The following is a 118,107-nucleotide window of genomic DNA, read 5'->3' as shown; positions in this document are numbered from 1 at the left end:
ATCGGAAAAATCTTCAAGACGACAGCAGGACTTCCTACATCTGGTGGAGTGTGTGTTTTACTCTGTGGAAAGGCTGTTCGACTGGAACTGACTGGAGAAGGTCCAGCGGGTAACTAGGTGACAGTTAAATATCCCCTACTGTATATATCCAGAGTAGTGCAATTTATGCTTTTTTCATTTGTGGTCGAGTGTAGAGCCTGGGTAACTATAGCAACCAACCACTGAAAAGCAGTTACATGCTTCGCCTTGGCAGGCAGGCACTGACAGCGCAGACTGAAGGACAGATGGGACAGTTTAGGATGTCTGTTTCGAACCACAAACAGATTTCCACTTCGTCCTCTAACAAGGACAACATGAATGTTTACAAAGCCATGGAACAAACGCCATCCCAGAAGCACAAAGCGTCTTTAACTTTGCCTGAACCACTTGTCACTGCCAGGCCGAGCAAATGGGGGATCTGGAGGCAAGAGCTGGCTGTCAGGCTGTGGGATTTTGGGGACCGTGTGGCCGAGACTGCTGCCAAGCTCCAAGGCCTTTCACACTTTTATTTCTAAGGGCATTTTTTTCTTCTTCCCAGCTTCCCACCCCTCCAGCACATCAAGAATAACTCTCTGTTGATGCTAAGAACATTTGGACATTATAATAATAATAATATAAACGTCCAATAGACTCCAAGAGAAGGTACCAGCTTCTTTTTTAGCCACTGTCCCAAGGGTAATAGTTCACATTTTTGAATGTTGCCAGGGAGAGAGAGAATTGGAGCTGTGGTAGCTGCTGATTTATTTTTTGAAGACATTCTGAAATGAAATATGAGACTCTGTGCATCCATACACTCCGTGCAATTGTTTTTATATTGATGTATATTAAGTGTATAAGGTATAAAGTGATAAAGGAATGATTAATAGAAAAAATTACTATTAGGTGCTTAATTGATGTCTACATTCCCATTAATAGTAAAATATTAAATAAAACATTATCTGTTTTATCACCTCTTATTTCATGAATGAATGGGACATTCAGAACCTAATAGCAATCAAACCATCTTATTAAGGATGACTAATATGTGTTTTTGTGTGTAAATCTGTAAATATAAAATTATGGAAACACTAAAGTGCATAAATACTAAATAAATACTTAATAATTACTCATAAAAATCAATAACTTAACTTATTGATATGTAGTTATTTACTTATTTCCATGTGTATTTCTTTAAACTTTTGTAGTTTTTAGGGCTCTATTTCTTATTCGCAACATAAAGATAATGACCAATACTGTCCTCATGAGGGCAGTGTCACATTATTGAATGATAAATGAGAGCCGTTATCAGTTTTGCAGAGGCATACCAGTACATTTTATGTAACCTCAGAATGATCTTTCATATCCCTCTATAGTGTCCAGAGTTCATGCTTCTCTTCTCCACTGCTCTCCAACAGAAGGAGGAGAATGGGAGTTGGAATGAGTGCAGTAGTAACTCCAGTTTTTGTACCATGTGCATTTTGCGGTGGAAATAGTGCCAAGCAGAAAAAGGAAAACAATATGAAGCCTTTTGGCAGCAATGTCAAACATGACTGATTTATCTCCCCACCTTCACACCATAGGCCTTATACTCACTCACCGGGGTGTGATCTTCAGTGTAAATGCATTCAGTGTTTCGACACCTTTCGTATAAGAGGGTCATTCATGTACAGCACACATAAATCTCCAATTCCCCTGCCAGAGCTGTTGAGCAAGTCTGCCTTGGTAGACCTATGTCTTCATGTGTTTATACTGCCAAATGTAGACAGAAAGCCTCATAGCGATCCCAGAGCAGGCACTCAACCAGCGCGGTTGCCAGATTCTATTTTTTGCATGCAGTCAGAAACTGCAGAGGAAGTGGAGAGAAATGATGAAAGCTGTTTGATGGACAATGCATGATGTGGTGGTTGGGCCACCCTTATTATGGGTGGTAACCAAGCGTTTGTGATAACTTGCGATGTGGAGGAATTTTGGCCCACTCATCTTTGCAGAATTGTTGTAGTTCAGCCACAGTGAGCTTTGTCAAGATGAACCCCCTTTTAAGGTTATGTCACAGCATCTCTGTAGGATTCAGGACTTTGACTAAAAAAAAGTTAGTTTCAGCTTGAGGTCATGCACAGATAGCCTTTTTCAGTAAACAGCAGAATTCATGAAACTTTTTGATGTAATGTCTCGTCAATCCACAGAGTTCTTTCCCAAAAGTCTTGGGGATCATCAAGATGTTTTCTAGCTAAATTGAGACAAGCCTTAAGGATCTTTTTGCACAGCAGTGTTTTTCATCTTGTCATTCTGCCATGCAGACCATTTTTATTATGATTGATTCAACAGTTGGTCACACAAGGCCATGTAGGATTGGATTTTTTCTCCGTTAATGATAAAATCCTTTGCTTAAGATTCTGATGAAAGATGATCTGAAACATTTAAATGTGACTAATATGGAAAAGAAAAGAGTCTGATTTCATTTCTGTTCTACAGAAGTATTTGTAGTGACAAAATAACCACTCATCGCTTGTTCTCCAGCAACTTAAATGAGATCAGGTGAATTCCTACTCTGCACAAGACCTGTGGATGTTGGTGTGGTGTTGTCCCCAAATGCACCCATTCCCCTAGACCCATCCTATCAGAACAAAGAAACCATGCCTCACATTAAAAAACAGTTATCAAAAACAAATTGCTCTTTAATTCATATTTTACAATACTGTATTATCCCCATATCCCAAATCCTTGTTTCACCTTCACTTTTTTACTTACCTGTTTAGTTTTACTCTTCTTCACTCGCTCTTCATCACTTTATCACTCATCATCACAACTCAAACACGTTTGGAAAGGGAAGGGTGAGTATAGAAAACCCAGTGCCTCCCTCCCGTGATGGGTAAAAACATTTTTTAACGATGGGAAGAGTTCTTAAGGATGAAGATGGCCAAGACAAATGAGGGAAGATCATGTACACTAGATAGTACTAAGTCTTTGTCCATCAAAAACTCCTCACCCAACCTCCCAAATCCCCCACCCCAACCCCATGTGTACAGTTATTCATCTGTTACTGATCTGTAAATTGATTCTTTTTGTTATTTGTAGATAGATTTTTACAATTGCTTTTGTCATGAATCACCTTTACAATGTTATGGTGGCCGTCCACCATATAAAGAAAAATATGTATGATGCCTATGTCCTAATCAGACACAACTGCCGCTCATTTGGTGCGGGTGATTAGGACCCTTTATATGGTAGACAGTGTGCAGCGTATGGTTGTCATTTTTTATCATTTTGAAAAAGGGCTCAAGTTGACTTAGTGACTTTTGAAAAGAAATACCCAGCATGTTGCATCACCTGCGCTGCCCGTCCCAAAGTATGGATGACAACTAAGTAAAAAATACAAATAATTTTATTTGTTTTAAATGTACAAAAATGCATGAGGGCAAAGTGGGTAAATTTGAACGATGCCTTTCCTGCATTGGTTCACCTTTATAGACGCCCTATTAGGTATAAAAGATGCGCTTTATAAATAAATCCCTGCCGCTGCCAGTAGTTGGCGCTGCTGCTCCACAATTTGACATCAAAGCAGGAGCGCAATCGCCTGGCCTGTCCAAGTCAAACAGGGTTCCGTGTTCTTGGCTGATGGCTGAATACTACAAATAAAATTACAAAAGACTTCAGACTTGTCTGAAATGTGTTGATCCATTCTTGTAATGAAATAGCAGATGTAAAATGCAAATGTGAAGGGGTCATTTTTATTTCAGTGTGTTGCAACTGGAAGCGTCAAGAGGAGAAGTGGATCAGTAGCTGGAGCCATGCGACCCTCGACCCTCGCCAGGAGTGGGCAGTGGCGGCCCAGCATGCTGCATCACCTGCGCCGCCAAACTCAACCTCCCCCATGTGACCGTCCAAATGACATGTGACCCATGTGACTCAGGACCACTGAATTGTGGGAAGAAGAAGTGAGGAAGGAGAAGAGCGTGGGAGATGGGTGGACAGCCTGGGGGTCACCAACAATAAACATGGAACCATGTTTCCCCCTCTCACACACACCGGGTGCGTAGTTATGAGTAGGATGGACAAAACCACAACAGAACGGCTCCTTAAAGCAGGATTTGCTGAGATTAAGGTGTGAAGTGATTGCCATTGTGATACACTGCAGCACAGCACACGGTGACACAACAAAATGTGTCCTCTGCTTTTAACCTTCACCGTTGGTGAGCAGTGGGCAGCCGTGACATCGAGATTCGAACCAGCAACCTTCTGATTACGGGACCGCTTCCTTCAGCACTAGACCCCCACTGCATGTCATTGTAAAACACACAGATTCCAGAAATTTCTGTCTTTTTCTAACTTCTTTTTCTAACTTTCCCGGCTCAACGTCTGCCAGAGCCGCCACCCTGCCCTCGCGCCTCAGTCCTTCGCCGTCGTTTTCCCCTCTCTCTCCACAACCCTCCATTCCGTTCGCTTCAGACGGCTCTCTCTCCCGAAGGGAGGAATGACTGCGGATTGATGGGCCAGCGAGAATTCGCAGAATAAGGCCAGGAACGCTGCCAGCGGGAGGAGAGCACAGCGCCGCGGAGCAGTAAAAAGCCGCAGGGCCCGGGCATGCGGGGGGACCGCTACAAGTCAGATGAGCTCACAGGCCATTTGGTGCTTTACAGTGTAAACAGAACAAGTGGCAATCCCCACTGTTTACATTAGCAAGTACACATTTTTGGTGGAGTTGCAAATTAAGAATTCGTTTTAATGCTTTTTTTTTTTCACTGGTTGGAGGCTTGACGTAAGTAAATGTGCTGGACTTGATGGATTGATGTCATGGCATCCACGTTTATTGCGTTCATCACTCTATAATGTGACACAGTCACCACTCCGTCCTCCACATTTGAAGGGACTGGATTAAGTGAACAGGAGGTCCTGGGGCATGTAGTCAAACGTAATTGTTCTTGGCAGATGAATAGCGAGGCTGTTGTTACTGGACCCCTTTTTTAATTACCTTTTTTTATCAAAACCTGGAAAACCCCCAAACTTACTTACGGCCTTATGGTCGTCTGGGCTGGTAATCTGTCACTAATTCTAACAACAGCATCCTGAAAGCCTTTTTTTTTAAAAAATAGGTCACTAAATCCCACCCACAGACTCTCTCATGCTCTTACTTAAAAAGGGACAATTGTTCGAAAGCCTGTCGGACTCACCCCAGTATAAACATTTACAAAGTGGTCCGTGTTTTCTCAGATTTGAAGTGCATGTTCGTGGGTATTTTCACTGGACTAAATTTCGATTGTAACAATGAGCCCTCCAGCCTGGGTCAGATGCGTGTGAAATGTGTGGTAAAGATGCTGGCTTTAGATATATGGACACTCCGGTTTCACAAGATAAAAAACGTTTGTAAAGGTCACTAGTTCCATGGTTTATAAAACTGCATTTTTTGGAAAAAGAATGGGCTGACAATGACATCATCCTGTCCAGAGAACTGACCGGGGACTTTGTGGACTGGTGCCAGCAGAACTACCTCCAGATCAACGCTGGAAAGACCAAGGAGCTGGTGGTAGACATCCGCAGGCACAAACATCTTCCACTACAACACTGAGGCTGTGGAGAGCTACTGGTACCTTGTTGGTCATCTGACAACTCTGATGCCCTGTACAGAAAAGGGCAGCGCAGGCTTTTGGGGTGAAGGGTCCACTCTTGAAGACCTTTTATGACTCTGTGGTGGCCTCAGCCATCTTTTATTGTGTGGTCTGCTGAGGAGGTAGCATCTCTTCTGGGAACAGAAAGAGACTGAACAGGCTGATCCAGATGCCCAGCTCTGTTCCAGGATGCCCTCTGGACCCAGTGGAAGCGGTGAGAGACAGGAAAATGGTGGACAACATCTACCACCCCATGCAGGAGACCCTGACAGGACTGAGCAGCTCCAGGACTGAGCAGCAGTCTTATCTTATCTTATCTCATCTGTCGCATTTATTTACATGACATTACATGAAAGGTCTAAATGTTGATTAATATGGATTAGATATTTGAAACAGGAATCATGATATCATTACAGTCTGATGTTTTATTCAACAAGGTTTCCATGAATCTATCGCCTCTGTTTCTCATAGTAGCCTAGTTGGAGACGCCACATATGTGAACCAGTAGCGGGTCTCATCCCCACTGTATCCTTCATCAATACACTTGAACCTGCGCCATTCCAGGGCGACTGTCCATGTAACTACTGATTATAAATCACTTTGGGTAAAAATGTAATGTAATGAAATGGCTCACTCTCTGAAAACGGTATAAAAATGCAATGAACGAGAGGGGAACCCCGTGATGGAAAGCAGTTAGGTCAGTCGCTTTAGGTCAGATGTTGCCATTTGTCAAGTGAGTCATTGTAAAAGTTCAACAGAGCTGACCTCTGAGAGTTCACCTTTCCACGACACTTAACCCAACTCTTACTGAGTAGCAGCAGAACAGGATGCTGTCATGAGTCAGCAGAGCAGAAATGCCTGAGAATAAAATTTTTAAAATGTACTAAATATTAGTAATGTCTCACTCAACCCATAATAGGTCAACTCAATTTAACTCATCTCATTTGGAAAGAAATTTCAAACGTCAGCCCATTCGTTCATTCATTCATGCTACTTTAATGCTCGTACCTGGAAGAAGAAATGTGTAAAAAAAGTGGTGAATCATTGTAAAATAAATGAAATACCGAGGACAAATTTCGTTGTGCTATGCTTGCTGTGTATCACAATGACAAAACAATCACGTTCACGTTAGATCCGATCTAGGCCATTCACACGCCATTCTATCACACCTAAGGACAATTTAGAAGCACCAATCCACCTAGTGTACATGCTACATGTACATGCTTGTGGGTGGCAGGAGGAAACTAGAGAACCCAGAGGAGACCCGTGCCAACACAGGGAGAGCATGCAAACTCCACACACACACACACACACACACACACACACACACACACACACACACACACACACACACACACACACACAATGTATAGAGCCCAGATTCACATTCCACTGCACCACACTGTAAAAATTGAGCACTGACTACACTTCTGTCACACCTGTTATTTTAACAATATTATTTAAATTTGAATAATCCAAAAAAAACTGCTGTCAGTAGCATTATAGTAAAGTAAAAAAACAATTGACACATAAATTATACACCTTAGTTTAGAAGATAAAAGTAATATTTATTAAATACTGTAATGAGAAAAAACAACAGCTACGGTTTACGTTTTTTAGCCAACTAATTAATGCATTGATTTCAAATTGTCACATTTTTTCCCTGAATAATTGTGTGTAATTGAGAGGCTGATTAGTTCAAGGAAATCTTGAGAGCAGTGATGCAGATCAGACCCTCTTTGCGCAAATACTATTTGCATTGTCTGTATTAATATATATGGTTGGGCTAAGCAAGATTTTCGAGTAACAAGGTTAGCGCTTTGATGGGTATGTTTGCTGCTCAAAGTTCCCAAAGTTCAGCAGAATCCCTGAGGTAATTTGCCCAAACTTTCTCCTCTCCACAGAAACACTCACACAAACGTAATCAATATGGTTAATCATCTATTATAAATATGTTACCCTGGCTGAAGCCTAATCCTGACCCCTCACCCAACGTGACCTCAGTAAAAAAGCTTCCACATTCACATTCTCTGCTGTGCTCTGAGCCTCTGAAAGGGCTTTAGATATTCAGTAAGATAGAAGAATGCATGCAAGATCATGTTGCAATGGTAATTCGGTTAGGACCCTGAACTCAAAATAGACACAGGCTGATACAAGACATGATGCCATGTCCCCCCTCACTGTCCATGTTGAGACAGAACCCTTTGGCCTTCAGAGTTTGTCCCACTGCTGAAAGACCATTCTGTTCACAGGAACTGAAAGCATAGCCTTACAGAAAAGTTGTCGTGCAGAACATCCAAGCATCAGCTATTTAATGTCATAGATCAACCTGCTTATTACAACACATAGGAGAAGGCTCAGTTACTGCATGTTATATATTCATATGCAAAGAGAGGCTTTAACATCTCATATCCTGATATGAATTATTATTATTCAGTTGAAGTATTTATTGAGCACACTGATGCACATGTAAATGAACCAGGTTACAGCAGGTTTGATTGGTTTATTTACATTACACCAGTGCTAAAATTTTAGGTGTGACAGATGCACTTTTAAGATATTGATCACTTTTTATAGTGAATGGATCCACTGAAAAAAAGTAAAATGTAGCTGCTTGTTTAATGTTTTTTTTCTTTTTAGAGTAGTTAAAAATATTAGTTTGCTCCTTTAAACTAAGCTGTCTAATTTATGCTTATAAGTTATTTTTTTTATTTTACTATAATTCTACTGACAGCAGGTTTGTGCAGGTTTATTCACATTATTATAATGCTAAAATATTAGGTGTGATAAATTAGGTGTGTTCACTTTTGTCAGTGAATGATTTAACTGTATTGCTATTAGAACAACATAAACAGCATCAAATATACAGTAAAATCAATTCTTTCTGCTTTACTAGAAACCGGATACATTTCTAAATTCAGAATTTTGCACTAAAAATATGCTTGTAGGATAAAAGATAACCCAACATTTTAACCAGTATTGTATTTTTATTGCTATTTCAAATGCATTAAGTGATTATCACATCAGGAAATACATGCGACATGGCAGAAAATGCAGAGATTTAACGTAACGAGTTCTATATAATGTTATATAATGTGCTACATGCTAATTTGTTTAATATTTTAAACATTTCTAAGCTACGTCGCTGCATAAATATGTAAATAATCTAAATAACAATAGTAATTACAAGTCTGCTTATTCATACTCTCAGTTATGCTCTAATCATCTATATTAAAATACATTTGACAAAATATTGATACTTGTTCTTTTTAAAGATAGAAAAAAATGCTTCATGAAATATATATATATTTTCACAGTGAATTGTTCCTTCATTACAATTTCATTAGAGCGCTATACACTAATAAATATGGCAACAACATTAGTTAAGAAAGAGCTTCTTTTCTTTCATTCTTAAGAAAAATGGTTCTTTGTACCTTTATGTAACTCAAGGCATTTAGACAAATAGGTACAATGTAAAACATACATCTTTAAAGGTATGGCAGCATTGAAAAAAAAAAGTGAATTCCATGTTCATGAGTCTTTCTTTAGCAAACGTCAATACTGGTGAAGCCTGAACCACCAATTCATTTAGGTCCCATTGGAGATTTATCGCTCAAAAAATGCAATGCCACTCAGGTCATGCTTACTTCTTGCCCAGCAATGAAATAACATCATCACTTGCCCAGCTAGTGATGCAGGCGTTGAGTCTTGGGTACAATGGGCGTGGTGCGAGAGCAAATCTGGCCTGGCTGTGTGGCCTGATTGCATGAGCTGCTTATGATACAGGGCCAATGTATCCTAATATGTCTTTGGTCAAGTTAATACTAAAAAGCTTGTTAATAGACAAAGGGCCTTAATTCTACAGTGCATTTTTTTATTTACTTATAAACAGACTTAGATTTACAAACCGAATCACTGTGTCATTTTTAACTGACCTTACGGTGGAAATGTCCCAGAGTAGCTTCACTAAATAAAGCAATTTCATTTATGCACACTTAATACAATACAGAATTAAGTAATCAGAATTCATTGTATTACAATTACAACATATCAGTATAAATTTGCCTCATCAGTAGACTAAAATTATCTGCGGTTTTAAAAATCCACAAAAACATACAGTAGAAAGACATAAATATGCCAATGCCTCCAAAAAATCCAGTCCATTTGTCTAAAACCGGCCAGTAATGGCATTAGATGATGTGCATCCCAGAATATACATTTTACACCACCCAATGCATCGCAGGTAAGTTGTTCCATGTTGTACATTTCTAGTACCTAGACTGTTCCACAGAAGAACGGAACAGGTTCAGTTACGAGCCATTCAGGGATATTTGTGGTTATATGTGTGTGGTTTGGCCCCTTCTTGTTTTTGGTGAGTTCAGGAGGTCCTGAAACATGAAGACTGCCTCATTCCAGCAGGTAAGAGTCTTGGATGTCACAGGTAGGTGCTGGCCTCGCGGTTCTCCCTCTCTTTGGCCTGAGCCACAGCTACGTTGATGCACTGCAGCCACTCCTCCGTGTTCTTCTCGTCCTGGGCTTTCAACACGTAGGTTTTGCTTTCTGTGAAGATCTCAAACGCCCTGGGCAGCCCTCTGTCTCGCCTCTTCTTGGCCACCACCTTGATGCTCTGCACTTTGCTGAGTTCGATGGTGCTGTCATCCAACTCATCTTTCTGTGGGCAGAGATCGGACAAACCCCTCATGGATGACAGTCATGACATGATTGTCCCAGAGGAGCGGTGACACTGTGCCACTGTTCAGATGTAAGCCAGTGGCTAAAGAAGAACTATTACATCACAACAGATACAAACATTCCCTCAAAATTCCTTAAATTATGGATGAGTTTTTTTTTTTCGAAGGAAATGAAAAAACCCAAAGCCTATAAACTCTCATATTTAATGCATCCAGATGGCCCATGGGGAGTACAGGAAAGTGGAAGGAGATCACAGCTATAGGTCTGCCCACTTCCTCCCCTCCCTGGCAGCCATGGGGGTGGATCTGCACCAAGTTAGTCTTGCGGCTCCACCACACACACATTCTCACAGGTTACATAGCCCTCAGCTGATGGGGACTGAGAACAAATGCTGGGAAGAAGGAATTTAGGCTTTGCTGCTCCTTCTCTGTCTTTTATATTAAAATGAAAACAATCAGAGCTTGGATCCTTCACCCAGCAGCCCTGGAGGTAGTTGGTACGAGATATTGTCTGGTCCCAATTACAAGGAAACAAACAAGGATAAGGAGCCATAGTCCATGCATTCATGCACAAAGTGAGGAAATTCATAGACTCAACTAAAGACATAGCAGCCTAAGGATCATGATGTCAGGGCAAAAAAAAAAAGAAAAGAAAGACAAATGGATGAGGAGCACAGGCAATTAACGAAGAGAATAATCCACTTGTGGTTATCGCTGGACAGTCGGGAGACTGGGAGGATTATTAGATATCTGGATGTTGTTAGAAAAGAGTTGGGCATGATCCCAAACCAGCATATAAATCTCAAATTCCCCAAATCTCAAGCGTCAATATGTCTTTTACGAGACCAAAATAGATGATAAAACCCTTTAAAGCCCCTCTGTGCAGAATGTCGTAGGGAGTCAGTTTAAAAAACAGCATTATTTCACAGTTCACAGTCCTTTCACGCAATATTTTCTAAGCAGTAATGGCAGGAGTGAAATGCAGATCTGAAGGTATAATTTCAACCTTAAACAAGACATGGCTTTAAACATTCAGTTAAAAAAAAGATTCAATATAACAATGTCTCATTTACCTACTTTTGTCACCCTTGCATACTTTTAGCTACGTTTAGTGCTGTTAAATGCACAATACTGCATTTGTATGAAATGGGGGAAGGAGAGTGGAGAAAGGGGAAGGGTGTAAGCGTGTTTAAGTAGAAAGAGCAGGATGTCAAAAACAGATGATGTGCTGGTCCAAAAGGTGAAAGGTGAACCTACTGATTTGCCTTTCCGAAAGAGGAGCTGGTTGCCGGAAAGGGTGAAGTAGCGTGTCTTCCAGCGTTTGATGAACTTCCAGCGCACCTGCTTCTCTTTCAGCTTGCCTTCGATAAGCGGCTGCCCGTCTTGGTTGACAACTTAAAGAAAGAAACAGGATAAAAGAAAAACACAGCATTATTGTTTCTGGGGGTAAAAACGTGGCCAGTGCTTTGTCCGCCAATGTAATTTAAACAGCCGTGTTGGTTTTCATCGATTTTCGGGCTGCAGTACATGCTCACTGTACACACACACACACAAACAGAGTCATGAGTGACAGATGATACACTGAAAGGCTGTTTAGAGCCCTGCTGCCCAACTGACATTCTCCTTCTCACTGGCCATGGGACAAGAGGAGAACCGAGTTGCTCTGTGTACCCTTTAATGTGGCCCAGTGTTCCTAGCCAGATCTCGGTCTCGGGAGAAACCATTAAATCGCCCCAGGAAGAGGGGAAAGGAGGCGCAATGTTCTGAACACATGAAAGAAAGAAGCTTTCTGGTCTCCTCATGTCTGGTCATTGTACTCCTTCCTGCCAAGACCCTGCTCAACTGCTTATGCTTTGAGAAGGCCTGGTGTTAGCCACCGCTGTTTAAACAGGAAGCTTTTGTAGGACAGCACAAAGCGGGCCATTGTTTTCGTCTCAATGCTGCAGCAATGAGCAAAGCAGAAGTGTGTCAACGTCGCTTTGATGGTGCCGAAACCGATTAAGCAAGAGCAAACTGTGGTGATTACCAAATGGTGTAACCTTTGCCAAGCAATGTGTCCCTTGGCCTCAGGGAGCATTGCTGGAGCCCAGCGGGAGCCAGTGTCACAGGCCCTGACCCAGCTGGAGAAACAGAGGTGCTGGAAAACAGGAAACTCCAGCCATTGGAGATACTACAGCTTTCGGTCTAAGAGAAAAAGATGCTGATGAGGTGTCCAGAACAGTTGAATTACATGAGGCTCACAGTCCTAGAGCTGATAACTGTCTTGTATGGTACAACGAAACATTGCAGGTGACAAAGTGACAGCACCTGATGAAAGTTAGGTAACAGAAACTATGTTTTGTGACTAAGACAGTATTTATAAATCGCCTAGTCACATTGCTGTTGCAGATTTGTGCAAAACTAAGGCAATGTATTAAAAAGATGTCATAAAACAAAATTGCGACATGACTGTGTTTCCATTCACTTATGTCATTCGTCACTTCAGGTCTCGCAGCAACATACTCCAAGAATCACGGTGATGGATGCTCAGAACCTTCTACATTTTGGCAGGTTTATGCATATTGCAACAACTCCATTAGATGTCATTATTTCGAACTAAAGGTGACACGGGCAAGTTATGCAACTGTCATGATCCGGTCCAGCAGGGGCTACTCCAGGTCCGGAGTTTCATGTTCCTAATCGTGTTCACCAGTGTATGAGTGTATAAAGCTATCCTGTTCGTGTCTGTTGGCCGTCGGGTCATTGTCTGGTGATGTTTCCCCTGTCATGTGTACTATGTATTAAACCCCTGTCTCGTGACGTCATGCGTATGCGTCCTTCTTCCTCGCCATGTCCAGCCATCGTGACAGAATGACCCGACTGGATTTGGATGCAGCCGACGCAGCTGAGATCCAAGGAGCCGTGGTTCGTCGGGAGGATGATTCCGTGTATGAACTTCCCCCTACCGTGGGGTCAAGAGGATCTGTCACGTTGTCCATGTTCCCCCTGGCAATTCCAGAGGTGTGGAGTACCGGCGAATTCGTGCGGCCGGACCTCGACGGCCTACAAAAGCTACCGTGGGGTCAAGGAGACCGGTCGGGCAGTTCGGGTGCTCCCGGCGTTAACCGAGACGAGGAGAGCGGCGGACTTCCCGGCGGGACGTGCCGGAGACTGTCGGAGTGACGTGCGCTGTGGACGGCGGACAGGATGACAGTCCCCCACGGATGAGCCGTGCTTTGGGATAGCCGCCACTCGTCCTTATGGACTTCCTCCCCCTTTTCATGGACCATTTTGTGGGGCACTGCTGGAGGTTGTGCCTTTGAGAGGGGTAAGGTTGTGCCTTTGAGGCAGGGGTTACTCCGGGTCCGGAGTTCGGACCAGAGTTTCGTGTTCGTCCTGTGTAATGTTCCCTGATTGTTATCACCTGTGTATCATTGTATAAAACTATCCTGTTCATGTCTGTTCGCCGTCAGGTCATTGTTTGGTGATGTTCACCTTGTCTTGTGAGTTATGTATTAAACCCGTCTTGTGACGTCGTGTGTATGCGTCCTGCTTCCTCTCCATGTCCAGCCAACGTGACAAAAATATATGCAAGTAGTATAGATTTACAGCTTTAAAGACAAGCAATGCATATCTGTTGCCTCAAGAAATGAGTAGTTTATTGGCAGTCGAGAAGGCTGAAAGACTCACATTGCGCTTGAACAAATTCAGTTATATTGTCTGGACCTAGGGGAAGAGGGTGTTTTTATAATGTATTCCCCCATTCCTACAGACTTCAAGACAGACAAATAAAGCAAACTCCCAGAGCCTTCACTCAAGAGCCACCAGGCGAAATGTAAATGGATGAATTATTGAAATTTTTTGAGTGAGCATTTGGCAGTCATCCTCATTTAAGATTACGTAGCAAACAGGTCATCAGTATTCAGTTATTATTTCTCTCCAGAGGTAAAAATGTAGATGCACACATAGCAGTGACCTCTAGTACTGCCAAGGAAGTACTTTAGTAAAAGTGGGTGAAGACAGATGATTGGCTTGCTGTGAAGAAAGGAAAATCAAGCAACTCAGTTTCACTGGATGCTTGACCAGGGTAAAATTACAAGAAGAGAAGTCTTATGCAATAGGAATATTAAATGGCCTTCAAAGAATCACACTGAGAATGAGACTTCTGACTGGCTGGTTAGCTTAGTGAACACCAAGTAATATGGGGAGGCTAAGGTAATATAGTGTTCAAAAGTTTACTGTAATTTAGAAATGTCATTGTTTTTGATGAAAGGGTGAAACAGTGGTAAAAACATTTCCAGCTACCAGAATCACTTTTTGTGTCATGTCCATGCGGGCATGACGCGGCGGGTGAATGGAGAGGAGGACGAGGAGTGACGAGGAATGACGAGGAATGGAGGACGCTTTCACCTGACATCACGGAACAGGGGTTTAATGGTGAATCACAGGACAGGGGAGACATCCGAGACGTAGACACTGGTGAACACGGAACATAACTTCAAAGACCTGACAGCGGACAGAAACGAACAGGGCAGCTTTATACATTTGACACAGGTGAGAACGATTAGGGAACATTACACATGACAACAATGAAACTCCGGTCCGGATCCTGGACCGGAGTAACCCCCATTTCGGACCGGATCCTGACATTTTGATCCATTTGATAGCTTTTTAGTGAACCAACCAATGGTTTCCCATTAAAATCTATGACATTTCAGTACATATCAGGAATTGTCGGTTTTAATTGATTTAAAGTTTAAAGGTTTCAACTTGTTTAAGGCTCCTTGCAGAAGTGCATTGATCAAAATGCTTTACCTCTCAATACATTCTAGTAACACTGGAACAGAAATATAAAATGGGCAAACGCCCTAATTCTCAAGGTAGTGGTAATGTAAGACTGACAAGAGCAGCTTGCCAGTTCGCTGGCCCTTGTGAAATAAGCAAATTGATTTGTAGGGTTCAGACGTGTCACCTCACAAAGGACCATCCTGTGGTACCTCTAAACAAAAACATCCTCCAGTTTGGCTTCAATAAAAACTATGCAATTACATGCTTCACTAAAAGTAATCCTGTATGAAGCTCGAGGATACAGATTTGCTAAGCAGGCATTTGTGGAATTTCTATGTTGTGAAATACACCTCTGAAAACTCTTTTTGAAAAACATTTTCAGGTCTATAAATACATAACTGAAACCAAAAACATCTCTTTCATAGCATGAGCACTACTTTCCGAGATCTGGTTTGCTGTAATTTAATATCGGTAAACACATTTTGGTTGGCCAGTGGACCAAACAGAACTCTATAGTGGATTGTATGGGATTGTGTTAATGCACAACCACACGGCACGTAGGGCAATCAAGAGCTGAAATATGGCTGTGTGGGGAACATCCCCCCACAGGATACACAGACAGCAAGCCAACTGAACAGCCAGAACCATTTGGTTGAGTGTCACCCCATAGACTCCCAAAGCAAACCTCAAACCAAATTTATCAAGAATTCATCTTCAGAAAGTCATCTTTTGCATTTTCAAATGAGTAGTTTGTTTGTATTGAAGCCGGGTTGATACCACAATATCACATGACACTCCTTATCTGGTCAGAGAGAAGAAGCATCATCATTGTACATGAAGGGACATGAACAAACCCACCATAAAGCTTTTAACTCTACCATGGTATATTGATTTATTATATTGTATTACTGTCACTGATTTGCAGCCTGAACAAAACATGCTGTATTTAACTCAGGAGGTTAGTTTGAAGATAAGGCATAAGGAATTTTATGCAGTAGACACAAAGTACCTTATTAGAAAAGTAAAGTTGGCACCACATGTTACAAAAGTGTATGACTAATTGATTACATTATCTGATGTTAACCCTGTATTGCATGGGAAAACCTGATAACTTTATGCATTTGATCCAGGACCGGCCTCTGGCATAGGCAATATAGACACATGCTAAGAGAACCATCCATCCAGGGGGCGCCACAAGGAAGAAAGGAAGAAGAAGAAAAAAGTGTTGGAATGAATGTGTCTTAATATGAAAAGAACAAGCCCACATGAATATACCTGCTTTACCTGCAAACACTTTTAAGTAGTAGTAATAATAATGGTAGTAGTACCATACTACTACTAGCCTAGTGGGTAAGACACTCGCCTGTGAACCAGAAGACCCAGGTTCAAATCCCACTTACTACCATTGTGTCCCTGAATAAGACACTTAACTTTAAGTTGCTCCAGGGAGACTGTCCCTGTAACTACTGATTTTAAGTCGATCTGGATAAGGGCGTCTGATAAATGCTGTAAATGTAAATGTAATAATAATAATGATGATGACAATAATAATAATAATAATAGGCAACTTTCCTTTATTGTCGGTAGGCTGAACAAAGGGATATACTTGTTTTATTCACCTTAGCACAGTTCTCGCTGCTTTCTGGGGACACCACCTAAAATCTAGCCTAAGGCTTCAAAAGGGTTAGAGCTGGGCCTGATTTGACTGTTTTACCTGTGGCCTTCTCTGGGTTGTTGCACATAAAGCAAAGCCATCCTCCCATCTCCTCACTGTAGCCAAAAAGGTCAAAGAACCGCACCTCCTCCAAATGGATCTGAAGACTGTCCAAATCCTAAATCAGGAAACCAAAAAAAAATCTTAGTCAATCGACAGATTGAAAAGAAACAGCACATCTAAAATCCTCTGCCATTAGTTTTGTGAAATGTGATTTAGACAGACAACACTACATAATACAACAATGATGCAAAAACTGCTGCAACATCCCAACATACAATACAGGCCAACAGTTTGGACACCTTCTCATTCAATGTGTTTTCTTTATATTCATGACCATTTACATTGGTAGATTCTCACAATCGAGATGATTTGGGGTGAGCTGGACCGCAGAGTGAAGGCAAAGGGGCCAACAAGTGCTAAACACCTCTGGGAACTCCTTCAAGACTGTTGGAAAACCATTTCAGGTGACGACATCTAGAAGCTCATTTAGAGAATACCAAGAGTGTGCAAAGCAGTAATCAGAGCAAAGGGTGGATATTTTGAAGAAACTAGAATATAAAATATGTTTTCAGTTATTTCACCTTTTGTTAAGTACATAACTCATTCGTAGTTTGATGCCTTCAGTGAGAATCTACCATGTAAATGGTCATGAAAATAAAGAAAAAACATTAAATGAGAAGGTATGTCCAAACTTTTGGCCTGTACTGTATATAACTTACAGGTGAGAACTGCCTGCACTTGCTCTAAATTGACATGTGCTACTGAACTGATTACTGATTCCTATTTGATCACACTGACAAAAACCGTTTTTGGGATTGTTTCTAGAGCCCACAAGTCCCACTCAAGATAATAATAATATCCCAAAGCAGCGAACTATTAAATATTTAATGGGATGTTAATTGATTTTGAGTTTAAAACTATGACAAAGACTAATTTAGGAAAGAGGTTCACATTGAGAGTGACATGGAGATTATCTGGTTTAAATAAAACAGCCTGTGGACTCTGACAGTAAAAAATGGCAAATACACTTTTGTTCAAATTTTCTCAATAGTTCACTGAGGCAAAGTTGTATTTTGTATTTTATATTATGTCCCCATTCCAAGCACATTGCGGTATGCCTCCACAGCCATGTCTTAACCGGCCCTTACTGTCTTAATTTTTTGCAATGTATAAAATATTCAGTAACATGTAAACAGCTTTAAAAGAAAAATACTTGAACTATGGCCAAATTTCTATAGGATTAGAAGTATAATCACAAATCTAGCTGTGAGTGTCACAATAAATTGTGTCCAAGGGCGGAGAGGGTTAGAGTACAAGCACCGCCTCATTATTTTCCACAGCTGTCTTCACCTCAGGAAGGGAAATCCACATCTTCAGTCACCCACGTTCCTAAAGCTTTACATGTCCCTTGCAGGTTCATATGCCCTGACAGAACATTAGCCTGGTTAGACCAGGGGGTGCAGTTACATGGTCCTACTCTGATCACTACATCTGTCTTCACTCACTAATCCCCAGTGTAGTGCAATGGAAGCATGTGTCAAGGTAACATGATCTTGATTTTGCTCTTTACTTTACAGCCACACAAAACCACCAAATGAGCTGTATCTCATACAAGAGGAGATAAAACCAGAGTCAGAAATAAAAACATGTATTTTTTTTTATAATACAGAGGACTGGAATCTCCCATTGAATACTATTACATTGGAGTGACCTCCTGGACACCTGGATCTTCACTGGTAGCTCTGGCAGCCACCATGGGTCCCTATCACCAATCTGCTTCTGATTCAACATGTTGAGCTCTGATTGAATTTTTGGTTGCAGGAGCCTTAACTACATTTGGGTTAAATGTAAACATATTAAGCGATGGCATGGAGGCAGGAGATCTGCCACAGATAAAACGTGTGCATATAGACAGGAACATTTTCCAGCAACATCGATGCAGTTCATTTCAAAATAAATGAATCAACATTGGTCTTTATGTGCACCATATTCCATGTTAAATGGAATAGTCTTAAGAGGATTTGTGCAGATATACGCTCTTATCCAAACCTCAAGTTTCTGTCTATAATCTGCCTTCAAGTCAAAAAGATGGAGTGGCTGAGTTCTATATCATTGACCTATTCCATTACTCAGATGATTAACTTTATTCATTTGTAGTCCTTTTCTGAGTTCCAAATGATTGGGCAATCACTGCAGGGACCATGCTGATATTGGGCAATGTGGCACAATGCTTTATTTTTAGTACTAGAAGCATAGTTTGTGGAATACATTAAGCAGCAAGTGAATATTTTGTCCTTGAATGTTTTGGAAGCAGAATTAAAAAGGAATAAAAGTGACTAGATGGCTGTGATCGTTAGATGGCTGGATCATAGCATCTCCAAAATGAAAGCTCTTGTGGGCCTTCTGGTCAGGACCTACCAAAAATTGTGCTGCATGTGGTTGCATAGCCACAGATCAGTCATGAGTTCTCATGCTGACCATGCTAAGCGACTCAATAATCAAGCTTGAGGTGATGAATGGTCTCCGCACTCTCCTAAAATTATGTATTTAAATTACAATTTTTTTTAAAATTGTAATCCATTATAGAGACTGTTGGTCTAATTAAATTGAAAGGTTCATGATAAGACACTTTGGGTTATATACACAAAACCTATCAGTGGTTGCTGATCATAAAAATCCCTGTGATGCAGACATTGTTAGTCGAATGTTATGAGTTGCCGGTCCTGACATTGAACCTGTGTGTTCGGATTTTGGACCTCGACTGTCCGCGCACTGCATCCTGTCCCCAAAAGCAATCACTAAAGGGCTAAAGTCAGTGTCTGCAATTATAAAGTAAAAAACACAAAAAATTTATCTATTATATAATAATAGATTATATTATAATACTATAAATAATACATACATATAAAATGATTATTGGCATATAGAGCTTCTGGTCACACGACCAATTGAAACAGGCTCTGAAACCAAGATGGAGGTTGGTTGGAGGAGAGGATGATTTTAGCAGTGATAAGTTGATTATTGAAAGAGAAGTGAAATGATTGTCATTGTAAAGCACAGAACATCCTGAAAGATAGTATTGCATTCAGAATGTACATATGAATCAGAATTATTCATATGTATATTCACAGAATAAGAACATGAAAACAATGGCAGCCAAATGAACTTCTATTGAAAACAGAATTTGCACTCCATACATTACAAGGTATTCATAACCCATTCACTTATTGAACATCTGCATTCAGCCATAAAGAAACAAGGATTGTCCCATACAGACAACAAAACAAAGGAGAGATTATATGGTTACCACACAATTGTATTCATTTATTGTTCTCTTTGGTCTGTCCCTGTCAAGTTCACTTTTTTGAGAGGGGAAAAAACATGTGGAAATAATTCCTTCACTGCTTTGTGGCTGTGCTAGTGACCTCAACACACTTATGTTCTGTTCTACGCGACTAAAAAGAACAGGATGGTTTTCTTGACCCCTGGAGCCCAACTACCTCCCCTGCAGAACTGGCCTCTGCTGAGTGTGCATGTCAGCCACGGTGCCTTGTAAACTGGTAGCTTTCCATTTCATCCCGATTACGGGTATTTATGTAGTGTTGTCTTCAGCATGGGGATAAAAACTTAAAGTAGGCAGAGAAACAGAGACATGTGGTTCTGACTAATGTCCCCCCAAGTCAGCTGTCCCCCAGTAGTCTCAGCATGGGTCGAGGTGTAGGGTCCAGGTGTAGCTGTTCTTGTATAGCATCTTATCAGTAGGAAGGTGAACAGCATGCCTTTGAAACATCAACTCAGTTTCTGTGGCTCCCAGACAGACATGTGGTTTTCATTCAGATAGGCCTGAGAGGGTAGTGAAAGAAATGTGTTTTACATTCAGTAAAATTCAGCAAATCTTTTAATGTTCTTAAAAAGATTAAGATTTATTATTGAAAGAAATCATTTTATTTTTAGAGCAAATAAATGAAATTGTCCTGGAATGGTGCACAACCACAGACGCAGCCACACTGATCCAGACAAGAGGACGAAATACATCACAGCTAAAACAGGGCAAAAGAGCCAGCAGTCTGATGAGTCTAATAATCGAGCAGAAACCAAATTGAAGTTCAGTTCCATGAGAAGCACAAAGTCAATAATCTGGAGTGGATTCAGAAGCACGAACATGCGCCTGAGTGAGAGACAGGGAGAATATCTTTCCTCTATAGGGCAACCGAGTGGCACAGGAACTTCCTGCTCAATCTCAAATGCACATGTTCCAGTTCTTTCTGAACCAGTACTCAAGGTTCTAGCCAGTTCCAGTTGATGAGAATCAGAACACAGGGTACTTGGTGAAGGGTCTAGCCTCAGTGATTGTTAATGATTCGTTGCATATTTCGAATATATTTCAACCTCACTCTATCAAATGAAATAAAAATGGACGAATGAAGAAAGGCACTGGGCCACACTCGTTGAGAACAATGAGTTACTTTTTTTGCTTTTCCACCAGCTCAGGTGTTTCTCCAGGACACTTCCAACCCAGGTCGATGTGTAGAGACTGCACTCGATAAGACAAAAGCTGCTTTTCGGCTCAAGGGGCAAGGTTTGAGAGGATGGCCATTTTAAAACTTGTAAGGTCATCGTTTTGCAGTATAATGTAACGGACAGACAACTAAAATTGTCACTAGAGAGCTGAACTCACTCCAGATGGTTAATGAACAGGATTATTAATAAAAAAAAAAAAAAACAGCCATGGGTCTCATTAAAGCAACAAGAGACAAAATGATGTATTTTTGAGTGCATCCGAGAGGGGTACTGTGGAGTATTCCCTCTTTTTTGTCATGTGTGTGAGCAATTACATGCTATGTTTATATATACCATATGGCTGATATTCAAAAAAAGAAGAAAAGGAGAAAATACAACAGCTGCATTTTTTTATCTTTACTGTATTCCTAACAATTTCCGAGTGGCCACTTAGCCTGTCTGTAACGTCTGCAGTACGCGAGAGCAGATGGTTCTGCTTATATCATTCTGCCATTAAGCAATGGTTTCAGGTAAACAAGGCTTAATGACTCTGATGACCTATGACCCTCATAGGAACAGCTTTTCCACTGGAGTATATCTCATAACAGACACATGCTTACTGCTCTAGGCCAATTAGAGCAGGAAAGGCTGCTCAACCGGGTTTCCTTGCCCTGAGTTTCAGCAAATTTTTTAATATTCTGATTCGTTACATTTGAACCCAATCATTGCCAAAAGTTGACAGGAATTTATTTTGATTCCCTCATTGCCCCCAACATCAAGAGACTATCGTGGATGAGAGACCCTGGCTTACCTTCTTGTGTGGTGTAACCGTCTGTGTCATGGCCATGGGGAAACTGTGGGAGCCCTTCAGCTGGGTTCTCTCCCAGAGGGCCCTAAGGTGCATCACCGCCTCATGCTGACAGGACAGGGCTTCACTGGCCTTACTCTGAGAGCACACATATTCAATGAAAATGAGACCCAAAATAAATCGCTATAGGTTACTACCTAAAAGATTGATGCTTATTAACAGTGAAGGCAGAATGATGACATGCACGAGAGTTCCAGTATTAGATAAGTAAGCATTAATTTCATCCAGTCAAAATGACTATATCAAGGGACACACATTTATTCCCTCTTGGGTGGTGTGTGGTTTACTAACCTGCTGGCTGAGCAGCATGACCTGAATCCAGAGGTGTGGCTGTCGACTGCACAGGCAGAAGCTGGATTTGCTATAAAGACAGTAGTGGCCCTTCAGAGGGCAGGAGAAGAACAGCTTCGCCACAAAGCCTCTGCCCGAGTCTGAAAGAAGAGCAGCATGTGAGTACAGCCCTCGTTCATACAGCACAGGCCAAAAGTTTGGACACACCTTCTCATTCAATGTGTTTACTTTATTTTCATGACCATTTACATTGGTAGATTCTCAAGACCATTTCAGGTGACGACCTCTTGAAGCTCATCGAGAGAATGCCAAGAGTGTGCAAAGCAGTAATCAGAGCAAAGGGCGGCTAGTACATAACTCCACATGTGTTCATTCATAGTTTTGATGATTTCAGTGAGAATCTACCAATGTAAATGGTAATTTACGTCAACTTACACAATTTGGAAATTACAGACTTAATGAAAGCAGACATTCTGCTGTGAGGGTCTTATGTGTTCTTACATCTTCACAAATATCTTAGTAAACAAATAAACTCTGAAGAGTTACTAAATAAATATGCAGATTTAGTTAAAAAAATCTAAATAAAAGAGCTGCAATGGGGAGTTTATGCACTAGTGACTCATGTAAACCGAATCTTGGCTTTTTAAAAGAATGAGTAAGTATGATTTGAGACTCTGTATGTGTATGTGTGTGTGTGTGTGTGTGTGTGTGTATGCAGAATGCAATGAGAGGGAATGGTTTGTATTAGGCCATATTTGGGACTGGCGGCCTCGTATGGTTGCATGGCCTTTGACAGAGTAGCAGTCGAGGAAGACCACCCTCCAGCTGTTCCTAGTTTACAAAGGTCTGCACAGAACTACGAAATGAACAAATCCACTGCTCCAGTACTCCTCATCCAGACGTTGCTGGTCTTTTTCTCTATGCTCTGCACACTGACGTCTATCCAGCAATCCATGAATAGATTTCATTTTTATTAAGAGATGGTACCACAGGTACAACAGAGTTGAACAAACACTTTGAGCCACTGATCACAAATGTAGCAGAATTACAGTATTTGATGTGTTTCCTGGTAAAGTCTGGTTTGTCTTTCAAGGTGACACCGGCAGCTTTGGTGCCTTTAGTGTAAAACAGCGTACAGTAGAGGCCTGCTCCAGTGAACCAAACCTGGAACCACAAAGCCAGGGCGGGCTACAAACATCATCCATGGATCTTGTTACAACACATCAGCAAGCCCTTCTAGAAAGCCTGTTGGATTAGACAGTGTGATTAGGAATGTGTGTGTGTTCCCATGAAGTGAAGGAGGAAAAAGGAAGAGGTGACAGTGGATGGATGGAGCGATGGAGGAGTGAAAAGGGCGACCTAGTTCTCACCCTAATGCCGGCCTGTCACAACAAATCTCCATCCCCGGACATTAATCTGACCTTCTAACTCAGGATGAGAGCAAATGAGACTCAAATGAGACTCAGAGGAGGCTTGTGCTACTCACTATTACAGAGTAGCTGTCTTCAGTCCTCACACACACACACTCCAGAACACCCAGACATGGATAGCAATGCTCTTTGAGATAAATGGGTTCTCTGTTTCGACCCCTCCGCTCTGCGGGGGGGTTCTGGCCCGTCACGGCCTCATATGGAGGCAGTAACCTGTTGGCCTGAATGCAGAGTGCAATCAGGGCCTTACAGCTCTGTCCGGGCAACGATCCACACCCCGTCCAAATCTAATCGCTACCACGTTCATTCACCACAGCCATTACAATGATAGATCAGATGAAGGACTCGATTCAGTGAAACAAATCTGATTTTCTGCGTGGACATATTGCATAAATACGTTTATTTTGAGGGACAATGCGCGTGATTCAGATTGCACAGGCAATGCGCAGAGATTTCAGCACGTATTCAGTAGTTAATTAGTAAGACAGTGGTGTATTGTGAAGCTGACAGAGATGTAAACACAGTGACACAGCACTTGGGGGACGGCGGGGGTGTTGATTCAGTTGGAAAATTCTCCATTTGGCAAACCTGCCCACTCCGTTTCGTAAGTTTCCAAAGATGCTCTGGCAAAAGTGGAGAATCACAGCTCAGTTGTTTTCTTCTGTTGTAAAAGCTGAATTTTGAAGTGAAAAGCGAGGTGTATGGCAACATCCACTGATCTGATGCAATAACCACACACCCAGAGGAACAGTCACTTGCCCAAGACTTTTCATAAATTTATCACTTGCTATCCAACATGTTTGTGCTCCCATCCATAGGACACAAGTGTCATATCGGCACCACCGGCTCCCTCTGTCATTTGTTCGTCATCCCCTGTCTACTCATTCCAAGCCATGGCCACCTCTTAAAACAGGCAGAGAAACAGAGACATGTGGTTTTGACTAATGTCCCCCCAAGTCAGCTGTCCCCTAGTAGTCTCAGAGTGGGTTGAGGTGTAGATGTTCTTGTATAGCATCTTATCAGTAGGAAGGTGAACGTACTTGGTCATTGTTCCCTGTCCTTGTTACCTGTGACCCCATCAGTCTCTGCTGCCGTAGCTCCTGGATCCCAGTCTGCGTTTGTGTCATGACAAAGTGTCACAGTGGGAACTGTTTTCGAACTGGTGCTAAGCGCAGCACTATGTACAAATCGTGGTGTTTGTTCGCTAGTACAAGGTGAAACACATCCTCAGGATTTACACCACCATTTAAAAGATTGGACACACCTACTCGGTGACGCTTATGGAGACTAATATGGAGCCATGTAGAATTCACAGCAAGAAAAAGTTATTTGTAGCAGGAGAAATTGACGTATGTTTGATGAATCTGCCTCTTTTTACATGGTGACTGCTTTGTTCACTATTGTCAACATAATAATAATAAAGTGTTCAGTATAAACCTTCAGCACTGTTGGAAAAACATCCCCATTGTCTAACTCAAGGTAAGAAACCCAGGAATGCTGCAATCTCAGATGCTTTGGAGAGCCCCAACTTTTTTCATAGGTTATTTTTATCTTTATACCCATCCTGAAGAATCAAATGAAGAAATAGTCCATCCGTTCAGTGGAGGAACACAGATAATTTATGACTGTTGTAAAACTCTGCAGCAATTGTACAGGGAGCCCAGTGCTTTATAAGCCAGACGGTGGAAGTAATTTCAAAAACTGAATTTCTTGGCCCATGGCTGCCCCCTAAACCTGGCTGATGTGATCAGGGGTGACAGTGGAAAGCAGAAGCAGAAGGAGATGTACCTTCAATGACACACTGCTCAGGCATAGGAATCTGTTTGATCATCTCAGCGCAGAAGCCCTTGATCCTGTCCAGGTTGTCCCTTAAGTGGGTCCACAGCCTGTCTCCGTCTCTGGGGTCCTCTCGCTGTGTCTGTCCTGCGGGGTGATCCTGGGACATATCCTGTACTGCAGGGCTATATTTAACGGTTCCATCTGTAGTTGGAGCTGTGGAAGGAGCTTCCTCCTCTTGGACCCCTGTGTTGTCAGGGCTTGGTGGAGCATCATTCAAGAGGGCGTCGGTGGTCATCTCCACACCCTCCCCCTCCTGGCCTGAGCGTGACCGCAGTGCATGCATGGCCAGACTCTTAGACCTGCGCAGAGGGGAAGTTTGGGGACATTCACCTGGGCTATTAGTGTGGATGACTGTTAATTAGAGGTTGCATATCTTGAACATTGAGATGTTTTCATGATTGTTTGGAGCCAAATTGAACACTTTTTGTGAACAGAGCACTCATTGCACTCTACTCACTTTAACTAAAGAGATGAAGGTGCTTGGGTGTATGGCTGAGATTCCGACTGGTTTTAGGGTGCCTAGGGTTTAGGCACCTAAATTCAGATTTTCTTTCAAAATATAGGCACCGAAGAAGATATACATTTAGAACTGCTTTATTATCGACATGCTTTAAATCATGGCCATCTTCAGTCAACTTTGTATCTTGAGTGCCTCAGGTTTGGATTATTTTTAACTGGGACTAAAGACAATTTCTTTTTCTTAAAAGAAATCCAGCTCTCAACTCTGATGTACAGTGATTTGACTTCAAATGACCAGAAGGAAACATTAAAATCAAGAATGTGTACAGTTTGTATAGTGTCTATATGTCAGAAACACATGTAACCATACAAATGTCCAAAGATAGTTGGATATTTGGTCAAAATATGTCCTGGAATACATATATGCCTATTTTATTAATGATGATTTGATATATCCACTTAGCTCATGGTCCTCATTATTAAATACTAATAGGTTCAGTTCTCCTGACACAACAGACAGCAAAGTAATTTGCTCAGTATCAAGAAATGAAAGAGTTAACTTTGACCTAAATGGGTAAGCTAGTTTGCTAGATAATTGATTCATACAAACTGTGTATATATTAGTGCAAATGCAGATGCCACTGACACACCAATTAGTATTCTTATTTATTCTGAACTACCTGTTGAACCTCATCTCCCTGCGTTCGTCCTGGGCAGCCTGTCCCAAGCTGTGACGGCGCTGGGGCCCCGGTGAGTCCCCGTCCCCTTCCACCTGGCCTTCACCACACCCCTCTTCATCCATCTTCTCCTCAAACGCCTGGATTTTCACCTGCAGTGTTTGGTTCTCATTGGCTCCATTACCACCTGGGTCCTCCTCCTCCTGCCTGGATGGGTCTTCTGCGTCATCCTCACCTCTACAAGGCACACAGTCAAAATATATCTGTAATGCAACATAAAAACACATATTTTGTGATGATGGATTAACACCATTTTCCTTTTAGAGCCTGTCAACACCAAAAAAAAATGTGCTGACTCGGACAGTCCTGTGAAAAAGGATGTCCTACAGACAAGCCCAGAGACCTACATCTGTGTCCTGGATGGACGTGTGAGCCAGATCAATTCTGTCTGCAGGAGCCAACTTTCTAACATCCCTCCCTCTCAATTGCTCCCTTGGGGTGACAGATAATGAAGTTACAAAATTAAACTGCATGTGTTAACAAGACGTCCACAACAAAAGAAATGTAAATACTGCTGATGGATAGATGTCATATTCCATAATGCTGCCAGCTGAAACAGATGGCAAAGTGCTTATTGTGCACTTTCCCCTCCAGTAAACGTTACCAATTCTCTTTGATTTAGTTTTGTTCCCATCCCTCTCTCTAGCGTTTTCCAGCTGCCATATGCAAATCAGACCCCAAGCAAACTTCTGGAAGAGAAATGCACAAAATGTTCTTGTTGGGGGAATCTGACGCTTGCCAGTTCTAGTCATTTGAATGACTGTCAGCTAAATCCCTGGGGGTCTTCAAGTGCACGGCTCTCAACCGGTTCTGCCCGGTCTTAACTATTTTAGGATAAGCAGTGTTTTATTCTCTTTAAAAATATATTAGTGGCCAAGAAAAATATGCTTAAGCCCTGAGATGTTGAAACTGAACAGTCAAAAAACTAAGCAGACCCTTATAAACAATCGTGACAGCACCCGTTAAACTGCGATCGGTGCTGATTAATGAAAGCTTGTTGAAACGGTTTATAGAGGTGAGGTATTATACGTGAGGTGAAACCGGGAATGCCAAACAGTTCATCTGAGTGGAAACTGAGGAGAAAAACTGAATTTAAATGGCCTAAAATCTTATAAAAGTGTTTTGTCATATACTTCAATCAACCATGTCACAAACATTTGAAATAGAACCGTCACAATATCAATGTTTTTGAACATGTTGCTTAATAATGCCAGCTATAAACACATAACATGCTGTAGTGATATAAAGTCAAAGTGAAGTGATTGTGATACACAGCACAGCACACGGTGACACAACGAAATGTGTCCTCTGCTTTTAACCATCACCCTTGGTGAGCAGTGGGCAGCCATGACAGGCACCCGGGCAGCAGTGTGTGGGGACGGTGATTTGCTCAGTGGCACCTCAGTGGCACCTTGGCGGATTGGGATTCAACCTTCTGATTACGGGGCCAATTCCTTAACCACTAGGCCACCAATGCCACATATAATTGCAATGATAAATGTGAGGCTGTGTTAGTGTGAAACATCCACTGAGGTGCCACTGAGCAAAGCACCGTCCCCACACACTGCTTTCTGGGCGCCTGTCATGGCTGCCCACTGCTCACTCAGGGTGATGGGTTAAATGCAGAGGACAAATTTCACTGTGTGCACTGTGTGTTGTATTGCTGTGTATCACGTGTGACAATCACTTCACTTTCATCACTTTCATCATCATGCTGGTTTGACATGGCGAGGCAGTAGAAGGACGATGAAGAAGTCACTGCATCATGAAACAGGGGTTTAATACATGGTGAACAGGACAGTGGAGACATCCAGTAACAGGTAACAATGACCCGATGGCAAACAGACACAAGTTAGGCAGCTTTATACAATCTTACCCAGATGAAGACGTTCAGGAAACATTACACAGGACGAACATGAAACTCCAATCTAGAACACAGACCCGGAGGTTGGAGTCTGGCTGTTTTAAGGTGTGGACAGGTGTCTTTTATACAGACAACCAGTTCAAATAGGTGTCATTAATACAGGTAACGAGTGAAGGATGGAATAGCTTTTTAAAGAAGTAACAGTTCTGTGAGGCCAGAATTCTTGTTGTTTGTATGTGCTAAATACTTATTTTCTGCACCATATACATAAAAATTCTTTAAAAATGTCATACAATGTGATTTTCTGGATTTTTTTACATTGTCTCTCGCAGTTGATGAAAAGTACAGACCTCGCACAATCAGTGGCTGCCAAAAACTTTTTGAGTCACTGTAAATAGGACCTGCCTGACAAAGTGATGTAGACCAAAAGATCATCCTTCACTTAACTGTGTTTTGGTTGCGAGAGCAGAATTGTTGACCCTGGATAAGAAATGTGACTTACATGGAAAAAGTAAGAAGTCAGTGACAGACATTCGATCTGAACTAACTGTTGCTGATGAAGTTCCTCTCTACGTGCAGATATTCCATCAACAGCCATATCCAGCTACCCGGGTTATTTACAACTTGAACAAGGTCTGGACTGGAGTTTTCATCCATTTGCAGTGTTTTTAATGCACCAAACAATTCTTTTCCAGAAAAAGGACATTTTTAAATTACCCTAAAATTACGAATGGTACTGTATGATTTCTAAGCATCCAAAAATACTTTCCAAAACCATGGTAGTTGATGAAGCTGAGAATTAGTTAGAATTCATTTTTTTTAGATTTGCTCTTCAGGAAGATTCTCTTGATCAGTATATGGTCAGGTTTAATGGGAAAAGCTGGAATTGACCTGCAAACTCCATCGCCTTGGGCCTCCAGCTGTTTCCCCAGCAGACGGGCGATTGCGGTAAAGCTGTTGCTTAGTCTGTAGATGTCCTTCCCCCCACCACCCAGGATGCAGCAGAAGCGGTCGGTGAGTCGCCGCACCTCCAGCAGCAGCGTGTGGTGGACACTGTGCTCCATGCTGCCCAGCAGGGACACCAGGTAAACCAGGGCATTGCGTGCCTCGTCCTAGACAGGGAACAAAAAGAGATGGGATCACCGTGGAGGTTAGAATATATCAGATTAATATCAACAAGAAAAAAGCTGATATATCCATCAGCACAATTAAATAAAACCAACATGAAGCTCCGGTCCGAACTCCGGACCTGGAGTAACCCCTGCCGGTCCGGATCATGACAAAAATGTATTAAGTTAAATTTTTATTACTTGCTGCATGTCATTTGACAAATAACACATGGCAGTGAAAGTGTTACGGAAATTTCCACTGAAGGGGAGTGAAAATGAATCGTTCATGTACATGTTGTAACGAATTAGCTCAAAAGGGAAATATTTATAATGAATTATAACTGGTTATAATTAATAATAAACATTTAGATTAGATTTTAGGATAAACTGTAGCAGAATTAATGTTACAATTACTTGATCTGTCCATCCACCAAGCACATAATAACACATGGCAGTGAAAGTGTTATGGAAATTGCCAGTTATATTTCCACTGAAGGTGAGTGAAAATGAATCATTCATGTACATGCTGACTTGTTAAATGCTAAAAGCTATATATTTTTTTTTCTTTTAAATTGTCCTGCCCCGTACACTGGATAGTCACTGCAGCCATGATGACAGTTGTTCATTGAAACGCCGCAGCTTACTGGGTGATGGGCTTTCCCTACTCTGCAGTGCCAGGAGCCTGGAGAGTGGCCATCTCTAACTGGAGCTTACGTCCTTGTATGACATCAATGCTGAATGCATGCTGTCGCTGTCCCATTGCAGATCCCTCCAGGGGCATGAGCGCTCCCAGAAAAATCCCTTTTTATTAAACCTCAATGTTGGTAACAGCAGGTTTCCATTTTAAAGTTCAGTATTACTTTACAACGGGACATAAAGCGTTCATTAACAGTCTGGTTGAATTGCATACAATGTTTATGCATTCAGTGAATATTTTAAGTGAGTGAATGTGTAACTGTCACGGAAAAACATATCAGTTGTAAATGTGACTGTGTGATAATATATTTTGGAAAGAAACAAAGTTTACACATGAGTCAGGAAGCTCAAGTCCTCCATCAGACACACATTAAATGAATTTGATCAGTCTCTCTTGAAACCTTCAGTTATTTTGGCCAGGTATACTGTACTAAACCCAAACAAATTAATGAATTCATTTAATAAACAGAAGGCAGAAGCCAACAAGACTTGAGAGCTACGATCGTAGGCTGAAGCCTAATATACACATACTTTCACACAATTGCCTGAGATAATAATGAATAATAATAATTTAACAATCCTTATTAAATTAAATAACATTATTGAATTTTTCCCCCTGCATCGCCTTGCTCTACCTGCTTTGGTGCTTTGCCTTTTTCTGATCAGTGTCCCCTCGATAGTGACACCTAATGACGAAGCAACACTTCATCTTCAAAAGGCAACAGCGGAGGATATTGCATTTTTATAGTACAACAATGTCATGCAGGTGATGCGTCATACAAAATCAATTAATTTATGGTTAACTAACAAGACAATTGTTAGTTTAGACAATTCAGTGACTTATGAAGGCTACATACATAGCCTAATGATTTGCAATCAAATGTTTGTGTTAAATATTCGAATCTGACAAAAAAAAAAGTTTGTTAAACCAGCAGTAATATTTGACATTTGAGTTTATGGCTCCATGTGCAGCTTGTTCATGTGCAGTACTGTAATCGCCTTCGAAATTGCACCGTGGTGGTGAAAAAAAACCCCAGACAAGAACAGAAAAAAAAGGCTCCTGTCAAATCGCCTGACTGACCACAATCCAATTATCACAAGCATCAAGTTCATAAGAAAATCTACCGACACATACCAAGCAGCATGATCAATTAGTTTCCTATTTGAATCTAATTAATAATGCCTCGAATGTGCCTTTCCTGTTATAGTTAATGAAGAAAACCAGACCAAAAAGTACTATTGTCTAGTAACCAGAAAAGTCTCCTGCCTCCTGAGTTTACAGACAATGCCGCGTCAGGAGCCACCGACCTGCAGCCCATATAACAGAGATGACTGGAAGAACAAGCTTTGCCGTGAGTTTTGGGGTGAAGTAAGGGCCGCTAACGCTGACAGGCCTGTTTACTCGAGTCGGTGGAAGTAACGTTGGTGGCTCCAGACACATCTCCAGGTGGGCTCTAAAGCTTATCACCACTGTTCCACCCTTCCGTGGCGACCCCATGTGAGCTCACCCCTCATTCTCCAGATTCAGCTGTGAAGTCCTGCCAGACAGGCGTGTTTGTGGCTGATTAGCAAGCCAATTAGACTGTAACGAGCGGGTGTTGGCTGAATCCCGGGAACCCGCTTTTGCTCGTGCGCCTCTGTGCTCACGTGAAGGGAACTCGCTTCACCCAGATTGCCACGTGGATCCCCGCTGCAGCGTGTAACATTCCTTAACAGGGTATTTAGGGTATTATAAAGGCATGTCGCTGGTATTGCCCACCAAAAACCTCAAAACCTCTCATAGTTCCATTGTAAAGCTCACTAAACTTTATATACATATGCATACATATACATTTTTTAAATGCATGTGCATGTGTAGCATTATTTGTGCATTATGAGTTTTTGCGTACTAGCATCAATCTGAATAAATGAATATGATATACATTATATGAAAAATACATTAATATGAAAGTGAAAATGAAGTGATTGTCATTGTGAAACACTGCAGCACACGGTGACACAATGAGATGTGTCCTGTGTATTTTTAGATATGTATATTTATAAATGTTATTTATAATCGAAATTCTAAAATAATCAGGATTTCTTATTGACTCACGTGCTTGCTCAGTAACACCCCACTGGTTCTGCTGCTCTCTGGCATGATTTTGCTCTTCTGGCAAGCCCAACCACTCAGTCACTTGTGCCAGAATACCCTATGAGCAGGACTGTCACTTTTCATCTTTTACACAGTTACACACAGGGCTCACAAAATCACAGGGTTACGCAACCACGTTGTGAGTGTGTTATAAGAAGTGGCAATGGGACAAGGTAAAAGGGCTCCAGTCGTGCTCCCTAAGTGTTCATTAAGTGCATTTGCAACTGCCACGGGGAACAAAGAACTTGATCACCATGCAGTGTAGGAACAGAAAAGAAGAAAAGTTGAGCTTTTTCCCCTAAATCCGGGCAGTGCTGTTATACTACTTTCTCGCTGATTGTGTCCAATCCACCTAAAAAACAACTGGTGCTCATGGCACAATATCAACCCGGGCCTAGAACCAGGAACATATCACGTCACCAGTGATGGCACAAAGTTGTCACCAAAAGTTAATTTTATTTAAATTATTATTGCCAACACACAGAAACATGATTTACAATGTTTGGAGGATCTTTTCATTCTGTACAGATTTTATGGCACACAGAACGTTTTTTCTTTTATTTATCCCATTGCTTTGTCTGGACTGGTTCTTTTACTGACTCACGAACACTATGTGATGTGTCATTTCCCACACAGATCTCAATTGCCATGGAATAATACATGACTATCCACAGTCCAGACCACATTGATGTGTGTTGGTGTGTAGAAGTCCTCACCTCTGACCCACTCAACCCACAGGTCGTGGTTCAAATACCGCCTGCTTGCATTTTGTTGCTTAGCAAGACTAAAAACAGTGGAGCTGGCATTCAAAGTAAACCTCAGCTGTACTCTACAGACCTACTCGTGTTGTGTTTCTTCTGTGTCTTTCTTAATAATGAGTCACAGATTTCTTGTTAGAGATTAATACCGCCAGCCTTGTACTTCAATGACACCGGCAAAAAAAAATAAAAAATTGAGATTTCTGGGAACAAGCTCCACTGGCTTCTCACAGAGCAGCTCAATCTGCCACAAGTTTTGCAAGTAAACCCTACTATCGACAGACATCTTACATGCAAGCAGGCAAGCACTGATATTTCTCTCTTACAGATCATATGGTCATTGATCTATAATTGTAATATCAGTTATGCTGTTCTATTTCTTTTTATTATGATTGACAATTGAACAGGAACGGCCCTGTTTTTAAATTGTCCACATTGGCGTCCCCCTGAGCTGTGCTGGGTTCCCATGGTGGTGTGGTCAACCTCACCATGCAACGAGGCAGTAATGAGGTCCCAAAACTGCCCAGCACAGCAATAAATCACGCATAAGGATTAAGCATAATCCTAATCCCATTATAAATGAAGGTCAATTTCAAGAATTTGTTATTGATGGCCTGCGGTTACCACTGCATCTGCTTTAACTAAAAGTAATGCCCCACACATTTATCTGCAGGGGACATTTCTGGATAAATATGCAACAATGGGAATCTTGGGAAATGTGCAACAAAAAGAATCTGGACTTTATAAACCAGTTTATTTATTTACATATTTATTACATTGTGCATTCAATATTTAATTTTTGTTTTCCACATGGCATTTTGGTTTTGTTCAGTCTCCTCTACTATAGAGGTGACTGAATTTCCAATCTAATGAGATTGGTGAGACAAATAGATCAGATTACCATCAGTTTCATAATCAGATCTATCCATCTGACCTATGTAATTTGTAATGTTTCTTTTTAATCACGTTATTAGATGTGTTTTATAGGAAGACTGCAACAAAACCCATCACCTACTATTATACTTACATACCATATATCAGAAAACAGTATCATTATACTTCATTATTCATATTAGATTGATAATTACAGTAATGCTGACTTTTCTAAATCTTATTGGCCATTACAGCCTGCTTAGCTCTTGCATAACGCTTTTATACTTTCATACTTTTTTATTACAAATGATAACAGGCAAGATTTATGTTTGAGCCCATGACCTGTTTGTGTAGATCCGGACTCTTGCATAATTACAAGCAGATTCATGTCTGGACTCCGTAATACTGCCCACTGGCCGTGCTGATAAGACAGTGGCTCACAGATGCGTAAGCAACACGTTCCCCATGAAAAGTAAAGAGGAACGTGCGTCATTTCTAAGAACCCTCTCCTTTTAAAGCTTGTTCTAGTTACACCACATTCAATGTGAGCAGGGAATTACCACTCCCCCCTGTCTGGGCCTGATCGGTAGACAGGGCGACGGGAACGCTGTACGCTCTGACAGGGATAAAGGCCAATTCCTGGTATGCAGCTCTTCCCCAGGGGTAGAGCGGCAATTTGGAACGTCACTCGCCATCAATCCACACTTATTATCCTTCAGTGTTACCAACCATCTGCTCCTATAGTAGCATATACTGTATGACTATGCATGGGGGTTAATGCCAAAGCTAAAGTAAAGCTTATTTTTTCCTTTTTTTGTTGGGGTTGCTCTTTGTCCCGAAGTGCTGTAATTGTCCGATCATGTGACACGTAAGGAAAAATAGCTCTATGCTCATGCAGGACCCACAAAGTGCCTGGATCACCCATTTACGGCTCATCGATAGTCAACAGTGGTGGCCTAGCGATCAAGGAAGCGGCCCCGTAATCAGAAGGTTGCTGGTTCAAATCCCGATCCGCCAAGGTGCCACTGAGGTGCCACTGAGCAAAGCACCGTCCCCACACACTGCTCCCCGGGCGCCTGTCATGGCTGCCCACTGCTCAATAAGGGTGATGGGTTGAATGCAGAGGACATATTTCATTGAGTCACCGTGTGCTGTGCTGCTGTGTATCACAATCACTTCACTTTATTGCAGTGAAGTACAGAGGAGCAACTGCGTGTGGGAGAAACGAGGTGTATGAGCGTCAAAGATGATGTGACCTCCCTGCAATTGTGCATTTGGTCATGTGACCAAAAATTCATAAAGCAGACATAATTTCTATGACAGTGTATAAAGCAGCTGTATGCATTTCTTGCATGTAGTGCATTTCTTGCATGCATTTAGGTAGTGAAGGCGGTGCAGAGTTGTTTTCAAATGCTGGAGCATCGACAGCCACAAATTGCTTTGCTTTTTAAGTGTCTTTGGGGAATTGATTTTTTGGGCCGAGCGCACAAACCAAAGCTGATCCAAGCAGCCTGTGTCAACACTGCAGGGTCCCATCAATCACCGGAGATCGACAGGAGAGGAGGAACACAAGGAATGAGAGGCGAAACATAAATGTAGATAAAAATATTACAGATGCTCCATTTTAGAAGGTGAAAATACTGAATTACTTTCTAAGCCAGGACACTGCTGTGACGGCGTGGAAACAATGCTAACACAATGAAGCAATTCACATTACAATGAAACAAAACACACCGGTACAAACTGGAGGGCAGGCCAATTCACAAACACAAACCTGCACGCGCTGGCATGTTGACTGAGCCGCCCGCGCGGACTCCGCAAGGGAGCACCAGCTCCACAGAGACAACAGGCCTGATGTTTACAGTGATTATTGTTTCCTCATGTGATTGGTAGGTACACACGGATTCCACGCTACATATTCATTCTCCAGCAAATGCCAGAGTAACGAATGGCAAAGACCGAGGGCACCTACATTTGGACGATGATGAGTTAAACCCCTGGATGCTTTTTTCTGTGCCTTTTTCCACATTTATTTAGAAATGTGTTTTCTTTGTGTTTTTGGTCCAAACAGCTCACCATGAAGATATGGTGTCATCGTGGTTCAAATATTGCAATCTCATACATGTTTGCACAAAATAGACTGAGCTCGGAACGGAATTCCTGCCGGGATCATTTTTAATTTTGAATGTTTACATTTTATTATGTGTGCGCCCCACATCTGGACATGTGGATGGAAAACTGAACTGGATATTAACACATTAACCCAGCAGAGCAGGACGCTGCTGGCCCACAATCCTCAGCTCGGGCAGGTACGATGACAATAAGGCAGGGCTTGCCTGGGACACTTCTACGAGGATGCTGAGAACTGCATCATTTGGCACCGAGTCATGGAGGTACCCCACCAGACACGGCACCAGAGAACTCAACATCTGCCGAGATGGACACAGAGGAGCCCTGATATTACCCTAGAAAGAGTCACTCACGCATTATTCAATCCCATTCGTTTCTGTCATTTTCAAACCCGAACCCCATTACGCAATGTTTATATTGTCATTTAATTCACATAGTATTCATAATATAACATTACACTCTAGTAGAATAGCTATTTATTTAAATGCATTATTAATCCAGCGTTATTAGCGTTATTAATCCACATACTAAACCCCATTTAATTGTGTCCTCATCTTGCAACATGTTTAAGAGCTTATTAAGAGTTTATTTATTGACACCCTATGTATATACAGTTAGTCGGTTAGTGTCACATGATTCTGCTGACGTGACTGGGAGCTACTCAGTAACGGGGTGACGTGACTCCCAAAAGGACAAGATGGCCGCATCCCGTTGCTCAGTCACTGAATGAATATTCCTTCAGCGATTTGGCTCACAAACTACTGATCCAAGTAACTGTTCCAACATCATGTTGTCCAGTTTTGTCCTGTTCATTGTACAGAAAAGCTTTACTTTTCATTTCTAGAGATACTGTACAGTATTTAAGTTTTAGTCTTAGTTAGTATAGTTTAGTGTGTACATACATATACATTTTTCTTTTATGATTGCACTATGGGGGGTTTGTGTGAAACAGTATTTCAATACACGGTATAATGTGTATACTGTTGTACAGACAATAAACCAATATTGAATCTTGAATCTGTTCCTGTTTTTCTCTGTTCTCCTGTCCTGTCGTCCTGCCTTCCTGTTTCTTGTCTTGTCTCATTTTGCAAATATCAACATCCGTGGATGTTGCAGCTCACGCTGGTTACACGTTCGCAGAGTAATCCAGTGGAAATTGACCTGCCTCCTTGCGCTTCTCTGCAACGGGGTTTTCGTTTCCACGTTAGCTTGTTAACATTAGGTACTGATGATTGTGTCTCATCTATGAAACACGCTAGTTTATGAACCAGAAGACCACAAAGTCACGGGTTCAAACCCCACCCCACATTGTGTACCTAAGCAAGACACTTAACCCTGAGTGTCCCTGTAACTACTGATTGTAAATAGTGCTGGATAACAGACTCTGGTAAATGCCGAAAATGTGAATATGTTATGTTGATAAGCTGTTAAGAACTGATTTTATATTTTGATTGTACTCACACAGTCCACGTACACTCATCATCAGGGTCATTTACCTCACAGGTCATACCCACGGCACCATGGATCTTGGCCACATGGCCCAGCAGAGCTGGATGCTGCTGGCCCACAATCCTCAGCTCGGGCAGGTACGATGACAATAAGGCAGGGCTTGCCTGGGACACTTCTACGAGGATGCTGAGAACTGCATCATTTGGCACCGAGTCATGGAGGTACCCCACCAGACATGGCACCAGAGATCTCAACACCTGCAGAGATGGACACAGAGGAGCCCTGATATTACCCTAGAAAGAGTCACTCACGCATTACTCATCCAGCCACCACCAATCCCATTAATTTCTGTAATTTTCAAACCCCAACCCCATTACTCAATGTTTATATAGTCATTTAATTCACATAGTATCCATAATGTAACATTACACTCTAGTAGAATAGCTATTTATTTAAACGGACACCTCCCTAGATGTCCTTTTTTCTGCGCATTTCCTTGTCTTGATAAGAGGGATGACAGCCCCAAAAAAAGCATCAGGTGACCAACTATTATGCACTGTGATTCTAAAGTAACTTTTAATAAAATTAAAAATGAACTTCACAATAGTCTGAAAATAGTGTGAACACAACATAGGGACAGGCTTGAAAGTGAAAGAAGATTCTTGGCAGATCACTGGGCATGTGGACCATGTGCTGGAGACTGGTCTCTCGCCCTTACATGTGCTTGGCACTCTGTGTATTTTTGCTTTTGAACTCAATGAACGCTGACAGCCTCCAAGCGGGACGTTGGGGTGTGTGGAGCCAATCCTGTCTGACACGTCACGGTCTCTGAAAGGGCCCATTACTTCCAGTAGCATTTGAATTTCCACTCTTTCTGGAAGAGGAGATGACTCACTATGATTTTCTCCCTCATTCATGTGAAATGCCGGAATCTAAGATTGCACTGTATTAGCAAATTCAGGAAGAGTGAATGACAAATTGAAGACATTTTTTTTTTATCCAAAACATGCTAAAGTGTGTAAAGGTGAAAATTCAATTTTCACTTCTGTTGAGCCTGTATGGTGCTTGGAATTCTGTTGCCCATTACACCTTTAATCAATCTAGTTTTCTTTTTTATCCCACACACGTCTCCACTCACTTTAACTAGTTTTGCTGCTTATCAGTGAGGTACTTCTTATCAATAATCTGATTAAGAGCATAAGAACAATTATTTTCTATATTCAAATGAACATAAGCCATCATTAGTAGCAAACTGTAACAACATTGTGTTGAACACATCATTATTATGACCTTGATATGTAAAATAACTTTAAGCATAATTTCATGAATCCCTGCTCACCAGCGGATGCTGCTCGGCCACCAGCAGCAGCAGCCGGAGCAAGTGCTGCCGTTCGGCCTGGTTCAGCTGCGTCATCATGGCCACCAGGGCGGTGATGTGGTGGTGGATGGGCTCCGGATTCAGGGGGTAAATCGAAGGCAGGACCCTCAGCAGCATGTTGTTCCCTTCAGCAGAAGAAATGGAAACTGCAAACTCAATTTCATTTTGCCTTCAATTTAAAAGATACAGCCCACATACTAATTTTATTTCAAGTCACGGCCCAGACTTCTGGTGAAAGGTGCCCATGGAGCAGTGTGTGAAGACGGTACGTTGCTCAGTGGCACCTTGGCGATTCGGGGTTCGGCAAACTTGGTAGTAGTTTAGTGGGTAACACACTTGCCTATGAACCAGAAGACCCAGGTTCAAATCCCACTTACTACCATTGTGTCCCTGAGCAAGACACTTAACCCTAAGTTGCTCCAGGGGGGACTGTCCCTGTAACTACTGATTGTAAGTCACTCTGGATAAGGATGTCTGATAAATGCTGTACATGTAAACGTAACCTTCCGATTCCAGGTCTGTTTCCTTACCCACTAAGCACACTTGGTTCCCACCTCTTGGTTTCTCTCCACCACCATTAAACATCAGGGATTGATTCCAAAAGTCCTGAAGGTTTATGCATCTCATGAAGTGGCTTGATGATGACAATAGTGAATAAAGCAGCCATGAAAGTATAAAAAAGGCGACTCTGAATAAACAGATTCATCAAACATACTTCACTTTCTCCTGCAACAACAAATACTAAATACGTTTCTTACATCGACTTCTTCAAAATGGCTCCATCTTAGTCTCTATAACCACCACAGTCTAGGTGTGTACAATTTTTTTATAGATCATTTAATACACATCTATGTATGTCTCTGGTATTATTTTTAACACTAAATTTAAAGATAAGGGTTTCGTGTGCAGTTCTCAGACTTTCTGATCCAAGACGGAGCCTTGTAAATTTAAAACATCACCAGAACTGTGCCCGATATCAATACTGGGCCTTAATGTGGATGTGGTTTTGAAAAGAGTGATTTGTTGTTATTTAAAAAAAAAAGCCCACGTTGTTCCTCTTTCTGTTTGTCTGCTGTTGTTTGTGTTTCTCATTATTCATTGTTGGAGCTGTTTACTTGTTTTAATTTGCATGTGAATGAAAATATGAAAAACACATTATCATCTGTGCCCCATGCAATTTGACTAAATATAGACAGTAAACAGAAGCTGGGCCTGAGTGAGAGGGAGACCAGCAGTGTTCATGGAAATTCCTCAGCATGCAAAAATTCCAGTCAAAACCTGTGGCCCATCTGGAAACGATCCCTGACTTCCGTTACGGTGACACTCGTTATATGAATGGGCTGCTGTTTGCAGTTGTGACATAAAATTGGGGTATAAGTTCAGGGTTGCAATGCAGCAAGAGACACTAATAAAGAAGTGTGGAAACAGGAAGCGTAGAGAGGCCAACCAGATGTAGGCTCAGGTGGGTGGAGTACCGTAAACAGGGGGGATGGGGGGGGGGGGGGGCACATCTGCGTCAGCTTTGAAGCTCATGTTCTTCATTTATTAATTTAACAGACGCTAAAGTCATGGCAACATCATTCGCTACTTAATGTCCCGCAACAATATAGGACAAAATGTGGCAAAATGCATAATTCATAATCTGTTTCTCATTTTCTCAAACCAAAGTGTGCAGCAATCATGCAAAGTCTCTGTAATTAACACGTCATTCATATAAGCGTGTAAACAACATTACAAAATAAACATTAATACCATGTGCGCCTTTTGCAGAAACAGGCTCAAATGGGGCTGTAGCTCCTCTCCCCTGTCCATGTTCCCCCAAGACCCCCAATGCGGCTGGCTCGCTCTCAACCAAACATATGACCCGTTAAGCAGCATACATCACAGTCTGACCAATCGTCAGCACCCTTAACAGCATTCTCAACTATCAACAACTTTTTTTTACATTTTTATCAGTAGTATGACAAACTGTCCAACTGTCCTAAGACAGCTGCAATGATAGGGACAGGATTTGTAAAGTCTAAATTTATTGCCTTTGTTCTGACAGTAAAACATTTTTGCGTCGTAGAACCCTGAATTAGCAATGTTCTTCAGATGGACTCCATCAAAAAAGTTCCTGAAGAGGAATTGGACGGTCACATTCAGAGGGATCCTTGGTGGTGCAAGAGAATATTTTTCCCTTTCTTACTGGGATTCTTTTTCGGAACACCAGTGCTGCAAAATGTCCTGACGTAATCTCCGATCATGTCCACGGTCCACGCGCTGCAGTGGAATCTGGGATATGGCTGATTTGCCATTCCGCCTGAAAGAGACAGACCGTAAGAGAGCCTCAAGGTTCCGGAGCGTCCCGCTGCCCACCACTGCGGGAGAGGAATGTGTGACGGCACGTTCAGAGGCTCTGAGAGACATGGATCATGTATGAATTATTCAAAGGCTGACCAGCCCGTCACTAAAGCTCAAAGACGGGCACTACCGTGCAGGCTCTGTGTCTTCGTTTTAAAAGGCTAAGAGGTGAAAGGTCAACACATCCACTATGTATACGGCTTTGGTGCACACAAAAATGAGCTTTTTTTTTTTTTACCTCTGGTGATTAGAGAAGAACATACGGGACACCAGAGTCAAACACCGCAACAGAGAATAAGAACTTCTCCACTGGATGCTCTGTTAGCCAGGCACAAAAAAAAAAACTCACTTCTAGAGCCCAGGTTATCCCCTTACTTTGCGTTTTACATCCCAAACTCTGTTAAACAGCCGTTTCTCTACAAAAACCCAAAAGATCCCACTCAGTGTGTAACGGAAGGATGGCTCTGAATGAGGGATGTTGTCCCCTCTTCCACTGCACGTGTGTGGGGGCGTGTGCTATTTGCCTTCCTGCCACTTCTGCAAATTCCAGGTTGTCGACTAGCCGCTGTACCAGTGAGTGACCTTCAGCTGTGTTCCCAACAGGACAACAGACGTCTTTCACGAGGGCCCTGCGCGCTCGCGCCTCATCCTGTCACCTGCGGAGGGCACGACATACCACACAAGTCAAACATCCACCCAGCCAGTCCGCAGCCAAACACAAGCCTAGCAGTTCGAATGATAATGAGACATTTGGCTCAGGACGGGAAACAGACTACTTTCCAGAATTACGTATGGGTATAAGACAAAATCATCTTCTTTTATAATTACTTTTATTTCAATATAGGCTTGGAAGATACTGATTTCTCAGGGCACACATGTTCCTTATGTAACTGAAAGCAACCTTAGGTGCCATTTAAAATAATAATAATAATCTGATTTGTAACACTGAACGATTTCGGTGCACCAAAATTATAGGGTGATGCACCTACAAGAAAACGTCAGTCATACCTGGAGATGTAATTTAATGTATATGTAAAGTGCATCAAAAAGGAAGACAAACTTGCACAAACATAATCATTAACCAGTAGGTTATTTATGTCAATATGAAGGGAATGTTAAAGGTCCCCGGTTATGAAAATTTCACTTTGTGAGATTATTTAACATTAATACGAGTTCTCTTAGCCTGTCCAAGGTCCTGCAGTGGATAGAAATGGTGATAGGTGTAAAGAGTGCTCTCAATAATATGGGGCCTATAAGAATCTTCAATGCGAAATGCATTTAATTGGAGTGAAATTAATCTCTGCGGGAACTGCGCAGGAGAAGAAGAGTGGTGTTCATCATGGTGTTCTGCGTATCACTGTAACATGAGGCCATACTGGGGTCTATGATCATTATTCAGATGACGGTGAGTTTCCACGACCCAACCCATTTGTCTGCTCAGCTGAGTGTCTCTTGTGTTTTAAAACACACGCACGCATAATTGCGCTACACACTGATGTTATTTTTTTACAAGGCACAGTTGTAATTACAACTTAATATCCAAGGAGAGAGAAAAGAGTCTTGCAGGCTCACAACTTGTGCTGTGAGCTGAGTGTCTGCTGGATTTGAGCAGGATCCTGGCTGCTTTGGGTTCTGCTGTTTATTAGCACAACACACTCATTAGGAGTTTCCTGTATAGCTGACTTCAGGTATAGCCATCGGGGGTGATGGAGGGGGGGTTCGCTTACAACCTCGCTCTTCCTGACACACACACACACACACACACACACACACACACAAACAGGCAGAACCACCCACAGCATCACACTATCCCACACAGACACGTGTTCAGTGGAGCTGTTTAACACACACAAAGCAATGGTTAATCACATTGAAATGATGCTCCTCTGACACTGTGTAAGCTACAGTGGGAAGAGAGAGAATCTTGTGCGAGAACCGGGGCAGTGGTGGCCTAGTGGTTAAGGAAGGTTAATCAGAAGGTTGCTGGTTCGAATCCCGATCTGCCAAGGTACCACTGAGGTGCCACTGAGCAAAGCACCGTCCCCACACACTGCTCCCCGGGCGCCTGTCATGGCTGCCCACTGCTCACTCAGGGTGATGGGTTAAATGCAGAGGACAAATTTCACTGTGTTCACTGTGTGCTGTGCTGCTGTGTATCACGTGTGACAATCACTTCACTTTCACTTTCACTTGTGCTGGAAAAAAAATATTCTGTCCAATAATAAGTATTTATTGTTCTTAAATGGTTCTTTACAAATCTGAAGACTTGTAAATGTAAATAATGCATCGCATGTTTTATTAGTATCTACGGCTTAGAAATGTTGACTGCAGATTATTTTAAAAACTGGGTTCAGACATGAGCCACTAGAGTGGGGGAGCTTGAATTCACATTTTGTTCTCCTGGGTTTTATCCAGCAGGGAGGAATGAATTATCTGCCCAGGACACGAAAGACTGTGACAATTTGTGTGTAAGGTTGTGTCCTTTTATTTAAACGAAACTGTGACTGTGGAGGTCAGGTCTCTACTTTTTGTTAAGTCCATAACTCCACATGTGTTCATTCATAGTTTTGATGCCTTCAGTGAGAATCTACCAACGTAAATGGTCATGAAAATAAAGAAAACACATTGAATGAGAAGGTGTGTCCAAACTTTTAGCCTGTACTGTACATCTGTGTATGGTTATAAATGTGTGCCTACGTGCTCTTGTTTCTTGTAATTAAACCCACTTTGTTGTAAGTGCATCCGTTTATTTAGGTTGCATCCCCAGAACGTGTCACGTCCATGCGGGCATGACGAGGCGGGTGAACGGAGAGCAGGACGAAGAGTGACGAGAAATGAAGGACGCTATCACCTGACATCACGAAACAGGGGTTTAATTGTGAATCACAGGACAGGGGAGACATCCGAGACGTGGACATGGGTGAACACGGAACATAACGTCAAAGACCTGATGGCAAACAGAAACGAACAGGGCAGCTTTATACAATTTACACAGGTGAGAACGATTAGGGAACATTACACATGACAACAATGAAACTCCGTTCCGGATACTGGACCGGAGTAACCCCATTTCGGACCGGATCGTGACAGAACGCAGCGAGAACAGTGCTTTTTCTACACTTTTTTATTACTAGCACGAATATGTGGTAAAACGACATTAAAAAAATGTTTTCATGTTATTGACTAATTGCTGAATTGGTAAGAAGAATAAAAGTGTATCCATTTATTTAGGCTACCAACACATAAAAACAGTGCTTTACGCCACTAAGTGGTGTAAAAAAATGCATTGTGGATGTTTAAACACTGTTTTATATACCATTTTATTACAATAAAATGTCATTTGTTACGGCTTTACTTCCAAAATTGCGTTGAGACACTGGCTATTATTGGCCCTGCCGGCTCACCATAAAGCAGCAAAAACAACTGGTGTTGTGGAGGGTTGAAGAGCTTTTTTATGCTGTTTTCTATGGCAAGCCATCTGGGCTAATAAATAATAAGTTAACGACACAGTTTTAAAAGGTAATGCCATAAAAATGCGCTATGTTGATCTGTTTCTTTACATCTAGAAGAACAAAGGAAATAGACCCATAATCAGAAGGTTGCTGGTTTTGTTGTATATCCATATACCAAATACTGTGCTTCACAATGACTTTATGCGTTCATCCATAATCACGCTGCCCTGGGACAAATGCAAATCTTGTATCATAACAAACGTCAGTTATTACAAGGTGAATCATATTATAAACCATTTTTCCAATGGTCACAGGTCATGGTGCAGTACTAAAGCTTTTAACATGGATCAACCAAATAGATTTCCAGGCGGTAAACAATGAAAAATCAAGCAATATTCCTTCATTTGGAAGCCTCCTTACTCCACACACACAAAGCCATGTCATTGTGATACAGGGTGCACACAATAAAACATGTCCTCTGCATTTAACCCCCGGAGAGCAGTGTGTGGGGACGGTACCTTGCTCAAGGGGACCTCAGTGGCATTTTGGCAGTTCGGGAATTGAACCTGCAACCCTTCGGTTACGAGTCCCCTTCCTTACCCGCCCCAGCTGTGAGTATGGTTAGTTATATTGATATTATGCTCCTCTGACACCGTGTAAGCTACTTTGTGTAGAAAACGGTCTCCTGTCCATAAATAGGTATATATTTATTGCATATTCGTAACAGTTTGTAAGGACTGTAAAAACATTGACAGCGTTCCTTCATTTGTGAGGCTCTTTACTCAACAAAATTCTCCCAGTAATGCACTGGAATTCCGCCCTCCCCTCCCCCCCCCCGGGCTTCAGAAGCAGCGGTTCTGTTTGAGTACACCACCAGTGCGACCTCCAGCAAAGCATTACTCACTCTCTGCCTCCCCTCGGCCAGCGCAGTATTTATATAGACCTCGGAGTCGCTCGCTTGCACACTCGCTCGCTCACGTTGCGCGCGCGCACACACAGCCGTGCGCATCTGCAAGGGCCAAGAAACAGCTCAGCACTCAACATAGAGAGAAGTGGGAGAGGGGGGAAGAGGAAGACACCCCAGGTTGCTTACATGCCACACTATCTGGCGCGTACACACTGCGAACATACTCTCTCTAAACCACACACACTCTCGCTGACCTAATCTGTCTGAGACACACACACACACACACACACACACACACACGCAACGCTACAGTCAACATGAGGTTTCTGCAGATGCTGGTTCAGGTCCTTTGCGCATTGACCTCTACATCTGGAGTTGTGAAGCTGGCTTACGAGGACGACGCAGAGGACATTGACCTCAACTACGGACCCTCGTACTTCAACGAGATCTCCGAGGGCGAGCCGCAGGAAGGTGGGCACACGTTCCTCTAACCGTCGTTTTACCTACTCTGAGATTCAATACAGTAAACATGATAACAGCATGGAAGTGTGAGTAATATATGCAAATTCACAATATATACAAACCTTATCAAAGTCTGAAATGCATTTGTTGGGGGACGGAAGGTGGCATCTGCCACAAACATCGCTTCTTTTCCGAACGCTGGAACCAGGGATCAGGCAATGGCCATAAGTGTGCACAGCAAGAGTAGTAATGCCTCTTAACCGTCGTAAATAACTTGACAGTTCAGCGGTTTTCCGTACCGTTTGTAGCGCGAGGGGTAACGGTGTCTGTATTAATCAGTGAATTTGGGTGCAATGTGGCGTTTTCCGTCAGGTAACACCACTTCCATGATGGGATGGACAGCAACGTGCTTAGGTGGTGTGTGTCAAATTTGCATCTGTGTGAATGACAGTAGCTTCCTGGTAAAACATCGGCCAATGCATCACACTTGCCATAGTTTGTGGTGGTGCCGTGTCTCCCCCAGATTAAGACATGTGAAGTGAAGTGATTGTCACACGTGATACACAGCAACACAGCACACAGTGCACACAGTGAAATTTGTCCTCTGCATTTAACCCATCACCCTGAGTGAGCAGTGGGCAGCCATGACCAGCGCCCGGGGAGCAGTGTGTGGGGACGGTGCTTTGCTCAGTGGCACCTCAGTGGCACCTTGGCGGATCGGGATTCGAACCGGCAACCTTCTGATTACAGGGCCGCTTCCTTAACCGCTAGGCCACCACTGCCCCATGACATTGTTGTCTGGTTGAGTTGCTTAATAGTTGTGTTGAGATACTTTCCTTGTATGAGGTAAAAGACATTAAATTATTTTCAGCTCATGTAAGAGAGCTCTCCAAAAGCACTTCCACCTTTCACTCAAGCTATGGACACTTAGGTCACTACCGTCCAGTAGAAGATGTTCTTCATAACACATTTTGTTATTCCTCCCGTTCCTTCTCCATCCTTTCTCTATTAGTCGAACCAACTCCTGGGCCAGAACCACCATGCGCGTCAACTGAGCTGAGCAAATGGGACAAACTCTTTACCATGCTGGAGAACTCACAGATGAAGGAAAACATGCTGCTGCAGTATGCTGATGAAATCGTGAAGGTGGAGCTCCAGGAGGTGCGAACGGAGCTCCTGCACTTCATGGCCCAGTACGGCAGCACATGCACAGGAGCGGTGGACGGCGCCGGGCGAAGGCTGGCCACGCAGGTGAACCTGCTGCTGCAGCAGACCGTGGATCAGCTGAGGGCAAACCGCCTTCCCACTGGTCACCTGCAGGAGGCGCTGGTGCAGCAGCTGCTACATGCCAGCGACAACCAGACCAACAGGCTGGCCACACTGGAGAGGGCTTGTCTGGCCGGGAAAGGTTCCGATGCCAAGAGCTTCCTTTCCCGAACCCTGATGGCGGCTGACGAAGGGTCTAGCAGGCTGGAGAAGACGCTGGAGAAGACACTGGTGGAGCTCCAGGCCGTCCGAGCACAGATGGACAAGAACCAGCGGCAGAACAGCTTGCCCTCAGGTATGAGCATGTCCACCAAGCCTTGCACTTCATTGGTTATTTGTTTTGTGACAATCATCAGTCTCGAACCAGCTTACCAACAAACCCATTCATACCCCACACACTTCCCTTGGTCCGTGAGAAGATATCCAACCCTGTGCTGCTTGGTGAGGGAAGTTCATCTTTATTAGAATAATAGGCAAAAGCAATAATAGAAAGCATTGGCCTAACCCTTCATTAGTCTGTGCTGAAAGCCTTTTTTACATAGACCACAGGCAAATCCCTCAGCCTCTATTTGCCACAGACGCGTCACTATGCGGCATGCATTTCCCATTCGGAATCAGATATGAAATGATTTCATTTCTAAAGTGCCCATGTTATGGCGAGACTGAACGCGAAGCAGAGCCCGGGTTAATGATTAGCAGCTTCTCTGGTCGACCGCGTCAGAAAGGGCTCGGGCAAAGCAGAACCACATGGAGGTGCCTGCCAAAGAGAGCTGATGCAGGTCTGAGCGTCATGGGAGTTTGTAGGGTCCTAGTAAGCGAGGATGGAAGGTCTGAGCTGTACTTGATGGTTACCTTGAAAAACAACAACAACAAAAAAAAAGCAAACTCTTAACTCTAATATTGGTGGCTCCACTGTTGCTGAGAGGCTTGTGCAATTCATGCATTTTCACACATTCTCTCTCTCTCTCTCTCTCTCTCTCTCTCTCTCTCACACACACACACACACACACACCATACAAAACCATTACAGGCTTTGTAATACACACAAACAAAATTTGATTTCATACTTCATACGCATGCAATACATACAAAAGTGAGAGCATGACTCTGTTTAGGGACTGGGTTAAGAGGGATGGGCAATACTGAAACCCCACTGACGCCCAATGACATCAACTACAAAAAAAAAAATAAAAATCGCGCCATTACACTCCCTCCGCACTCAACGCTCAACTCCAGTAATCAACATAAAACTATACTGATCAATCCAAAAAAGCATAATTTTTATGAATTTAGAGTAAAACTGATGAAATCCAAAGTCTTAATCACTCTCTTCCCAACTCAGAAGTAAACAGGACTCCGGACAGAATTGTATTAGATCCGTTCCAGCCGTTCTGGGTAAGAATGACTCGGTTTGATTAAGAGGGAAATTGCAGAAATGATGATGTCAGGTATCCAAGGAGAATAACAGGGCAGATGAGGATCTATTTGTGTAAACACGGTAAGAAAAGAGAGCTAGTGTCAGGATGGATACACAGAGTTAAATGCAGTAAACACCTTTGTATGGTGTGTCCCAAGCTTCTCAATAGAGGAAAAACAAATGAACTCATATGCTGAAGGATTAAAGATTTGAATGAGTCTTTTCATGTCTATTATAATAGGTTTGGACCCTCCCTATGCTTAAACTTACTCTAAAATAATGGTTATAAAAAAGGCAAAAATAATTTTTGCAAAATTTCATGTTTATGACAGGTCTAAACGTATTAACATTCACCATTAGAGGTAATTCAGGTAAAAAAAATTAGTCAGGCTGGGACTTTAGCATTTAGCTAACACATTGTGTTGTATTTTTTAGTTTGAAGTAAAGCTTTATTTTTCATGTTTCAGGCTGTGACGGGGTCCTGATTTTCCCCATGCGCTCGCCCCGGACATATGCAGAAGTCAAACGGCAGAAGAGAACCCTGCGGGCCTTCACCGTCTGCCTGTGGGTGCGGCCAACCCAGCTGCTCAACGAGACTGTGCTCCTCTCCTACGAGAGCTTCCAAAACCCCTACGAGCTCCAGCTGCTGAGCAGCACCGACGGCAGTGCCCTCTTCACAGTCGGAGGGGAAGCCCACCTGGTGGAGGTTCCGGGGGCCGTAGGGGAGGGCCGCTGGACACACCTGTGTGGGACCTGGAGCTCTGAGCAGGGTCTGGCTTCACTATGGGCAGACGGTCAGAAGGTAGCCAGCTCGCCAGGGGTGGCTGAGGGTCACGAGATGCCTGCCGGTGGCTCAATGCAGCTGGGCCAGGAGGCGAGTGTGAACGGCCTGAGCTTCACTGTCTCCTCCAACCTGGAGCGGGCCTTCACCGGAAAGATGACCGGCGTGAACATGTGGGACCGCATCCTCAGCCCCGAGGAGATATCCCAGCAGGCCAAGTGGGAGGGGAATGGCTGCGGAAGATATGGCAACATAGTGGGATGGGGCATCACTCCGATTGTGTTGCACGGGGAGGCAAAACTCATCTTCTAACCATCTTTACCACATGTGTGGACAACAGGATGAGTAACAGGACAACATGTGCATGTCACAGAAAACACTGCACATAAAGCACTAGACTTAGGGCCAATTAATCCTCCGTACAACGCAAATGTTTCCTATTTAGGCCAAACAGAGCACATTCATATAGCCTTAGGAGGAAGAGACGTGTACTGAAAGAGAGGAAGGGAGAGAAAAACAGAACAAAGGGTCTTTTGAGAGGATTTTTGGGAGCAAAAAACCTTTGGAGGAACTTTTACCTTTTATGTTTATGAATTAAAAATATACAAATCTAATGGGAAAAAATTACAGTACTTTATTTCCAAAGAGTCTACATTCTCAGATAAAGAAATGTATTTAATCAATTTTATTGCTATTACTGTTTTTATTATTATGTCTACATGAAATGCAAGGAGAATGCTATTAAATTAATTTTCTTAATTTTTTTTGCCATTCATCGTTTATTTTAACCCAAAGGACTGTCTTCATAATGAAATGCTTGGTTGATGTTTACAGAAGTCTTTATGACTTTTTTTGCCCTTTGATGTGACACTTGTATTATAATGTAAATTGATTTTTTCTTATGTTTTGGTCAAGAATGGAAATGAATGTAAGCTGTACATTAATAATTTGTATAATTTAATTGATTAAAAGAATCGTGTTACTTACACTGTCGCTTTCAGTATTGCACAGTTAAGAACTAAGGGCTAACTAGTCATTATGACCTGATCCAAGTCAGAATAATGGAGCAGCTGGAATCAGTCAGTACAATCTTCAGTTTTCCAGTTCACCTCACCTGCTTGTCCTTGTAATGTAGGAGGAAAGTAAGAAACCTCCACACAAAAAGAACTGAGTGGGGATTAACATTACTCTAAAACATTTTGGTACTTGCTGGCAAAGTCTTTGTTGGCAGACATTTCTTGTAGTTGACCACAAGATCACGATCATTCAGATCACGGTCTTAATAAGGGTTAGTAAATCAACACTACTGATGGCGTTACTATTCTGGAGATTCTTTTATTTGTCCCTTATCCGTGCTGAGTAGGGAATGACACCAATGCTATATCAGCTATTAACATATATTAATCTGACAGCGAAAGCAGCTACACGGGGATAAACACAAGGAGAATAAAATAATGTTCACACAAACCTTCCTGCTAATGAGGACAGGGGGAGAACCAAGGAGAAGATCAAAGGCCAGAGATCACACCAGCAGTGAGGCTTATAAATACTATATTATGTCATATAACTTCCAATTCTGTGGGCTATATAATTAGCAGAAATCCTAACAAACTTATGACTGATTCTTAAAACTAAAGTTAAAAGGAAATGATCCACAAATAAAACTGAACATTTTTCTCAATAATTCAGTCGGGTAATTTTTTTTCTCCGTACTGATTCCAAGATGCAAACTGATTCTCTGCATCGGCATTTCAAAACGACAATACGACTGCGCACATAAAAGCTGTGCCATTTGTGAATTGGACCTGATGCAGCCCATGTGTGAAGTTGTCCCCTTCAGCCTGCCGACCAGCCCAGCTCGGAATAAAAGAAGCTCTGCTTTCGCTCTGCTGTGCTGTCTGGAGAGGGGCCAGCAATTGTGCTAACTCACAGGTCTGCTTACTCCTCTGGGGTGCGGAGAGATGGTGGGGGCATGCTGCTCGTAGCGCACGTATTCGCCAGACGTGCAATGGGGAGGGGGCTTAAGCAAAACACTTCAGCCAGCGGGAACACACTAGGAACCAAAAGCTGTCAAAGCACGACTCAACCTGCCTTCTCCACCCCCTTCTCTCCCTGTTTGCAGGCAGTGGCAGTCGCCCCGCAGGATGTGACATGAACGGCCCATGTCATGTAACTTTTTACAGTCGCCCCGTCACTCAGAGCAGAGCAGGCAGGAGAGCAATAGCACATAAACAAACCCAACTATGCCAGTTCTGAGGAGTGGGGCTGAACAGAGGGGCTCGGGATCATAACGCCAGCCTGATTAATCATGAAGACCCCGTGGGCTCCAGCAGCGCCACGGAGAAACGTCTCTAATGAGGCAGACTGAAAAAAACTTCCTGATGTGTTTTCGTAAGGAGCCTTTAACGAAGGTCTAATCAAGTTCCACGACGGAGAACAATGGCAAGCTGTGATGATGGACGCCACAGCACTGAGTTGAAACATTTGGAGACCAGCCTTTGAGGAGCCATCCACATCTCAACGGCACCACCTAACACCACAGACCACCGGTGGGGTCAAGGGGGGTGGATTTTGAAACAAACACAGCCACATGGTGTGTTGGCAAGCGTAGCATCAAGAGCAAGGTCTTCAGGATGTCCAGAAATAAACTGATTCAAACTAAAAACATCTATAACTAACTACTAACCCTTCTTTTTTGTTTCTGGTGCCCATACATTTACAGCATTTACCAGACACCCTTACAATCAGTAGTTACAGGGACAGTTTCCCCCTGGAGCAACTTAGGGTTAGGTGTCTTGCTCAGGGACACAATGGTGGTAAGTGGGGTTTGTTACCCACTAGGCTACTACCACCCAATCACTTCTGACTTCTATGCAGCCTTCTTCCGCCCTGCTAATGCATCCTGTCTCTCATCTGATCGAACATCGCAGACATGTCCGACACCAGACCAGGTACGCAGAGAGCTTTCAATTAAGCCTCATATAGCGCCCTTAAAATATCCCCCTTTTACAAATTCTGTATTATTTGAAAACTGTATCACCACAGAACTATTTAAATCCTTTCAGGCCGTCCTATTGACATCTGCACAGTCTGGGCTGCAGCAATGTTTCCCATTGGGGCAGCGATAATTGTGCTGAGAGACTTTTAGGTAAGACTAAAAATATTTCAGGACAATCGCCTTGGCAGTTTTATTTGTAGGCCCGTTGTACAGAGAATATTTTAAGTTTGAATAAGAACAAACCAGTTGCCATACATGATGTATCTGCCTTTGCAGTGAACTCTTTGGCTGTGTGGTCCCTGGTAATTAGCGAGCCTAAAGCCAGAGCCCCACATTGCGGGCGGCTGGGATTACATGTTTCCTGAACTGTGGTGTGTGGTTGGCGTGGAAACAAAACAGTCACCAGCTCATCTGTGAAGGAATGAAACATAGTGCATGCAAAATGTCAGCACCAGCCGGGGTCTGTACAGTACGTGATGCCGAGCGGAAACTCTGCTGACTCGGAGCATCAGAGAAATTTGTGTATTACATTATAACAGTATTATATTACAGTGCAGGAAGTGGTGAGTGCCGAGTATTTCGCATTGGGGCATAGTAAAAAATACTAAAAGCCATACAGTAAAAACATAAACAATTCTTAACAATAGTTGATAATAGTTAATATTTTGACATTCTCATATTTTACAGCCATTTTATTGTACTGTTTACACTGTGACACAAAAATAATTATTACATTGCATCCAGAAGGTATTCACTTTTTCCACATTTTGTTATGTCACAGCCTCATTCCAAAATGGGTTTAAATTTTTTTTTTTTCCCTCAGAATCCAAAATTCACACAACAGTCCAAAAAAAAGTTTACTTGAGGTTTTGGCAAATGTATTAAAAATAAAAGAGAAATCACATGTACATAAATAATTCACAGCCTTTACGCAATACTTTGTTGATGCATCTTTTGCATCAATTACAATTTTTGAATATGATGCCACATGCTTGGCACACCTACCCTTGGCCAGTTTCACCCATTTCTCTTTGCTGCACCTCTTAAGCTCCATCAGGTTGGATGGGAAGCGTTGGTGCACAGATATTTTAAGATCTATCTAGAGATGCTTAATCGGAATCAAATCTGGGCTCTGGCTGGGCCACTCGAGGACGTTCAGAGTTTTGCTGATGCAACTTCTTTGATATCTTGGCTGTGTGTTTAGGGTCATTGTCCTGCTGAAAGATGACCCGTCGCCCCAGTCTGAGTTCAAGAGCGCTCTGGAGCAGGTTTTCATCCAGGACGTCTCTGTACATTGCTGCAGTCATCTTTCCTTCTATCCTGACTCGTCTCCCAGTTCCTGCAGCTGAAAAGTATCCCCACAGCATGATGCATGAGTTCAATCTTTGTCTCATTGGACCAGAGAATTTTGTTTCTTGTTGCCTGAGAGTCCTTCAGGTGCCTTTTGGCAAACTCCAAACTGCCATGCGGCTTTTACTAAGGAGTGGCTTCCGTCGGGCCATTCCACCATACAGGTCTGATGGGTGGATTGCTGCAGAGATGGTTGTCCTTCTAGAAGGTTATCCTCTGTCCACAGAGGACCTCTGCAGCACTGACAGAGTGACCATTGGGTTCTTGGTCACCTCTCTGACTAAGGCCCGTCTCCCCAGATCACTCGGTTTAGGTGGCTGGCCAGCTCTAGAAAGAATCTTGGCAGTTTTGAACTTTTCCACTTAAGGATAATGAAGGCCACTTTGATTATTGGGACCTTCAAAGCAGCAGAATGTCACGATCCGGTACAGAAGGGGTAACTCCGGGTCTGGGATCCGGACAGGAGTTTCATGTTTGTCTTGTGTAATGTTTCCTGATAGTTTACACATGTGTAAGATTGTATAAAGCTGCCCTGTTCATGTCTGTTCACCTTCAAGCCATTGTTACATGTTACTGGATGTCTTCCCCTGTCCTGTTCATCATGTATTAAACCTCTGTTTCGTGACGTGCGTATGCATCCTTCCTCATCGTCATGTCCAGCCATTGTTCCAGGTCCAACCAGCGTGACACAGACATTTTTCAGTAACCTTGTCTCGGTGGTCTACATACATTTCCTTTGACTTCCTGCCTGGTTTGTGCTCTGACATGAAATGTCAGCAGTGGGACCTTATATAGACAGATGTGTGTCTTTCCAAATAATGTCCAATCAACTACTTTTTCCAAAGGTGGACTTCAATTAAGCTGCTGAAACATCTCAAGGATGATCAGGGAAAACAGGATGAATCAGATGACCTTCATGGCTAAGTCTGTGAATACTAATGTAATTTTTTTTTTTAATAATTTTGTAAAAATGTTTTTTCATGTTGTCATTATGGGGTGTATGTAGAATTCTGAAGAAAAAATGGATTTAATCAATTTTGGAATCAGGTTGCAACATAAAATGTGGAAAAGTGATGTGCTGGGAATACTTTCTGGATGCACTGCATATAATAAAATGTTCTTTTCCTCATTTGACAGTATGCAGTGAGGCTAATAAAATGTTGTCAAAGGAAAAATGAAAAGTAAAAACTAAATTGAAGTAAATGATTTATTAAAGTAATAATGAGTTTACTGACCCTTACCTCCCAAAACACTGCAGGTAATAGCCTCTGTGTGCTCAGCAAGGAGCTCCGCCTTGGCGATGGCAGCCAGAGACAGGTAACTTGACATGTTTCTGGAGAGCTCCCGGTTTCCCCGCTGCAGGAACTTCACCGCTACCGGAATGGCCAGGGCCATCACCAGAGGCTGGTTGTAGTTCTGCATGGTTCAGATGGGGACAAACCATGAGTCAGTTACAAGTCTAAAACTCAAGCCAGACCTGGGCTCTATGCCAAAAATAACAAAGAACAAAAACGTGATCTAGTGCTAGACAGTGTGACGAAGATAAAATAGTCCCCGCTGAGCAAAATGTGTTCTTGTCATTGAACACAATGCTGCAGATCCCTGTGAGGACTGAGTCAATAAACAGATTACAGATGGTGAAATCACCTAAAGCTTTACTTGCACTGAAAATGAATGATAATATTCTCAAAGATTATCAATATGTCAGGATTTTATTCTGATGAAATATATGAACCCTAACTCTAAGTTGTGCAGACGTGATTCATGTTCAGCGTAAGAAAAGAGCAAGGTAAGGCCTAAAGATCAACGCGGTTTCATGTAAAACACTATTCCAGGCAAGGCAATCATTTTATCATGCATTTCATACAATAGAGCATAAATGAAAGCATAATAAATTCTACTCTGTGGGAGCCCTGAGCACCAAAAGATCTGAGGACTTTTTAATTGTTTACTGATTCCAGTGAGGGTTAGTTGGGGGACTGTGACAAAGGAAGAACATTTGGAGTGATTAAGAGGTGATCTTATCACTAGTCATTACAAAAAAGACTCTTATTGTCAATAATAAAATAAGATCCTAATAAATACAGATTGGTAATAAATAAATAAATACAGATGCAATTTTTTATCGATCCCTTGTGCTGTCAGAAAGCTATAGTTATTCCAGACGACATTACACAGAAGCACTCAAATTGAGATAAACTTGGTTTAATATATAGATGTTTAAACGTACTGATAAAATAATACACAGTTAAAAAATCTAAATATCAGTATGCTATGACATTCTTACTATAAAATGGAAGCATTAGAACATTGCTTTTTCCATAAAAAAAAAACAGCAAAGGTATGACTTCTGATACAGCTCACTGTTGAAATACAAATGCACATTAGTTTCTTTCTGCACTCTCAGTGTGACACATCTTAAGAGAATGTGGAGTGAGAATGAGAAGTGCCTGTGATGAAAGAGGAAAAGAGTGGGAGATTGTAAATGTTTTAGTGCCCCCAAGTGTAAGTGTAGAGAACATCGGCTGCCATGAGAGCAAAAATATTCTCAAGACACCCTGTGGGTCTTCTAGCAGAAATGGCCTTGAGTCGATCTCGCATGAAGCTGCTGCAGGAAGAACAAACAGGGCATCTAATAAAGCAGGCACTTCAAGATCAAAGCCAGTCTTCTGCAAATACATCAAAAGAATTCCCGCTAATTAAACATCAGTCATCCAAATTTCCCATCATGCACATCTTGTATGGTGGCATTCAGAGTGTCATATGTGCACAAACAGTATATGAGCACAAGACAGATAAAACGAAGGAGAGAGAGAAAAGCGAGAGAGAACTGTTCGGACTACGAAAGAAAAAAAAAAAAAACAGGATATTAGCGATAATAGACAGAGTTAGGGCTGTCAGTTCCTTTTTAAATCATGAGACTCTTTTTTTTTTTTACTTCAAAGACATTATGACCCATTAACGTCTCACTTCATCCCCGAATCTACAGCTGTTCCTGATTTCTTCAACAGTCCCGGCACTAAAACCTTCACAGGAATGTGGCTGCTGGCACAGACACTCCCAAGGACCAAAATGGTGGGCGTTCCTGCATAATAAAACCACCTATGTACAGATCAGTGAAGCTGCAGATTTTGATAGGGACTGTATGCTGGCAAAAAGTCTGCTTTGGATCTCTGGTTTGCATTTTTTATATTATAAGTGATTAGTTAAGACAATGATTCCCAGGCTGGAACCAAAATAAGATCCATAATGGCCATCACTTTTAATAACTAACCAATCCTCTATAAATGTGATTTCTAACGTTGTAATTCAATGAAAAATGTAACCTCTTACTGAACAAAACTATACATTATGTTTGGAATCCAAAGTGTGTAGGAGTGATGGGGCTTTAAAGGGTCACTCAGGCTTACATTTTTCAAATATAATGATAAAATTATATTTCCCAGTTCTCAGTAAATGTATACATGCTGATGATAAATCATAGTGGAGCACAATTATGACGTGAAGTTGCCACAGTGACAGTGTGCTGCTGACCTGCAGGATGCAGCTGGTGATGTCAGAGGCGATCTTGGCGTGGGGCGTGTCCTCGTCCTTGCCCTGTGGCTGCAGGTTGTGCTCCAGACACGACTCCCACAGCGCCACCAGTGCTGCCCCATGCCTCTCGATGGAGCCCGTCTCCCGGATTGCCGTGGTGATGCGGGTGATGCAGATCTCCACCACTGCCTGGTCATTGTCATTGGTAAGGTAGTCCTGCCAAAGTCAACCGTTAACATGATGAAATGAACGTGGAACGTTGGTCAGAATCACTTCAAATAACAAATTCCTTGAATGTTATACCTTCTCCCAAGACAGATATGTAACACAGGCTGGATACATACAGGCTGGATATATTCAACTAAACTAACACGAAGAAAAGGCAAAAAGCTAATCTGTAGGTCTCCTTTGCCTGACACAATGTGAAATGTTTGACATCATTTATTTAGTTATTTAAGTTGCTCAGTTTGCTGTTCTTATTGTCTTTAATTCCTGTTTTTTCTGTTTTCTGCATATTTCACACCTTATGAGAGCAGCTCATGTCTATTATTTATTATTCTGTACAGAACTTTGGTTCAGTGTGGTTGTATAAAGTGCTCTACTGCCACGCCTGAGGTGCTGAGGGAATGATGGATGCCGAGGGTAAGAAAAATGAAGTTTATTGGGAAATAAACGGCACGCGCTGAAGATTGTTCTTGGTGATGCAGTAGTGTGTATCACCCCAGGTTGCTAGGCACCGCTGACCATTGAATATGCCTTGAACAGTGTGCTGAGAATGTCCAAGTTCAATGGAAGGTGCAACAGGAAACTCCTCGTGGCTATGCACACTCCCGTATGACACAAACACGCACATGTAAACACAGCTCTGACACCAACTAGTATAGAGAGACATGGGACATGAGAAGAACCTCTGGATTCGTGTTGGATAACAGCTCTGTAGGCTACACCTGACCCTTGTTACACCATTAGGATCACTATCCATGCCGAGGGACCCTAGTAAAAACTACGAGTTTGGGACTTGCCAGGAAGTTGGCAGCCACACGACACACAGACACAGACCCTAATACTCAGGAGAAGGGGAACGTGTTGTGGGGGGATGTGACATGTACAAATAAAGATGGATTGGATTGGGCTGGATTAGGTTTTTACATAATGAGTGAGCACTGTTTTATATAATCCTGTAATCTGAGAAAGATGGGACATCTTCAGGTTGGAACACTGGAACCTCAGCATGTCCACATGTCACATCATCGAGGCTTTCACTCAAGTTTATTTGTCCCACAGGTCCACACAAAAGCGTCATAGCCAGCTTCAAACACAAATAGAAATCAGTATCAGAATCACATTTATTGACCAAGTATGTGAGTGAACACATACAAGGATTTGTTTCCGGCTCAATGGTGTATCGCAAGCACAGTATGTAGAACAAACTTTTACAATATAGTACAAATCTTATATACAGAAAAATACAAAGATTAGAGAAACACCACAGTGTACATAAAGTGCAGTTGCAATGTGATTAGCATCGTAACAGTTTGACAGTTCAGTTGTTTAGGAGGGTCATGGCGGGTTGAAAGAAACTTCCTGTATTGGCTGGCTTTGTTCTGCAGGCTTCTGTGTCATGTCCAGGTTGTGAGGGATCTTGCCTGCTCTTTTCCTTGTTTTTGAGAGGAACAGGTTCTTGATGGAGGGCAGTGGGACACCGATGATCCATTCAGCAGTCCGTACAGTCCATTGAAGTCTGTTCCTGTCCTGTTTGGTGGCTGCTCCATACCAGATGTTGATGGAGGAGCACAATGAACCAGATCATCAGCTCCTGTGGACGACTGTAAGTACAGAAAGTACATCATCTGCTGGGGTCTTTTTGAGGATGGAGATGTTAGTCTCCTACTTCAGGTTCTGGGAGATGGTACCCGGGAACTTGAAGATTTCCATAGAAGACACTGGGCTTCCTGATATGGTAAGGAGGAGCAGTGTTGAGGAACGCCTAGTGAAGTCCACTGTCATCTCCACAATCTTGGGCTTGTTAAGCTCCAGGTTGTGCTGACTGCACCAGATTGCCAGCATTTCCTGATTGCATCGATTCCTGCACTTCCCCTCGGAGGCGACACAACTTGTTGTGTCTGCCTGCTTTATCTGTGTTTGTTTTTCTCCTTTTTCCCGTTTTTGTTCATCGTTATTCGTTGTAATTCTGTCATGATCCGTCATGGTCCGGCAGGGGTTACTCCAGGTCCGGAGTTCGGACCCGAGTTTCATGTAGTCTTGTGTGATTATGTTTCTGGATTGTTATCACCTGTGTAATTGTATAAAGCTTTCCTGTTCGCCATCGGGTCATTGTCTGGTGATGTTCCCCTATCCTGTGTACTATGTATTAAGCCCCTGTCCCGTGACGTTTTGCGTAGGCGTCCTCCTTCCTCACCTTGTCCAGCCATCGTGACAAATTCGTTTTGTATGTATTTCTGATTTATTTATTTATAGTTAATAAAATACTTGTTAATTTTCTCTGTTTCGTCTTAGTAGGTTTTGTTGTTTTCTTTTCTTTTGTTATGGGCCGTATCCCTAGACTGGCTCGTAACAGTATGCAGATTCAAATGCTAATTTCTTGCAATGAACAAAGTGCTCGGTTTTCAGAAATAGGCCAAAAAAAAAAACATTCAATATTTATATAATGATCTAATTGTATGAATTGAACTTAATTCAATTTAATAAATGAAGACAATTAGGCATCTAAGTCTAATGATCCAGGTCAGGACAATCTGAAGTGTGTCCCAGCAATTACTCCTCCGCAAACTCTAGAATAACCAAGTGGCTAATGTTCCAGTTCAGGAGGACACGGGAGGACCATATGGAGAACATGCAAATGACGGGGTCTGAAATCAGTTTTTTTTTTTTTTTAGGAACTTACCATGGTTCAGAAAGTTAACTTGCTGGCTTGTTCAATACATAAACAAAATATTAAAATTCTCAATAATTCCAGGTGGCAGTTCAATCCGAACTTAAACACCAATGTGTTTGTATATGGAATTTGCTGTGGTAAAGTGATCTTTAAAGTGTGCTTGCAAGAGGAAAAGGAGGACACATTAGGCCCTGGAGAAAAAGGAGTGTGTGTGTGTGTGTGTGTATGTTAATTCATCTGCAATTGCAGGGAAAAGAGACCCCCTAGGACAACCATGGATGCGCCAGAGCTCCTCTCTGTGGGGATGGGGAGAGGTGGAGGCGCCATGGAGAAAACAGAAAATGAGATGCTGAAAGAGTGAAGATCAACCCAGGCTGTGGTGCTAGATAAAAACCCTGTGGTTGTCTTTCATACTGATGAAAATTGATCAAATTTCGCCAAATATTATTAACGCAACTCTGATTTATTGTGTTGTTTACAGACCCTTTTGAGCTGTTACTAACTTTTGTAACATCTGTAAAAAATCACACCTTGTACTCACAGACTAATGTGTGTAATGGAGGTGATAAGAGAAGTACAACCAATGGAAAGTGTACCATTGATTAAATTACTTATTATTATATCATCCCCAACCCTGCACTGACACCATTTGCAGGCTCACTCTACCCTGGAAGGGCGTCCCTCTCTGTATCACTCCTTCCCAACGTTTCTTCCTTTCTTTTTTTCTCTCTCCTAGAGTTTTTTGTGCGTGGCGTTTTTCCTTGTGTGCAGAAGACCCTGTGGGGGTCTTCTGTGGGGGTGTCAACTGTAGGGCCTGTCAAAGCCCATTGAGATATACTGTATGTAATTTTGGGCTATATAAGAAATAAATGTTGTTGTTGTTGTTACTGATTAATTATTGATTAAGAACAACACGAGTGAAAAATTGCTGAATGAGATTCATTTAGACGAACTGGGTTGATTTTACATCAGATGATTTTACACTTTCTTCCCTGCAGAGGATGCTACCTAAAATGATTTTTGTCTTTAAAAGCTTCTTAAAGACACATAAATAGTGAAACGTAAAGCTAAAAGGTGCTTTTGGATCAGACCTCATCATGTATTGAACTACTTCTTAAACAACATTCAAATGTTGCAGCACATTTATTTATACACAGTACATGTTCTACTCTGATTCTGGTTCAAATCCCACTTACTACCATTGTGTCCCTGAGCAAGACACTTAACTCTAAGTTGCTCCAGGGGGGACTGTCCCTGTAACTACTGATTGTAAAAATCAATTTTCTAGACTTACTGGAGAGCAGGAGATTGTCTTGATTTCTTCCAGAGCTTCAGACAGGCAGTTCTTGATCTCTTTGTCCTCCAGGGAGAAGAGGTCTCCAGCTCGGGAAAGGTCCCTCTCGCCCAGCACTAGGCGAAAGAGCTGGTGCATGCTGGGACTGAGGCTGCTACTGTGGCTGGTTCAGGCTGATGCCTGCTCTGGTTCTGCTGGCCACCGCAGCTTGGCTCGGCTCTGATGGCCTGGCATGATCCTGAGGGCAGCAGGTCGACTGTCTCTCTCACACATATCAGACTTGTAAAAGAAGACGAGTGAGAGTTAGAAGGAGAAAATGAAAAGTGATTTCAATAAATAAAACAGGAAACAAAAGGAAGAAGCTAAACTATGAATCATTTTATATATAAAAAATGACCACACAATAGTAATTTCGGGCAAAGACAACACATTGCTATGACCTCTATAAATATCACTTGATTTTATTTATATTTCAGAATTTAGGAGGTATGTAGTCGAGCTGTAAATCTAGTTCTATTATTGTATTCAGGCTCGGTTCGAGCTTGCACTGTAAATGAGCGGTCAGCTCAATGCAAATTCCAGTCAATAGTACCTATCCTTTCCATATGATTCGCTGCTTGTAAAATCGTATTTATGATTCGGAAAAGTGTTCATTTGTTTTAATGAAATGTTAATGTGATTTGCAATTCTCACCCACTGTCGTCAGGGTGATTCATTTTAATTTTTAATTGAGGGAGACGTGAAAATGGATGCAGAGTAGTTGAAGCAGACTAGACTTGTGTTTATGTTTTAAACCCACTCATTTGCCTGTACATTTCCTTTCCCTCTCCGAACGCGTTTTTAAAAAGCTGTACTTGTCGAGCTCAGGCCGGGACGGGCCTAACTTTTTAGGCCTGATTACAGCTCTAGTCTTTAGTGGGCTGGCACCCCGCTCTGGGCATTTCCCCACCCTGTGCGCAACAGTATTTTCAGTCGGTCACTCTATATAGTAAGCATCTGGTGAATGAACATCATAATATCAACATTTTAATCTTTTTTGCCATTTCCAAAATACTCGTTCTTCTCATAAGTGAAGTGATTGTCACATGTGATAGCACAGCACACGGTGCACACAGTGAAATTTGTCCTCTGCATTTGCCCCATCACCCTTGGTGAGCAGTGGGCAGCCATGACAGTCGCCCGGGGAGCAGTGTACAGGACGGTGCTTTGCTCAAGAGCATCTTGGCGGATCGGGATTCGAACCGTCAACCTTCTGATTACGTGGCCGCTTCCTTAACCGCTAGGCCACAACTGCCCCTCTGTACTTGTGTGCTCGTGAACCCCAAGTGCTGTAGTGTTTTCAAGTAGCCATGGATGTGTGATGCCACATCCGTTCCTCGCAAGCATGGACTCCCAAACTGAACACAAAAACGCTCTCTTTTTTCTGTATATGATATGCTCAACATGGAGGACAGGCAAATGAGTATTCGTATTATCTGCCTTTATTGTTACAACAGCCATTTAAAACTATTAACATGTAAATGGTCTTCAGCCGTTTGACAATTAATCAGGATTTATCATCAATCACACACCACGCTGCCATTTCACTGAAATAACATGGCTGTGTTGTAAATGAGGAGCAGACATGGTGATCGGAAATTGCACTTCCTGGCATTCCTTCCAATGTGACATTCCTTCACCCAGACTACAGGACAAGTGTGACTTGAACAGTGTTGTCCCTGTGGGCCTTGTTAATCTGTGACACGTTAACATTTTTTCATCTGAAATATGTGATTCATTACACTGCTGTCCATTAACACATAGGGCCATGAACACTTTTTAGCGTAATTATTATCCTGCTGATCATTTTGTAGGCGTGCCCTTGCTGTATCCTTCACACCTGGCAACCATTCGTCCAAATCTGCTATTAAATTTTAGAAGATTGAGGGTAAAATATTGTATCATTTTTTTTATTTCCGAAAAACCTTTCCAGTGCCGACACAACATTGTTGTGGGATGCAGACAATCCAGTTTTTTAAGAGTTTGCAATCACGACAAATCCCACAAAAGTCACAATTTACCCAATATTTTTGTGAAGCCGCATCATTATTATTTTGCAAAAATGACCAAAGGTTTAACACCTTCTGCACAAAACTTCAGTCACCTTGCACTGTTTTAAATCAATAATAGCCAGCACGAAGGAGACGGTGACCAGATGTCTTCTTTTACCCAGACATGTCCTCTTTTTCAGAATCAAATTTATCAAACCACGGAAGTCTGGATTTGGAGTCACACTAAAAATTTAAGTGGAAAAACACACTAGAGGCTGATTCAACTTTGATGTAATGTCCTTAAAACGGGTCAAAATGAGGCTCAGTAGTGTGTGTGGACTCCACGTGCCTGTCACCTCCCTAAAATGCCTGGGCATGCTCCTGATGAGGTGGCAGATGGTATCCTGAGGGATTTCCTCCCAGACCTGGACTAAAGCATCCACCAACTCCTGGACAGTCTGTGGTGCAACGTGGCGTTGGTGGATGGAGCGAGACATGATGTCCAAGACCTGCTCAATTTGATTCAGGTCTGGGGAACGGGCGGGCCAGTCCACAGCATCAATGTGTTTTCTTGACCATTTACATTGGTAGATTCTCACTGAAGGCATCAAAACTATGAATGAACACATGTGGAGTTATGTACTTAACAAAAAGTGGAGACTTGGCCTCCACAGTCACCGAACCTGAACCCAATCCAGATGGTTTGGGGTGAGCTGGACCGCAGAGTGAAGGCAAAGGGGCCAACAAGTGCTAAACACCTCTGGAAACTCCTTCAAGACTGTTGGAAAACCATTTCAGGTGACGACCTCTTGAAGCTCATGGAGAGAATGCCAAGAGTGTGTAAAGCAGTAATCAGAGCAAAGGGCGGCTATTTTGAAGAAACTAGAATATAAAACGTGTTTTCAGTTAAGTACAGTACAGGCCAAAAGTTTTCAATGTGTGTTCACATTCAATGTGTTTTCTTTATTTTCATGACCATTTACATTGGTATATTCTCACTGAAATATGAATGCGTGTTAAGGTCAGCTGTATTTATTATGCACTTTGTAATGTGTGCATGAGATGACACATTTGAAAACGATGGTGTAAAAACGTTTGGTCTGCATGATTGTCAAGACTACACAACTGCCCACTGGAATACTTAAATCACAGTGCTGGCACTGGTCGACCAGGGATGGAAAAATCTGTTATTTTTGAGTGATCCGAAGAAAAATTAGTTTGTATGAGATGGCTGGTTTATAAAACATACAGTGTACTGAGTTTACCATACAATTATTGCACACTTTCTGTAACTCCTATAAACTTTGTTTCACTTCTCAAATATCACTGTGTGTGTCTCCTATATGATATATTAATCAGAATTTTTTTTTTATCGTAGCAAGCAATGATTTTTTTCGGTCGCATGTGGCACCAAATTGGTCGCACTCTAGAGCTGTGATAAGGTGGCAGTACTCTGTATGTGGAAAAGATAGCTGGCCAAACTTAACTCGATTATGCTGGCCATGTTTTATTCAACAGAGAACTAGTACAGCTACCTTCCATTTACTGCTAATTGGCTGGATTTTACACCAACTGTGCATGTTGTGCTCACTGTAACCATTATCACTGTTAATTTCTCCAGACCAGAAGTATGTTGACCAGGAAAATTTACCCAAAGACAGACACCAACATTTTTTTAATAAAAGCTGAGGACCAACCAACCAGACAAAAAACTGGCTTCAAGCGGTGGTTGAAAATTCTGTAATAATTCATTAATTACACAGCACACAAATCCACATTGACATTGATTATTGAGCAGGGTGCTTATCAGATTATCTGGGCATCGCATGAAAATTTGTTAAATACTCCCTCGCCAATTTGAGAAGACGTATGCCAGCGGCCCTCTAATCACAGCCCATGGTGGGGTGGCGTGGAGCGGCTAACGTTGCCCTTTTGCGTTCATAAACGTGCCCTGGGCTGAGGCTACAATTCACGCATTGTCCACACATCCCATAGTTACAGATTGCCAAGCTACAGGGACAGGAATGCTTACTGGCCTGTGTGGACATCGTTGTCCAAACAAACCATACATACAAACCCATTAACTTTATCTGTTACAACACAACACCAGGCAGGCATCCTTTCTGCCCCATTTAATCACAATGTCTTGTGTGATGTGTGTGACGGACGGAGTGAAAAAGTGCCCTGGTCTGTGTGAATGTGGCTGTGAAAAAAAGAGAGAGCACAAAGGTAGACATCAAGTATCTGGGCGTCTGATCTCATGCTGGTAACCAGCTCAGTTATGCTGATTTCAATTAAACAAGCACAACTTCAGTATCATAAATGCAGGACAAGGGAGTGAGAGATGGAAAAAAGACATATAAAAGGTTCTAATCACCCATGCCAAACCATTGCATCAGTTGGGTGTGATTAGACACCTTGTGTGTATGTGACTGGCAGAACCTGGCTAGCCCAGGGCTACCCTGGCGTCACAGATGCACTGAAATGAAATTTTTGGCCGAAACTGAAAACAGAGAGATGAGGAAACACAATCGCAAGAGCCAAAACCGAAACACCAACAGAAATTATTATGCCAGTACTAGTATGGCCGAGACTGTGTGTACTTGCAATTGCATAAATTCATATTCATATCCTACATAAATCAATTACAAACCTTTATTGAGCTCTGAATGCTCACATCCGAACAACGACCAATAAAATCCTGCTATGTCATATCCATGCTCGGTCATTAACGTTTTATCACTGCTCTGTCTCTGTTCCACTGTTTCTGTATAATTTGATAAATCCCCTGTTTGTTAGTCATGGTTTCGTGTCCTTCGTTTCCTGCCCTGCACGATCCTAGACAGAATGACCGGACCATCTTTGGACACAGCTGACTTAGTCTTGATACCGCACGCCGACGAACATCTGCAGCCGTGTTCTCTGGCTTGAGTGCAGCCTTTGTTCTTAAATTTCTGGCAGGGTTCTAACGCCCATGATGAGCTCTGGTTTCCTAGTATTCAAGTGGCAGGACCTTGGCACTCACAAGAGTCCACCATGGGATCAAGGAGACCTGCCACAGTGTCTTCTTCTTTCTGGCAAGGTGGAGGTGTGGTTGGTTTTTTTGGGGATATCAGGAGACCAGTTGGCCACACTGCCAACTGTTACGGTCATGAACTTTGACTTTGTGGAGTGCTCCAGGTCAGTGTTCCAGACCAGATTTTTGTGTTTGTCTACTGTTGCCCCGATTAGATGATTGTTTGCAATCAATTGCGGTGCATCCCTAGTCCAGTCTTCGAATGCATGTTCTAAAAGAACAGGCCATCCCCACAATGTTATCATGGTCGTAGGCTAGCAAATGTGTGTTTTGTTAGTACAGTCTGAAGTATTTCATTGCTAAAATGAGAGTCGTGTAAGCATGAACAGTCTGGTAGGCACAGGCCACTCAATAACAGCAGAGGTGTTGGTTGAACATGGTGAGGTCCATGGCAACCCCCTGGGGGCTCAGGCTAAAGACCAGGAAGGTGGTGCTGGTCACATAGAACGTGCTATTCTTTAGTTTGACATAGAGCCTGTTCTCGAGGAGTTGTTGGAGAACGGTGGGGACATGGGTGATATGGGTTTGTCGTATAGGGAGAATATGTCATCAAGACAGACGAACACATAGCAGTTGAGGAGGTCTTGTATATGGACGACTTTAAGTAAAAATGAATCGTGATTTATTTGACAAAAATCGCGATTGCAATTTAATTTATAATTATTCACTATATTATGTGTATTAAAACTGTAGCATAACCGTACATTGAATATGTACATAGGGTACACACTCCACTGGTGTCCCTCAAGGCTCAGTACTAGGTCCTCTCCTTTTCTCCCTCTACACAAGATCACTTGGTCGGGTCATTTCCTCATGGAGTATCCTACCACTGATATGCTGACGACACAGAACTCATCTTCTCTTTTCTACATGCTGCTTCCAAAATCTCTGTCTAACTGACATCTCATCTTGGATGGCAGCCCATCACCTCAAACTCAATCCCACCAAAACTGAACTAATATTCATTCCAGCAGATTCTTCACCACATCAGGATCTTGCTATTTACCTGGACAACTCACAGCTCTCTCATTCTACAACAGCCCGCAATCTGGGAGTAACAATAGACAACCAAGTCTCCTTCTCGACTCAGATCAGCAATCTTTCTTGCTCATGTACATTCCTTCTCTACAATTTCAGACAAATCCGTCCTTATCTGTCCACACAGGCCACGCAGATTCTTGTTCAGTACTTAGTAATGTTCCCTCCACTGGCTCCAAGTAGCTGCACGCATCAGATTCAAAATACTGGCCTACAAAGCCAAACATGGAGTAGCACCATCCTACCTCACAGCCCTTATTACACCTCACACTGCACCTCATATACTCCGAGCCTCCAGTACTGCTCGCCTGGTCCCTCCATCTCTGAAGGTAAAAGGAAGACATTCATCTAGACTCTTCTCCGTCTTGGCCCCTCGGTGGTGGAATGAACTTCCCCTCGAGGTCAGAACAGCTCAGTCACTGAGCACCTTCAAACAACAGCTCAAGACCTTCCTCTTTAGAGAATATTTATATCAACTTCTAACCTTCTTATTGTCTGATTTATGTATAGAAACTACAACAGAGTGAATAAAAAGATTGTATTCATAGTTGGGGGTCCTAGTGAACCAGGCCAAATGCCTTAAATGTGAATGTAATGTAAAATGATACCATGAGTTCAGAGGAACCATCCTTGGTCGTGTTTAAGAGGGTGCGGTAAGCATGACTGTCTATCATACACGAACATCAGTGCAATGTAATTGGGCATGGGGGGTGGCACATGCGCCCTCGCACCCGGTGGGCTACAGCTGATTTTAGACCCAACACGGGAAGCGCTGCACTTTGCTCTGAATCTCATTATTTCCTATGGCTTGCGCGGCGGTAGAGCAGGTTGTTAGGGTTTCACTCGGTGCCGCACCAAGCACGCAGTAAGCAGGGTGCACAACTCACCCACTATTCTCCCTTGCATGTACACCGCTGCCAAAGTTGAAACAGGTGGGTTTCAGTCATGGGGTTATAATGACGCGCAAACTCTAAAGGAGGGCAGGAAGTTAAAATGGAGAATATGTTTTTGGATGAAAGCGTTGCAGAGAGCCTGTATTGTATGGATTTAGACCTGGATAGCAATGTGTCTAGATAACGATAAAGAAAACTAATTAATAAAGACGTGACCTGTATCTGGTGAATATGAGTGAGTTTGTTGAATTTTGACCACTGAATGCCATGACACATTTTTCGCACAACCAATAGAATCAAAGCATCGAAGCTGGCAGTGCTTGGTCTTCCCCTTCTAAACACAAAGCAAGAATGGAGGAAGCTGATATTATCAGCGTCTCCGGCGATCTACAACACCACATTTTTGTCTTACCACAGGTTTGGAAAACCACGCCTATTTTCCGTTGAGCCCTGTGTCAATCGCGGCATGTTGCTTGCTGATTTTTGAGAAAAAGTGTAAATCTCATGCCGAGCGCAGTGAACTTTGTTCACTTTGCAGCAGGTGCCTTCGGACAGACAGAGCGTTGCTTGCCCACGCTCTGCCCATTTGGCTGCATTCGCCACTCGCCCAGTCCCGTTCTTGCAATTTCTTCTTCTTTCAATTTCGATATATCCCAGTGGGGAGGTAGCATGGTGGAGCTTGTGGAAAGCCAGCCAGGGGTAAGCCAGCTCGGCAGGGGCAGGCACAGAAGCGGCCGAAGTGAGCCTGGCAGTGGGCTATGCTTGCAGAGCTTGAACTTGGGCAGCGAGGGTAGAGACAGCTGAGCCCAGCTGCCGCAGGGCTTGGTGCCGCCGATGCTGGGCGTCCTGCTGTAGATATTGTTGCTGTAGCTGCAGCAAAGCTCGAAGCTGGCCGAGTGTGTCCTGCACGGAAGATGGCCACTGGAGCTTTATACATGACGCCAACCTCTTTCGGGTCGCCGTCCCCGTGGGTGCCGCCTGCCTCCTGTGGCCGGTGCTGTGGTGGCAGCCATTTTTTATGTATAAAATCTAAGGCATCTTTTTAAAAACTCCACTATATATATATGAAATATACAGTTTTTATTATACATAATGTGTACCACATTTCAGAAATTTGGTTGTAGTAATTGATTGATTCCTCACAGAAAGAACATCTCACGGAAGTTATTTGTGAAAAGTAGCTGAAAACTGTTTAAAAGCCACAGCACACATACCATCCATTGCCCTGTGTGTGCTCACTGTTTCAGAAAGCCCCAAAAGCCTTTAGTATTCAGCTTTTAAACAATCAGTCAGGAACAATTCATCACTGTGTCCCAGCTCAGCAATCTCAGGAATGCAGCCTTCAGGCCCAAGCGAGGCTGTCTGCTGACAGGAAGGTACATGGCCACCTGTACCGACCCACTCACAGCACTCAGGGTACACAGCAAGCCCCCCCGGGTGGGCTAACAGAGGCCTAATGGGGGGAGAGTGAAGGCTCTGTGCTATACACACACACACATACACACACTCAGTCATGTGGAGTACTCGGCTGCGCTCAGAGAACGGGGCAGGGTGAGAGAGGGAGAACACTGACTCTCTTGTGCTGCCATCCCTCCACACCACCTCCGTAACACACACCTGTAATGCACTCATACCTACCTTCGGTCAGAATGTGGAGGGCGGAAGCATCCTCTGAAGTCCCCTTTCTTACTCCTGCTCTGTCGCTCACATGCCCTCCCCACGTCTTTTGTCCTCAGCCACCAATGCCGACCCAGTGTAATAACCCTGCACAATCTCTGTGCAAGCCGTCTCCAAGCCAAGTGGGAGAGTGTTACCCCAGTCTCCCATTCATGGGCACAGTCAAAGAGCGGCTTTGTCCAGGGTGCCGGGGTCTGAGAGCTTACGTGCTATTCAGAAGAGGGTTTACCATAACAATCACAATATTCACCCTGGTCACTAATGAGCCAGATAAATATGGCCAAACCTTGCTCACCCCAAGCGGACAAATAACTATTTGTGGCGTTGCACATCCTGTTCTCACGCTTAACGCACACCAATGCAGGCTTTGTAATAAATGCATACTAAAAACATAGCCTTTTTAATGGCCGAGCCAAGACGGCATTCAATGCAAATATTTCTGCCATAATGAAAATGAATACATAATAAACAGGTCCATTTAGACAGTATTTCTCTCACACATATTCGAATAAGCAGTAGCACATTCACAGTCATCGAACACAGTTTGTTTCTGGAACGGGTATTTTTAACATTTTTCATATTTTTATCAAACGGTTCAAATGTGTGAATGGCTGTTAAAACTACTGATCCAGCTGTTCAAGTTACATCAGTCAGATAGGTCGTGTCACATATCGATGGCCCGAGACACAGGAAACCAAAACCCGTTAAGAGTCATGCATCATGAGAAAGCATCAAGAACACTAGGCAGGTTTAGACTGTGTAACAGGACACATTAAGCACAACACAAGTGAAGCAGTCCTAACGTGCTGCGTCCAACACTGGAAGAAGTGAGCACTGGCTCAACTTAAAAAGACTGAAGAAATCTGTTACAACTAATATTTTAATATTGCCGTAATGCGAATAAACCAGACTAACCTGCTGTAAGTAGCATTAGAGTGAAGTAAAGTAAAAAAAAAAAAACGATTCACTCATAAGCATAAATAAGAATTAAAAGAGCAAACTAATGATTTAACTGCTGTTATGAGAAAAAACACATTAAACAGGCGGCAATAACGATTGGCTTTTTTCAGTGTAAAAAAAAGTGGCTCAACTTTCAGGGGGCAGTGGTAGCCTAGTGGTTAAGGAAGCGGCCCCCTAATCAGAAGGTTGCCGGTTCAAATCTCGATCCGCCAAGGTGCCACTGAGCAAAGTACAGTCCCCACACACTGCTCCCAGGGCGCCTGTCATGACTGCCCACCCAGGGTGATGGGTTAAATGCAGAGGACAAATTTCACTGTGTGCACCGTGTGCTGTGATGCTGTGACAATCACTTCACTTTATTATTTTATTATTAACTTAAACAAATTGAAGTAATCCGCCACACCTAATATTTTAATATTGCCATAATGCGAATAAACCAAAGTAACCTGCTGTTAGTTAGCATTATAGTGAAGTAAAAAAAAAATTCACTCATAAGCATAAATTAGTTTAAAAGAGCAAACTAATATTTTAACTGCTGTAATGTGAAAAATTACGGTTTACTTTTTCCAGTGTAAAAAAGTGAGCTGAAGTAATCTTTCACGCCTAATATTTTAGCACTGACATCATGTAAATAAAGCAGGTTACAGCAGGTTTGATTGGTTCATTTACTTAATGTTAATGCTAAAATATTAGATTGACAAATTATTATTATTTTTTTAATGTTTTGTCAGCGTTCCCTTTTTTTCAGTGCAGCAGGTTCAGGTACCAGATGCTTGTCATTTAAGCACTAACAGGGCTGGGCGATTATACGACCTTTTAACCTCTTTTAACCTCTATTGTGCCATGCCTCGTTCTGCCAGGTAACATCAGATTGGAGTGTTTTTATTACAGTGCTTTGTGTAGAGAGTTTTTATACCTCTTTTACAGCGTAAAGCTTGCAAAGACCCAAATGGCTGAAAATGGAGCGGAGATGGGCAGCAAAAGTCATGGTACAATATGTTAATGAACTGTTCATTAGCTCTGACGTCTTCAGTTTCAGTCTTGCAATGCCATGAAAAACTGTTAAAAATCCAACCGTTCAATATGGGAAAGTATATCGTAATTTTTTTTTTTTTTGCCATATTCTCATACGCTATGAGATGCTGCTATTATGCCACAGTGTACATGTTAATATTTATTAAGTAAACCCCGGTTACCCCGGTCGTGCGGTCAGCTCATAGAACACATCGGTGGTGAGCATGAATGTGGGCACATTTTCCTAAATCAGCATTAAAGCCGAGTTTGTTAATTGGGTCACACCTACTGCAGCACCGTGTCATTACGATTCAGTCGAAGTGTGCAAGCTCGGCAAGATCACAGAAAGCGCACGTTTAAATAAAAATGTAGGATAAGGCGCGGGCTGAACTCGGGGCAGCCGTGTGCTCATTTCTGTCCGGTGCATTATTAATGCAACGCAGCGGCGCAGCCGTATTCCGTACGGGCGGAGATGATGGGATCAGCACCGTCCCGCTTGACAAAGACCGCTTCACCGCCACTCCGCTGTGACCCCAATCCCCTCACCAGCCTGCTCTCTCTCACTCTGTCTTTCAGTCTCCCCCCTTGTGGGGGGACCGCCAAGGTGCCACTGAGCAAAGCACCGTCCCCACACGCTGCTCCCCGGGCTGCCCACTGCTCACCAAGGGTGATGGTTAAATGCAGAGGACACGTTTCACTGTGTGCTGTGCTGCAGTGTATCACAATGACAATCACTTCACTTAACCTTCCACATGAAGAAGCTGAAGATTTTTCTTCCGAGGAGGTTCAGTCATGTGTGCATCATAGCAGAAAAAAAAAAAATATATATATATATACATATAATAAAAAAGAGGGGAGGGAAAGAGCGCAGACACAGAAAAACAAAGGAGGTTCCCTCTCAAAACGGTCTCTTTTGTCCAGCAGACGGTGGCCCTGGTGCCTCTCTTTTAGTCTCCTGCACTCTCTCTCTCTCTCTCTCTCTCATAGACACATAACTACACGCACATCAACCGCGGCCTAATTTGGCACCAGTCATGCATACACAAACTTCTCAAGGCCTTAAAAAAAAGAGTCTGTACTGACATCACTGCTATTTACAGAGGGAGAGGGAGGGAGAGAGAGAGGGAGAGAGAGGGAGGGGGAGAGAGAGAGAGAGAGAGAGAGAGAGAGAGGGAGGGAGAGAGAGGGAGAGAGGGAGGGAGAGAGAGGGAGGGAAAAGAGTTTGTCAACCACCAACCTCACTGCAGACCTTGGCTGAATATTTTGTCTTATCGGCAAACATAGTTAGCTTTAAAAGGATGCATTTTGTATTGAATAATATTACATAACGAACCGTCCATACAAAATATATATTTAAATAATGGGTGACAATTACCTTTGCCAATTATTTCCGGCAAAAGGAGGTACTTATTGTCGCATGATTATTAATACTGTTAATAATTATAAATTGCAGTTGACTGAAGGAGTGGACACTGGCTCACTTCCAGGGCATTTCCTTCTATCCCGGAGCGGCGGGGGGCAACTTCAAACCCGCAACCTCGCAGTAAAAACCCCAGAACCCCGGGTTCCTCCTCTTCACACACCTCGGACGGCCGGGTGCGGGACGCACGCACGCACGCACGCTCGCACGCACCTGTTTACGTCAGGCCGCCGTCGACGCGCACTCACCGTCGGCCGGACTCCGCGGGAGCGGGCTCCTCCGTGCAGGGTCGCGGAGCGCGCGAAACGGACACGGCGGCGCGCGGCGCGGGGAGCGCGGCTCCGGCTCGTCCCGCGGCGCGCCCCCCAGCGGCGGAGCGGCGGAGCAACAGGTTCGTTCTTTCGTTAATTTTCTATCATTCATTTATTCGTTCGTTTTTTATTTTCTATCGTTCATTTATTCGTTCGTTTATTTTCTACCATTCATTTTCGTTCCTGTAATGCCATGTTCTGTGTGTTAATTGTCCGTCGGTAACCACTGGGGGGCAGTAGTGGCCCAGCGGTTAAGGAAGCGGCCCCCGTAATCAGAAGGTTGCCAGTTCGAATCCGGATTGGTGCCACCGAGATGCCACTGAGCAAAGCACCGTCCCCACACACTGCTCCCCTGTCATGGCTGCCCACTGCTCACCAAGGGTGCTGGTTTAAAGCAGAGGACACATTTCGTTGTGTCACCGTATGCTGTGCTGCAGTGTTTCACAATTACTTCATTTTCACTTTAAGTACTGATATTTGTGTCATATCGTGTCAGGCAGCCTTCGATATTGTATATAAAAAGTTTTTTTTTAAATTATGTAGACGAGAGGAAATTGAACTTAATTAAGTCGGGTGTCTTGAACAGAGGCGCCCTACTTGCAGAACAAACATTTACGTCATGCAGTTCACATGGTGAACGGAAATGTAGAAAATTCACTAACACAGCTGGTGAAGCCGTAACACTCGACTACAAGAAGACACGCCACACACGGCATTTCTAACGCTTAGGAATTATGATCTTCACCGCACATAAATTGAACAGAGGAACGCTCCAATTACCGTAACTCCTGAACCATTTGCGCAATAAAGAAATCCAACGGTTTCTGAAAGCAGAGCAGCAACGTTTTCCAGTGATTTTAGTGTCATTACGGTAGTTTATCGCACGGCCTCACTGCAGCCCCGGGAATACGAAGGTTGGCTCCCGGGAAAGAAAGTGAGTGAGTGAGACGGAGCCCTGCAGAATAATGATTCAATCGGACAGGTTGCTGTGTTATCTCGACTTTTTCTCTTTGCGTGCTTTTAATTCAAACGTGATGCCAAGGTCTGTCACTCGCAGCTGATCAGCACATCGTTCAGTGGCTTGGAGGCCAGAGGCAGACCTGGATGATGCTGTCACTCCTTCTCCAAGGTTCAGACCAAAAATAACTCACGGTGATCAAGAATGCTGCAAAAAATTGAGAAAGGTCCAATCTGTGAAGAGAATTGTCAGAAGTGCAATGTCTGCTTACAACTTGAGGAACTGCTTTTTAGAGTTCCATCAGGAGCCAAAACCCCTGGACTTGCTTATTTAAAAAAGAGATTCCAAAAAGTAACTACAGGACCAGTCTTCAAATGCTCATAATTTTTCAGTCTTTTATTGTTCATAGTTTATATTGAACCTTCAAAATATTTTATTCATGTACATTCTGAGTGTCTTATTTTGTGTTTTTCTGTTATTACACCCAGTTATGACACTTGTAGCAAACAGTAAAGCAAACACGTCAACCCGTTGAAAGAAGAAGTAGACCTGAAAAAAGGGACAAAGGCATATACTCACAGCAGGTTTATGACACATTTACAGCTAAAACAAAAAATTAAGCCCTTGCGATCTGTTTAGAACTATAGAGTTTAAAGAGTTAAAGACCCCCCAATGAGCCCCCAATATAATATAATATAATAAATCTCACTCCAAGCAAGCTTCAAAACTTCAGATCCCTGCAAGACTACATTCTGAACCAGAGCATACGTTTCATATATCTAAAAATAAAGTAGATTACAGGTTGTTGCATATCAGACACCCTTTTTCAGAGCGACTTACAATCAGTAGTTACAGGGACAGTCCCCCTTGAGACACTCAGGGTTAAATGTCTTGCTCGGGGACACAAGTGGGGCTTGAACCTGGGTCTTCTGGTTCATAGGTAAGTGGGTGACCCACTAGGATTGTGGAAAGGGATTCATCCTGAATAATGTTAAACAAAATTGGTTTTGTACCATTTATTTTTTATTTACCGGTAAAAATAAAAATATAGAAAACATGAATGATGACTTCTAACATAAAATATTAAAGAACTGAATCTGATCCATGTTTACCATGTATTATGCTTCTAATATTCAGAACCTACATTCAAAGATAAATGAGATGAAGGCGTCTTTAAAAGACCCCTGACGTACGACAACGTTTGTTGCCAGATCAAGATTAACCCCCCCAAAATGCAGCCGGTTGCTATAAAAAAAAAACAACAACAAGTAATGTAATGCTAAATATATACATATTTTATTCAATGTATTTGGGATTTTAATCTACATGAGTAGTCAGTCTATATGACTAGTCAAAAGTCAGAAGAATCTGATTTATTTTGGACATTAAATATTTTTTACAAGACCTGGCAACGACGGGCTGCTCCTTCTTCTACTTCCGGATGTGTTGCGACGTGAAGCTGTGGTCGTGATCCTGAATAAAAACCGCTGCAAATGTCAGGCTACTTTTGCCCAACCATGCCAAGGACCTGTGAAGTAGTCGTGTTTTGGTAAGAGACGGTGAAATATCCTGGTTAATTTTGTTACTGAAGTCAGGTGCTCGCGTGAACGCTTTTATTCTACTTCCTACATAGATATAAAAATGGGGGAGCACTGGGATTCAAAAGAAAAAACTCCCCTTAAAAAACATCATAACCAATTTTTTGGGACAACTGGATAATATTGGAATCACCTGCATTGAGGTGTGTGATTGTTCTACTAAAGCTTGCCGTTTAATCGGAGCCATTGACAGTAATGGGCAAAATGGGAATTTCAAACATCATAATCTAAATTCCGACTTTTTCAGTTTTGCATAACAATGTTTTTTTTTTTTTCTTCTACACATATTCATTCTTAAAGACTGTGGAATTTAATGGAGAACCATGTGGAATTTAAAAAAAGCTCAATCCCTTTCCATGAAGCCGCTTGTTTGTCTGACCCCGCAGCCCTGTCAGATGACCCCTGCATTGTCTGGGTTGGAGGTGTGAGGAGGGCCGTCAGTGCGGCTGAGCTGGGGTCCATGGCTCACGTGCGATACCCAGGAAAGCTCTCCGTTGACGTGGCCGCCAACTTGTCTGCGACTCCCGACGGACCCCTGTGCGCCAATGGGACACAGTGGATCCTTTATTTGTTAGAGGAATGCGCCGACGACATCTGGGAGCACTGGAGCGTCGTCATTGGCCTCATCTCAATGCTCTGTTTCTTGCTGTCAACATTGCCGTAAGTTTATTTTTTAAATTCATCATCACCAGTTGCCAACTCAGGGATTTTTTTTTCTTTGCTGAAATGTTTCTAAAAGCAATCAGAATTATACATTGCTGCAATTTAATATGTTATGTACAGTTAATCACCTTACGCAACACGTTGCCCACAGGAATGATGATGTCGCCTTATTTCCAATTCGCCGGTATGCAATATGCTGTATTATATACACACACACACACAGTACAGGCCAAAAGTTTGGACACACCTTCTCATTCAATATGTTTTCTTAATTTTCATGACCAGTTACATTGGTAGATTCTCACTGAAGGCATCAAAACTATGAATGAACACATGTGGAGTTATGTACTTAACAAAAAGTGGAGATCTGGCCTCCACAGTCACCGGATCTGAACCCAATTGAGATGGTTTGGCGTGAGCTGCACCGCAGAGTGAAGGCAAAGGGGCCAACAAGTGCTAAACACCTCTGGGAACTCCTTCAAGACTGTTGGAAAAGCATTTCAGGTGACGACCTCTTGAAGCTCATTGAGAGAATGGTGGCTATTTTGAAGAAACTAGAATATAAGACATGATTTCAGTTATTTCACCTTTTTTTGTTAAGTACATAACTCCACATGTGTTCATTCATAGTTTTGATGCCTTTAGTGAGAATCTACCAATGTAAATGGTCATGAAAATAAAGAAAACTCATTGAATGAGAAGGTGTGTCCAAACTTTTGGCCTGGACTGTGTATAGTAAATATTTTATTATATCTTTCCTTGTTTCAACACTGAAGACATTATTTTGATAGTGTAAAGGTATCAGTGTACACCTTGTATAAGAATGTACGTTTACTGTACCCAGAAAATAACTAAACACATAGCCAGTAATGTCTAAAATGCTGGCAACAAAAGTGAGTACACCCCTAAGTGAAAATGTCCAACTTGTACCCAAAAGTGTCAGTATTCTGTGTGACCACCATTATTATCCGGCACTGCTTTAACTCTCCTGGACATGGGAGTTCACTAGAGCCTCACAGGTTACCTCTGCACCCTGGTTTGGAGACACACTCGACCAGTCCAACACCTTATTGGAGGCGTGTTTAGGGTTATCATTCAAATTCAAATTTTATTTGTCACATACATAGTCACATGTCATACAAAGACACACATGTCTTTGTTCTCCACACCTGGTTGACACCGAACACACTTGATACCATCTGAACCAAAGAAGTGGATCTTGGCCTCATCAGACCACAGGACATGGTTCCAGTAATCGATGTCCACTGAATACTTCATATCTTCAGAGAAAACAAAAATATTTACAACCATGTGGGCGCTGGGCTCACTATTGTGACATTACGTTAAAACACTTTAGTAAATCATTAAATGTTCCTCACTTATTTAATATGTCAATATTAATTAATTGATTAATTGCTGTCGGTTGTTATGGCGTCGTCTGACCCATATGTATAAAAAAAAAAATGAAATTGAAGCATGGAACAAGTGGCTTCTTTTGTGTTCCACAGGCAAGTCTACGAAGCCTACAAGAACGGCAAGGTTGAGGAGGCAGTGTCTATTGGATTCCTGGTCCTTCTTTTAAGCGGTGATTTGAGTAATCTGGCTGGATGCTATTTAACCAAACAGCTTCCCATTCAGGTATTAAACCAACCCGATTGCATTCTTCTGTTTTTTTATTTATTTTTTATTCTTTACTTTTCAGTCAGGCTGCACCTCGTTTTGGTATGTTCTAGACCGTTTCAGCAGATCCGCCTGTCACTCACAACAGGTAGTAAAGCATTGTTACTCCAGGACCCTGCTGGATTCTCTCTGATGGTCTTTTGACTCATGCTAGCACGCATGAAGCTGAAACAGGTTCTGCCAGTTGTGGCGTTAGGTTTGCCCTTCATTTGGGTCACTTTGTCGTGCAAAACGACGCATTGTGTTCTTGCACTAAACCATTTTTCTCTTTCTTTTCTCTTTCTCTCTTGTTTTTTTTTTTTTTTTTTTTTTTTTTTTTTTTTGAAGATTGTCACAGCAGTGTTCTACATTTACACAGACTCCATTCTGATCTCCCAGTTCCTTTACTATAAGATAAAGAACAGCTCGACGCAGAGTAAGCCCTTTTCCTGCTCTTTCACAGTCTCTCACTAAAATGACTTGTAATGAGATGTCATTTCTTCTGTTTGGGTTTGTACAAATTGTATAATTTCCATGGCAGCAGCAGCAACATTAGTTTTTTTTTTTTTTTTTTGGATTGGGGTGCATGATGTAGCTAAGGGGTGTGTTATGTTTTTTTTTATTCCATTTATTCATAAGCCTAATGAGTCAATCTACTCGTTAAAGCAGCATAGACGCAGCGTAAAACAGGTCATATGGCTTTTAAGCTCTCGCAGACCACATAAAACCATTTTCACCTTGCTTCATGCCCAGCTTAGTTCACATTTACATGACTTTAACTTGATTTCTTTTTTTGGCTTTCTGTAATCAGAGTATCTTAATGTGGTTACAGAAAACCGATCTCACCAGTAAGAGCTGAGTAGCAGCTTGTAAGATGTGCAAACATGAAGCAAAAAAAAAAAAACCTGCTCCACTGTTAGTCTTTGTCAACAACCCTAGTAGACATACTGGTACAGGGGTGGGCAAACTACGGCCCGTGGGCCACATCCGGCCCGTTGGTCTGTTTACTCCGGCCCTCTGGAGATTGGTATAGAATTGCCAAAATAATGTCAAAATTGTGACTTCTCTCATTTGAGCGCGTCCTGTAATGCCTGGCGTTCCACCAGGTGGCGCATTAGGCTCGGATGGAGCTGAAGATCTTTGCCCCGAAACCCGACGGCAAATGAGCATTCAGCAGATGCGTTTCGACCAGCGAGAAAGATGCTAAAATGGTGAGGAGGTGCGGAGTTGAAACGGATGTTTTGGTTGCGCCGGCAACTAAAACAATGTCTGGGGTGTGGGACGACATTATGATAAATGTATAGACCACATATTTTTGGCAAAGTAAAAGAGCTGTGTGCATGCACACATTTGAACAATGTCGCTCATTCTGGCTGGAATGAGAGCTTTTTATTTGTACAAGCTGGTAGGTCATCGGTACAACACGCCCATTTTTTTACTTACTTACTCTCTGGCACCACGCGATGGAGGCTGCGCCCATCCACCCACCTCCACTAACTGCGTTTAACCCCCCATGTAACACACATCTCAACTGTTTACATCCAACCCCCTAGTTTCCTTTTCCTTCTTAATCTAGCAAGCCTTTCTCTGAAGTGAAGGCTGATAAGCAACACAGTTCCCACCAAAAGTGAATGTCAGTATTAACACTGTAATGCCTTTTTTATGTTTATGTCTGATATGGATGCATCTGGCTCGGCCCGTTTGACAAATTTCAAGTCAATGTGGCCCCCGAGATTAAAAATTTGCCCACCCCTGTACTAGTCCCAAGACTGGTAGTCAAACTACCATCCAGTTGCAATAGCCTAATCTGGCCACAAGATGTCACTGAAGTGCAATAAACAAATCTAATCAGGAAATGCGCACTCAGTGCCATTCAAATTTTTGTTCATTTTAGCTGCTTATCTTTCTTATCTTGACTCTGTTGTTGAGCATATACAATTAATAAAGGGTGCATTAACATCAAAAAGATTTTCATGCTTTTCCAATTGCAGCGATGCTTAATGACTTGGTGGGGGAAAAATAAGAAAATGTTTTTTCCTATTCTATTCAGGTCGAAATCTAGAAATATAAAAAATATTGCAGCTTTTAGCCAACTTTATAAAAATATTGCAGCTTTTGAGTGCTTTACCATACTGGAGACTAACAACCACTTATTTTTAATAAGCCCTTTGTACCTGTCTGTGTGTTCAGGAGTAAATGTGGGATTTTTCTTTTTCCCCAGAGAAACCCTTCCTAAAATGGATGTGCATCCTTTGGTTTGGCGCCACCTCTGTTTTCTGCTTGCTTCTGCTCAAACTGTTAGATATAAAGAGCACGACTCCTAGTGTACAGGTGACTAATATGCACACAAATCGAAGCACATAAAGATTGAAATTCTGCCATGAACTCTATTGTGCTAATATGCAGTTTCAGCTTTCAGTTTTTTTATCAATTAGTCTTGTACAAACTTCCTCAGGTGCAGAGTGTGTCTGGCAGCTTGGTGACATCTGGATATGCTTGCGGCTACCTGTCTTCCATGTTCTACCTCTCTTCTCGCATTCCTCAGATATACAAAAATGTACGTGGGTTGCCAGGTTCTGAAAGAGCTGTTCGATATGGTTGGATAATTTTTTTGTTATTGCATATTTCTTTGTTTAAATACACGAAAGCAATATTAGGAACTGTTAAATACTCCTGTCTGGCCATAAAAGCATCAATTTCTGTTTCAATGCTTTGGTAATGATAATATAGATTTTGGGCAAAATATGTTGGTTATTTGGATGAAAATAGAGTTTCATGGTCACCAAGAGGAACAGGTCACTTAATGTGGAACAGAAGTGTAAGACAATGAACTTCTGTGAATACTAATGGACTCCAGGGAAGAGTCCCCTGTGGAGTTGTGTCCCCACAGAAAGATTTTTTTTTTTTTTTTTTTTCCCCTACGGTTCAAATGGAAAGTCTGATAGGTAGATGTTGTTTGATTTGATTTGTCATTTTGATTCGAATGTCTACTGATTTCAAGACTCAGTGATTCTTCTTTTGTTTCACATCCAGTTTAAGAGACAGTCAACTGAGGGCACGTCCTACATGCTGTTTGCTCTTGCCATGATGGGCAACGGCACCTACGGACTGAGTGTGATTGTTATGCTCCCTGCCCTGAAGCAGTCCAAAAGCAGCTTCCTCCTCAACCATCTGGCCTGGCTATTGGGGAGCCTGGGAGTCCTTGTTCTTGACTTTTTTGTATCCTTTTTTAATATATATATATAAACTGGAGAACTTCAGGGTTCAGGGTATTCAGGTTGTATATATATCCTGGGAAAGATATATATATATATATATATATATAAAGAAGGGAACACAAAAATAAGACATCCTAGATCTGAATGAATGAAATACACTTATTAAATACTTTTTTACCTAGTTGAATGTGCTGACAACAAAATCACACAAAAATTATGAATGAAAATCTAATTTATTATCCTATGGAGGTCTGCATTTAGTCACACTCAAAATTAAAGTGGGGAAAAACCCAGGGCCAACTGCACCAGCATATGGTCTCACAAGGGTTCTGGGGATCTCGTCTCGGTACCTAATGGCAGTCAGGCTACTTCTGGTGAGCACATGGAGGTCTGTTCCTGATGTACTGGCCTGTCTCCTTGTAGCGCCTCCATGCTCTGGACGCTACGCTGACAGACACAGCAAACCTTCTTGCCACAGCTCGCATTGATGTTCCATCCTGGATGAGCTGCTCTACCTGAGCCACTTGTGTGGGTTGTAGACTCTGTCTCATCCTACCACTATGATAAAGTGAATTATTTTTTTTATAATTAATACGAAAAAAAAAATGCACATCCATATACCTGATTATTTGGAAAAAATAATTATAGTCATGGCAAGTCCATATACAGTCGTATTTTTTGTATAGATTTGTTAAGAACTATTGACAATGAACTGAGAATCTGTGCCTTTCCTATGTGGTGGGGGTGAGAAGACCGATGCTCTAGTCTGTAACATGATTAACGTTATTTGTCAAACACAACATTTCGTAACATACAAGATGATAAAATAAAATTTTACTTGTTATTAGTCACACTGGCCTAGCGGTGGTGGCCTAGCAGTTAAGGAAGCGGCCCGGTACTCAGAAGGTTGCTGGTTCAAATCCCGATCCGCCGAGGTGCCACTGAGCAAAGCACCGTCCCCACACACTGTTCCCCACGGGCGCCTGTCATTGCTGCCCACCCATCACTCAGGGTGATGGGTTAAATGCAGAGGACAAATTTCACTGTGTGCACCGTGTGCTGTGCTGCTGTGTATCACATGTGACAATCACTTCACTTTCTTTCACACGCGGTTCAAACATCCGGCATTTTCGCTCGTACAATCAGAGACGCGTGGATGAATGAGCTTGGAATTAGACCTGTAATTCTTGGCTCAAGAGTATGACGTGCCCCCTAGGCCAGATATGAAGAAAAGATCATACATACACAACTTTTCCTCACGCATCTACATACAAAGCTTCTTCAAATGTGTATTGTGCACGGACTAGTATGTAGTATGTAGTATATATGGGAGGAAAAAGTGCAGAGCCCACTATAGAAATGTTAATATCTCAGACGATCATTTTAATGTAATCGTTGCAGCCTAAATCGTGATTGTGATTAAAATTCAATTCAATCGTGCAGCCCTAGCATGCATGCAAGCTACACTCTCTGCACTGTTTGTACAATTTCCACCTACCACAGCTAACCTTCCTCCAGGGATTGCCTCGCTGATTGATTATGTTCTAATTAGAGTGCTATATCATTAGCACACTTCATCAGCATGTAGTTGTGCCGTGCTTTGCATTAACACTCTGGTTTAGCAAGCATTTTAGCGGACACATTAGCTGCATATAGAACATCAAGGCAATGGGTGGAGCTGAATATATCAGATGACTACTAACATGTTAGTCTCCTTTCTCGTCAATTGTTTTCCTCAACAACTGTAACCTAGGTAACTGCTCAGTTCATCATGTACAGGAAGAACAAGTCCAGTAAGGCAGAGCATCGTCTGAACGTTCCAGAGTTTGAACCCCTTTTGGATGAGGAAGAGGAGGTGTGAAATGGTTTAGCAGAAAGCGAGATGCAAACCTATCAAGGACAACAGTTTACCTATAATGTTTATCCGTTTTAAGGCAGGACTGAGCCTCCAACTCACACTTTCAAGCTGTTACATTTTTTTGTGTTTCATTTGCATACTTTGCATACTTTATGTGATGTATTGAATATTTGTCACTAAATCATTCAAAATAAGGTCTCGCTGTAATATGCACATAAATACATGTCACATACAAAATTGTTTTAGCTGTGAAGTTAAATTATTGACATTGCTTGACATCTAATTATTATTATAATAATAATTATTCTTATTATTACTAAGATTCACAAATACTTCATTCCTAGTGTCTTGTCACCTCAATCCCAAGCCTTATTCCACCCACGTCACCATATTTATTGATGATTCAAGTATAAAACCAAGCGGTTTGTTTCTCTGTTATTTTGTCCATTCTGTTGTGGTTCTCATTAGATTCTATTTGTTATGAATTTACCTACTTCTCATCATTTTTCTCAGATGTCCTGCACTGTTTACTTATATATTTTACTTATAGCTACATTGGGAATGCATGATCCAGGTCTTGTTCCAGGTAACTATTAGGTTTTTGGGGAATAGATAAAATCTGCATTTTATATCTAAAACCGTTTTTTTTTCTTCTAATTTTGTCAGTGAGACATAGACATGTGACAGTCATAGACATCTTAGTTACTGTCTGGCCCTTTACAACTGGAATTCTTTGTCACAACACATGATAACCAGCAATCAGAAGCTGATAGACATCTGTAGGCTACTGTCAGAACTTTTATTAGCATCATAAATGGACCGACATAATTGTGCCAGAGGGGGAAGACAAGGAAAATCCATTTTCACTGCTTGTGGACTGTATTAAGAAAAAAGACCAGAGGCTAGTTTCACTGAAGCTGGTCTTGTGTGCTCCATAGCTGGAGACAAATCTAAAAAATGCAGCCAGACAAGTCCCTGCGGACTGAAAAAAAAAAAAAAAAAACTAAACATGGAATGTAATCTGTCTGTTCTCAGGGTTCCTTTTGTTTCTTTGCAAATGAGTGTCAATGAAAATCAGGCTTAATATAGGCATCTTTCGCAAACCTTTATAACAATTTAGTTACATCCTACTAGACATGAACAACATGACACGAACAATTAAAGTTGCCTGGTGCATTATTAATTATCACTTCTAAACAGAAATTACGGTTTTGCGTTTTGCCTGGTCTTATTTTATCGTTTTAACCAACAATTAGCAGAAGCTCTTTGTTGTGTGTCGTTCTTAGTCTTTTCCTTTGAACTTGTATTGCAATGAAATGTTTTGTTTTGTTTACTTCAATTGTGCTTTTAATAATGTTTTCCATATTTCGTGAATATTTGTGTTCTATTAATTACCTAGCAAACGGCCACTGTGGTATGTTTCTACTTTTTGTAAGTGCAATAAATGCCCCAGAGATTTTCGTGATATTTGTTGCTATATTCAGTCAAATGCCGAAAATGCATGTACATGAACTCTGTTACAAACTGTGAAAGGTACTGTACGCCTAGCCACGCCCACCCGCGGCTCCGCGCCTTTCATCTGGGCCGCCATGTGATGATCGACTCCTACCGCAGCAAATGGGGAAGCCCCATTGTCAGATGTGGGCGGGGCCGAGAGGCGGGACTTCCTTGAGGGCCAGCGCATCTGGGTGACACGTAACTAAAATGAAAGGTGCCGTGTAGGCCGTGTGTGTTCTTGCTCCACATCAGAAGTTTCCTGGAGTCGCGTTCTTAGCTTCTTTTTTGTTGTTTTGCATATTTAAAACTCGGATGTAGAACTTCTCGCTCCAGGCGAACGAAAACTTCCAGACGGGGACACGGCTCTCATGTGGTCCCAACAATGCGACTTTCGTTGACATTTAACCTCGACCCGCACTGATATTTGGACTCTTTGGCTTTTCTTTTTCTCTTAAAGCACGAGACCAAGAAGTTTTAATCTGGGTTCAAAAGTTTTATTTTCTCCGCCCCCAACTGAAAGTGAACCTCGATGCAAAAAGAAATGGGCAACGGAGTGTGTTCCCGCAGGCAGAGGAAGATCTTCCAGAGCCTCCTCTTCATCACGCTGGTCTGCGGGCTTCTGTATGGAAGCATGTTCTCGTACGAAATGCACAAGCAGCTGAAGAGGACCGAGTCGATGGCGCTGAAGTACCAGCAGCACCAGGAGTCCCTGTCGGCGCAGCTCCAAGGTAAACGCCGGCAGACCCTCCACGCCGTCGACCAGAAAGCGACCAGACTCGCATCGTTTACGTTGTTCGGCCCGCACCGTCTCGTTTAAAACCCAGGCCGAAACGAATCTGGCGCGTCGCTTCATGTCAGCGCGACTACGATGGTTTCACCTTCCAGATCGCGTTCAGAAAGTGTAGCTCAGGTCTTGTTTACGACTATTGAACGGACCAAGTTACGCACAGACTGGACCTTTTGAGGAGAGTTCACCGGAGAGTAAATAGTTCCCTTGAACATGTTGCCAGATCTTGTACAGAATCACGCCGTCGCCTGCGTTGAACGAAGGCAGGAAAGGGGACTCCTGTGTGTTTGTGTGTGTGTGTGTGTGTGTGTGTGTTTTATTGCGATCAAGTGTTTAGCATAACAAACCCTTTCGTCTGAACTGATTTATTATGTTTTCTTTTTATTTCTTAGTAATATCTCTATACTTAGGTTCTTACCTGGAGTCACAGGAGCAAATTTTACAGCTTGCTTCTGATTTCACCATCTATTTTTACTTTTCAGTTCTTATTCCGTGAAGACTCGATAATGCAGTGCGCAACAGAAAGGTTTTCACCAGTTACCAAAAGAGCGAAGTCCAGACTTAATCCAACAATGTAGAATCAGCAGACCTGGCAACAGGGCTTGGAAGTTGCTGAAAGTTTTTTTTTTTTCTGTATGTCTAAAGTCGTAACAAATTGTGATAATTTGGGTGGACTGATCCCCCCCCATCCCAATCTGTTTCTGGTGCCCTGTCTATTTTCTGCTTAACATTTGGAGTTTGTGGAGCTTGTCGGCTGAGCAGAACTGGGGGTGTCGTTTTGAACATTGAAACTGGCGAAATGGAACTGTTCCCGTTAACCCCCTTCCCTCAGTTCAGCAGTGTTGTTCCTGAAAGCAAAGCCCAACTCAAGCAGCCTTGTTAACTTTATTAACTATTAATTACCCCAGGCCTACTTGTGCTGGAGCTTTATTTGTTCACAAGCAGCCGAAATACAGGTGGCACAGGTTTTCAGTTTGCTTTCCTCAAGGCGTGTGCGCTGCACACAAGACACCTGACAGCTTTTATGGCGTAAGGAAGCGCCCCTATTTTTTTAGACGAATGATAAATGTACTATTTTATTCATTCGCGTTCATGTGGTTTGTAGGGCAGGACAGATATTACATGCACAATTTTTTTTAATTTAAAGTAAATAACAGTTCATTGAAATGTATGCCCTACGACTACTTTCATGAGAATTTGTCAATCAAAATGCAGTACAGGCCAAACGTTTGGACACTTCTTCTCATTCAATGTCTTTTCATGACCATTTACATTGGTAGATTCTCACTGAAGGTATCAAAACTATGAATGAACACATGTGGAGTTACGTACTTAACAAAATTGGAGACCTGGCCTCCACAGTCCTGAACCCAATCGAGATGGTTTGGTGTGAATTGGACCAAAAGCAGTAATCAGAGCAAAGGGTGGCAATTTTGAAGAAACTCGAATATAAAACACGTTTTCAGTTATTTCACCTTTTTTTGTTAAGTACATAACTCCACATAACTCTCTTCAGTGAGAATCTACCAATGTAAATGGTCATGAAAATAAAGAAAACACATTGAATGAGAAGGTGTGTCCAAACTTTTGGCCTGTAATGTACACCTATTATGACATAATGATAGAACATAATCCACAGAATGAAATGACAATATAGAAATATTACCTAGAGTTATAGTATTTAGAATGTATCAGATACATGTTATTACAACCTCAGAAGAATAAGTTGAAGCTGGACTGAACTAATTATTGCAATATTAGCAATTGAATAGAATTTTATTTACATACAATGATTATTTTTTTTTTATTTAGTCAGTAATTAACGTCAGATTTTGAGTTACAATTGTCATTGCTCAATATTGCCTGTCCATGTCATGAGCATTAAGGAATAACTTAAATACTTTACTTTCACAGTACGGACCAGTTAAGCCTTGTCCTAAAATAAATCTTCTGTGAAGTTCTCCATTCAAAAAATGCCTTTAGTCAAAGACTAGGCTTAATCCAACAACGGGAAACTGTTTTAAACCCAAAACATTTTAAAGTGAATTTTGTAAAATCAGGCTGCATCCCAGCAGTGATGTATTCAAACGTCAAGTTTGGATCTGCTGATATGCGACCTTCCTGTCCTCCAATCCTATCACCTTCCCTGTTGAAGGACGCCTTCAGCGTTAGTAATTATTATTTTGGCACAGTGGGCACTGCCAGGGTCTCAAGTCGCATTTTCCTGATCGCTCAGCTGCTTGGTCCCATTCATGACCAAGTCAGAATCTCTCATCCGACTACTGTTGCTCAGGTGAGGAGGATTGCAGAGACTTGTGAGATGGGGACACCTGAGATGGCGCCCATATCCCCCCCCAAACAGCTCTTGTTGCCGAGACCACCACAAATGCTGCTTTCATACAGCTGCTCTTTTATTTTCTGAAGAACAAGCAGCTTCTTAAACCTGTTTTTTGAGTGCTGAAAGAAAAGCTTGGGGTCTTTCAGATGGAGTTTTTGCTTTTGGACAGTTCACTGATTTGCACAGTTAAAGTTTTGGTGGAAAGTCTGCCATGGCTTTTCTAGGGCATGTATTTAATTATAGTGTAATGTATATGTAATAAAATAATCAATATCAGTTGTTTTGCCTGTACATGCACTAATTGGCAAACATCCTTTCAGTGAAAATGTGTGATTTGAGCTTTGTTATAACCTTCTTTTATTAGCTTTCAACATTTATGTATTTTTTTTAAAGGTAAATAATTTTCAGTATTTTTTTGTGGTTATTACATTCTTATGAAATTATAAATTATAAAGTGAAGTGATTGTCACATGTGATACACAGCAGCACAGCACAAAGTGCACACAATGAAATTTGTCCTCTGCATTTAACCCATCACACTCAGTGAGCAGTGGGCAGCCATGACAGGCGCCCGGGGAGCAGTGTGTGGGGACGGTGCTTTGCTCAGTGGCACCTCAGTGGCACCTTGGCAGATCGGGACTCGAACCGGCAACTTTCCGATTACGGGGCCGCTTCCTTAACCGCTAGGCCACCACTGCCCCTGAGTCGTTATTTATTTTCACCAGTCAAGTATCAGTTAGCATTGGCCTCCTAACATTAGATATGACATTCGAGGACTTATTTTGACCGGTTCGCGAACGCTGCCCACCTTCATGGTTATTTATGCCGGCGCCTCTCCTGTCTCAGCGATGCATTGCACTGCCCTGTCCGGCCGTATTCGGACATAATCCATCAAAGCCAGGCCCTTCCAGCTGGAGGAAGGTGTCAGGGGTGGAATCAATGGCAAGAAAAATGGCACAGGGAAGAAGAATACAGACGATCGCTGCTGTTATTTACTGCTCGGGAGTTTCAGGATGAGGGTGTTTTCGTTTTTTTTTGGCTTTGACGCTGATGTAGGTTTAAAACGGTCATGATTTAAAAAAAAAAAAATACAAAGTTGCATTATGACTTGTTCTGGTTCACATCATTCAGTTGGTTCATACAGATTAAGTAGCATAAACGTTACACCATTTCCGCTTGAGGTTGAACCAAAGTTTTATATTTTAATTGATATTTAAAATGTGCGTAAATTACATTTTTACTGTTTGCGACATATCATCAGGGGTGTCTTCAGTTTTGTCCTATAAAAGTAATAATAATAAAAAAAAAGGTAAACCCAGAATCAAATGGATTGTGCGAGACTAGGCAACAAGTGCAGGGCTGGGATATTTTCAAGTTAGTTAAGAACATGGCACCATTTTAGCTATTTACACGTAGGTTGACCAAAATTCAAAAATAAATTTTCATACATATCTGAAGGCGTCAGATGAGAAGAAGAAGAAGAAGAACCCAGAATATAAATTCTGGCATAAAACCAATAGGATCAATAGTAAATTCCATCTTTGGGCGGCAACATTTACAGAGCTGCTCTCCTGTAGGTCAGAATGGGAAGCCACATGTGCTTTTTCATACTTTCATGCATCTTTTTTAAGATGTTCATGGTGCAGCATTGCTGAAAGCTGCAGTTTTGGCAGAAGTTTGGAAACATTTTTTTTACTTGCAATCTACCTATTGGTTTAAATCCAAAAACGTTCCACATGGATTGATAGGAACAATGTGCACAATCGTCTTGGTAGTGGTAGTCTTGGTAGTTCCCAAGACATCTGAAGCAGAGATCTCATTTGTGACGTCCACATACTCCTATGCACCACATCATGTGTAGCTTTGCAGCTTTTAATGCAAATCTAACCTTTCTAGAAATTTGACTGATAAGTGAAGTGATTGTCATTGTAATGTGACACAACGAAATGTGTCCTCTGCTTGTAACCATCACCCTTGGTGAGCAGTGGGCTGCCGTGACAGGCGCCCGGTGAGCAGTGTGTGGGGACGGTGCTTTGCTCAGTGGCACCTTGGCAGCTCAGGATTCGAACCGGCAATTTTCCAATTTTGGGTTCGCTTCCTTACCCGCTAGGCCACCACCACCTCAATTGCAGCACACTAATCACTTTCAGATTTTTCACTATCACAATCTCTTTCAGATGTTTGTGAATGTGTGGGATATCAAATATATTGGTTTTATTCTATAAGTTTTATTGTCACTGGAACAAGTTGCTGGAACAATGGAAAACATAATAATTTTACTTGCTCACACAATTTTACAGTAATGTATAATATATACACATTTTATGCCTTGTCAGTCCCGATAAAGGCCTTGTAATCTTAGTTTTCAGAGCCCGTTAGATACCTCCACTTTACTACTATAAAAATAACGTCCAGGTGTGCAAGTGTTACTGATGGTCAGACTTTTCCTCTTAAAGAATCCTTGTATACAGCACCAGGTATACCAGGTATACATTACCAGAATTCCTGTTGGCACACGGGTCTTCGCAGGACAGTGTGCACACAGCGATTGTTCATTTCACATTACATACATGGACCTATTTTCAGATGAAAAGGCAGATTTTTGGGGTGGTGAAACTGCTGTAGTCTTGTGGAAAAGAAGTGTTGAAATCTTATGACCAATAATTACACCAGAATTATTTATTTTTTTCTTCCTTTTTTTTAAAACACATTTTGTCTGTGCTTCTTTCCTTTCCTCTATGCAAAAAAAACCTTATTCATGTCCTGCAAGCTCCCTTTGCCTTTTCTTCCAGGGGGATTTGCAGGGTGGGTCCAGGGCCCTCTCTGGGATTGATTCCTCATGTCTGTCTGACAGGCCAGGGAATAATGTCTCCTCAGGACAGGAGAGCTGATAACTTCACTCTGGGTCATTCGCTCCATCTCTGTACATGTCTCTCTCGCGCTCTTTATTAATACCGGAGGAAACTGCTTATCGGACTCTCCTTAAACTCCTGTTTATTCTTGACCTCACATGGTAACAGACGCACACAACAGACGGGTTTTTGCTTTTGGGTTTTTTTCCCTTCCGTCCACAGTATAATTATGTTGCTTGTCACAATACTGAAATCTCAAAGTCTGTACCGATACTAAGGATGGTACCATTTTTGATACAACCGGGTAAGGAAAGCACAGGAACTTTCTAATATATATTTTTTAATAAATAAAGCAAATTTTTATAATATTTAAAAAGTCAGCACACCATATACTACATAAAGAAGTGGATGAATAAATTAATTGATAAATAGATAAATGAACGAATAAATAAATGCATGAATAAACGAACAAACGAAAGAAATGTATTTTAATGTTTTTGAGGCAGACAAAAAATAATAATTTGAGCAATTACAACTGAGATGACAATCAGAACTGGCCTGAAATGTTAGGCAGCTGACAAGTACAGCTTTGCTGTGTGCTGTGTTACCCTGCTGTGTGCACCGTGTGCTGTGCTGCTGGGTATCACAATGACAATCACTTCACTTCACTTTCAGCTCTAAAGGAAAAAAGAAAAAGCTTGAGTATAGCTACGAGCACATTCCCGCATTATCTCGCGTTCAACAAATACATTGCGGTGGCCGCGAATTGCAAATCAACTTTGGGTGGTAGTAGCCTAGTGGGTAACACACTCGCCTATGAACCAGAAGTCCCAGGTTCAAACCCCACTTACTACCATTGTGTCCCTGAGCAAGACACTTAACCCTGAGTGTCTCCGGGGGGGGGACTGTCCCTGTAACTACTGATTGTAAGTCGCTCTGGATAAGGGTGTCTGATAAATGCTGTAAATGTAAATGTCAACTTAACATTTAATAAAACCAATTTGCAACACAAGAAACAAGCAGTGAATCATATGGAACAGAGTTCGTGTTTGCCGACCGAACGATTACTGCGAAGCAGCTCGACCCGACCCGAGCCCGACTAAAATACTTAAGACAGAGCTCTTGCTTTTTGCATTTTCTAGCAAGCTTGGTGTGTGGAGCATCTTGTAAACATCGGGTGCTCCAGGTAGCCGGGTGAGGGGACCCGTTGAAAATTGCTGTAGTCTGCCATTGTATCAATACCAGTGGTATCGATGCAAGTCGATGCAAAATTTTAGTAACGATTAATATCTGAGAACTGATTTTTTTTTTTTTTGACAACCCTATAATGATGGCACACTGAGATCAGTCTTTCCTGCATAACAGCCCAAAACAGACGTTCACCCTGCCAGGATGAACTGTGTTCCTCCAAGGTCTCTCAGAAGGGCGTGTTCCATTCGGGGAACAATTACCAAATTATTTTGGTGCCAGTGTCCCGGCCCCAGTTCCACTTCACCAGAGGGTGCGTGAATGGCCTGCGTCTTTGTGCAAGAAGGCCGGACGTTGTTTGGTGGCGTGGTGATTTGTTGCTTGCTTGTGAGCTCGGTCAGCTTGTTTGCCACAGTCCCACCCCGCTTTCCCTCTCCCTTCTTTTATCCCGGTTCATTGGACAGGAAGTGCCGCCCTAAATGCCTTCTCGCAGTAAGCCACATATTTACCAGCTCAGCCTTTTAACTTTACAGAGACTGCAAAAACAAAGGCTGTGGGAGTATGGGAGGGTCCAGCTTCAATAAGGATGTGATCGGTCAATTGCATTATTTTACTCTTCTGTTTTTGTATGTATATTGAAGTAATTCTGTCTTTTGCTGTTGAGATGAATTTTTTTATATAGTGCTATTTTTATACAGTGTTTTGGATAAAGCTGAATTCCTTATGGTCTGAGGGAGGGATTCCAGATTCAATTTTGAATTTTGATTTTGACCAAATACATTTTTTTTAAATGTTGTAGCTGTGCTTTTTCCCAGCATTGTTAGTTTTCTTCTTCACTTGCTTAGATGTCATAATTTGCATAAATTGCATGGGAGACAACATTCTCATTCTTTGCCATGGATAATTTGTCCCCAGATGTTGTCATAAGGGGAAAGGTTACCTCCCCTTTCTCATGCTTTGTCTGCCCAGAGATTTTCCCACCCCTCCCTTATGAAAGGAACTCCACCGACCGTCATGGCTTGAAAATGTGCAAAGCATTACAGTTGCTCTGTGATTGGAGGTAAAAATGAGCACAAATGCGAGACTCTGAAGAAGCAGAGTGTTATTTATTTATTTATTTTTAACGCTGACACAACTTCCTGTTTGCTCCAAACAGGAAATGTTGTGCTGCTATTTCCTCTGTTTTTTGCTGCTATTACCTTCTGCTTCTATCCACTTTCTGTCGTGACAAGTGCAATTTCCCACTTGTGGGACTAATAAAGGTTTATCTTATCTTATCCTATCTTATGTAATTTCCGCGAATGCACTTCTATTGGCCGCTCTCCTCCTTGTCCCGCCTCTCTCCTCCTTATTAGCATTTAAAGTTACAGACACCAAAACGGGGCGTCCTTGGGAAATCTCATTGTGGGACTGGATCAAAGGCACTAAGGCAGAATTTCAGGTACAGTAATAGGGGACCAATAAGAATGATATAAAATAAAAAAAAAGGCAAAATAAGGGAACTTAGAGAGGGACAGCAGCCACACCGATTACTATAAAATCATTTTTTTCTATTTGGCAACATTTTGTTAATACAGTAAGTCACATACAGTACAGGCTGAAAGTTTGGACACACCTTCTCATTCAAAGTGTTTTCTTTATTTTCATGACCATTTACATTGGTAGATTCTCACTGAAGGCATCAAAACTATGAATGAACACATGTGTTGTTGATGCAGTATCCATCTATGAAATATAAAATGTTGTAGCTGTGCTTGGTGGGGTTTTAGTAGAGAAGATATATGGTGGTGGAGCTGTGGTCTCACTGAAATGTGAATTTTACTGCTAATGCTCTGCATGCAGGGGTTTTGGGTGTTGGGTCTCTCTTAATCCACTGGCTACTACATGGTAAATAAAAGACTTTTATATCAGGTTCATGCTGACACGGATAAACTAAATGTATTTATTACCCGTTAAGCCTCAGCGGTGTTCAAGGTTTTTTTTTTTCCACGTTTATGTTATTATACATGAATCATTTTATCTGTTTTATTTATTAGATATTTGTGTATTTATTTATTCATTTAATTTGATTCAGCAGAACATTGACATTGATCATGGAGCCTGAACGTTGAGTGTGTTTTGTTTCCTGTTTCAGTTGTGTATGAACATCGTTCCAGACTGGAGAAATCATTGCAGAAAGAACGACTGGACCACAAGAAATCCAAGGAAGGCATGTAATGCATTTTTTGGTGAATGTTGTGACTGCTTTGAGGAAGGAGGAGTGTCCTCAGAGACCAAAGCTGCAGTGAGACACTTCCTAACAAGTGCAGCTTTTAATGCAAAGAAGTGTCTTCAAGGCAATGCTTGGGTCAATGGTGTATTTACTTGTATTTGAAATAGTTAAAATGAACATAGAAAACTTGGAATTGACTTCCATAAATAATTTTTTATGACTAAACTGCATTCTATCAAACCCCAGAAAATAATCAAATTATGTGATGTGCAGCACCTGGCTTGGTATCACAAACTGGATAATCAACCAAGGTCAAGTACTCACATGTTTTTCATAGTGATGTATGTCAAATTTGAATTTGAACAGGAGTATACTCGAATTATGATGAGTTGTTAGTGACCTCTATTTAACGTTGCTATGTTTGTCATAGAATAGAGTTGTAATGAAACTGCTGTCTACTAATTTGTGTCTTTCTAGACATCATATCTCTATATATTAACACCTTCAGTTACTATAGCTGAGAGGCTGATGATTAATTTAATCTATGTAAGTTTTTAATTAAAGTGAAGCGATTGTCGTTATGAAACACAGCACACGGCGACACAGCAAAATGTGTCCTCTGCCTTTAACCATCACCCTTGGTGAGCAGTGGGCAGCAATGACAGACGCTCCCATGGGGAGCAGTGTGTGGGGGCGGTACTTTGCTCAGTGGCACCTCAGTGGCACCTTGCCACTAGTAGTTAGTGGCACCTTGGCAGTTCAGGATTTGAACCTGCAACTTTTTACGGGTCCACTTTTTTTATTTCTTACCCGCTAGGCAACAATTGACCTAATAGACAGTGCTGTGCTCAGAAGGAGCATTATTATGCCTCAATATTAGTTAAATTATATACACACATACATATACAGTACAGGCCAAAAGTTTGTACACGCCTTCTCATTCAATGTGTTTTCTTTATTTTCATGACCATTTACATTGGTAGATTCTCACTGAAGGCATAAAAACTATGAATGAAAACGTCAAGTTATGTTGTTACATTAATAATGTAATAATGTTTTACAGATTATTTGGTCTACAAAATGGAAGCCCAGCAGTCTTTGAACAAGGAGAAGGTAATGTTCTAAATTTTTACTCAGCCCTTAGGCCATTAGTGGGGTTGGGGTTTGTTTAATTTCAACTGAAGCCCGGGTAGGATTTCCAGAGTCACTCACCGTACTGGTTATGTGTCCAGGGGCACCGCAGTCATTTCTGTGAAGGCCTGCTTGTCTGTGTTTGTGCCATCTGCAGAATGTGAATATGATGCGTTACAATTAGAGCTAAAATGGAAGCTGAGGTGGTAAAACGGAGGCTACGTTCTGGTGATGACGAAAGCAAAGGTTGAGGTGTTTGACCATGACAAATGACGTTAAACATTTATAAAAGAATACTTACCTGGCAGGGTAGATACCGTGATCAAGAAGGCGGTTCACCCAGGGCGTGGCTCAGCCATTGCACTCCGGCTGTTCTGACCCCTGCGAATTCCGAAATGTGGGAATCTCGACTATAATTTAGTTATATGTCTTTATTGTCATTGCACTGAAGCAGGATGCTACATATACAACGAAATTGTGGGCGCTACTTAACATGGTACACAGTAGTTAGTTGCACTCTAGAGCCCTGAGTGTGTTCAGTTGCTTCGGCCATATAGCCGTTCAACAAGCTAGATGCTTTCGGATCACTGGTGGCACTCCCAGTTCTTTGTGTTTGACCATGGAGGAATTCTGGCAATGCAGAAAAACCAGACTGCCTTTGAATGCTTTATGGTGGCATGGTTCTCTAATGTCACCACTTTTCATCATCATCATCATCATCATCATCATGTTTTCTTCGTCTTATTTATGTTCAAACAGCAAGATGCCAGCGGCAGATACAATTCTCTGCATATGCAGCACCAGATGCTCAAGGTCAGTAGAAAGACAGAAAAAAAGAATAAAGATCTGGGGGGAAAATTAAGATGGCACTCCATTGGATACAAATGTGATAAGCAGTTTATAGAAGAGTACCCATATATTGAGAAAATATTGCTGTGGTCCCTTCATTTCTTCACAATTATGAGCGACATTAAATGTTCATGAAAACGTTCATGCTACTGTAGTGGCATAAACCACTAAGTAACAGAAATATTGCTTGGATATGAGCAGTAAATATTTTTTGCATGTGTTTACCCGGTCTATATCGCTCCGCTAGTGTGGGTACCTGTTCCTCTTTAAAGCAACATCTAGAAATTGCATTAACTATTCTGTGTGAAGAATGTGACTTAATTTCCTGTTGGTTTAGAGTAATATTACTCTTTTTTTAAGAGTACTCATAAATCTACAAGCCTTTTCAATGAGTACTTCAGATATGAATATAATATGACGGTGCCATCTTCACAGATTTATGTTTCTCAGTTAAATCCAAAAGTTTGTTCAAGTTTTGCTCTCTGAGGTTCTTACTTTGTGTGGACTCTGTGGCTCAGAACCAGCACGATGACCTGAAGAAGCAGTACTCTGAGCTTCAGCAGCAGCACCAGGTGCAGCAGGAGGTCCATGGTAAAACTGTGGAGGGCCACCAGCAGAGATATGAGCAGCTAGAGCAGGTCAAAGAGCAGGAGCTCTCCAAGCTCAAAGGTACACAAATGTCTCCTTCGCAGTTTGTTACTAACAATGAGTGGTGGACGAAGCACGCAAGTTGTGTGATGCACAAAGTAGGGCCGCACAGTTAATCAAATTTGAATCACAATTGTGGCTTTTTGGCTGCCACAATTAAATTAATCATCTGCTATATTTAAATAGCGGGCTCTGCTGCATATCAAATCTCTTAGTTTGCCAACCACCAGGGGGCGAATGAAAGTTTAGACTTGTGCTTTAATCTTTCATATTAAATATACAAAAATTGATTATCTCTTAAGCCAGAAAATGTTGTCAGGATGGTGTTCCTCTTCCTTGTAGTATGTGCCTTTTCTGCATAGGCTTCTTTTTTCTTCATTTGTTTGCACTTTATCATTGTACTTGGTAGTCCTTTGTCTTGGGTGAATTATATTTTATAATTTATGAGTTATTTTTATTTGAGGTTTAATTTAGAACTGAAAGCCTTGTTTGTTTAAAATAGAAAATGCAATACAATTTGTTTTACCTGAAATAATAATTGTGATTACAATATTGCTAAAAATAATCTTGATTATCATTTTGGCCATAATCGTGCATCCCTAACAAAAGGTAAAATTTTACTCCAGCACAAGTAAAAATCCTCCCTTTAAAATACCACTTGAGTTAAAGTGCAAAGTACCATGATTTATTATAGTTCTGGTGATCTATTATTAGATTTGTTAGAGAGATCTTGCTTAAATCAACTGATTTTAGATTAAATGATTGTCACTTTTGGCGTAACAATCTTTTAACAGAAGTTCTTTCATTTGTTTGACATACATTAAAATAATCAGAAGTGCGAAACATTGAAACACAGTGAATGTTTCATAAATGGGTTTAGAACAAAGTTTAGTTACAAACCTGGCCAAGTCAGATCTAGTCTAATTGGATCTGTTGACACATAGGTGACATCAGGGCACGGGGCTTGCAGTTTTTGTAGGCGACACATAGGTGACATCAGGGGGCGGGGCTTGCAGTTTAGGTATGTGTTGTGGAGGGTTACAAAAGGATGGTTACAAAATCCTTGTTGTATAGTTGTCATCTTGAAAACATATTTGTTGCTCTGCCTGTTTTTATGATCATCAGATTTTAATAGTCCCTAGCAGCAATGAAAATATTTAAAACTAGACATTAGATACAACATCCTTACTTAAACTATATGTAGGGATGATTTTACATTTACAGCATTTACCAGACGCCCTTATCCAGAGCAACTTACAATCAGTAGTTACAGGGGACAGTCCCCCCATGAGCAACTTAAATGTCTTGCTCAGGGACACAATGGTAGTAAGTGGGATTTGGTAGTAAGTGGGGTCTTCTGGTTCGTAGGCGAGTGTGTTACCCACTAGGCTACTACCACATCAGTTTCTTTGTCTGCACTTTTACACCCTGCAGCACAGAACAAGTGAAAAGCTCCATGCACACAGCCATGTGTAAATTTCACTCTTTTTGGGCAATAAATCCCGGTTTTGGGAAATACTTTAGTATTTAGTATTTACTGATACATGAAAAGACGTAAGTAGCGGGTTACATTAACTTTTTTTGCTTGTTCTGAATTCTAGCTCAGTTTTGTTTGAAGATTGTATCAGTCTTACTCATTTTTTTATTGTTCTCTTTCACTCTCACTCTTCTTAATTTTTGAAATCCATTATTTGTTCTTTTTTTTTTCAGCTGCTGTGTATTGTGTGTGTGTGTGTGTGTTTTATTCTGCTGACAGCTCGATGATGATGTTTTTGGCGAGTTATAGTTTATGATTTTGAATGCCTCCTAGGGGACTTTACTAATGAGTGTGTTGTCTGGTCTGTAGAGAGCATGTTTAACTTGCGTGAGGAGAACAAGCAGCTGAGGAGGGCGCATCAGGAGATCCACGTGCAACTGCAGGATGCTCAGGTAAATGCTAGAGGGTGGGAGGGGCTTTCTGCCGCTTTTCTGGTAGTGGTTTTCCATCAATTGTTATGTTGTGGTTATGCTATGTCATGTTTGAAGATCATTGCTTTATAATCTCTCTGTCAGTCCTTGAGGCTGGACCTGTTGCTGATACTTTCGTGTCATTTGGGCATGTGTTTTATATCTTTCTGGTGTTGGAACTGCTGTAGCATTTAAAAAACATAATTTAAAAATGCTTTCAGTTTGTAGCCAGTTAATCAATGATTTGTGTTAAACTTGTAAAACTAGAGAAGTAGCTGTTCTCATCACTGATGGTCACACATGTGACTCCTCTGAATGGCCATTCATTCTAATGTCTGTGCTCCATCTGTGACAAATCCTCCATATAGCATCAGCACATGGACTTAAAGTCGTCTCATGACAAGCTTGTACTGACGCTACGAGACCACAAGAGTGCGCTGGCAGCTGCTCAGGTCTGGACGGAGGGAGACGGGGATTGTACTCGTGTGTCGCCGTGCATGATCTCGCATTAGCTCCTCAGTGCCCCGAGCCCAACCAGCTTTGAGTGTGTGTGTGTGTGTGTTCTCTCGTTTTCCACTTTAGATTTCTTAAAATCTGCTTCCTATGTTTCCTTCCGCATCTCATGCATTGCATGATGCTCGCATGAATGAACTATTCGCCTACCTTCATCTGTCAGTAGGCGAGCCCTGCAGCTCATGGCGCCGAGTTTTAAGCAGCCCTTCCCTCAGCGACTCTGATGTGATGTCTAGAGACAGGTCTGCAGCTGCCTGCGGTGGCTCTGTAGGGGTGTTTATTAACGTAGGGCGGTGGGCGGCGTAGGGGCAGCGCACGTCCTGAGCAGTCTTCAGACAGCCAGGTGGACAAATATAATGGGGCCAGTGGAGCCAAGGCGGGGGAAGCGGAGAAATAGAATGTAAGAAATTTAGGGTGCAGTCAGGTATGAAATGAGCATGGTAATGCTGAGACGGGACTTGTGCCTGGGGATTTTTGGAGGGTCCTATGTGCGGTAAGTTAATCAGAAAGTCGGGGAGGCCTGTTTTGCATGATTTTTTTTGTTTTTTTTTTTGCATGTTTTGCTGCCTTGTCAGCTAACCCTTCCATTTGCATGTCCATAGCAGCCCATTCTACCCCCTTGCCTCACATGTTGCTCTGACTATTTACTTAGATTTAGATTTATTATACTTAATACTTCAAACTAATGTAACTGACTGGATTCATAGTGGTAGTAGCCTAGTGTGTAACACACTCACCTATGAACCAGATGACCACAATTTCACAGGTTCAAACCCCACTTACTACCATTGTGTCCCTGAGCAAGACACTTAACCCAGAGTGTCCCTGTAACTTCAAATTTTAAGTCGCTCTGGATAAGGGCATCTGATAAATGCCATAAATGTTTTAATCATTAAGGGCATCTGATAAATGCCAGGATTTAATCAGTTTGTCTATGTCTGAAACGTTAATTGGTTCATTCATTCACAAACTAGTCACTGTATGTAGGGTTCTCGAGAGAATGAAGGGTTCTCTCACTAGAGAATGGGAATAGAAAGCTCTTAACATTTAATATTCTATCCATCTGCATGAGCAAGATAGGGACATTTTTTCACTACTTGAATGAGTGGACAGTGTGGGTTTTCCATTACACTTCCATTAAACCAGTTACTTTTGTTTGAAGTATTTTGGATGTTTCCTTGAAATGCAATTTTAAATGAACAATGTTCATTTGCTTCAGTTTATTTGCTTTTTAAAAAGGGTGTGGACCCAAACGTCTGGCCTATAGTCTATATAAACAGTTTGTAGTATTAGTAACGCTTCCATTTAGTGAAAAAAGATCCATTAGGTATTTGTGTCACACCGTCTCAAGTTATAATGGGTGCGCTGTACCAGTGTTCGAAATAAATAAGTCTGCCTCAGGACCATCATGTTAGATTAGAATATGTAAAATGTGTACTTTATGTCATTAGTTATTTGGGATTTAAGGGCCTGTACTCTCATTTTACTTATTAAATCAGTAAATGATTCTGCAAATATCCCATTTTAGAAGAATTTGTTATTGATGAAGGCTGGTACAGAATGCCCATAGTCAACTGTCAGTCCTTTAATACATGTGCTCTACAGACAGTAAAGCATGACTGCACCCTCCATTTTCTGACAGTCCACTGTGCTACTCTAGATGCAGGTGGACGAGTATAAACAGCTGAGAGAGTCTCTGAATAAGATGCCCATCCAACAACAGCCCCAACAACCTGCTGAGCCTCAGCCAGTTGATGTGCAGGCAGCAACGCAGGAACCGAAACAGCATGACACCCAGATGCAGGAGGTGGAGCGCCATGCAGAAGAGCCTGGCGTACATCTGCAAGAGCATCAGGCCCATGTGGAGGAACCTGAGGCCCATGTGGAGGAACCTGAGGCCCATGTGGAGGAACCTGAGGCCAATGGAGAGGAACCTGAGGCCAATGGAGAGGAACCTGAGGCCAACGGAGAAGAGCCTGAGGTCCAGGACAACACCCAGTCTAGGGTACGCCACATCATTCTTGTCTGTTGAGGTTTTCAAACTTCAAATGTATTTCCAAATTTTTGCTTTGACAACTGGAATTCTGTGTTGAATTCCTCTTCCTCCGTTGTCAATGTGGTCTCACGTTGAGGTGAAGAACTTGCTCCATCAGTGTCGTGGTCAAATCTTATCTGGCCAGCGGTGCATCATTTGGCCACTGGTCACTGATGCTGCATGGGATTTCCCACAGAATTTAACCATACATCCAGTGAGGTGTGTGTACCTAATAAATAGGCCAGGAAGTGTAAAAGTTCAAATAGGGCAGTTGGATCTATATCTGTGGGGGTTAGTAGCCTAGTGGGTAAGACACACACCTGTGAACCAGAAGCTGTAAATGTAAATACATCTATGTCTGCTTATATTCTAGTTAAATGAACAGGAGCAACAAGAAGGGGCAGACGAAGAGCTGGGTGGTACACAAGAGGAGGAGAGGAGGAAGGAGCTGGCAGAGGAGGAGATGGAGCAGGCTGGCCAGCCTGAGATTCTGGAAGAAGACCTTGACCAGCAGCTGGAGGTTCAGCAGGTTGACGAGCATCAACAGGAAGTGCTGGAGGAAAATGCAGCAAATCAGGATGAGGAGCCTGAACTGGTCAGAAGCCCTTCCCACTATTCTCTTGCCAAACTGAGTATCAGGTTTTCGATAAATCAGATATCCGTTTTACTCCCACGTCACTTTCTAAACAGGAGCTGGGACCAGCAGATTTCTCTGTTCTTTTTTATCAGACAATAAGTTCTTTTTAAAAAAATAGTTTGCATTGTGAGAACTTCTTGGTATTGCAGTGAAGGAGACCCTATCAGGAGACATATTGAAGGAGCAGGTCTGAGCAGACCAGGAGCTTTTATTATATCTGTAAAAGTTCTCAGTCATCCAGGTCATGGATTTCGCCCGTCCATTACATGGGGCTTTCTCAAGTCTGACCGACTTGTCGGAGAAGCAGGTTTATAAAAACCCTGGAATCCTGGGGGTCGTAATTGGTGGTCACCTGTGGGTTGTCCTTCTCCCTGGCTTTCATGTATCTTAATGAGACCACCTGAGCCAGAGTGTGAACGACTTTGAAACCGCCTGTTGAAAGAACTGCATTGTACGTGGGTGATAGATTATGTCTAAAGCTACCTCCACTGTTTAATGAGGGTCGTTCAATCTTGCAGTAAGCTGCTTCTCTCACACCTCGTCTGAACCATTCATTTGATTAACTGCATTTGGACCTACAATCAGAAGGTTGCCACTGAGCAAAGCGGAATCCCCACACACTGCTCCCCGGGCACCTGTCATGGCTGCCCACTGCTCACATTGGGGGATGGTTAAAAGCAGAGGACACATTTCGTTGTGCCACCATGTGCTGTGCTGCAGTGTTTCACAATCACTTCACTTTCACTTAATTTCACTTTGCATCATTTTTTCTTTACTGTTCCCCAGTAAAGGATTAAATAGCCCTTTTGTAGGAAGTTTATGTGTGTGTGCACCACCAGGACTCGGTAGAGGCTGCTGGGCAGCCTGAGGAACAGGTCCGGCCAGTGGATCATGTGAAGTCCCCCTATGAGCAGCAGCAGGAGGAGCAGCGCCTGGCCACCCACCTGGAGGACGAGCGCAGGCAGCTGCAGCAACGTCAGGAGAACCTCCAGCAGCTACAGCAGGAGCAGCGACGCAAGCACGAGGAGAAGCTGAGGCTGGAACAGGAGCAGGAGGAGCAACAGCACCAGGAGGCCGACCGGAAGGAACAGCTCCTCAGGGAAGAGCAGCTCAGGTCAGTCTCAGAAGTGGGAGGAACAAATAGGAATAAAAAAAGGCAGCTTTTAAAATCCTGAAAGTGATTTGGATGATTTGGATTCAAATCAATGTATGATTCCAAGGACATGGAAGCAATGTGAGGTGCAACTGCATGTCAATCTTGCTTTTTTTACACGTTTGAAGAACATAATAAATGAAACATGTGCCGATCCAAAACGTATATTTACAGCTAGTAACACGTAACACTTCCACAGCTTCAGCTTACCACATTAACATCCTTCATAATCTGTAGATGGGGCAGACAGAAGACAGAGTAGAGAGATACAATGCAAGCCTATATACAGGGGCACAATTAGGTCATTAGTATTGAGGAACATTGATGCCCTGTTGCAAAGGGTCCAACGTGGCATTGCCAGATGCTCCATTTGTCTGGCCGTTGTCAGGACGTAAGCATCTCTACAGAGACTGTTGCTTTGTGGTGAAGGTTTCTTCAGATCACAGTCCTCGAGGGCCAGCTGCTACAGCCCATAACACCCTTTTGTTACCTCCAACACCCTTTTTGTTACCACCCTTTTGATACCTGTAAAATCTGAATAACCCTGGAGCAGTACGTCTACAGTCTGAATCTTACCATGTAAAGCTTTGCAGTTAAATGTTGGTATTGACATTAAAATGTGACCTCATACCCCCCCCCCTCATTTATGTCCCAGGAAAAAGTCGGAGTATGAGGATCTAGATGCAGCACAGATTGACCCACAGATTCAGGAAGAAAGTGAGAATCACTTGAAGTTATTGTTTTTGTAGGATACTTCAGTCTCAACCATTGTCTGGGCTTCACTTGCATGTCTTTCTCCGTTCTCTGCTTCTAGGAGTGAATGGAGAGCTAGAGGAAGAAGAGGTGAAACAGGACGAAGATCAGCAAGATCGACAAGAGGAGGTGGGCGGATGTGTGGCTGTCTCAGGGGTCTGGTGGGATTGACGGGCAGCTCGCTGTCACAGACAGGCTATTTAAAACCTAGTCGCTGAATTGCTGCCGGATGAGGCAATAAATGGCAAGAGTTTCATGGATTTATAGCTTGTTATTCTTTTTTTTTCTTTACTTGACTATCATGAACAGCTCTAAACAGTCCACTCATAGCGTAACCCCCTCTAAACTACCCGTTTTTCACTATGACACCTGCAATGGTATCGTGGCCATCTTTTTCATTATGATATTTTACATAATCCATAAAGTCTGTTTTTGATATTACTCTTCTCTGAAAACCCCACAATTATCTTTATGAAGTTATGTTTGCTCTCATGCCACCTGGCTTAAAGGGTTAAAACGTCCGAGTGTGTCAGTTTTGGAATCTAACCCTCAAATGATTGTTAACATGACTAAAATTCCAATGAACTTAAAGGTGGTTTATTAAAAAAAATTCATTAATTAGTTTGTCAAGGAGCCAGGATAGTTAGCATATCAGTCAGAGTGCATTCTCACAGCACTCCATCACATGGCCTAATCAGCTGAAAGGGCGCTTTATCGTTCGGTTGTTACTTTAATATTTAAATCCGTGCTGAAAAACCACTCAGCTGCATTTCAAAGGTGCAACTATCTCTTCCCTGACCATTCAGAGGCATGTGGAAGCAGACGTGGACCCTGAAGATGACCCCAACAACCAGGGGGAGGATGAGTTTGAGGAGGCGGAGGACGAGCAGCAGCAGCAGAAACAGCACCCACAAGAGGAAGACGAGGTCCAGGAAGGGCAGGACAAGCAGCAAAATCCTGAAGCCGCACAGAACCATCAACCCGCTCCAGCAGATGAACAAATAGTGGTGAGCGTAGAAGTGATTAAAATGAAAGATGCTTTAAAAGGCATGTCATGTGGACCACAAGGTCTGACATGGACACATAGGATATCGTAATCAGATTCCAAATCAAGTATGTTACATTCTGACAATTGGTGTTTTGTTTAATTATACAATATTAAATCAAGATGTGTGGATATATACCAATTGTAAAGATAATAATTTTATAATCTCAAGACAACACACTATGCATCAAGTATAATAGGCAATCATTGTATTGATCAAAATTAGAATATCATATACTATGTTACGTCATGATGGTGTTATGCGTAGATGGGACGTAACATGAGAGGTGTAAAATAAATGGGAAAATGAATAAATGACTCAGAGAAGGGTGTATGAAATAAAAGCATCTTTATTTAAAGTAAGTCAATAATCAATAAGAAAAGTAAAACAAAAACTCCAGTTCCAAACCACAAAGCTCAAACCTCTGGTCTGGGTGGAGTCACTCACAGGGCGGAGTCGCCCCTAGGAAAGGGAATGAGAAACATCTACTTCCCATCCAGGCTTAACTCCACAAACATCCACAAGTCATGGGACGTAACATACTATTAGATCAAATAATTTACAATGCAAGGTATCCATCATATGTACAGTACACACAATCATAACCGTAGTGATTATGGTCCTCAACACTGGGACCATGTGTGTTTGATTTCAAGCATATGTGGGTGGTGTTGTATCCAGATGTTTGAGGGGACATGAAGATGTTTGCTGCACACAGCTCCTCAGACTTAAAGGTGCTCACCACTCATCTTTACTGTACATCTTAACAGATGGCTGGAAACGTTGACCAGCAGGAGGACAACATAGACGAGCAGTACCATGAGGAGGGAGATGATGAGGTAAGGAGATAGTTAGAATTGTGCATGCACACACACACACACACACACACACACACACACACACAGTGCCTGTTTCATGAATCATGAGACACTCTACCCCTCTCCAGACTCAGGACGGCTTGGCCGCAGAGCAAAAAGAGGAGAACGAAATAGAGGTGGGAGAGGAGGAGGGCGACACCTACAACGAGGAGAATGCTGAGCAGGTACTGCACTGCCGGGGAACAGGAAATCACAGTCTCATACAGGATTAAAGGCTCTTCTTTTATTCATTTCCCTCGAAACTTGAAAGCATGAAAGACAATTTCACTGGAAATTTTTTTTTTTTTTTTTTAAAGGTGCCATTCGTGAATTATACTTTAATTAACAATGTCTTGCTGAGCAGTCAGACAGCCACACAGCAAGCAGCATCTCAGAAACAGACTTTATAGTCATTTAATAGCTCTGTGTGTGTGCATGTGTGTGTGTGTGTAGTACAACAAAGGAGCCACAGAAACTACATGAAAGGAGGCATTTTGATCAATAATAAAAGCTTTTAATTTACCCCATGGCCACGAATATTATCCAGACTTTTCTACCTTGAATTAATTCAGGCAAGGGAGAACAATAACAATTTTAGCTTGGGCCTCTTTAAAGATTCGCCACAACAATAAGGACCCTTTCCGATCTCCTCGTCCTTCCCTTCGCTGATAAACTTTTGGAGGCCTTCACGCGGTGCCTTGCCGCACGGCCGGCGCTCGGGGGTATTCTTGCGTTTGCTCGCTGCTCAGGTAATGGGAGCCTCTTTTTAATGCAGCTGTCAGGAGTGTTGGGGATCGATTGCAGTGTCTTCCTGGCTCTCTGGTTACAGGCCCTGCTTTTCTCTGTCTGCATTCAAGCCATCAGGGCTAAACACTGTTGAACACGCTCATTGTTCCAGAACACTTCTTCATACACGGCCCCACAATCCTTTTTCCAGAGGGTTCTTTGTGCCCGTCCACAAATCGTATTACAGTAAATCTCTTATCTACAGGATCTGTATAAGGGTGTGCAGTAAGGGTGTTGTTCTGTACGGCAACCGTCAAAAATACTGCTTAGGTCAGAACCCACAATGCAATGTGCACCTAATAATAAAATACAAAATATTACAGGTCCTGTTGATAATTTTTTAGTGTATTTTTTCATAATTTTGACAAGCACATCATTTTAGAAGTTTAGTTTCATTTAAGTTTAGATCATTTTAGTAGCCAGTCAAGTTCTAATTCCTAACCTACAGGCCATTTTGGGCCCACCCTGCTGCACTTTATTAAGAGGAAACGAATTAGAAAAGTATTGGCAAGTGCCTGTATGTTATATAATTTCTTTGTATATTATACATTTATTTTAGTACCTCTTCAGGACCTTACATGAAAATGTAAAACTTCTATATGTGTTTCCTTAGGCTGAATTAAAAGCTCAAGTTGCTTCTGAGAAGGAGGCAAAGGAGCCACAACAAGACAAAGCAGCCAACGAGGAAGAAAACTACGAAGAAGAGGAGGAAGGGGACTTGGATGAGGGTGACAAGGACAAACAGGCCAATCAGAGAGCCGAGATGTGAGCCAACTTCCCTCCTCTTTTTGACCTCCCAAGGGCCTTTCGTTGCTTCGTTGTCGGAGAACCTGGAAAAGAAAAACAAAGAAACACGGTTCTGCTGAGAACACTGAGATCCTTCCGGAATGATAGGATCCACTGGACACGGATTCCTCTCCGTCTGGGGTTAGAACTATGATCTATGCAGCTGCAGACCAACAGACCAGAGGAACATGTCTTTCTTCCAGATGTTTGTCTGTTAGCACTGTTCAGAGAGCCATACGTGCTACTCTGGAGTGAAATACTACTCTACTCACAGTTCATGAAAGGCCAGCTGTTCAAATCATCCTCAAAACAACACAGAAAAAAAAGATTTTTTTAGGGCATTTGAAAAAAGCCTATTTATGCACTCTTCTGCTGGATGGCATGATCCTTCACCAACAACCGCTGAATAACCGAATCTCGTCACTGGGCGGCCTTGTGAATGCAAGTGCCATTGTACACTTCTGTATGCGTGTGTTTCCTCCTTCCTCTGCCGTTCTACAGTTTAACAGAATATATCACGAGTAACGCGACGCTACAAGAAGACGTGCCGAGTGTTGAGGACCAGGAGACCCTACTCAAGAGCGGCCATGAATTTCAAATGAATGTAAGGAGTCATCGAGGTTAAAGCAGTTGGTTTGGCTTTTTAAACGATGTGGGTACATGATTGTTACATTTAGTTTTTTTACTGTTTTTTTTTTTTTTTATGCGTTTATCAATCTGCTTTTTTCGGGTGGGTGTTTTTGTACAAGATGTCCCGCTGTCTGCTGCTGCATCGCGCACCTCCATAAGCGTTCTTAAGACAGTGATTTACACCTCGGCCTCCCTCACTTGGTTGCCTCTTTGCCATGTTTTTGTGCTTTTGTTACACGTATTGTTACTAATCGCTGGTGTGATGTAGGGACCGTGTGAGAATATTGAAGTCATTGGAGAAAACACTAAACGAATCGACACATTCCACACATCTTTCATTATGCATTATATTCTAGGGAAAGGATAAATGTTTTTTATTTCTCGTAAATGTTGCCTATATAAATATATATATATATGTTTGTATGTATGTGTGTATAAATTTTTAATGGACTGAGCGTATTGAAACGGGGGAATACTTTTGATGTGAGAATGTATGTTAGTTAAAGTGTGTACGACATCTTTTTGATGATGCGCATTGAATAAAAATGTTTTTTTTTTTGCCTTATTCTCCCTGTGGTCTTCTTCTCTTGGCCCCAGACTTGAAGAATATCTAATCACACTTGTTCTAATCCACTTGTTTCTGGGGCGAGGAATCAAATTTCGACACTCATTATCCCTGGGCGGTATGAAACAGAATCTATTTATTTTCCACTTTTAAAAAATTCCACTCTGTAAAAAAAAAAAGAAAAAGAAATGATGGCTGAATGAATTGAGCACGTCCGTAGTAACCATGGAATAAAGTGCGATCCTGTCTCCATGGAGACGGCCAGGCGGTCGATGTTAAAGGTTGCCGTGGGGCAGTGGGTGGGCGACCGGGTTGTCTCTCCTCCTGGGGTTTTTAAATCCTTTCTGAAAGGCCCGGGACGTAAATCTAGACGGCGGTGGGGATAAACGAATCTTACGCCTCCGCTGTCACTTTACATGCTTTAATTTCCTCCACGTCCCTTGACCTCCATGGTGTTAGTATTCCCTGCACGATGCAGCCTCGTGCCGCGATTCGCATCACGGGACCAGGGCCCTTCTTTTTCCCCATCGCTGCAGCTGCATTATGGGAGACGTGTGTGTGTGTGTGTGTGTGTGTGTGTGTGTGTGTGTGTGTGTGTGCCTACAGCCCTGGGCCGTCCAGTGCATTCACGAATGCCTGGAGAAAGTGAATTATAAAGCTGGAAGCGAGAGCTTTTGGAAGTGCTTAAAGCAACTACAGTCCCCTGGTGATGCGAGAACTCGAGGACAAGTGCGACGCGGCGGCTTTCCGTGTCCTACCTCTCAGCCATACAACTAGAAACGAAAGGCCAGTCCTAGTTCAGCGAGGCTCGACTTCCTTTCTCCGGGACTATACATGCAGAGGCTGCGTCCTAAGTGATATGATGTGGGTGTCCTTCCGTGCAGGGGTCCTCATTCGTTTCTCGCTTAAGGGGCCTCGCTGTTGCCCTCCGTAGGGAATTTGTGTTTTAGGACTAACAGCGCGCACTCACCGCTCTAATAAGGTTTATAATTGGCCTGATCCGTCTTGTTTCGTGTGCGTTTCGGCTCTCCTGCTGTCGCGCCGCGTTCAGGTTTCAGCGGAACAGAAATCAACACCAATATTAAAACAAAAGCGCTGCACTGCATATGAATTAATGAAGCGGATTTGAACGGACGGGCCAGCTTGTTGCTGCTTAGCAATAGAACTCGACCTTGTGTGTGTTTGTGTGTGTTTTTTTTTTTAATGCATGACATCCTCTCCATAGAGATGACGCTCGTCTGACACCTCTGTGTTAATGAGGATGGAGGACGCTGGGTGGCAGGGTGGTAGTAGACCACAAAGTCACCGGTTCACACCCCACTTACTATCATCGTGGCCCTGAGCAGGACAATTAACCCTGAGTGTCTCCAGGGGGACCGTCCCTGGAAATACTGATCGTAAGAAAGGGCGTCTGGTAAATGCCACGAATGTAAATGTAGGAATGCGGTGAGATCGCGGTAGGTGTTTTTCTCGCATTGCTGTTCTCCCCTCTCTCCGGCTGCTACTCGACATCGGAGACCACGGCCAAAAACCTGCCCGACTAGCCATAACATGACCTTTACAAGGCATCTCACCAGCCCAAACAAGTCACACTATATGGCAAGCAAATGTCCTAATGAATGCAAGGATTTGGGTCGGTATCGAAGGCTGAGGGTTGACTCAGGTGGCAGGGCATTAAAATAGGGTGCCCACATCAAACTTCACGATTTTTTGCATAGGTGACCAGCATCAAAAAAACATAGAAACCATATAACAGAGTAACAAAAGAGTATATTTATTGTATCATGGCAGAGGGCGGAACTCAGAAAAATAATAAAACCATTCTGTGAATGTAAAAAAAAAAAAAAAAAAAAAAGACAACCATGAATAATTAATAAATTAATAAATAATTGCTGTAAGCCTTCTAGTGTTGAAATTTACTTGCGCTCCCATTACTGGAGAGTGATCCAATAAAAGGAGGCACTATATACAGGGTTTATCACAGAAAACAGTGCATATGAAACACATATGATGCTTTGTGATATTAGCATGCATTATATATGAATTAAATCCAGCAGGACCAGCCTAGTGTATGTGTGTACAGATAATTAAACTGTAAAAACACGGCGCTTTGCATCGGTACACACCATCATACATGCTAATGGCTATGACACTGCTTCGCATTTCACAAGCTCTTGCCTAGTCTGTATTCCCTTCTCGCATCACAGAATGGTGCACAGTCTTGATGCTGCAGGGAGCTGGGGAGGCACGGAATCTTCTGGCAACTTTGGGATTCCATCCAGCACTTTGAGTTTTGGCAAACAGGAGAAAACACTGCAACAAAGGGATGGGCAATGAAAAGGCACATTCAAACATCAAATCTGGTAATAAATGTTGTCCTCTGTATTCCCATCTCCTTTTCACAATGCAGTAAAACATACACATGTGAAATAAGTCAAATAAGCAGTTATATTCATATTATGTTATTATGACGGCTCATTATATGATTCAGACTCTTCATAATTACTATTAAGTGCTAAAATACGAAGTGGATTTCGTGCAAAGTCTGCTTATGTCAGGTTAAAGCAGGCATGTGGCTGGCGCTCCTTTACGAATCGCTGTTTACATTTTACATTTACGGCATTTACCAGACGCCAGAGCGACTTACAATCAGTAGTTACAGGGACAGTCCCCCCCTGGACACACTCAGGGTTAAGTGTCTTGCTCAGGGACACAATGGTAGTAAGTGTGTGTGCCCCTCCTTCTCACCGTGAGCGGTAGTCCTCCAAGAACTCGCAGGGGTTGCGGCGCAGTGTGAGGGACTGCAGGGGTGTGGCTCCCAGCAAGGTCAGCTCTCCCAGGCTCTGGATGCTGTTCTCTGACAGGCAGAGATGCTGGATTTGAGGGACTTTTGGCAGATGGCGAATTGATGTCAGGTGGTTCCTGTGCAAATTTAGGATTTTGCATCTGAAACACAGGGCAGGGATTTTAATGTAAAGCAACAACACTCCGACCTATCAGGGATAATGTGGGGTTCCTGAAATGTGGGAATAAGAACATACGAATACGAATAAGAACAACCGCTGCCGCAATCTGAACAACAAAGCAGAATGGCCTTCTAGCCACTGCAGGACCATAGACAGGCTAGGGGAACACACCTTGGCAGGCGGACTGAACTGAGGTCCCTCAAAGAGTTGTCAACCAGTTGCAGTTTCTCAGCACGAATCAGCCTCCTCAAGATTCGGGTGAAGTTCTCCATCTGGTATGGGTCACCCAAGTCTTGGTAGGAAAGGTTTAGCTCCTATGATAGTGCAATGGCCAAGCGAGTGTTGGTTAAATGCACACAGTTCTTCTGTTTGAATAGAACAAGCATTTTAATGTTTGCATTGAGCCTCACCACACAATTCTCCCAGTTCTCTTGCAGCCTCTCATCCCACTTTGGCCCATCATCGTCTCGTCTACCTCTCCGCCCATCTAGTGCGCTCACTTCCCCCCTCAAAAACAGCTCTTCTTCTGTAGGCCCTGTTCGATGACACCACAAGCCAGAGACCGAATGAGCATGGTCCTGATTCCAGGCATGGCCACAGAGCATTCAGACAGAATGGAACATCTTCTCAGCAGGGATACAATGTACTTTCTTCAGTTAATTGCTTCCTTCATTAGAGATCTGATCTCTGAACACTGATCCGCACTGTAAGGTCTTTTGTTTCACAGCGGCCATGGAACCACAGATTGGCCTATACATTCACAACAGCACAACACACGCTTTGGCATTGCAGGCTCAAAATAAAACCAGCCGCAACATTAAAAACACCTGAACACTGATTGCATTGGGTGGAAGAAGCCTAGTGGGTACCTAAAGTCAGAAAGTCACAGGTTCAAACCCCACTTACTACCATTGTGTCCCTGAGCAAGACACCATTACTTATATATATTATATATATTCTCAGTGCAACAGTATACACAGTATACCGTGTATTGAAATAAAGTTTCACACAGACCCCCCCACATTGCAATCATAAAATAAATATATATACATACACACACACACACACACACACTAAACTAAACTATACTAACTAAAACTTTATACTGTACAGAGTCTCTATAAGAGAAAAGTACAATGAACAGGAACAAACAGGACAACCTCATGTAGGATGCTTGTAAATGAATGTTGTAACCTTAATGCTGGCTTTGACAGAAAGTTGTTAGAGTACATAGTACGATTAATGCAACATAGCTATCGACCCGCCGCTGACCCCAGTTCAGCGCCTGCATTTGACCAACGTACCTGCAATGGATGATGCTCTAAAGGCCAAAGGCAAGTCAGTGGAGGTAATCTCATGCTTACATGTGGATTTTCCACCTATCATACCACTAATCTGGTACACTTCAGCAGGATAACGTGCCTTGCCACACAGCAAATATTGTTGAGGAATGCCTTGGGGAGCATGGCGAAAAAGGAACTGACCTGGCCTCCAAATTCTCCAGATCTCTGTCCAACCCAATTAAGCATTTGTAGGCTGAGCTGAAATAGCTTGTCTGGTTCATGGAGGACATGGGAGTTTTTAAGACATATATCATTTGGTTTACAGATACTTTGAGATGCTTTGTAAGCACATCATTAGGCTTGTGGTTGTAATGTTGTGGCTGATATATAATGCGAAATCGAGGACAGATAATGGCCTTACCTTCTCTGACCCTGGGGCAGGAGAGCTGGTCACCACGGACATCATGCTGCTCTAAACGGTGCCACGAGACGAACCTGAAGCGACTGGATAACAGCTGGCGACAGAGAAGAGGGAAGGCTGCTCAATTACTGTTTGATATGGCCCGTATACACATAGCCCATGACATTTAGTTAATATCAGGGATTAGAAACAAAGATTAAATCCAAAATGTCACATCCATAACATCAAGAACTTGTTTTCAAGATTTTCTCTCAGCATTTTCTCTAGGCATTTGTAAATTTCACGTAAATGAAACAGATACTTTAATTAATCCTACCCAACGTGATAAATATGGTTCTAGTAATTATGGTAATATATGGTAATTTTACCATTACAACATAAATTATACATAAATGCGGCATTTGTATTAAATATGTAACTTTACATAAGCTGCAGTGAAGTTCCCTCCACCCGATCCTGGAAAGGATTATGGAGCGTCAGGCTCTGGTTCTCTGTAAAGCAAATTTGCCGCAGTCTATTGTTACGGTCCCGCACCCTACCGAACCATACAACCGGAATTCAGGTGAACTGGAACTCCATGGCATCAGAGCAGTTGACATGTTGTGACCCCTGTGAATGTCTGCCCCGCTCTAAGCCCGGTATCGCATTCGCAGCATAGAAAATTAACCCCCCCCCCCGAGAAGTGAGTAGTAACCATACACCTTCGGATGACCCCTGCTCCGGCTTGGTTGAACATTCGTGCACGTAACAAAGTTTAGAGAGGTTAAAGAATACAAGAATGTAGTCACTGATCTTCTTGTATTTATGGCGGATGTTATACAGAGACAAACACACGCACACATTTACAGTACAGGTCAAAAGTTTGGACACACCTTCTCATTCAATGTGTTTTCTTTATTTTCATGACCATTTACATTGGTAGATTGTGGAGTCCAGGTCTACACTTTTTGTTAAGTACATAACTCCACATTCATAGTTTTGATGCCTTCAATGAGAATCTACCAATGTAAATGGTTATGAATATAAAGAAAACACATTGAATGAGAAGGTGTCCAAACTTTTTCGCCTGTACTGTGTGTGTGTGTGTGTGTGTGTGTGTGTATATATAATATTATACAGACACACACATGTACACACACACACACACACACACACACATATATATAATCAAATAATTGGCCGCACATTTAATTTAATTTAGTTTAAAAGCAATTGTTGGCACCCACAAAGCGCTTGTGTGTGTGTTACTTTTTGGTCCAAAGGCACTTTACTAATTAAAGGAACCGGCCGGCTTACATGCCCTCTCGCCCCGGACCTGGACACCTCGATCGGCGCCCAGGAGCTCCAGAAAATAACCTGGTCTTCAGGATCTACACTGATTCACAGGCGGGGTCCCAGGCAGCCTCCGCACTCACTGGGGTGGCGACGATGCCGGAGTCAGGGCTTCGCTCCACAGACAGAGGGGTGTGGGTGTCGCTGAAGTCGGAGAAGTGAGAGGCCAGAGATTTGGGGAAACTTCCGCTGCTCGTGTTCACTCCTGAGGAACTGGTGAAGGCAGCGAGGGAGAAATCGGAGCAGAGAGAGAGAGAGAGGCGAAACAGCAGGAATGAAACCGAATCAGGAAAAATGTCTTCTACTTGAAATTGAGTTGACGGCAACAACAGCGATACATGGATACCTAGCTGGAGAATATTTTTCTAATTTTCACTATATAGTTCAGTCTAAAATCCGGATAAACAGAACGTCAAAACCCCATCTAACGTCCAACCCCGTAATAAAACATGAATAATAGGGTAGGAGAAGCGTGGTGGTTATATAGCGGTTTGGAGGATGTGTGTTGTCCCGTGAAACGGGACCCGGCCGTACAAACTCGGAGCTGCTCGGCTGGTTTAAGTTACCGTGAACTCTGCACCCAGCGCGGGATTAAACCGGTCGCCATAACAAAAAAGCACGAAAAAAGTTCGCAATAAAAGCTGTTCACGGGCGCTAAAAACCCTTAAAAAAAACGGAAGCGTGACGTTGCGTTGCGTTATGCTCGTTTTTTTTTTTTTTTTGTTTGTTTCTTGCTTTTGAAGAAATAAAACTCGCGTTTCCGCTCTCACCTTTCGGACATGTCCTGACGACCTCCCGCACGGCCGGAGCCCCGGACGCACGGCGCAGGCAGCGGCGTTTGTGCGCGGCGGCGGGGTTTCCCATCGGGACGAGCGGAGCTCCGGGTCCGAGACGCGACCCGTCCGTGCCGCCGGTGCCGCCGGTGCCGCTGCGCATGCGCGAGTCTCGCCGGGCGCAAACGGGCCCCGCGTTGCCTGGTAACGGCCACACCGTTACTTCACCGTCATTCCGAACTTTAACCTCAACAACAAGTAAGAAGTAGTAATCGTTTGCATGATTAGTTTACAAAGTCTATTTTTTGGGGGTTTAGAAAACCTTCATCCAGTCCAGACCTTGTTCATGTTGTAAAAGGGGATGGACTATCTCCACACAAGTAGAGGAACTTTATCAGCTAATACCCCCTTATTTCACTACATCCGAAAATAAAAATCTGCACTGATTAAATTTAAAAAAAAAATAGCTGGTAATCTGGTGAATCACCAAGTGTGGACAGGATCACAGAATTATTTCAATCTTCATTTACAACTATTTCTTAATCGTTGGTAATATTGTTCATTTGTTCCTTTCTTTTGCTTTTACGCATGGCCATGACAAATTTGGAGGCCTAGGCAGGATTTTAGGTGGTGAATTTAAACTGTAAAATTAAACTAGAAAATGACTTACTCTGTGTTTGAAGTGATGCTCGGAGCGCCTGTGATTGGGGGCGACCGGCTTTTCAGAAGATTTAGAAGCAGAATAACGTAAATAATTCCAAGGTGCCTTTTAATTGGCGGATGTGTTGCATTTTACAATTCTGCAATTTTCTGATGGGCTATTGTCTAGGTCCTTTCCACTCTCTTTTTTGATTGGCTGGTAGCAAACAGGCTCTAGAACCCAGCGGAGATGCGCCTGTTATATAGTGAGGCTCTTTTGTGTGAGAACTATTGCGTTGTGTCATATTAGCCCAAAATAATTTTTCATAGGAAAGTTACATATCATTATTGTTATTACTACTGCTACTTAATAGGTTTTGCTAAGCAAGTGAAATTCATGCTAGCTTGTTCATATTAAGAGACATGAATACCAACTAGTTTTGATAATAGTGGAAGGTTTTTTTCTTCCTCCGTTTGTGGCACTTTCTTGTACTGCCTATGCCGAAGGAAATTGCTTATGCTACAACTGCACAGAGGGGAAGACAATGTACAATGTTGTATAAGACATGCAACAAGTGCACAGAGAGGCTGGGAGACAGACATAAATTTATGAGTATAAATAAAAAATAAATAAAAAATAAGGACTAAAAATAAGTATGTAGTAATGACTAAGGCATTGCCTTTATGTAAGAGTTAACAAGTTACGAGTCAAAGTGACGGAATTCATCAGGTTGGATATGAGAAAGAATTTCTTTTTAGTTATATTTTGGAATAGTTTGCCCAAGGGGGCTGGTATAAACTTAAACCCTGGATTCTTTGAACTAGATGACATTTTGCCCAGTTATAAGCTCAACTCCACACACACACACACACACACACACACACACACACACACACACACACACACACATACACACACACACACATATATATATATATATATAGCCTTGAAGCATATATATATATATATATATATATATATAGAGAGAGAGAGAGAGAGAGAGAGAGAGAGAGAGAGCCTTGAAGCAAATACCATTCAGACCTTGAAGCTCCATGAGGATGATAGTTTGCAATCAGGGGTTTTAAGGAAGCAGAAGGA

The 118,107-nt window shown here is 42.3% G+C and overlaps 5 protein-coding genes and 1 pseudogene across 12 annotated transcripts; 4 read left to right on the top strand and 2 right to left on the bottom strand.

The window, feature by feature from the left end:
* Window positions 1-8,815: 8,815 nt before the first annotated feature.
* veph1 (ventricular zone expressed PH domain-containing 1) lies at window positions 8,816-74,484 on the bottom strand. 6 transcript variants are annotated; one of them, XM_028962367.1, is made up of 14 exons: window positions 74,368-74,484; window positions 62,012-62,290; window positions 57,822-58,037; window positions 55,529-55,703; window positions 39,273-39,436; window positions 37,981-38,190; window positions 29,676-29,896; window positions 26,864-27,097; window positions 25,674-26,023; window positions 22,456-22,595; window positions 22,108-22,242; window positions 16,794-16,911; window positions 11,570-11,706; window positions 10,057-10,293 (listed from the first exon to the last, which is right to left on the bottom strand). In XM_028962367.1, exons 2-14 carry the CDS (start codon window positions 62,147-62,149, stop codon window positions 10,057-10,059), a joined length of 2,475 nt encoding a protein of 824 aa, XP_028818200.1. In that variant the 5' UTR covers window positions 62,150-62,290; window positions 74,368-74,484. The 6 variants fall into 6 exon arrangements, with proteins under 6 accessions (XP_028818205.1, XP_028818200.1, XP_028818201.1 ...); XM_028962368.1 differs by having other exon boundaries at window positions 74,333-74,470; XM_028962369.1 differs by lacking the exon at window positions 74,368-74,484 and adding an exon at window positions 70,687-70,794.
* ptx3a (pentraxin 3, long a) lies at window positions 46,050-50,925 on the top strand. Its single transcript, XM_028962374.1, has 3 exons — window positions 46,050-46,484; window positions 47,488-48,036; window positions 49,626-50,925. Exons 1-3 carry the CDS (start codon window positions 46,331-46,333, stop codon window positions 50,249-50,251), a joined length of 1,329 nt encoding a protein of 442 aa, XP_028818207.1. The 5' UTR covers window positions 46,050-46,330; the 3' UTR covers window positions 50,252-50,925.
* Window positions 74,485-76,824: 2,340 nt separating the features above from the next.
* Window positions 76,825-85,849, top strand: LOC114769148 (lysosomal amino acid transporter 1 homolog). Of its 2 annotated transcripts, XM_028961926.1 has the most exons (9): window positions 76,835-76,937; window positions 77,022-77,129; window positions 77,287-77,646; window positions 79,158-79,287; window positions 79,657-79,744; window positions 81,530-81,639; window positions 81,764-81,865; window positions 82,342-82,527; window positions 84,280-85,849. In XM_028961926.1, the coding sequence occupies exons 3-9, from the start codon at window positions 77,300-77,302 to the stop codon at window positions 84,385-84,387; spliced, it is 1,071 nt and encodes a 356-aa protein (XP_028817759.1). In that variant the 5' UTR covers window positions 76,835-76,937; window positions 77,022-77,129; window positions 77,287-77,299; the 3' UTR covers window positions 84,388-85,849. The 2 variants fall into 2 exon arrangements, with proteins under 2 accessions (XP_028817760.1, XP_028817759.1); XM_028961927.1 differs by lacking the exon at window positions 77,022-77,129 and having other exon boundaries at window positions 76,825-76,937; window positions 77,373-77,646.
* A 208-nt stretch (window positions 85,850-86,057) lies between these two features.
* Window positions 86,058-109,594, top strand: golim4a (golgi integral membrane protein 4a). 2 transcript variants are annotated; one of them, XM_028961923.1, is made up of 16 exons: window positions 86,058-86,609; window positions 95,181-95,255; window positions 96,322-96,371; window positions 97,149-97,202; window positions 97,757-97,907; window positions 99,733-99,815; window positions 100,202-100,285; window positions 102,007-102,351; window positions 102,755-102,976; window positions 103,858-104,132; window positions 104,827-104,888; window positions 104,986-105,053; window positions 105,731-105,931; window positions 106,741-106,809; window positions 106,917-107,012; window positions 108,227-109,594. In XM_028961923.1, exons 1-16 carry the CDS (start codon window positions 86,411-86,413, stop codon window positions 108,380-108,382), a joined length of 2,190 nt encoding a protein of 729 aa, XP_028817756.1. In that variant the 5' UTR covers window positions 86,058-86,410; the 3' UTR covers window positions 108,383-109,594. The 2 variants fall into 2 exon arrangements, with proteins under 2 accessions (XP_028817756.1, XP_028817757.1); XM_028961924.1 differs by lacking the exon at window positions 100,202-100,285.
* On the top strand, window positions 96,683-96,831 carry LOC114769794 (uncharacterized; annotated as a pseudogene).
* A 1,852-nt stretch (window positions 109,595-111,446) lies between the features above and the next one.
* LOC114769436 (uncharacterized) lies at window positions 111,447-116,516 on the bottom strand. The gene is made up of 7 exons (XM_028962442.1): window positions 116,367-116,516; window positions 115,680-115,809; window positions 114,265-114,358; window positions 112,971-113,095; window positions 112,732-112,874; window positions 112,343-112,540; window positions 111,447-111,907 (listed from the first exon to the last, which is right to left on the bottom strand). Exons 1-7 carry the CDS (start codon window positions 116,375-116,377, stop codon window positions 111,796-111,798), a joined length of 813 nt encoding a protein of 270 aa, XP_028818275.1. The 5' UTR covers window positions 116,378-116,516; the 3' UTR covers window positions 111,447-111,795.
* Window positions 116,517-118,107: the final 1,591 nt, after the last annotated feature.

Source organism: Denticeps clupeoides, chromosome 19, assembly GCF_900700375.1.
Source record: "Denticeps clupeoides chromosome 19, fDenClu1.1, whole genome shotgun sequence".
NCBI classification, from domain to species: domain Eukaryota; kingdom Metazoa; phylum Chordata; class Actinopteri; order Clupeiformes; family Denticipitidae; genus Denticeps; species Denticeps clupeoides.
Note: the sequence above shows the minus strand (reverse complement) of the source record. Positions and strands in the feature narration are given on the sequence as shown.

Bases quoted from the DNA above. Each gene is read 5' to 3' on its own strand.
- ptx3a (XM_028962374.1), top strand. From the start codon at position 46,331: ATGAGGTTTCTGCAGATGCTGGTTCAGGTCCTTTGCGCATTGACCTCT. The intron at 46,485-47,487 runs GTGGGCACACGT...TTTCTCTATTAG, and splicing joins CGAGGGCGAGCCGCAGGAAG to TCGAACCAACTCCTGGGCCA. The intron at 48,037-49,625 runs GTATGAGCATGT...TTCATGTTTCAG, and splicing joins GCAGAACAGCTTGCCCTCAG to GCTGTGACGGGGTCCTGATT.
- LOC114769148 (XM_028961926.1), top strand. From the start codon at position 77,300: ATGGAGAACCATGTGGAATTTAAAAAAAGCTCAATCCCTTTCCATGAA. The intron at 81,640-81,763 runs GTGACTAATATG...AAACTTCCTCAG, and splicing joins GCACGACTCCTAGTGTACAG to GTGCAGAGTGTGTCTGGCAG. The intron at 82,528-84,279 runs GTATCCTTTTTT...ACTGTAACCTAG, and splicing joins TCCTTGTTCTTGACTTTTTT to GTAACTGCTCAGTTCATCAT.
- golim4a (XM_028961923.1), top strand. From the start codon at position 86,411: ATGCAAAAAGAAATGGGCAACGGAGTGTGTTCCCGCAGGCAGAGGAAG. The intron at 99,816-100,201 runs GTAAATGCTAGA...TCCTCCATATAG, and splicing joins TGCAACTGCAGGATGCTCAG to CATCAGCACATGGACTTAAA. The intron at 104,133-104,826 runs GTCAGTCTCAGA...TTTATGTCCCAG, and splicing joins CTCAGGGAAGAGCAGCTCAG to GAAAAAGTCGGAGTATGAGG.
- veph1 (XM_028962367.1), bottom strand. From the start codon at position 62,149: ATGCACCAGCTCTTTCGCCTAGTGCTGGGCGAGAGGGACCTTTCCCGA. The intron at 38,191-39,272 runs GTGAGCAGGGAT...CCATCTCTGCAG, and splicing joins TGGCCGAGCAGCATCCGCTG to GTGTTGAGATCTCTGGTGCC. The intron at 22,243-22,455 runs GTTAGTAAACCA...GTGTGCTCTCAG, and splicing joins TCATGCTGCTCAGCCAGCAG to AGTAAGGCCAGTGAAGCCCT.
- LOC114769436 (XM_028962442.1), bottom strand. The intron at 112,541-112,731 runs GTGTGTTCCCCT...CCTGTGTTTCAG, and splicing joins AGTTCAGTCCGCCTGCCAAG to ATGCAAAATCCTAAATTTGC. The intron at 111,908-112,342 runs GTGAGAAGGAGG...CCTTTGTTGCAG, and splicing joins TTGGAGGACTACCGCTCACG to TGTTTTCTCCTGTTTGCCAA.